We start from the raw sequence: 144179 nt of genomic DNA on the forward strand, positions 1-144179 counted from the left end.
CAGTCTGCGCTCGTTTACGAGAGTGCGGTTTGAAAGTCAACACAGATAAATGCGATTTTTTTGTGGAATCGATTGAATTTTTGGGGTATGTAATATCAGGGAATGGAATCTAACCACATCCAAACAAGCTTAAGGCTATAAAAAACGTTCCGTATCCTACGGACGTACATAAATTGAAAAGTTTATTGGGTTTTCTAAATTTTTACCGGAATTTCATTCCTAGGATTTCATCGATACTGGAACCCTTACATAACCTTTTGAAAAAAGGGGTAGAGTGGAATTTCTCAGAAGACTGCAAAGTAGCAGTCTTCACTGGCACATCTTCAGGCACCGCGGTTGTTAGGGATTTGTACTTATGTTATGTTTTGTATATGTAAAATGAATATCTATGTTATGATTTATATATGTAAAATGAATATCTTTATTTGTTTAAGTCGCTTCAGAGTAGAAGGAGGGAGAGTGTAGTATTTGGTGATTTAAAAGGTTCGGGTAGGTTCGGGTTCTACCAAACATAACCGAACGCTACCAACCGCCTCCGATTACATTGTCGGGTGGCGAAGAGAGCCCACTCTTTCGCTAGACGGCCTTCGGGCAACTTGTTACTTGTATTGTCAGTTTATTATATTCCGAATTAAACAGCGTCCGTGTATAAGAATCTACGACTATTCAATATATTACCAAATTCTTTCCTCGTTAGAATACTGGAGATTAAGGGCCCAGTAATCTATCCTATATCCTATACAACTACGATACGTTACAGTAAGATAGCAAGTTTTGATACAATCCATAAAATACCAATTTCGACCGCTATAACAACAAGTAATTAACCCGAATTTCGTCGATTCGCCAGTTTTCGTTTTATGGTTTTATCATCTTTTTTGTGGTTTCTGTATTCACATCGATTTCATTTGAAATAAAATAATTGTGTATGTGGCAAGAGTGCCAATAAAGCTATAAATGAGGGTGGCGTCTATTGGGAAAAGTTTCCAAGCTGTGAGCACCATGGGACGGGCACTTATCTGGTTCTCGAAGGTAGAAAGACGTTGTCTTATTGTATCATCTGAAAATGTATAAAACAAATTAATACAAATAGAAGTCCAGCGTTCTGTGAATAGTAAAAATTTTTTGTTGTTGGGAGATTTGAGATGAAAACTTTACTATTGCATTACACTTAATACAAGTTTAAGTTTCATTTAGAAAACGTTTGGATTACATGTAATTTAAATTTGTGGCGGATGCTAGGTCAAAATAGCTCATAACCATCTTCGTTTTTACTTACAATGGTGACCATATTCAAACGAAGGTAATCTCCTTGGAACAGGAGTCAGAAAATATTTTATTGGAACAACTGATTTGAAATATTTTGTTCGTACTTCCTACTCTCACAAGCAATTTTTTTTTACCAAATATCTAGATTAGTTATTGTCTTTTTAGAAATACAATTGGAAGTTTTTTAAATGGAGTGCACTGCTGTTTAAAGAACGAAATAGAGGATTTATATGAATGACGATTAAACTGTCTTCACTAATTGCTAGTTGTTTAGATGAAAAGCTTACTTGAAAATTTGTAAATTTGAATTTTACTAAGGGTGGTGATAGTTTGGGTATTTGCACTCTTCAGCAGCTCTGCCATCAGCACATAGGAACATATGAGTACTAAACTGTGGGTAAACCAGTTTAAAAAACCAACAAACATCATATAATTCTGCAACAAGACAAAATATGTGTGAAAATAATTAATATCATCACATTCTTGAATCTCTCTAGAAGAAAAAGTATTTTTTTTATTTGGTAAATTCGATAATATAATAAGGAACATAAATAATTGCCAATACTAAATTAATTAAACATAATTAATAAGAACATGTTGAAATAGGTTGATTTTCGATGAATAGTGACCATTTGTTTCATAATAATTGAACAATTCATAAAATTTTAAAGTTATATGGCCCTTGGCCAATAATGATATAATAATAGAACCTTCAAAGAACTTGAAAATCAACTTTGAAATTTGATGAATTGTTCAAATTCCGTGAAACAATCGGTACCTAAAACTTAACACAAGTATCATATATATGTATGATACCTTTCATATATATGATACTTGTGATTAATAGCTTAAGCTTCCCGGCTTCGTTAGAATTTTAAAAATACATTTTAGAACAAAACAAGAACAAAGAATGAAAAATCTGTTATTTTGAACGTCAAATGGCTTATGTAGAAAGACGACGACTCTATTGCTTCAAAAACAAATAAAAGATAAATTTAATTTCTAATTATTTGATATTAATGTAAAATGTCACTTACCAAGTTCATAAGGTGCTTTATAATGAGAATGATACTATTCCAGATTGTTAAAATGGTTATGAAACAACCGACGGTTATGAAAATCAACTGAAATTAAATATATTAAACATTTTATTCGAACTTTATCGACAGCAAACACATTTAAAAATAATTTTAATAATAACAATAACTTTAATTTTTTTTTTGTTTTGTATTTTTTTTAAACTAATAATATTCGGTATTCGGTTGATAAACCGAACTGTTGAATATCTTGTTATAAGGCTGTAAACATTTAGAAGACCGGTCGTGGTGGTCCCATTTTGTTCCCGTAAATATAAATGATGACCGGATAACTAATTAAAATTTCAATTCAGCACACCTTTAAAAAGTGATTTAATTAATTTTAATGACTTTTAATCACTTTTTAAAGGTGTGGTGAATTGTCATTTTGTTGAGTTATCATGTAACCGAAGGATGGGTAGGAATATGGGGGGTTACAGTGTCCAGGATTGATGGTCGTATGAATCCATCCATCCCACCGCGGTGTAAAGCGATGGGTTGAGAGTGTACGGCTGAAGAGTTCACATGCTCTACTTCAACTAGTACCCTCACCCAACAAACCCGGGAACCCCTGCTAAGATACCCAAACGTAACAATCCGCTTGGTGTGACCTATGAAAGGGGTGTTAGTTATCCAATAAACGGTTCTCTGGGTTTCAAACCCCTCCCAAAGTTAATTTCCGTGTTAGTTGTTATTTCTTGTGTGTTTTAAATGTACAGGAGTCAGAGATAGCCTTGTGCAGGCGCAATTGGAGCAGTCCGATTCGGCCGTCCGCGCCGACTTGCCAAGGCGCCAATTTGCCAAGACGCTGATAATACCTAATACCTAACACCGCGCCTTTGAGGTTTTCATTGACACAAGGCGCCGTTTGACTCAGGGCATGTCCTGAAAGGAGTGGGTATTGTTTTAAAATACAGTTTGTATCGAACATGAAAAATGATTTTATTGCATTTAATATCAATTGCGGCTAAAGGTGAACACCTGCAAGTTTAATGACCCCTTTTTCCAAATCATAATATTTAATAGTTGAAAAATGCATCAATAATAATCTGTTACTAGGCGATTCAAGCCGCAAAAATGAATATTGAACACCTGCATTTGAAAACGTAAACATGATTTTAAAACTAGTAGGAGCGACAATGCCGGTAACAATGCGATCTGTTCTTACAATTTATGAGTGTCAAGTGAAAACTGTATTCGTTTCACTACCTTCATCACGGCACAATCATTTTAAAGATTACAAATATGTGCAACGAGCTATTTACTGCCGGTAATCTATCAGCTAAGCCAGACGCATCTGTACTATTACAATAATGGGGCGTCTCCATGTGCCGGCCCTTATAATCAAATGACCAAGCCGCCGCTGATTTCTTCAAGGCTACCGACTGAACCAGCCACAGATGCTGACAACCTAAAGGCTGACAAATTCCTGCCGGCTACAAACTGAATTACCCACTGCTGCTGATCACCTAGAGGCTGGCCAATCCCTTCTGCTGCCGATTGCTAGTCATTGATGCTGACAACCTAAAGGCTGACAAATTCCTGCCGGCTACCGACTGAATTATCCACTGATGCTGACAATCTAGAGGCTGGCCAATCCCTCCTGGCTACCGACTGAATTAGCCACTGATGCTGACAACCTAAAGACTAGCCAATTCCTGCTGCTTGCCACAGCTGTTGATCACCTAAAGGCTGGCCAATTCCTGCTGGCTATCAATTGAACTGGCCACTGCAATAGTTGCCTGCGCCATTTGTTGTATAGTATGGCTCGATGATGCACAATGTGCTCCGATCTGAAATTATCGCTGAAAGAATTCCGATTGTCCCAGTTTCTACCTTTGTATTAAAACCCAGTTGTATTGAAATACATATAAATATTTCTTGTGAATTGGGTTGGCTCTAAGAAATAGGAAGTACCTATAAGCTACACCCCTTTGTACTTTCTGTATTATAAAATGTGAATAATTATTTGGATCGTCTTTCTTTTATGATGGTTTGGATAGAACACCTCACGGTGTTTTGATTAAATCATTACCCAGGTTGAGGGCTGATGTGTGCCGGTGCTTATTTACAGTCTTTTCTTGTACAGGCAAACACGTCCCGTACACAGTTTTTCTTGACATGATGATCAGATTGTTGAAAATTTCGTCAATGCTTATTCTTACGGGAACTTTCAGCATAATTTTCAATATGGGTTTTGTGTTTTAATTAGTGAAATTACAATATTGTCTTTTTCACTACCCGTCCAATAATACTATATTCTAACAGTGATTCCAGAGAGCGATAAATCTAACAAATTATATATTTTAATGAAGAAATTCGTGAAGGTTCACATTTTTAGAAACTAAAATTAAAAATGTGTGGCATGAAACGAAGCTTTGGCAATACAGATACATACACTGCCGCCTTGGAAACCAAACACATTACGAATTTACTCATCAAACGTAGTATGGACTATTTTACAGAATAGCCAACGTGGTTAAAAATACCCTTCCTCTAAAATGGGAATCGTTCTTGTTTTCTTACCTGTATTCCATACACTGAGTTGATTATAACAATATTATCGGCTAGTTTATCGTAAGCGAACATCAATCGTGTAATACCGTCTTCATAGCTCTCTCGTATAAACCTCTTCTCCGAATTCTGATTAATTTTATTTCTATTTTTTTGGAGACCCTCCAGGGAATAATCCAAATCAATGGTCATTTTAACATCTCCTTGATGTAGAATTGGTTGAAACAAGTCAATCAGTTGAGAATTAAGCACTTTTAAACGATTTATTACGATCCAGACATCAAATAAGTATTGCAAAATAATCAAGTCTTCAGCCATCATTAAAACAAGTATAATATGAAGGTTGAAATCATTATATCTTTTCCAAACAATCTCATCCCAAATAATGATATATGTGAAAAAAGCAACGTACAATAAACATATGATTTGTACTCTGAATTTGATTTTTATATACCATTCTGGAGAAATTTGCAATTTTCTATCCAAATGTTGAATATTTTGTACTAGAATAAAATAAATGCGTGAGTTTTTGACTACCGAAGAAAAAATCGATGAAGCCATAACCAAAATGATAGTGACAGTGACGATGTGTGAACACCAAGAAATGTTTTTTTCCATGTATTCCTCAGAATTCAAATTGTAAATAATCATGGAGCAATATAACCAAACAAGCGAACCGACAAAAATAAATGGATATATTTTAGCTCTTATTGTCAGTGGAATAATTTTGTTTTCTTTGAAAGATATCTTTTGCAGACCAAATGCTGCAAAAAATAGATTCAAACTTTTGTAAATGTGGGATATATTGTATTCATTTTCTGAGGAATTTTTCGATTGATTTTTGTCTCCAAACAATCCATTATTTGCTTGACGAACATTTATAATTGTTACACTATTGTGAACCATTTTTTATTTGTAAGATTAACCTTTACAACCAATATAAGCACACAAATGACACGTATGCGTACGTACGCAGTAATATAAATAAGTCGTTAATCATCAGTTTATTGATAGTTTTTAATGGAAAGCGAGTAGTTAATCGATGTAAAAAACACAATTTAATTATTTTTAATAATCACTTTGTTTATTAAATACTGGAATTCTTGAGTGAATGATAGATTAACATAGGCAAGTTTATAATTTTGATGAGGAAGATATAATATATCGATCTTTCTGTAACTGACCCAATAATTGAATGGAACTTTCACGACCTGAAAATGAACTTTGAAATTTGACGAATCATTCAAAATTTTTAAACAACTGGCCCGTATACTAAAAGTGATGTCTTCCGCACTTGACGACATTGCATGCTCAATATATTTCAGATATAATTGAAAGCAAAACAGTAAAAAAACTCCCTTTCGGTTTTAAAATCATCCTTTCAATTCACTTTGGTGTATAACTTCACTATAGAAGTGAAAAAAAAATTTTTTAAAACTGTCTCTGAGTATAATCTAGTTGAATATTGTATTTAAATTTGAGTGTGAAATTGTAATTTGAGTGAAAACGATCATTATTATCATTGAATGTGCGTATGATATTCAAAACACTTGCATTGACGAAAAAAATATAACACTGGAATATACTGTATCATCCAAACGGAAAACATAAACAATTTTATGAAGATTACATGCGTGAATAATACTAATTACTTGTATAAGTCGTAATTTTGATGATATTTAGATTCTGTGATCAACGTTTATTACTGTCCAAATGTAAAGGACTTTACTGCCAACTGCAATAAAGACAATACACATTTTAGTTAATCGTAAAATAAAATTGAGATTGAGATTCTTATATCGCTGTTTTATTTGTATTTAATTTATGATTTTTTATACTCTTCTACAGGTTTCTTCGAACTAGCACATTTTAAAATTTAGCAAGGGTATTTATAACACCTGTCAATTTAATAAAGTGATTCTATATCATTTTTAACCATTTAAAATCTTAATTTTAACAAATCTAATGAACTCAACTTCCTAAAATACCGATCGAATACTCCTTGTACCTATATCTACGCTGCATTAAATCACAAAAACTGAATTGAAATAGCCGAGAACATTATAAATGTAGATTCTGCTTTACTCTTTGAACCTTTCATAGAACTGTACAACTTTCTAAAAATTCAATCGCATTCGTTTGGATATCTATGCTGCTAACTAAACGACAATTACAAAACTGAATTATATTAACCGAGAATTTTATGAGTGGAAGGGGGTGCATGAACCAGATCTTCTCATTGGGTACGCTCACTGAGAAGTTTCTGGCAAAATCAGAAACTTTTCTGTGCCTTTGTAGATCTTCAAAAAGTCTACAGGAAAAAAAAACTATGGAAGGTGTTGTCCAAGTATAGAGTGAATCTGAATCTCACTCAGGAAATTGCGTTTCTGTATGAGGGAAACGTTGTATGTGTTAGGGTGAACGGTGGTTTTACGGGGTGGTTTGATATCACAAAAGTGTTAAACAAGGCTGCGTAATGTTACCGTGGTTATTCAACCTATACTTGGATGATTGTATGCAAGAATTGAAAGAGGTAGGATTGGGCTAGGATAATTTGAGTAATTTGAAAGTATGTTGCCTGTTGTATGCTGATGATACGGTGCTGATTGCTAATAGTATGGGAGATCTAATATCTCTCATGTCTAGGAAGAAAGAAGAACGTATGAAGAATGAGTTAATGATGAATGTAAGTAAGTCTTAAGTAATGATGTTTGAAAGAGAGAGTACGAAAACAGTGTGCAATATAGTTGTGAATGAGGAATACTTGGAGCAGGTGGATGAGTTTGTGTATTTAGGAAGTATGTTTACGAGAAATGGGAAGGCTGACAGAGATATTGAAAGAAGGATAAATGCAGGTAACTCCATTATTAATCCAGGACTGAACGCAGTTGGCGCTAACCAAAAAATGTACATAGAAACGAAGCTAGCAGTCCATAATGGAGTGCTTGTACCTTACCCTGACGTATGGCAGTGAGGCATGGAAAGATGAAAGTAGACCGAATGCTGTAGAAATGAGATCCCTGAGGAGTATGTATGGTAAAACCATGTATGATCGTGTGAAAAATGTGGAGAACCTCACAAAAGTACAAGGCTGATGTAAGCATAATGAGTAAGATCAAGAAAGGGACGCTGAGATGGTTTGGGCATGTAGAGCGAATGAACAAAGAAACGAGTATAAGGAGAATATATGATGCAAATGTGAATTGTGATGTCGAGAGTCAGAATAATAGAAGAGAATGTAAGAGACGATGTATGAATGTGAATGAGGCAAGGAGTGTGTGCCAAGACCGAGTTGTTTGGATGTCCGTCCTCTTTGCCTACCCCTGTGGGGAAACGGCGTGATGATTAGTTAGTTAGTAAGTTAGAGAACATTATAAACATACTGGTTAATTCTTTGAATCATTAACAGAACTTTATAATACTCCAGTTTTAGGATAACAGTTGAATCATAAAACAACAGAAATTACGAAACGTACGAAATAGTCGCAAAGAGAAAGACTATTTTCTACCAAATATTTTTGGTTTCGTATTAATTTTTCATGAATAATGTTTAACTCATCACCAAAGTTGTCATATTTACATACATTGAGTTCATTTGGTATATGATGACAGTATAGGTGGCAATGGTCCCAATGAAGCCATATATGAGGGTGGCGTCTATTGGGAAAAGCTTCCAAGCTGTGAGCACCATGAGACGGGAACTTATCTGGTGCTCGAAGGTGAAAAGACGCTTTTGGGATGATTCATCTGAAATTATAGACACAACATGAAAAAAAAATTAAATTATGCAAATAATAAGTTTAGAATAATCCTTAACACCGTGCTTTTTGGATGAAAAATTGGAAAAAAAAACTTAAATAGTATCGCACTCAGTAAAATCTCAATTCCCATAATAATGGGAATGATCAATATATAGATATACATAGACAATTTTTAAAAGTCAGCTCAACAGAAACATAAAAAGAATGAGAAACTGTTTAAAAAAGTAAAAGTCCTTGGCAAAATTACCAATTAAATCGTGGATTTGAAGTTTGTTGATGGTGATGATGGTTTGGATATTTCCACTCTTCAGTAGTTCTGCCATCACTACACAAGAACCTATGTTGAAGATGCTATGGACAAACCAGTTTAAAAATTTCCCAATCACAATATAGTTCTGCAAAAAGACAAAATGTTGCACGTATTCATAATCACATCAATAATTTTTTGTGTCTGTATTCATAATCACATCAATATAATAGTTGGTCGGTATTCATTATCATGTATTCAATAAAATAATCCGCCCCACCGACAAAGCGAGAAAAGGCGTAGAAATAATTATCATTACTAACAATTGTGACAAAATTGTAATGATTTTTTTCAAAACACTTTTACATGACTACATGTACTTTACAATTATTGCAAATCTAAAGACTGGTTACTTTACAGAATTTGAACAAATCATCAAATTTTACAGTTAATAATCAAGTTCTATGAAAGTCGTATTCAGGTTCCGTTACTATCCAAGTACTGTAAAAAAACAGTACGAACAGTCGAAATTTGATGAGTTTCACAAATTCTGTGAAACAACCCATCACAATGTTGTTTTATATCTAAAACATATTCAAAACATACCTACATTCATTCTCGTTTGTAAGTAATTGATAAGTTGTTCAAATTCTGTGAAAAAACGCAACACAATGTTGTGTTATGTCTAAAACATATTCAAAACATACCTACATTCGTTCCCGTTCGTAAGTAATTGATGAGTTCAAATTCTGTGAAAAAACCCATCACAATGTTGTGTTATATCTAAAAACATATTCAACAGATACCTACATTCATTCTTGTTCGTAATCAATTGTATACGATGAAAAATACTGTCCAGCAAAAAAAAATAAAAAAACAACCTTTTATTCTTAGATATTGGTGCAATAAAGGATGTAACTTACCAGATCTAGTAAACCTTTTGAAAATAGTATAGTTTCATTCCAGATAGTCAAAACAGACAAGAAAATGCAGAAAGTTATGAAAACCATCTAAAAAAAATAACTATTAGTGCATTTATCAACAACCATCTAATTTTATTCATCAAACTTATTCAGACAACATTATTATTTTTTACTGATGGAGACGTTCAACCATTTTTCTGCCGGACACTTTTATTGAATTTTTAGTGCGCCAGAATTTTACACGGAGAAAACTTACTCATATAAAATTTTGCAAATATCAAAAATTATTCGTAATCCTGTTTAAAACGGTACTTCAGGCCCTTAACCAATGGATTGACGAGGTTTGGTGTGAAACTTTAAGTAAAAAAAAGAATAGATTGACGCGACGTTGGAACACGTGTTTATAAAATTCATTATACTCTAGCATTGTACTAACATCATAATTATATTAACAGGTGAAAGAACACGTATTCCGAAATATTTAAAAGTACTAAGTATGTTTTATTTATTTATACGCCTAAATATTATGTAATTATCATTTACTAGGAAACGGTTTGATGTCCCGTTTTTAACAGGATTTTAATAAATACTTTGAGAAAGACCAAAAATTATAAGAGTGCTGAAATATATTTTTTAATAAAACTGATCAAAGTCACATCTAGGACTTGAACCCAGGGCCCTTGTATTGCCGGGGCACCGCTCTACCAACTGACCTAATGGGACCCTATCTCCTTCGGTCATATTTAACTGTATCGTACTTCGCATAAGAACTATGGAAATTGCCTTCACGTTTGGCTGCTATCTTTATGTATGTACGCAAGATTCCAGAAGACACTTACATTTAGTTCGAGTTGAATTTTAGGTACAATTTAGTAGAATTATGAATGAACCAATACAAAAGCTAATATTCTCATACGCAAAATATCCACCACGATTATCAGTCGTATATATTTACTACTAATGTTTACGCTCTGTTTGAGTTTGATGGCGCACTTTTTCAATTTAAAAAATGCATCATGTCTTATTCATGATATGACCTGTGATTTTTTTCTGGAAAACAGTTTTGCTAATGAGTGCCATGCGTTAGTCATTGGGGAATGTAAATTATTAGTTCGTCTATTTTTTTCTAACAACTATAACTTTGTTCTAACATTTTTAAACGCCATATAAGGGATCGTAGCACTGTGCTGTGTTGAAAAGTCCACAGTCCGTTCAAATATTTTCTTCAAGGTTCAAATTAACATTAGGTAGACCAGCTTACAAACTATAGCAAAAAATACCGCTACTCGTAAATAATCTCTAGAAAGAATGTGGTTTAGACTTACCTGTATCCCATACGCAGAATTAACTAATGCAACATTGTCATTCAGCTTATCATAAACGAACATCAATCTGACTATGCCATCTTTAAAATTTTCTCGTACACTTTTCTTATATGATTTATCCAAACCTTTGATACTGTTTTCTTTTCTGTCGTCTTGAAAGTAATCCACGTCAAAAACGTTATCAACCTCTTCGTGGCTTTGAATTGCTTGAACCAAATCAATCAGTTGAGAATTAAGAATTTTCAAGCGGTTAACTATGATCCAGACATCGAATAAGTATTGAAATATTATCAAATCTTCCACAAACAATAAAATAACAATAATATGAAGATTGATACTGGTATATTGATGTGATATAACTTCATCCCAAAAAACAATGAAAGAATAAAATGAAATATATGAGAAAAATATGATTCTAATTTTGAACGTTGTTTTGGCATACCACACCGAAGGAATTTGTAATTTTTCATCAATATTTTGAGTGTTTTGTATGAGTTTAAAATAGATTCGAGAATTTGTTACAACTGTTGAAAAAATTGATGAAGTTGCAACCAATAATAGGATCACAGTGATGACATGTGAAGCGCCAGCAATAGAATTATCTCTGTGGTCATAATCCGAATGGGGAATCCGGAAATACATGACAAATAGCGAAATCAAAAATATAATTTGATATATTTTAGCTATGTTTGTCAGAGTTGTGATCTTCTTTCCTTTAAAAGAAAACTGTTGGACACCAAATGCCATAAAAACTGGATGCAAACTTTTGAAAACATGCGATATGTTGTGCAAAACGGCAGGAGAATTTCTTGAATATTCTGTGTCTTCAGTTGAATGTGTTCTTGCCTGTAAGCCAGTAAAAGTTGATACATTTTTAGTATACATTTTACTATTTGAGTTGATGGCTTCGTTGAAACGATGCGAAGAGTATTACAAAAGCTATATTATTTTATTGGAAAGGTGTTGAAACAAATTACTTAAACATTCGTTGCTAAGAGTTCACCGTGTGTTGTTTTGACCCCAAAATATGACTATAATCATTTCAAGAAATATTATCTATGACGGAACAATAATAACGATTTTTAAATAGAGTTTTTCCTTCGAAGCATATTCTTGTTGTGACATGATGTGACATTGAAATTTAAAAAAAAACATCTGAGTAAACATCACTTTAATTTTTATTTCGCTACAACTGTAGCTTCCTCAGGACAGTGTAAGACTTTATAAAATTTAATTTAATAATAACTAGTGTTATCAATCGATTAAGCTGAGCAGTGGAGGACGTAGTAGGGGTAGGTAGAGGGTTGGGAAGAGAATGCTCGCTGTCAATAGGGAACAACCCGAGTATCGGACTTTAATTTAGGTTGATTTGGTTGTTTTGACTTTGCTATTGATGTTTTTGGCTTTCCGTAGTTCTAGTGTCTTCAAGTTATCTCTTCAAGTTGAGGTAAACTGACCCCTGTATATTCATCAAATGTGTGATATGTATCAATGAGATGGTTTGCAAATTTGGAGAAGTTATTATTATTTAGACATCTTAGGAATACATTGGAAATAAGCCCACGTGGCTCAGTGGTCCAGAGCATCTGACTGGACATCAGAAAGTGCGGATTCAATTCCCGTCAGCGGCATTTATTTTTACCCGGGAGATATTTTCAATTTCCATTGATATTTCAGGCGACGAATTATTGCTTAGAATACTTTTCTATCTTTTGTGCTATGCATAATAATAATAATAATAAAAACATTTATTTGCCAATAGATAAATTTAACTTTTTTTTTTCATTTTTCAATTCTATTGACAAAAAGGTCACTGCTCAGCTATGCAATCCGGATCTCTCCGGGAATGCAGTTGGTTTTCAGCAGTGCCTCCAATATAATAATAATAAAAATATATACATATTTAGGTATAATAATAAACAATGAAATAATATTAACAATAAAAAATCAAATCAACACAAACAAATAACAATAAAAATAGAAATAGTAAGTATACAAATCAGTGCAAATTAATAATATAGTCAACAAAAATTCAAAATAAACAATAATCGCAACCACATCTACCTAAGAATCCCCTTCATTGTAACGATAGCAACCATTCGCGGCAAAGCTTTTTGAAGCAATGCAACGATGTCGATATTCGAATTGACAGTGGTACTTTGTTCCAAAGCTTTGACGAAGAATAGCTATAACTCCCCTCAAACACAGTAGTTTTATGTTTGGGGAGAACGAGTAAGTGGTTTTTTTGACGCGTACTATGTGTATGAGAGTCACGGGACCACTGCAATCTGTCAAACAGATAGGCAGGAACCTTTGAATTCATCAAATTGAATATTTGACACAATTGGTGTAATTTCCTTCTGTTTGACATATTTAGAATCTGATGCCGATAGAGGTAAGGCGAGATATGATCCCGTCTCGGGACATTATAACAATATCGGACACATGCATTTTGGACTCGTTGTACTTGTTTTTGGGTTTTTTTCAGTAAAGAGGGACCATATACTGTGTCTCCATAGTCCAATATTGAGAGAACAAGACTGTCAGTAATAATCTTTCGTAATTTCATTGATATATGATCTCTTATATTATACAGCAGACGAAGTCTCGAATAGCACCACTGTGACTTGTTTTTAATATGTTCCTCATACCTCAATTTACCGTCCACCAATATTCCAAGGTTGCGCGCAGATTCAACAAAGGGAATAGTGGCTACACCTATTTTTACATCATGTCCTCTATTCCTTACACATGATATTTTTTGTTTAGTTCCCATTAACATAGCGACAGTTTTTTGGGGATTGAAAAGTAGTGCATGCTCTTGTGCCCAAGCGCAAACTCTACGTAGATCGCTATTTATCATTTCCACCGCTAGATGAGCGTTACATACTTCAAACGATAAATATAGTTGTGTATCATCTGCATACATGTGCGACATACAGTGTCTAATAGATTGCATCATGTCAGCGGTATATATGGCAAAAAGCAATGGCCCTAGTATCGAACCCTGTGGTACCCCTCGCGTTATTTTAACATCAGATGAATATTTTAGAGCCCCATTGATATCCCTGCAGACTGTACGCTGAGTTCTATCTTTGAAATAACTCTGAAACCATTTTATTGCTTGATCATTGAAACCGAAGTATCGTAACTTTGAAACAAGCAATGGGATGCTTAGTAAGTCGAATGCTTTAGAGAAATCCAGAAGAACTAATATCGTGGCTTTGCCTGCGTCAGTGGAGGCAAGAATATCGTCTGAAATGCATTGCAGAGCTGTTGTAGTGCTGTGGCCTTTACGAAACCCCGATTGATGACGTGGTATAATCCCGCATGTTTCAGTGTAGACTACTGTTTGGTCAAACACAACTTTTTCGAGTACCTTGGATAATGTTGGTAATATACTGACCGGTTTGAGATCGCTAAGACTTGAAATTGGTTTCTTTTTAGGAATTGGTGTTACTAAACCACTTTTCCACACTGCTGGGACTGTACCTGTCCGTAACGATTGGTTAATAATTGCTGTTATGGTGCTGAGTGCAAAAGGAAGGATTAGTTTAATCATTGTGATACTTATGTTATCGCAACCAATGGCGTTTGATTTAATATTATGAATGTGTTTTGTTATTGTAGTTTCGTCAACCGTTTTAAGTGAGAATGAGTTTGACACAGAGTGATTTTGTGAATTATAATGATTGAGTAGAATTTGACTGTGTTCTAGATTTTGACTGTGGTTTATAAAATGATTATTTATTTCATCTGGGTTATTCAACTCCATTGGTATATCTCCGCCTTTATCTTTAATATGAAGGCAGTTTTCTAAGGATTTCCAGAGTTTTTTTGAGTCATGTATATTATTATTAATGTTATGTTCGAAAAATGCTTTTTTTTTCTCTTTTCATAGAAGAGGTTACTAAATTTCTTAATTGTTTATAATATATGTAGTGCGACTCTAATTTTGATTTTAAATACCTGGCATACGCGCGATCTCGAATTTTCATCATGTATTTAATGACATCTGTTATCCAAGGTTTGTGTTTGTCTTTAATAGTTATAGTCTGTTTTGGAGCATGCGTGTCATATAAGTTCAAAACATATGCATTGAAATGTGTAACCATACTATCAACGTCATCCAACGCGTTTATGAGTTGCCATGGCCCATTAGCCAGATCTGAGTTTAACTCATTCATGTCTATATCTTTAATATTTCTATATGTTATTGTTTTGGGGATATATTTTGGTTTGGGAAATTTTAAGACGCATAGAACCAAACCATGGTCGTTGATAGATTTATAATGGTAAATTTGAGTATGTTCAACTACTTCAGGTTTATTAGTGAATACCACATCTATAAGTGTCGAGGAAGTAACTGTTACTCTTGTTGGTTCGTTTACAGTTGGCGACATATTAAATACTTGCAGTGCGTCTATTAACTTCTTGGCGTCTGGTTCTTCTTTATTATTTATGTTTATATTTAAATCACCAAGCAAAAAAACCGTTTCACACTGAAATATGAGGTCAGATAAGTTATCACTTATACAATCTATTGTATCATTTACGCTGTTTTTACTAGTTCTGTAAGCTGTACCTAAACAAATATTAATATTCGGGGCCTTAATTTTAAGCCACATTTGTTCTAAGTATTTGTTTTCGTGTGGCAGTATAGTGCTAGACAGTTCACGACGTACGTAGAAGCCTACACCACCACCTCGTTTGGGGCGAGGGGAAAGATGTAAGGTATAGCCCGGAATTGCTCTATCTGTAGTACCTCTGCTCGCATCAATCCAAGTTTCGTTTAAGGCTAATACATCAATTTCATGTTTTCTAATATAGATGCATAAATCATCAAACCCTGTACCAAGTGACTGTGCATTTAAAAAACCAACAGTCAGCCTACGTTTTTTATTATTATGTGGAGACATTGTGGAAGTTATTACAAGCCATAATCAGTCATGCTAACTTGCATATCAATTGCGGCTTTTTGTGCAGAGCCGACTCTATCTCCCGTGGCATGGTTTGCTGGTTTCTTGAAGCGAGTGCAGGTCGCGCATATGGCAGCTTGTGTTTTCTTGGGGCAATCCATAAAATCATGTCCGGTCAGAGCGCAATGGCGACAAGTTTGTAATTCCTGTGTGCAGAATTTTCTGGTGTGGCCGTACTGGTTTCACTTGAAACAACGTGTGGCTCCTATGTAATCGCGGGCGCGGCAGGCATTCCACCCAAGGAAGCATAAGCCGCTATCTATTATTACCTTCCTTGCTTCTGGATGATACGTAATTATCATATTCATCGAGCCGGAGTCTTTTTTGCCGAATAGGGATACTCTCCTCATTGTACGTATGTGATCTTCTTTGGATAGGTCGCATTTCCCATTCATATTATTGTCGAATATTTCTTCAAATAGTGCAGAATCACTCGAGGGTTCGCCTTTCGGTACATCATATAGTACTATTTTAGGGAGTTTTCCCATTGGGTTTATCATTTTGATCCCTTTGGCGTTCAATTTTTCTTTCACCTTTTTGATATTTTCCACCCCTCCGGAATTAGTTGTTTGAATTGCAATTCCTGCGCCCTTTATTTTTCGGTTCCTTACCACCTGAAATCCATCTGCTTTTGGGTTCAGAATTGAGGTTAGGTTTCTCTGGAGTTCCTCAGATGTTTTCCCTTCTGGTGTATTTGGGTAAAACAGAATGGTTGGTCTTAAGGAAGGGAGTCCTTTCTCATAACCATTCATTGAGATCGATTTTGAAGCAGAAACTACTGACTTAAATGCAAGTGCACCAGCAGTTGCTCCAGCATAAGTATTTCTATTAGGGTTTTGCTCAAATGTAGGAATGTTTGATAGATTGGCTGTTTTTTCTATGAGCGTGTCCAATTTTTCTTCAATTCCCTTTTAGACCTCCGAGAAAGTTTGAGCTCTAGCGCTCGCCGCAGTATTATCCATCGCATTTATTATAACCATTTTCCTTATGTTTTCTAGAGCACTGTTGATGGCAGATCGATCCTCTTTGTTAATTTTGTTTTTCCCCTCATTAATTATTAGCTTGACGTTGTCTATCTGAAGCAGTATAGGATCCAGAACATTCATAACATTAGAATGGTTTGTCTCCATTTCAGTTTCAATCCTAACATTGGTAGGGCTTAAACTAACTTCAGTTTGGTTTGTGGGACTCGGTGCAGGCCTGACACTTGAAAGGTTTTCCATCTCCTGCGCATTGGTGACACTTAATTGGTTTGCTGATTCGGACAGGCGCTCACCATGTAGGCTCCTAAAAGGAGATTCCGATCGTATGTGAGTTACGCGAGGCAGTGAGTTCTCCATGTTCGTGCGCGCTAGCTTGGCTCGAAGATGCTCTAGTTCCCGTCGCTGTGCTATAATTTTTTGAGATTGTAGTACGATTGATATTTTAGCTGAATCATCCTCAGACTCAGAGGAGCACATGATGAATTGTTTTTCTCGTGACAGTAAATACCGTCACGCACTTCAAAGAATATTCATAGACTGAAAGTTTGTTGTTGTTTGAGGTTGTTTAGATATTGTCTATGGTTTACTCAGATTTACCAATATTCTATGGTTAAGTTTAGATGACCTTGAGTAGTCACCAGTCTAAACCGTTTTTGGTATCTGTGATTTTTTTTCTATGGATTTAGGATAGCAATTTATTGTTTATGGTTTTTTTTTTTTGGGTCGATGAATTTTACCAAAATAAATGCTTTATAGTGTTTTAATGTTTCTTTTTTCCTGAGATCCTTTACCAGATGGTATTAGTATTAATAATCACAAATTTTGTACACAATTTGTTATGTTTTCGGGTAAAATATGATGATATTTGGCACTATTATAGTGTGTATGTTTCAAGAACTGACATTAGGGACGTAAAACTTTTTTAAATCAATTTTTCACAATTATTGGTGAAATCACTTATAAACTATATTAACACTATGTAAAACTGCAGAATGTAGTTATTTAGTACGTGAAACACTTATAAACTATAATAAAACTATGTAAGTCTGCACAAGGCAGTTACAACCGAAGTGTCACTGGATTACTATTGTTTACAGTTTACAACTGTCACTTATTCAAAATATGTCACTTATTATGGTAATTAATTAATTATAATTAGGTTGATACACTAAATATAACCCAGGAAATCACCTCCGATATAATTTATATTCTACTTGCCGGTTTTAAATGCAAATTTGATACTTTTTCGTCAGAGCAAATGTCATGGGTACACACTTCAACAATCAAGGTATTTTAATCATAAATCATAAAACTAAAAAATAAATTTAATCATAAAACCTTGTCTTATAAACATTAGTTTATCATTAAAAAAATAATAATAATATTTGATAAGTCAAAATATTTCACCAATAAATGTAGATATAATATGTTTCGACGCCATCTAGTGGGAAATTTAGCACTAACCAAACTTTTCTTACAAAAAGTTGGCTTAGTGGTCCAGAGTATATGACTGGACATCAGAAGGTGCGGATTCAATTACCGTCGGCGGCATTTATTTTTAATGGGGAGATATTTTCAATTTGTATTGATATTTCAGGCGACTGCTTATAATAATTTGTTATCATTTGTTTTATGCATAAAACCTTGTCTTATAAACATTAGATCATCAAAAAATAGACATCTTAGGTACATTAGACACAAATATTAATATTACGCGACGTTTTGCGTATATAAAAGTGTATACTAAGTGAGTAGCCTTAACTATTCCCTTGATCATTGCCGTTCATTAAAAACTTACCTATTCTATTGTTTGTGTAAAATGCTGGTTTGATAACAATGGACTATTAAGGCAAGAATTCGGAATTCATACTAAAGAAAATTTTTAATTATTTTTTACACTATGCACCACAACATCAATATTCAGTCCCATTTTGGGTTTATATAATGGCTTTTATATGAGGATATATATTTTGAGTAAATAAAAATTCATTGATAAAAAAGGTGTTTTTTTCCATTTTTAATTTTTAAATGATTACTGAAGGGGTTTGAAGATTCATAAATTAAATGTATATATATAATAATAAATCTACAATGTTCAGAATCTGCGTTTGTACATTTATATGAATGCCTATATATTTTTAAGTAATGTTTCAAAATTTTAACTGGATTTCCTTACTTAGCACAAAATCAATATATTTGAAAATAATGAAACACTCGAATCGTATTTGCAAAAGAGCATTATTAAAAGTAATGATCATTAAAATACAAACGGAAAACAGTGTGTCCAGTTACAGCACTAATTATTTTTCTCCTTTAAATAATATTACTGCCACCTGCAAGAAATTAATAAAAATAATTTGTTTAAACTAATCATATCGTGACACAAAGATACTAATTTCGTCTGTCGGTCTTTCTACCTGACGGTTACTTCAGTTCAATGAACTCTGGCACTGGGATTTGAACATTGAATTTAACTACGTCCTATTCAAAATTGGATCTCTTTTTCGGACAAGCGGTTAAGTTGGTACCTCCCTATAGTCAGAAAATTATTTTAATTTTATTGATTAAACTAAATCTACATTTTTAAGATGTATTTATTTTTTTTAAAATTTTTAACTTTCTTTATTTTTACTGGACTCAGTTGATTCTACCATTCTCCAGTAGAAATGTGAAGGTTTTTGTTCTAGATTGGTCCATGTCACTGCTTCAGAGTTGTCTTCTTTTCTGTGATAAATTTTCCGAAGAACTCTTTTATGATCGAAAAGAGAAATTCCTGAAGTTCTAAGCCCGGTTGTCAAATTTTGGGATGTCTTTATGGATTCAAGTGATCAAGCATCCTCGGAAATTCACTACTTCGCAGTATTCCCCTATTTCTCATCTTCCATACAATTTATTATTTTCGCGAAGCAATTTTTAAGGAACCGTTTTATTTTCGGGTAAAGAATATTTTTCACTTGCATCTCTAATGGAAATATCGTAGCTCCGATTTGGCCTAAATATCAAACGTTTTGTAAATACTTTCAGCCTCGCAAATCCTACAATTTACAATATTCCGTGATTTATCACGGCCTATCTTTGTTGTGGGAGGGAGCCGGCAAATCGTTCTACTGTCGAGCTGTTAAAATCATGAACAAGCCGTGGAAACGACCCGTTCTCGTGTAACAAATGTTCAGTACGACCAACTTCTGAGAGGCTAATTAGATTTGACTTTGATGCAGCCCCCGTGCCTGTGCTGGTCATGGAGTTATACCAAGCCTATCAAATGAAGAGATGTTGGGAACATTGCTTTTGTAGAAGGATACTATATTGTCATTTCGACCCCTTTTATACGTAATCAGATATGATTGGGTCTTTGAAACATTAAATTCTACTTTGTTATTCTTACTCCAAGAAGAACCTTTTTTGCAGTTCAACAAAACAAAGTCAGAGACAAAACCAATCCCTGTGGAATGCCAGCACTTATTGCATGTGAAGGAGAGTTGAAACGGTCAGCAACCGCCCAAATCGATCTGTTCCTATAAAAGTTGGCAATCCATGTACACAAGGATTTGGAAAGTCCGTTTGTTGACAAGTTATCGGTGCCGAACCCTGTCCAAAGCATTAAAAATTTCCAGTGGAACTGTTTGCAACTAATTTAACAATTATTGAACAAGTTAATAATTTTGTTCGATGTATTTGAGTAGTTCGTCGTTCCATAACCTTGGATAGAATAGATGTGATCGCTATGGGCGGTAGTTGGCCGGGTTGGAGCGGTCACCCTTCTTTGGAAGATGATGAATAATTGTTTTTTTCCATCCAAAGGATACAGCCAGACTTCAGGGATGTTTTAAAAAACTTCGTCGAATTTGGAGCTTTTTCTGCAACGCGCCCCTGCAATACCAGAGCCGGTTTTCCGACACGTCCGCTAGCTTTACTTACGTTAGCCCGTACGACATCCCGATTTTAGACTTTCAGCTTTTTTATATGGAAACCGCAGTGAGGAACTGATGGCGGGACAGCACTTTGATCATCTAAGGTTGTGTTTTACGCAAAAAATTTACTTAATAAGTTGGCATTTTTGTGGTTGTGTTTGCTGGTGTGCCGCCAGGACTGATACGATGTGGTAGACTGGATTAGCAGAAATTGACACCTATTGAGTCTGCAAGTGACTTGAAAGCTCTACTGCCATGCTGGAAGGCAGCCAGCTTTTAGCTAATCTTCAGATCGTACTCAAATTGTTACTTATTTAGGATCCTCTTGCTTTTCTTTGCCATTTTGTAATATATTAATCTTTTTTCCGATGTTATAGATGTGTTGTAGGCTCGGTAAGCCGCGTTTTTTTGTCAAACTGCTTCGGAGCATTGTCGAGTTAGCATTGACTTTCATCATGTACCAGTTTCTTTAACAGCAGACTGAATGAAGCCATCCATCGCGGATGTGATGATTTCACCAATTTTTTGTGCACATCTGTCATCAAGTCTGAAAATAGACTGCTGACTTCGGGAAAGCATTGGAATGTGCCTGCAGACTGAACCGATCTGCTGACCTATAGTAACACACTTTTTTTTCAGCCTCGTTAACGGGTATTTTTATCGTCACCAGGCAGCGGTAGGACGATCCGAAAGGCACTGTCACCTCAATCTTGTCACCATATAGCAAAGTGGTTAGAAATAGGTATTTTAGGCTCCTGAACCATTTTCTCCAATCAGTGCCAAAAGTCAAAGAATTTTGTATGTCGTCCATCCGAGTATGTTGATCCTGAGAACTTCAAACATGGTTCGTTATGAATATTTAAGACCCCCAGAATCATAAACTCATATATAATTAATAATTTTGCCTATATATTTTAGTAGCTTGGTTGTTTCTGATTCGTTCAAAGATCTATGAGGTTCGGAGAGCGTTATATATACACACGAAGAATCTTGCCGTACTGCCAAGAATGACGCGCACCCACATTACGTCCAATTTCTCGTTTTCTATATCCAACAGGCGCATACAGGTGACTTCAGCACAGCTATAGAGACAGACACTTACTTTTGGTCTGAACAAGCTTACGAGAGTCCAGCCCGGGCAGTCCAGATAGGAAGTATCTAGAGGCTCGTTAATTGTCGTTATTATTATTGTATTTAAAGGTAATGGAGGTGAAAGGAAAGTCTGGGAAGGAAAAGGTATGAGGGGTGGGTTGGATGCTGCGATCAGTGTATCCAAGGGTGATGGACGTATGAATCCAACCCACCCAATACGGTGCAAGGCAATGGGCTGGGAGAGTCCGGCTGGAAAGGTCACCCGAAGTGCCCCAAACGCTGCTGCTGGGTCCACTCTAGTCACGAACCGGCATAACAGCAGAGACGGAGTTTAACTCTTTTAAAAAAATTATAAGCGGGGCCGAAGTGAATTTAAATTATTTCATCAATTAATTGACGACTTTCTTCATATTCGATTTCTGAAAAAGACCATCTAAATACTTCAATAAACCATATATTTTACAATCACATCAATCAATCAAATCAACCATATTCAATGAAAACATTATACAGGATTGCGAGTTTGATAATGTAAAGTTATATAACCAACGAAGCATGCACAAAATCATTTGCATGCACAAACAGCAAGTTTCCTTTTAATGGTTATTTCGGCCCGCAATGTCTGCAATTCTGTCTGTATTAAAAAACTTTATTATTTTTCTCTAAACTGTAAATGTTGTATTTACATTGAGTTCATTTGGTATATGATCACAGTGTAGGTGGCAACGGTCCCAACGAAGCTGTAGATGAGGGTGGCGTCTATCGGAAAAAGCTTCCAAGCTGTGAGCATCATGGGACGGGAACTTATCTGCTGCTCGAAGGTGGACAGACGCTTTTTATATGATTCATCTGCAATTATTAAAACGTCTTAAACTCGGTAAAATCTCGATACTTATTGCTGTAGATGGTATCGATAGATGCTTAGAAAATCTAAATTTTTTTAAAGTTAGTTTAATAAATAAGTAAAAAGAATGATAAAATGTTGAAAAGAATAAATGTTTATTAGAAATTTACCGATAAAATTGTGAATTTGAAGTTTGTTAATGGTAATAATAGTTTGGTTGCATCCACTCTTCAGCAGTTCTGCCATTGTAACATACGAACCTATCAAGAAGATGTTATGGAAAAACCAGTTTAAGGTATTACCAATCACAATGTAGTTCTGCAAAAGGGTAAAATTTGTTCATCTTATCAATAAATTTGTATTTACACCTCCGAAGATTTACAATCGGTTTACAAATTTTCCTCCCTTATAATTTAAATGATTTATTTACCATGCTAATTTATAACTTAGATTTGTATTTCCTAATGAAGCATTATAAATACACGTAGTAATATTCAAAATATACATTCTAAACCCCGAATATAGGGAACCAGGGGCCTAATTACAAAGACTTTGTATTTTGAGTTAAGCTTGGTTTTGGTACTGACAAAGTCATATTTCTTAGTAACACAAAGCTGTTTAAGATATGCAATCAGGCATACAGGTGAGCATATGAGCAATCCAATCTTTATTTGCGTTTATTTCAAAACTACATTTTTTGTTGACAGGCCCCTGTGATCCTAAACCCCCGCATAGTAATAACTAGAGACCGGATTATATGCATTTGCATATTTGCATATGCAATGCATATTTAGACCCTTTTCAGCGGTAGTTGCATATTTTAACAAATAATTTGAGATCTTGCATATTAACGCTTGATATCGTTCAGATGCCTCACATAGCGACACTTTAGACGTCAGATAGCAAGGCGCGCGGCCAGCAAAGCTGAGCGAAGAACTGATAACTGATCTTACTGATTAATGCCGGCGGCTGGAGCGGGGGGGAACCTCTCTCATCTTCGCCTGCGCTCGCGCCTACTCGGCTTAATTCGGCTAATTGCCGAAAATAATTCTTTCATTCGTATGAGGGGTGATTTGGTGTATTTTTATGGTAATTCAGTGAATTGCGAATTTTGTTTTTGACTGGTCGCACGCGCTGTTCTTAAGAGTTTCGTCTAGTGTTTTGTTTGTTTGCACGAAGTTGTACATTGTGAAAGTGAACCATGCCCCCTGATAAAAAAGTGCCCATACGTGGATAGCTGAATATCCTGGAATATTTATCTACATATGCTGGAAGAAATACGCAATGAACTCTAGGATAATATCATATGGATTTCAGCTGACGAAACCACCGACACTTGCGGCCGTTACATTGCAAATTTGATTGTTGGTGCATTAAAACTTGAACCTTCACCTTCCTATTTGGTGGCCTGTAGAGAACTTGAAAAGGCAAATCATTCTACGATCGCCAGATTTGTGAATGAGGGTATAAAAAAAATATTTCCTGAATGTTCTGCGGATGAAAGTGTGTATGTGTTGCTCTCAGATGCTGCCCCCTATATGATCAAAGCAGGCAAAACCCTCCAAGTATTTTATCCCAATTTGATTCATGTGACGTGTTTTGCTCACGGAATTCACAGACTCGTCGAAGAAGTGAGATCCACGTTTGCTAATGTAAATAACCTGATTTCATCAGCAAAGAAAGTGTTTCTTAAGGCGCCTGCTCGTATAAAGGCCTACAAAGAAAAACTGCCAAATATCCCTTTACCTCCTAAGCCAGTAATAAAACTTTGGGGTACATGGATCGAAGCTGCGATGTTTTACCATGAACATTTTGAAGCCATCAAGGGTGTTATCAATGACTTCGATAGTGCAGAGGCTTTGGCAGTTTTCCAGTGCAAAGAATCGTTTGACGACGCCAGTATTTAAAAAAACCTAGCTATGATTACCACTCATTTTGCCTACAGACCTGCAAGTATAAAAACGCTTGAAACTCATGGATTGGCGTTGAATGCATCTATTCAGGTTATGAAGGAAATTCGCCTTATGAATTCCTCGTTGCCAAAGCTATTCCCGAGTAAACTCAAAGAAAAATTTGAAAACATACTGAATAATAACCCAGGGATTGAACCTTTGTGCCAAATTGATAACTTCATCAACGGGGCAGGTGAAATTTTACCCGGAACAATAAGTTCAAAAATTGCACCCAAATTTAAATTCTGTCCAGCCACATCAGTAGGCGTAGAACGATCCTTTTCCGCTTACAAAAATATATTAAGCGATCGTAGAAACAATTTGTCTACAGAACATTTAGAACAGTACTTAGTCATATACGTTTTTAAAGGTAAATTCTAAATTGTTAATTGTTAAATACATTTAATAATTTAGAATTTACCTTTAAAAACGTATATGACTAAGTACTGTTCTAAATGTTCTGTAGACAAATTGTTTCTACGATCGCTTAATATATTTTTGTAAGCGGAAAAGGATCGTTCTACGCCTACTGATGTGGCTGGACAGAATTTAAATTTGGGTGCAATTTTTGAACTTATTGTTCCGGGTAAAATTTCACCTGCCCCGTTGATGAAGTTATCAATTTGGCACAAAGGTTCAATCCCTGGGTTATTATTCAGTATGTTTTCAAATTTTTCTTTGAGTTTACTCGGGAATAGCTTTGGCAACGAGGAATTCATAAGGCGAATTTCCTTCATAACCTGAATAGATGCATTCAACGCCAATCCATGAGTTTCAAGCGTTTTTATACTTGCAGGTCTGTAGGCAAAATGAGTGGTAATCATAGCTAGGTTTTTTTAAATACTGGCGTCGTCAAACGATTCTTTGCACTGGAAAACTGCCAAAGCCTCTGCACTATCGAAGTCATTGATAACACCCTTGATGGCTTCAAAATGTTCATGGTAAAACATCGCAGCTTCGATCCATGTACCCCAAAGTTTTATTACTGGCTTAGGAGGTAAAGGGATATTTGGCAGTTTTTCTTTGTAGGCCTTTATACGAGCAGGCGCCTTAAGAAACACTTTCTTTGCTGATGAAATCAGGTTATTTACATTAGCAAACGTGGATCTCACTTCTTCGAAATTCGCCTTATGAATTCCTCGTTGCCAAAGCTATTCCCGAGTAAACTCAAAGAAAAATTTGAAAACATACTGAATAATAACCCAGGGATTGAACCTTTGTGCCAAATTGATAACTTCATCAACGGGGCAGGTGAAATTTTACCCGGAACAATAAGTTCAAAAATTGCACCCAAATTTAAATTCTGTCCAGCCACATCAGTAGGCGTAGAACGATCCTTTTCCGCTTACAAAAATATATTAAGCGATCGTAGAAACAATTTGTCTACAGAACATTTAGAACAGTACTTAGTCATATACGTTTTTAAAGGTAAATTCTAAATTGTTAATTGTTAAATACATTTAATAATTGATATTTTCGAAAATATAGTTGTTATTCTTGAGAGCTAATAGCTTACTAAAATAAAAATAAATATGTAAAAATACGACTTCATGTATTAATTCATGTTGCATATTTTGACCCTTTTTATGGATTTTTTTTGCATATTTTAGCTATTTTTATTGCATATTTGCATGCATATTTTAGGCTATTTTTGTTGCATATAATCCGGTCTCTAGTAATAACTTATTCACAAGTAAGTTTTTAGCCAATGCATAACTTGTCTTTTCAGCCAATGTAGTAAAATAGCCATAGAAAATTTAACACAATACTAACATACAAAAAAATATATGATTTTGTATGTTTGACAAAGATTTGGTGTAGCGAAAAACATATTAACTACGTAACCATAAGAACTCGTTCTTAAGAAATTCAACAGGACGAAATTTACTGTCTAAAAAAAATGGTAAAAACATACTTTGATGCCTAGGTACAAAGTTGCAATCAAGAATGTAACTTACCATATCAAGTAAATCTTTTGTGATCAGCATAATGTTATTCCACAGATTCAAAAAACAGAAGAAAATTAAAAAAGTAATGAAGACCAACTGAAAAAAAATCATTTAGCTCGTTTATCAATCATTTATTTACTTTGGGAGGTGGTTATGGATGCCCCGGGACCCAAAATGACAAAAGATATTTCAAAACGTCAAACGGCTACGTATTTTTTTTTTCTATCGGTAGTTAAAATGTTTTATATCAATTACTGATCGTGCTCGCACGTATATAATAACGCCTAATAACCGTAGATGACGGATTAAGTCAATATCGTATTGGTGCAGAGTTTAATTTATCGACCCCTGGACAAACTGAACGGCATATTCCTATCCAACGCTCACACCCTTTTCCTTCCCAGATATACATTCCCTTTCTATACTTTAAAATACAAACAGTATTTAACAGCATCCCCAAAGATGAAACGTGGCCCTAGGAAAATAAATGTGTGGAGTAAATTAATCACGGAATTTTTGTGATTAATTTACTAATTTATCATTTATTTGTAGAAAATTCAAAAGAAAAACAATAAAAAAAGAAATAAAATCGTAAGTAATAAAAAAAATATCATGAATAATAATTAAATAATAACTAATTTTTTTGTTAAAGTACGTAGATTGGCCTTTTGTAATGAGGATTTACAAAAAAATTGATTTTGAAAACGAGTTTTTGACCTCAAATTAAATGGTAGGTCATTCTAATAATGTTGACTCAGTCCGGTGAAATCTTTGTAATATATTAAGAGTAATATATTTAGTATGAGGTGTTTAAGGTTCCTTATTCAAGATGCACTATAAATGCACCAATATTATAAGCTCCCATGCAGGTTACCTCATGGATCAGCACTGTTTGCTTTAAGGTGACACAATACCCTGATAACGGGGATTTGCCCCGACGCTCACATTTTAATTATTTCTGATGAGCTTATTACTAAAATCTTAAATGTTTCTAGAGGGATTCGAAGGGATGCAAGTTATTTATATTTAAGATTAATAAAAATAGGATCTTACCATTAAATATATTATGTAAAACGATAAGTACATTTTATTAAATGTAAAATGTTGAAAGATAAGCGGCAAGTACCAGATTTTATTTTTTTAAGGCGATGAATTAGTAACTTCCCGACGAATCCGTCAAAAAAAATTAGAGATTTTATTAATGTATTCATAAGAATTAATTAAAATAAAAACACTCAATTTTTCAACACTCAAAAATTCAATTTCTGGCCAGATAAACCAAAGTCGACCGCCAGTACTTCAAAACTCTGGATTGTCTGTTGTATATTTGTGTGCGCGTCGGCAAGGAGTTACTACGTATTGATTCAGACGCCGCCAAAGTTCCGGCCTATAAGGTTGTCTGTTACCTGGCCCGTCGCTCCGGTCATTTCTTTTACGTATTTTTTTATTTAATCAAACGATTACTTTGAAATCTATTAGTGAAATTTTCTGTTTTTTATAATTTAACTTCTTCCTCAAGTGGGTAAAGGTTTTTTGTATGTTTCACCAATATAAAAGAATACATTATTTTTTTTCAATTGTTTATTCTTAAAATGTGTACAGTGGTCATGTTTCAGATAAATTTGGACATTGTTAACAAAATATGAAAATAGTTTATTTAGTAGAAGTTTTTTTAATTCTTAAATATTTTTTTCAATAAAAAGTTCCGCTGTTATGTGTGATTTTTATTTGTAATTGTCACGCCTAAAATGATTATCAAGTAAAACTTATTTCATACAAAAAGTATTTCAAATATAATAATTATAAACAATGTAGTTTCTTTTTACATATAAACTATATTATTTGGCTTTCAGTCACACCAATTTTTGGGCACGGAAAAATTGGAACTGATTTTGAAGAACTCAGACATGCTATAAATACCTTATATAATAGCAAAAAATTAAATGAGTAAATGTGTAGGCACTTGAGAAAAAAGATGACACTAAAGTATTGTCGTTATAGTATTATGTATCATTTCTAGCCCAAGTAGACTTTTTTACTATTAATCCCTTTTTTTACGACACTTGGCGAGCTGGCTGGCAATCAGCGGCACAGAATGTTATGGACTGCCCCTTCACTAGAATCGTTTTCCTAGTTTTATTTATTTACGCCCTACTGGGCTTTTACATAAATTTCTAATTATACAGTCATGTTATTTGTAACAATGGTATATCTAATAAATTATGGTAAAATAAAAGGAGTCTTTTACTAAGGAGTGGTATTCTCTTATATTTCAATAAAGTGTTTGTGAAGAGTTCGTTTCATTACTAATACTCCAAGGCAATTAGCGATTCGCGATCGTAATTATTCCAGTAGTCCCAATTTTTTTATATGTTTTATAAACTGGTCCCCTGACGTAAAATCTGAGTTTCCAACCTTGGCACACCTGTGCTCGTGCCGCCATTTTGAAAAAAACCGGCTGAAATCGCGCCAAAATCTAGTTTTCCCAAAACATCTCATTCCCAATGCAAATTTCGGCTAAATTAGCTAAAGAATTAAAGTAGAACATAAAATTACTTACAACTTTTGTCAAAATAATTTTCTTCAATCTCTAATAGGTACCGAGGTAGAAAGTCGTAAAGGTGCGTATATTTTTGAAAAAAACAAGTTTTTTTTTGCGACTAGGTTTGGTTTTTTGTAAATATCTCGTTTCCAGTACAATTTTGTGAAAAAATTATTGATACTAATTTTGTAGAAAATAAAATTTCATAAAATACATACGTATAAAATTTATGTGTTCTAACTCTAATACGTATCCAAGCTCTAATCCACCAAAACCAGGCCAAAAATTGAAACAGAGGTAAAGTGTTTTAAATTTCATTCCTTAATGGGCATGTCAGACCTAGCTGCAATTCAGATTATACATCATGGGATCAGTTTATAAAACATTTAAAAAGTTGGGACTACCGGAATAATTACGATCGCAACCCCCTTTTTGACGCTAAGTGTACTGGCCTATAATACGGAATCCCCAAATATATCGACAACATTCTCAAATTTATAACCCAGATAACATGTAGGTACGTTTATCATCAACAAATCAATACAAAAACCGACAAATTCATATAACAACAAAGGCAAAGGCATATGGCAACAAAGAAAAAAAGAACAGGTATCCGCTAGTAAGCAGGGTGAAAAAAATCAAAGGCAGAATAAAGAACACAGAAAAAATGTGCAAATAATGCTTGCTTCTAGACTCAGCGATATACCACCTCTATCTATATTACAGCAGGTAATTTATACACTTGTATATACCCGTCTATACGTACTTATACGCTCGTGTGTATAATGCCAAAATTTGATTGAAAAGTGAATTAACATAATTTTTCTAATATTGTTTTTATTTAATCACAAAAATACTTAATATATCAATAATCCGATGTCGAAGGACCGATTTCACCGGAGAAAAATTCTGAGCAAGTAATAACTGATTTAAACATATAATTTTACTATGAACGTACTGAAGTTGTAAAAAATTTTCGTAATTGACGTAAATAAAGTAAAAGTTTTGTTTACACAGGAAAAGAAGAATCCCGTTATTCTGGAAGGAAGGAGAATAGAAGACATATTTTTTCTTTAAATGTATTAAATAGAATTTTGCAGCACGACTCTCTTTATGATTGTAATTATCTAACTTAAAGATAGTTGAGCGTATACTTCGAGATGACAAGTTCTGGGAAGAAAAAATGCTTATTACATTAACTAATTTTTAAATGGATTGCATTCTTGTCGAGCTTATCGATCCTGGAGTCACAAAGTCTATGAATGTTCGTGATCCTCCACATATCTTAGATATTGTATGTAAAGAACGTCAATTTGGAAAGAGTCGTTTAGATTTCGACGAAATGCTAGTTTATTGAATAATTATTTTTTTTTTTTATTTAAAATTATTTTTACTATTTCTAACTTATATTATAATAAATGATGGCCTTTATACAAAAAAGTTGCATCTTACGCTTTCTACATTAGATATATATTTGTTTTATGCAACTTTTTGTAAACGATAATAATAAATATAGAAAATAACTGATATTTTATTTATTTTGTCAATATATTCAGATATAATTATGATCAGATATTACGAAAATGATTCGTGATTGAATACCGTATTGCTTTGACATCTGTCAATGAAGAACACGTCGGTTACGAGTCATAAGTTACTGCCTACCGTCTAGCAGTATGGTTGGTGGTATCGACTAATTCTTCAAACAAGTTTGACAGAACTCTGATAAGAATCATAAAATCATGAGCTCCTTCTGCAATAGGTAACTTTTCTATCGAAATTTACCTAAAACATGCACATTCAACTTAATATTACTATTCACATAGTTTGAAAGACGCCCATTATTGAGCATTTCACGTTCAAACCTTACTCATGGGTACCATCTAGTGGATTTCATCGCTGCTCTGACTTCGAACCTTAGAGTAATAATACTAATAATCTTCGAACAAAGTTGACCGAGCGCACATCGCGTGTTCCCCGTTCTAACTTACTTCATTCCTCTCCACCCCGAAATATTATAATATTACGATGCGGCGGGCAGGTGAAACTTATTTGGCATCGCCCACTTAATGCGCGTTCACGCCCATAACTGATATTTTTTGGGATCTTATTTCGCCTTAATGAACACCTCCATCATTGTGTTCAAATCAACATCAGGCATACTAGCATAAAAAACTGTTGCAATATATAAGTCAATAAGAAATTTGAATATATTTTAAACTTTCTTTTTATTCCATATTTTTAATCTCCGAAATAATAAAGTTATAATCGAAAAAGAAAAAAAACGACGGTTATCGTTCAGTGCACGGATGACGTCACGCACCCTCCCCCCGCCTCTTGCCGATCTACTGTGGTTGTTTTTGCAGGTTAAAACATATTCAAACTTGGAGAGTTAATTTGACCATAAAAACGATCTTTAAGAAAATAATAATTTGACTCACATTCCTTGTTGTAAACATCCTCTAAAAAGAAAGTGGTTTAGACTTAACTGTATCCCGTACGCAGAATTGATGAAAGCAACATTGTCATTCAGCTTATCATAAACAGACATCAATGTGACTATACCGTTTTCAAAATTTTCCTGAACACTTTTTTTATATGATTTTTCCAAGCCATTAATTGTACGATTATTTCCGTTTTGAAAATAATCCACGTCGATAACTTTACCGTCCATACTGTGACGTAAAAATGTTTGAACCAAGTCGATCAGTTGAGAATTAAGAGTAGTCAAGCGTTTAACTATGATCCAGACATGAAATAGGTATTGCAAAATAATCAAATCTTGCACAAAAAATAATATCATAGCAATGTGAACATTGATACTTTTATACTGACGCGATACATATTCTCCCCAAACAACAATAAAATAATAAAATGATATACACGAGAAAAATATGATAATAAATTTGAATCTTGTTTTCACGTACCAAATCGAAGTTTTTTTAATTTTTTATCAACGTTTTGAATGTTTTGGATGAGTTTAAAATAGATGCGAGAATCAATCAAAACTCTAGAAAAAATCGATGAACAAACAATCAATAGAAAGGTCACAGTGATGATGTGTGACGCACCAGAAAGAGACTTTGCTCTGTGGTATTGACCATCCAAATGAGGAATCCAGAAATACATTATAAACAGCAAAATCAAAAATAGTATTTGATATGTTTTAGCTCTATTTGTTAGAGTGGTGATCTTGTTTCCTTTAAAAGAAAACTGTTGGAGACCAAATGCCATAAAAACCGGATGCACACTTTTCAAAACGTGCGATATATCGTGCAATGTTTTTGAAGAATCTCTTGAATTCTCTGTATCTTCAAGTGTATGTTTTTTTGCCTGGCGATCAGTAAGACTTGATACATTTTTTACATACATTTTTTGACTTGCGTTTATTGCTTAGTTGTAACGATGCGATAAATACTATTTATTTATCAATGAACACTTATGTTATTTTATTGGAAAGGTGAACCAATTGTAAAGTAGCTGATTTTTAAAACTGGGTTTTTCTTTCGTTAGAAATTAAATAAAACATCTGTAACAACTGAATTTTCTATCTGTCGGACGGGTGCGTTTTTCAATTGAACCACCAAACCTTTCAACTTTGTTCTTCAGATCAAGTTACTCTTTGATACCAATTTATCTATTTGTGTCCCAGAAATAACATCGTGAAATAATGAAATACTTAAAAAAAATATGTCTAGGTGTCTTAAGGTAAAATGCTAATGGACAGTCATATTTATTTAAGAAGTTAAAACATTAATTTTAACAATCAGGAACTCCAGAGAAAAATATAATCCTTTTACGAAATATATAATCATGTAGATCAACAAAGGTGGTTCTAAATTGTTTAAGTTTTACTGTGCATTATTTAAAAACCGTTAACGGGTCGTTTCTACGATTCGTTCTTAGGTTCAACAGCTCGGCTGTGGAACGAACTGCCGGCCTCTGTGTTTCCTCCCTCCTACAACTTGGGACTCTTCAAGACCCATGTTCACTCCTTCCTCTCCACAAAAAAACCCTCTAAACAGCATCTCCAAAGATGACATAGGCCCTGCGGAAATTATTTTCTTCAGGGCCTCCTGTGTGGAGTTAATATAAAAAAAAAATTAAAACCGAATAAAACAACATTTAAACTCACCGTTTGGTTAGTATGACTAAATTTTCAGATTTCGACATTATTACCAGTCTACATGAGTCATATATACATATGGTCTATAATCTCCGCATTTGAACCGATGAAAAAGTTGTTTGTATTTAAAATATTTCGTTGTTGTGGGTTCAGCGTAGATGGAGTTAAAACATTTGTCGTCTATTATTATATTTTAGAAAATTACTGACAGTGATAGGCATTGATAGACATTATATAATTGATCGATGTTGATAGGTGCATTAAAAATAAAGCATATTTTCAGGTTTTTGTCAAAATCACATATGCATAATATAAAAGGTATCACAAAGGAAATATCGTTGAAACTGTCATGTTATTTAAAAAAAAGATGCAGTTGAATCATCAAATTGTTAAGAAACTGTAAATACCATACAGGTTAAACTTATAGCAAACATTTATTTCACCTCCTAAATTAAACTATTCTTCCATCAAAATGATCCCCGAAACAAAACTTGGTTGATGTAAGTGATAAAGAAGCATGGTTCCAATTGTTAGTTTGATACCGTAATACCATTTGTTTCATAGTAATAATAATAATAATGTTTATTTCAGCTAGACAGAGCGGTGTGTGTAATGCTCTGCCTCCCATAAAAGTTTACATTTAAGTTAATACAAAAAAAAACAATCAATATAGAAATAAATAAAAATAAAAATAATAAGAAATGAATACATTGATGAGCACATTAAGACTTTATGGCGGCTTGAGTGAAATTCTCCATCTCTGGTGTAGAGGCGCTCCCTACCACTGGGCAACGGCCTTGACAACAGTGTTGTCCGATCTCTGATAGCGCTGACTCGTCTCGGCTATTTTGTGGCGCACCAAAGCAGCGAACTCATGCACCCTTCCATCGGTGAACATCTGTGAGGCGCTGCATCGCCAGGGGAGGCCAAATAGGGCTCTGTATGCGTGGTTGTACTGTATTCGGAGAGTGTTTATGACGCCTTGTGTGTATGTGGTCCATAGCTCGCTAGTGTAGAAGCTAATACAATTCGTTTGGAAAAGTTGCTTCTTCACCGGAGGACTGCATATGTTGAATCTTCTGGCAAGCATGTTAGCTCGTACACTCAGTACTATTTTTTAGCGTTCTATGTCATTTTTATCATTTAGGTCATCAGTGATGACATGCCCCAAATATTTGATATCGCTGAAGATTTTCAGGTTGGCCCCGCCGAGACGTATGAGTGGAATGAAAGTGGGACCAGTATTCACTTTAAATATCAGCAAGGATGTATTTTTAGCATTGTACATCAGCCCGTGAATATTATCTATTTTATTTAGTTTTACCCCTCTTTTTCCAATACTTATCTTCAGGGCACCACCGGGTGGTCGGCTAAGGGGTGTGGAAGTCCTGACCTGCACCAGTCGCCCCAACCACCACCAATTTCTCAACAGGACTGCCAGTCGTGTTTCGGCGAAACTTCCCCGTCACTCTATTGTTTACTTTACTTTTATGTGTTTACAGGTACTGGAGTGTGAGTCCCCTCCACCAACTATCTGCCTGACACTTGAACTTGATTGTTTTGTTGTTTATTTTTCTGTGTTTTCCTTAGTTTAGTACTTGTAAGCGCTTGCATACAGCTTCATAACACCGTATGCGGGAACATTGAAGGCCTAGCTTCATTTATATAAATTGTAGAGCCGTTTATTAAAAAAAAATAGATTCATGCGAGAGCTCCGAAGGGGTGACCATAAGTCACCTATACCGGGGTGGGACAGGGTGGGTGTACCTTCAAAGCCCGTGAATATCAACGTACGCATCGCATATTGCCAGAAGTTTTCTCATCGCTCTTACCGATGGAGCTAGTATGACCATGTCGTCTGCAAAGCTAATATTGTTCATACATACCCCGGCAATATGGCATCCGATTCTTGTGGTATTTAGTGTTCTACTAAGTTCATCCATATACACGTTGAAAAGCACTGGGGACGTGGAGCCTCCTTGTCTATCGCCGCACTTTAATTTGGCTGCTTCTTATAGGCTTTCATTCCATCTGACAATGTTTTCCTGTTAGTTGTACCATGTTCTCAATATATTAACAATTTGTGGTGGAACTTGTCGTTTGGTCAGTTTTTTCCACAACGCATTATGACAAACCCTGTCAAAGGCTTTGCTTAGGTCTAGGAAGCATGCGTACACTGTTGTTTTTCTGGCTTTATAGTATTCGATTGTTTGTTTCTATATATGCCAGTATCAGTAGAGCATCCAGCTTTGAAGCCCATTTGAGAGTCCTCTGTATTGAGCTTGTCTTCCGTTAAATTTAAGATGACCTTTCCGAAGATTCTTGCAATTATTGTGGAAAGAGATATGGGTCTGTAATTAACAGATGATGTCGGGTTCAATTGGCGGCTTTTTGGGATCGGTATTATTATTGTTTTGAACAGCTCTTTCGGAATGTGTCCGAAGCCGATCATGGCAGTGAAGAGAGAGGCCAGCAGTATTGTTAAGTACTTCCTCGCATGCTTTACATGTTCCATGACCAGTCCATCACGACCTGCAGATTTATCTCGTGCCATGTTGCGTAATGCTTGCTGGATCACCTCAGGTAATATGACGATGAACGGCTGTTGGGTTGATGCGTTGTTGGTTCAATCTCTTTAACCATTATTTGCGGTTAAACTGGTAGGGAGCAAAATGTATTTCTGAAAACTTCAGCAATATCTTTATTTACACATTTTCCATCAATCTGGCTCGGTGCGGTGTATTTTGTTTTCAATACAGCATTGGTTATATTCCAGAAAGATGAAAAATTCTTTCATTCAAAGCTGTTCGCTATTTTGTCCATTTTGTTCTGCTCAAAGTTTCTTTGACAATTCTTATATTCTTTCTTAAAAGCAATCTGGTTTCTTTTATAGCTTCCATGATGAGACCTTCCGTAGGACGTTCATTCTTCAGCCAATTTATATGTCCTTTTCTAGACGTTTCATAATATAAAGCAACCTGCTCATTCTAACAAGCTGTAGCCTTCCATTTTCACTCATTTTTTGGCCTTCTCCCTATGTTAAACGGAGATATTGCTGAGTTACTTAATGCTTGTACAATGTTTTTGTTTACGTCACAGATTTGGGCTACATTCATCGTGGTGCTGTCATAAGTTCCTGTGTTGGTTCCATAAATTATCTGAAGTTGCTTTTTTGCAAATTGGGCATACCTGGAGTAGGACTGCACTTCTACATGACTTTTGGACCGCCATTGACACGGATCCTCTACTTTTGTGTGACTTGCGGTATATGTGGGAAACCCACTAGTTCTTAGAGTGGTGTGCATTGGTCTATGATCAGACCAGTAGGACTTGTAGTCAATACACATATTTTCTATTGTATTGAGTACTGCCTGAGTCACTAGACAGTGGTCGAGCCACTTCTTGGTATTATGTGCATCGCTTACGTATGTGTAGGAGTCGAGCGGGAGTATGTCAACATCCGCAATTTGTTGGTTATATTCGGAGCAGAATGATTTAAGCTCACGCCCAAATAGCGAATTCATGTCGGCTTTAAAGTCTCCCAGAATAATACAATTAGGGTTATCTCTTTCCTCAATTATCGTGTGCATTTTTGATAGACATGATAAATATTCCGGTAAACTATCAGTGTTGTCCACTGGCATGTATTCACTCATGACAAGTAATGTTCCAGCGTCGAGTGTGATATCAATCGCTATTATCCTGGGGGTTTCACAGTCGATTGTCACTGCCTTGAATGATTTCCTCCATAGTATAGCTAGTCCGCCATATGGTTCTCCTCGTAGTGGGCCATTAGAGATGTCTACCGCTGAGGTATCATAGCTCATGAATTCAGGGTGAATTTTGCTGAGAAAATCTAAACCAGTTGGTATAAGTCATGTCTCTTGTAATAGAATGATATCGTTTGTAATACACAGATCAGAAATAAATTTTTCTACTCTTTTTACAGATCGGCAATTGATCGAAGTGATGTTTAACTTATTCATTTTGTTTTGTTCCTTTCGCAATGCAAGTTCGTAAACACCAAAGATATTAGAATATGAGTATTTTTGTATTCTAATATCTTTGGTAAACACCGATAATTGCTTTATCAGGAGCGTTCATAGATGCATTTTTGCAATTTGGTTCAAAAAAATAACATAAGTGAAGAGATTAAAACGTTTTACCTAGTAAGTGTTCTTCAACGATAAAAACTGTTAAAATTAAGAATAAGAAACATCAACACTCACATGAAAATACAGCGCCCGTTGAAAAATTAACTTTTTAGGCTTTTTGAGACTGGTGACGTCAAACAGACATCTATAGAATTGGATGCGATTTTGAGAGAACCGTAAAATTATTAAATCTAACATTAACAGAAGGTCATTATTGATAAAACAAATAAAGAAAGAGGGACTGGAGTTCCTCATTGGGCTTAAAATCAAAAGACTAAAGAACATTAAACACTAAAATTACGAATTAAAATAAAGTATAATTTCTAAAAAAACTTTATTTAATTGAAAAAAAGACATTTTAATGATTAATGTTTAAAGTATGAATAGTTACAGCACTTATTATTGTTCTCCATGGGTAGAGATGACGTTACTGCCAACTGCAAAAAGAAATAAATATAATTTATGTCTATAAATCATATCATCACACAAAAATATGAATGTCGGTTGTCGGTCTTTCATTCTGTCAGTAACTCCGGTAAATAACCAACTTAATTAGTAACTAACGCTAGAAGTAGAATTTCTTTTGAATTTAAGTGTCATTTTCACAACTGGAACTGATTTGTTCAGACAACCGACAGAGTAATCAAACCATTATCAAAAATTATTTTATTTATATTAATTATTATAATTCTGTATTTGTGGTTGGCATTGCTTATGTTTAATTTTTTGAAAGCTGCGGTGATTTTGAATAGACTTAGTTGATCTAGCATCCTTCAGTTGAGATGTGAAGGTTTCTGTCCAAGATTCGTCCATCTTTTCCACTCGTTTCAAAAATGTCTTCTTCTTGGTGAGAAATTTTCCGAAGAACTGTTGTAGGACCAAAAGGAGAAAGTCCAGTTCTATCCAGATTTTCCGGGAATCTTAGAGTAAATTGATTATGATGTGCTCAAGGCTCTTAGGATAAACACTATTTGGCAGTAATCCCCTATTTCTCATCAAAATTGTTATCGCAATGCAATTTTTAAGGGTCGATTATTAAACTCTTAGACTTGGAATATTTTTCACTGGCAACTCTAATGAAATTTTTTTACCTCAGACAGGGCCTAATTATAAAACGTTTTATAAATACTTTCAGCTTCACAAATCCTACAATTATAATTTCTGATAATTTTTCACGGGTCTGCACAAGATCTTTATGACGCTGTATTAATTTTGATTATGGTCGGCTTAAGCTATATAATATACAGGGTATTTATAACACCCTAACCGAAATAAGTTAATTAAAATATTATTTATTTTACCATCATAGAATTAATTTATTTAATTAATTGACTTTTTTAACATTAACCCCCCACAAGAGGCCCTAAGGAAAATATTTTCCCTAAATGCCTATGTCATCATTCGGAATACTATGTAAAGACTTTTTAAGCAAAGGAAGAAGCGGAAGTTCCTGGAAGGAAGAAGGTATGAGAAGGTGGGTAGGTATCAGTATGTCCAGGAGTGACGGACGAATGATCTCTTCCTTCCGCTCAAGGCGTTGGGTCAAGAGAGGCTAGTTGGAAAGGTCAGACGGTCTCCCCAAACCAGCCTCTCCCAATCTGTCAGATCACAAAAATGGTGGGCAAGCGCATCGTGAATACACCTCACCCGATGAACCTGTGCAGTCCAGTGACGGCTAAAATTTCGACATTAAGGGTGTTGTTTATTTGGTCCAACTGATTTGATTTTTTTGTGTAAATCTTTTCAGGAAATTGCAGTTTGGCAAAAAAAATGAAAATCTTCATACAAAAAATAAATCGTTTATCTACAACACCAATAGTGCCATTTTTTGTCTTATTAGCAGTCTAGTATACCCAACAGTCACGAGACGCCACTGCCGGACACCCCTGCCAAATCAACAATAATAGTAAACCACTCGGGGTGACCTATTGCAGAATCCAATAAATTGTTAACAGGGCGGTACCCAACCCGCCTCCCAAATTGAAAAGTTAAAAAATGACTACTTTTAACAATTCAATATCAATATTTGACTTCAGAAAAATACAATACTGTAAATGTACCAATAATCCACAGTAAAAATTACAATTAACTAGAGTATTCTAACGGATTTAGAGTTAAATTATGCAAAAATGACCCACAAAATCATTTTCAGACACAAACAGCAAGGTTCCCTTTTTTGAAAGTATTTTTAGTTATTCCATTCCACAATGATGTAATTTGAAAACTTTAACACTTTACTCTAAACTGTAAATGTTATATTTACATTGAGCTCATTTGGTATATGATGACAGTGTAGGTGGCAACGGTTCCAACGAAGCTGTAGATGAGGGTGGCGTCTATTGGGAAAAGCTTCCAAGCTGTGAGCACCATGGGACGGGAACTTATCTGCTGCTCAAAGGTGGACAGACGCTTTTTATATGATTCATCTGCAATTATTGAAAATGCTTAAACTACGCAAATAAGTGGTAAATTAGGTTTGAATGAACTGTAACACGATGATTTTCGGCTCGAAAATTTGAAAAAGAAAACTTTAATAGTGCCTATTCGATGAAATCTCGATTCTTATCACAATAGAAATTATCGAGAAAATCTACAATTTTTTAAAGTGAGTTGAACAAAAAAATAAAGAGAATGATAAAATGTTGATAAGAATACAAGTTTTTTGGAAATTTACCAATAAAATTGTGGATTTGAAGTTTGTTGATGGTAATAATAGTTTGATTGCATCTACTCTTCAGCAGTTCTGCCATTGTAACATACGAACCTATCAAGAAGATGTTATGGAAAAACCAGTTTAAAGAATTACCAATCACAATGTAGTTCTGCAAAAAGATAAAATATGTACATCTCATTAATAATTTTCCGAAGAAGTTAAAAATCGTTTTAAACATATTCTTACCTCTGAAAAAATCTACCTAATTGATTTTTTACCTTACCTAAATGTGAAAAAATTTAAACGATTTTTTTTTAAACATGTTTACCAATAGTTGTATTTCCTAGTGAAGCATTAATAATACACGTAGTAATATATTCAAAAGATACTTTCGGGGCTTAGGATCACAGGGGCTTATTACTTTAACATTGTTTTTTGAGTTAAACTTGGTTTCGGTATTGCCACAGTCATATTTATTAGTGACACGAAGCTGTTTAAGGGATAAAGTCGGGCACACAGGCGAGCACATGAGTAATCCAATCTTTATTTGTGTTTATCTCAAAACTATGCATTTTTTGATACTAAACACCCACATATTAATAACTTATTCAAAAGTAAGTTTTTAGCCAATGCATAAGACGTCTTTTTATCCAATGTAGTAAAATGATAGTATGAATATGAGTATTTTTGTATTCTAATATCTTTGGTAAACACCGAAAATTTAACACAATACTAACATACGAGAGTAAACATATGATGTGATACCGGCTGAACCGTAGTTGAAACGTTTTAAAGTTCGCGAAAGGGGGGGTAAGGAGTTGAAATAAAATCCAAATTTATTTTTCCAAAAAAAAAAGATTTTTCTTTGTCTAAGAAATACCCCGAAAGTGAATCCTTCACTTCTTCATCACTTGAAAACTTTTTTCGCACGAAGTTTTTTTTTAAATTTTGGAAAAAGGTAATAATCACTGGGAGTCAGGACTGTAGGGTGGATGTGTAAAAATTTCGAAGCCCGTCTTCTGCAGGGCAGCCGTCGCAACACGGCTCTTGTGAACAGGCGCGTTGTCGTGCAGAAGGACGACACCTTTGGTCAATTTTCCCCTTCTTTCCTCCTTGATGGCTTCCTTTAATTGTTCTATAATTATTGAAGCGTAATAAACTCCGGTTATAGACAAACCTCTTTATCTTTGTAATCGATCAACAGGATTCCTTCTGAGTCCCAAAAGACTGTCGCCATGATTTTCCCATCTGATTGTGACACCTTAAACTTCTTGGGTTCATGTTTAGACTATTCTTAATGATGAATCCAAGTTTCACCAGTAACAATTTGAGCCAACACTCCATCTTTGAATTCCCTAAAGATGTCCAAAAATGCACGAGAACACTCCACGCGCTGTTGTTTTAGAGGCAGCGTGAGCATTCTCGGCACCCATCTTGCGCTGACTTTAGTCATGCCAAGATGGTTGTGAAGAATTTTGAAAATAGTTGTATATGATACTCCAACCATTTCTGCGAGCTGTTTCTTCTTTAGTCGGGGATCTTCTATTATTAGTATTTCAACTTTTTGAATAATTTCCGGAGTGGTCACCTCGATAGGCCTTCCTGGCCGTGGGTCGTCTTCAAGCGGCTCCTTGCCTTGTTTAAAGAAGGTATGCCACTTGTAAACCAGTTTTACTTGGACAAAAGTCTCCGTAAACGGATGATATCTCTTCTAGTATGATCTAAACTGATTTTCCTAGCTTGGTAATGAATTTTATAACAGCGCGGAACTTGATTTTCTCCAAATTCACAATTTTCCTCTTGATTTACTTGTTTGGTCGACGATATCTCAAAGACTAATGACGTAATTACGAAAAAACTCGGTATTTAAACTGATAATAAGTTGTTCAATTAGTACCTAATTCAGCGACACCCCCACTAATCACCTACTTATCCATTCCGCGAACTTAATTACGCCCCCTCGTAGAAAACAATACTTGTTTTGTATGTTTGACAAAGATTTGGTGTATTTAAAAACATATTAACCACGTAACCATAAGTACTCGTTCATAATAAATTCAACAGAACGACATGTACTGTCTAACAAAAAATGGTAAAAACATGCTTTGATGCATGGGTAAAAAGTTGCAATCAAGAATGTAACTTACCATATCAAGTAAATCTTTTGTAATCAGCATAATGGTATTCCACAAAGTCAAAATTGAGAAGAAAATTAAAAAAGTAATGAAGACCAACTGAAAAAAAAACATTTAGTTCGTTTATCAATCATTTATTTAATTTGGGAGGTGGTTATGGATGCCCCGGGACCCAAAAGGATAAAAGATATTTCAAAACGTCAAACGGCAACGTATTTTATTGTATTTTTTTGTCTATTTTATCTTTTATATCAATTGCTGATCGTGCTGGCACATACCGACTCACGCCACCTAGTACTCGTAGATGACGGATTTGTATTTGAGGAAAATAAACGTATGGAATAAATTAATTTCAGAATTACTTTCGTCAAAAAATCAAAGGAAAAAAAATAAATTTTTTAGATAATGTAAAAATATAATGAATAGAAATTTTTCAGTACATTTTTTTTATAATAGTTAACATACAGCTTACAGATTGTACAGATACAAATTGTTATAAATCTTCTCAGGGTAAAATTTTTGCTAAGGTAAGTAGATTGGCCTTTTGTCAATAGGTGTATTTTCAAAAAAATTAAAAATTAGTTTAAACTAGTTTCTGACCTCAAATTAAATGGTAGGTCATTCTAATAATGTTGAATTTGTGAGGTGAAAGCTTTGTCTTTGTATCGGACATCATTTCATGTAATTAGATTAAGTCGTTGCCACCCACTATATCAATAATACGAAGTGAACACCTGCGAATTCGATGATTCTTTTTTCAAAAACGAAATCATAATACAAATGCTAAAGGCTGTTACTAGGCGAGATATTATAAGCGCGCAGTATTTAAACTAAAAAACATGTTTTTGCAAGCTAACGCTGAGTCACACGAACACTGTAGAAGAAATTATAAATAGCCCAAAAAAAAATTATTCAAGAATTACAACCAGGGGACACAACACTTCTGGAAATAACGCGATCTGTTATAACTTGAAATTACAATTCCCGAGTCTCAACTGAAAACTGTATTCGCTTCTGTTCCTCCATCACGGCACAATCATTTTAAAGATTACAATTATGCGCAACGAGCTGTTTACTGCCGGCACTTGCACCTGAGCGAGACGCATCTCTCATCATTACAATAGTCGGGCGTCTCCGTGTGCCGGCTGCTTCCTTCTGGCTTCCTGCTGGCTACCGACTGAACTGGCACCGCTGTTGATAACCTAGAGGCTTGCCGATACCTCCTGGCTACGGAATAAATTGGTCACTAAGCTGACAACTTTAAGGCTGTCCAATTTCTGCTGCTGGCCACTGCTGGTGATCACCATAAGGCTGGCCAATCCTGCTGCTGCCGATTGCTGGTCACTGATGCTGAAAATCTAAAAGCTGGCCAATTCCTCCTGGCTACGGACTGAATTGGCCACTGATGCTAACAACTTGAAGGCTGGCTAATTCCTGCTTCTAACAATTGATGGTCACTGATGCTGACAACCTAAAGGCAGTCCAATTTCTACTGCTGGCACTGCTGCTGATTACCTAAAGGCTATCCAATTCCTACTGCTGCCAACTGCTGGTCACCGACGCTGATCATCTCAAGGCTGGCCAATTGTTGCTGCTGCTGACTGCTGACCACCTATGCTGACACCTAAAGACTGGCCAATTCCTGCTGCTACCGACTGCTGGTCACTATTGTTGACAACCTAAAGACTGGCCAACTCCTGCTGCTGCCGACTGCTGGTCAATGACGCTGACAACCCAAAGGCTGGCCAATTCCTGCTGCTGCCGACTGCTGGTCACTGATGCTGATAACCTAAAGGCTGGCCAATTCCTTCTGGCAACAAATAAACTGACCACTGCTGCAGCAGTCGCTTGCGCTATTTGCTGTATCCTATGGCGCGCTGATGCACAATGTGCTCCAATCTGAAATCATTGCTGAAAGCATTCCGATTGTCTCAATTTCTATCTGTGTATTAAAACCAAGTTGTATTGACAATTATTATTAAATATTTCTTGTGAATTGGGTTGGCTGTATGAAATAGGAATTACCTATAAGCTGCATCCCTTTGTACGTTCTGTATACCAGTACAAAACATGAAATTAAAATGTAATTTTTTATTTCAATCCTCTTTCTTTTATGATCGTTTGGACAGAACACCTGACGGTGTTTTATTTAAATCTTTACCCAGGTTGAGGGCTTGTGTGTGCCGGCGCTTATTATTTACAGTCATTTCTTGTACAGGCGAAGACGTAGGACACGATATTAAGAGTAATATATTTTTTATGAGGTGCTTAAGGTTCCTTAATCAGGATGCACTATAAATGTGACAATATTATAAGGTCCCCTGCTTTACAGGTTACCTCACGGATCAGCACTCTTTTCTACTGAGAATGAACCCCTCTTGCATTCTGTTCAAATTAACGAAGATTGCATTAAACTTCAAGAGGATCTCAATCGTCTTCTTAACTACTGTGAATCAAATAAACTTGTAGTAAATACCTCAAAGTGCAATAAATTATCATTTACACAAAAAACAAAATTAAAATTTCCTTTGATTACACACTAAACGGGACACAAATCAAAGAAGTAGATTCTATCAGAGACCTTGGGGTAATACTGGATGTGAAATTAAACTTCATTCAACACACTGATGCAATCATCAACAAAGCCAACAAAATGCTAGGATTTATAATACGTTTAACAAAACCTTTCCGCAACCTTAAGACTCTATATTCCCTTTACACAGCGTTCATCCGTCCCCACCTAGAACACTGAACACCGATCTGGACTCCTTTTTACCAAGCCCACATTGAAAGAATCGAAAGAATTCAAAAAAATTTTTTTAAACATATTAATTATAAACAAAACTTACATTTCTCAAATTACGCCGATTCTATTAATTACCACAACTTCAACTCACTTCATACACGACGTTTGGTTTTTGACCAAATTTTATTATTTAAAATTTTTAACAATGGCCTCGACTCACCAGAGCTAATAAATTCAATAAATATTCATATTCCAACAAGATCAACACGGCAATCCCATTTGTTTCATTTACCTACATGTAGAACTAACTTTAGAAAAAATTCACCAATTCCACGTATATGTAACCAATATAATACTAAATTTCAAAACATAGATATTTTTAGCAATACACTTCACAAATATCGATTAGAAGTAACTCGTACGATCGAAAATTAATACTATAGTATGGAATGTATCCAGAGCATCTCCTATCCTCATCCCAAATTCCTATTCCTCCCCTCCTCACCTAAAATATAAATATATATATTTTTTTATGCAATAAAACTCCATCTCCAATCAATATTTATATAGGAGACTTTTTTGGCTTGACTGTTTTTAACATGTATATATTGTGAAGAAAGGCTTAAATCACAGTGAAAAAACAGATAAACCATAGCTGCAAAAAAATATACAAATTATTTATGAAAACCGTCATTCTAGCGACATCTGTTGATTTAAAAAGTGATTCAGTTGCTTGCAATAGGCACCTGTAATAGTTGGAATTAAATCAAGGTTTCGGGACGAAAACAGAGAGGTCGTAAAATCGTCTAGCACGAGAAAGGAACCCCCTATCTAGGCCTGAAAATAAATATTGAAGGGTGTCAGCCAATTAGATCTAAACGAAAGCTATAAAATTTTGAGTAACCAATCAGTGAACGGAAAGGCGTGTGTCTACGGAAGACAAAAGAAATGAACTTTGGACCCGGCGATAAAAAAAGATAAGTAATGGCTTCTTCTTTCCCACAAAAATTAGAGGTAAATGCACTATAGAGTAAACATCGACGTTCAAGGGAACAAGCCCTGGGAATGTTTACAATAACTGAGACATTTATTAGGTATCGAACCATTGAAATCGAGGGCTTTGGAAGTTTTACAAGTTGTAAAGCACACACACAAAAAAGCAATGAAAAAAATTATAAACGTGATAGTATAAGAGAGGGCGGAAAAACTTAGGGAAATTACTGGCAGAATTTTCAACTGTAGTAAAATTATTTATGATAGAAGGAGGGTATCAAGTTCGATAAAAAATCGTACTGAAGAGAGGTGAGAGTTTTGGAAACAATGGAAACTAATCGTTATCAATTTAAGATGAAGCGGACATATTGGTAAATCAATTTTGAATGAAAATCTCGCAAAAAAAATAGACATTTAAGTGCGGCGACCGAATGGAAGGATAATACAGAGATTTTGAGCTGCTACAAAGGTCCTAGGGACTTGAAAATTGAGTATCAGAGGAAGGCAATAAAACTAAACATATAGCGATAGATTAAATTCAGGAAACGTAGGCATTTTACATGATCATCAGGGTAGATAGATATTAGAGTTACACAAGACTGCATAAAAAGTGACATGAGATAAAAGGTTGACAGTCTCATGTGTATTTCAGAGGATAAACAATCGAAATTCGAACATGATTCTTATTTACGTTAAGGTGATAAGCCATTAGAAAAGCGATTAACTTTAACGTTGGGCTTATGAGATATTTAGATAAGGCAAAAGAGATTAAAACTAATGGCTCTAAAATTAAATTAAATTTACGACCGTAGTACATAAATTCAAGACGTAAACAGATGTCCAGACGTATAATTTATGTGAAATCTTGTATGACAAAGATAGAGGATGGGGCGGAGATTGGGTCAGGCAATAAAAGTGACAGATATCCCAGAGTCAAATTAGGTATATCTCCCATAGAAATGTGGAAAACTATATATTAATTAATAATAAATGAAGTATGAAATTTTCCAGGAGACCACACACATCGGGAAAAGTGAAGAAAAGATAAAAAAAAGGGTAAAGAACGGAGATAGGAAATGATCCATGTGGAGAAAAGCGATACAATTCGAATTTATCCGTGAAATTAATAAATACGACTTGGAAAATGAGTAATTATAGAGTTATGAGAAATAACATAAGAATAAAGAAGAAATTGTGCAAAAAAACGTCGCGGATAAAAGAAAATCCAAAAAAGATAAGGAAAAGCTCAAGTCTGCGACATAAAGAGAGAAAATACTGGTGAAAATGGAAAAGCTCATATAGGTGACAATGAAATTAAGTAGAATTTGGATAAATCGAAATTCGAAACTGCATAGTAAAGATTTCGACATGGATTTAAGCATTTTTCACACGAGGTGCATAAAATTGAGATCTATATATATGTTATTGAGGACGGACCTATCGCAAATTGAGAAAAAAAAGGAACACAAAACCATGATATTTTAACTACATATTGTATGGACCGTAGCACAAAGGGGAACTGGGCATTTAACGCAGGCTCACCCGATTCGGACCCTATTAAGTTAGCGACGTGAGATAAAAATTAACCGCCACCCAAAGCCGGACAACAGAAGATCGTATGTAGGAACGATCGAAATTAGGGGAAGGGGTGTTCGGATTTGCGGGTTGGTAAAAGATATAATCGATTATCAAAGGAAATTCAAATACGTCTTTTGGAACCTGAGAAGGGTATAAAATGGCGGTGCAGACCAGTTTTCGGGAGTCAGTCGAGGTTTTTGAAAACGGAGTACTTTACGTCGCAGTACTACGACTATTGGTAAAATTCTAGTGAAATAATCTAAGTGTTAAATTTTGAACAAGTCCCTGGACTAAGAAAGTTTTGTGAAAAGTTAGAAATTTTAAATTCAGTTTAAATTCCTTTGAAAATCCCATCAGTGAAGTTTCGTTGAGTCAGTTTAATTTGGTTAAACAGTGAAAATAAATATAATTTAAACTCAGTGCTTAAAAGTGTTAAGTGAAGTGCAAAAAGTGATTACTGAATTAAAAATTAAATCAAAATTTAATAATAATTATTTCATTCAAAGTGAAATTTAAAATTCGATTGAGAGTTTTGTCGTTCATCTAGAGTGGATGTGCTCGTGAATTGATATTTAAAAATAGATTATAATTTAACATCAATTTGGATAAAAAAAAATAAAAAAATAATAGTAATGAACATTTACATCTTAGTTTAAAATAAACACAATTTAAACAGTTCGAAAAAGAAATAACAACAAATGCTCAAACCTTTGTTCTAAAAGTAACAGTTCAAAAAAAATTTAATTTATTAAGAATCGAGTTAATTAAAAGGTTGCGCAATGCGGAAAAATTTTCTTATAAATTTATATAAAAAGAAATTTAGAATCAATAAATTGATCGATTAAAACCCATCGTGCGCATAGCGACCGTGTTAAAAGTGTTTGTCGTTCTAATCGGAATTTTAAACATCAAGCCACTATTTCAAAAAAGAATTTGAGATAGCTATCACTCAAAGCCTAAACTAGAAAGGTGTTATTAAATCAACGGGTTTTCTGGATTAGGATTTCGTTCGGAAGAAAAATTAATTATCAGCTTCAATGATTCAAGCAAGAATAAAATACTACATAGGAATAAATAGTCAAAGGATTTATTTGAAATTAGTCGGAAAATACAGTTAATTAGGTAGTTTTTCTTCATCAAGGTTGTTGTGTACCACCCAACCGGAAATACCTTGATTGGGGTAAGTTTTCCTTTTATAAATAATTTTCAGGTCCCAGGAGACACAGAAGGGCTGTGAAGTGGAAGTATATCAATTGAATATTAAAGTAAAACAACAAAAAGGAATTACACACTAATAGATGTAATATTTGTATTTATCTATATAAAAAAATAAAGTAATATATTGTATATAAAGAATATATATGAGTAATGTATGTGCCTACTGGTATATATATATATTTATCATTTAATCAGAATATCGAAATGGTAGCAATCTTAGATACCTACCTGAGGACATATCTATTTTATTGAAAAGGAAAATATGTATTTATTAATATTCAAGACTATGTAGAATCATATTTTATATTAATATATGTAATCTTATTTAACGTATTTTGACAATCGAGATATGTGTACTTATATATATATATATATATTTATATTTATTTTTCTCCTGACTTCTAGTAAATTTACTAACTTCGGAAAATGAAATAAATAGTTTAACTTCAATAAAGAAAAAAAAATATTTAAATTAACTATGCACAATAAAGGGTAACATGGCTGGATTGCAGGGAGAGGTAGAAAGAATTGTAAAATAAACAAATCTCACATTTAGGTTAGTGTGTCAGGAGATGTTTACATTATTTGTTTACAAATAAAAACGTACGGGGAACTGGGTCAACTGCATAGTTTGAAAACGACCTTGGCCGCAACAAGATAATCATCAGGATGTCATTGTGCAATGTGGAGCGATTTGGGTCATTCACAAATGCCTATTGTTCACAAACGACAATTGAAAAATCACGGGTTAGCAAGATTTATATCGAAAAATTACATGAAACATTTAAATACCATTGATTAGATAGTCGCATAGATTTTTATTAGTTACCTGAAACAGCTGAAAGCTGCGTGCTTACAAATACCTATCATTCACAATCGACAATTGAAAATTCACGGGTTAGTAAGATTATATCGAATAATTATACGAAACATTTGAATATTATTGATTGGGTGCTCATACAGACCCCCATCAGTTGCCTGAGACAGTTGAGAGTCGTGTACCCTCTTATGTGGCAATCAATTACATGAAACAGTTGAAAAATCACGGAATAGAATGAACTAAATCTAATGTTGAATCCTGGGGAAAGAAAAATTCAGTTCATCAAATAGGAGGCAGTGGTCGCTCCTATAACAAGACCATTAACCAAACAAAATAGAGATGACGATTCTCTTAAATAAAAACGTCAAAACCAAACAAAAAGCCTGGAGTTCGATAGCTCTCCAAAACAAACTATCAATAATATCTTATTCTACTAGTATTTATTAGTATCACCTTATTATTACGTATATATTCGGCTACCAAACCTAGAGCTTCGCAGAGTTCTTGGCACGAGATCCGAGCTTGGGATGCGAGACAAATAGTCTTGTATTGCAAGTTATAAACCTTTCCCAAAACGTATGTATACATACATTTATTCGTATGTACTGCTTACTGGAGGATGCGGACCTGCATACAGCTTGCATTTTAGGTCTTCTGGACCATTCTCGCATTTTCTCTTAAACGTGGAATGAGGATTCACGACCCGTAAGTCCACACCAACCGTGAGTATATGATTGTATATAGGACGAAACCGGTTCGCCCTAAGTAAATTGTAGTCCAAGGAGGAGTCGGAATTTGGGGGTATCGGGACCCGAGGGGAAACTTGAAGGCAGTGCATGATGACGTGGAAGGTTCATTGGGACGCGGTGACTTAGGCACCAATCAATGAACCGTGTCAAAAGATTGTGCGAATTTCTCGTTGGCCCACGATCATCTCGTTTACTTGCAGGAGGAAGGAGCCAAATTATGCCAGCAAATGGGCTATTCCGAGTTCGTCAAATATGCAATTAACTAATTACATTAACCTACTAAATCAATCTTTACATGTACCTTATAGCAGCAGAATCATAAAGGAGTGGCGCCAAACAGACACAAGAGTTACCAAAATCAAATTTACTAACAATTAACCATTTGAGTTATATTTAATCACCTGTTCAAATAAACATGTATAATATCTTTTATCAGCGTTTAACTACGACTTTGTTAGGGTGCAGGGAATCAGAATAATTACAATAGGAAAGTTAGCTCATTCAGAGAATTCATTTAAGTTTAGGTTTGCAATGGAAAGATCAACTCAATTTTGAAACTCAACGCCTCGATCAGAACCAAGAGGGTTACCACAAAAATGAAGGTAATTAAAATCCTATATCATAAATCAAAAAAATTACACAACGTTTGATGGAATTTAATTACAATATAAATACGGAAATATTTGCGTTCAAGTTCGTAAATAACGTATTAATTAGTTAAGTACATATGTCTATTAAGATATATAGTACAAGAGAGCCTTAAGTAGCTTTCTGTAGATATCAAAGAAAAAGGGTCCAATTTTCATGGAGGCTTATGTGTTGTAGGGGAGGAATTTTCCATCCCTGCGAACACATATGCAAAGCCTTAGAAAAAAAATTAAATATCGGTCATAGCCAAGAGAGAAGAAAATTTTATATTGTTTTAAACAAATAAAAGAATGGCGAAAAGATGGAGAATATTACAATATTTGTATTTTATGTATAAGCTGTTTGTCTCTTACCTTTACCAATAAATAAATAAATAAATAAACATCAGGCATACTAGCATAAAAACTATTGCAATAACTAAGTCGATAAGGAAAATAAGTTAAATATAACACATTTGATAAAAATACACCGATTCTGAAAACACGGATATTCTTCTATATTTTTAATCCCAGAAATAATAAATCTTTCTAGAAAAATAATTTAAAAGCGATAATGGAGAAATACTTATTCGAACAAAATATGAGGTCAAATTAAATAACTAAAAAAATAAATCTTCATACAAAATGTCCCAAAGACGGGTATTGTCACGCCTCCCTCCCCCTCCCCCCGTCGTCTGTGCAGGTTTATAGATATTTAAACTTGAAAAGTTAATTTACCATAAAAAAGATCTTTAAAAAAATAATAAATTGACTGACATTCCTTATTATAAACATACTCCTGAAATAAAGTGGTTCAGACTTACCTGTATCCCGTAAGCAGAATTAATGAAAGCAACATTGTCATTCAGCTTATCATAAACAGACATCAATGTGACTATACCGTCTTCAAAATTTTTCCAAACACATTTTTTATAAGATTTCTCCTTAAAATTAATTCTACGATTTTTTCCGTCTTGAAAATAATCCACGTCGATAACTTTACCGTCCACTTTGTGACGTAAAAATGTATGAACCAAATTGATCAGTTGAAAATTAAGAGTCGTCAAGCGTTTAACTATGATCCAGACATTGAATAAATATTGCAAAATAATCAAATCTTGCACCAAAACTAAAATCATAATAATGTGAACATTGATACTTTTATAGTGTCGCGATATAACCTCATCCCAAACAACCATAAAAGAATAAAATGATAAACACGAGAAAAATATGATCCTAAATTTGAATCTGGTTTCCACGTACCAAACCGAAGGAATTTGTAATTTTTCATCAACGTTTTGAATGTTTTGGATGAGTTTAAAATAGATGTGAGAATTAATCAAAACTCTCAAAAAAATCGATGAAGAAACAATCAATAGAAGGGTCACAGTGATGATGTGTGACGCACCAGAAAGAGACTTTGCTCTGTGGTGTTGACCATCCAAATGGGGAATCCAGAAATACATTATAAACAGCAAAATCAAAAATAGTATTTGATATGTTTTAGCTCTGTTTGTTAGAGTAGTGATCTTGTTTCCTTCAAAAGAAAACTGTTGGAGACCAAATGCCATGAAAACCGGATGCACACTTTTCAAAACGTGCGATATATCGAGCAAAGTTTCTGGAGAATCTTTTGAATTTTCTGTATCTTTATGTGAATATTTTTTTGCCTGGCTATCAGTAAGAGCTGATACATTTTTAACATACATTTTTCAACTTGCGTTGATTGCTAAGTTGTAACAATGCGTAGAATACTTGTGATACAACAAATTTAATTAATAAATAAAAAAAAAACATTTGTTATTTTATTGGAAAGGTGTGAAAATAAATTACTTAAGCAGTCGCCAACAATTGTTTATCGTACATTATTTTGACACTTATACACGATTTTGTTCATTTTAATTAGTGTTTTTTTTATAGTGAAACAATCAATTGATAATTTTATGAACCAATTTGTAAATTGGCTGTTTTTTAAAACTGGTTCGTTCTCACGTGAACATTAAAATATAATATCTGTATGAACGCTCTATAAACAATTAAATAGATGATTCTGAAACAGATTAAAAAACAACGTTATTTGGGTTCAGAGAACCGAAATCGGAATTTCTCATTTGCCGGATGGGTGCGTTTTTCTATTGTACCTTCGAACTTTAAACACTGTTCCTCGGATCAAGTCACTCTTTGATACCAATTTATCTATATGTTTCCCAGAAATAATTTCGTGAAACAATTAAATTCTTTTAAAAAAAGGCAAGGTGTCTTAATATAAAATGCTAATGGACAGTCATATTTATTTAAGAAGTTAAAACATTAATTTTAACATCAGGAACTCAAGTGAAAAATATTATAGTTGTACAAAATATATAGTCATGTGGATCAACAAATTTAATTCTTAATATGTTAGTTTTATTGTGAATTATTGTAGGTACAATTTATGAATCGTCAATAAAAAACGAATAAAACACCATCACATTCAAAACACCGTTTGGTTGTTACGACTTAATCTTCCTATTCCGACATCATAACCAGTCTACGTGAGTAATAAATATATAGTTACAAGTCTACAATCTCCGCATTTGAACCGATTAAAACCTATTTCGTTATTTTGTATTCAGTGTAGGTGAAGTTGAAACATTTGTCGTCTTTAATCATATTTTAGAATATTAATGCAGCAATAAGCATTGATCGACATTGTATAATTGATCGATGGTGATAGGTGCGTTTTAAATAAAGTATGATTTGAGGTTTTTGTTAAATCAAAAGACAATAATCTCTACATGGTAAACTGTCTACATTATTTTATGCATAACATAATAGGTATCACAAAGGAAAAATCGTAGAAATTTATTGTTATTAAGTTTAATTTGTAGAACTCCATTTTATTTTTTATATATTCAATAATATTGTTATTGGGTTTATAAAAACAGTTTATTTTTAAACAAGTTCTGCTGTGTAATTATTATTACGCGTGACAGCTGTTTCGCCCTCTGAAGGCATTATCAAACTGTCGGTTTGATCTCAACAATCTTTATTTTTTTATTTTAAAAAGAAAGACAAACATTCCCGGGTTACGAATAACCCAACAATGTTTGAAAATCTCCTACTACCACCACAGAAAGCTGAAAATGTTGCTTGTGTTGTGATGGAGGACTTAGCCAGCCGAGGAATCGAACACGCGACGCTCGGGTGAGGTCCAAGCGCTATGCCCACTCAACCACTGACCGGTCAGATTGTCAATATAATCATTGATTTATATCAACAATCAGTTTGATAATGCCTTCAGAGGGCGAAACAGCTGTCACGCGTAATAATAATTACACAGCAGAACTTGTTTAAAAATAAACTGTTTTTATAAACCCAATAACAATATTATTGAATATATAAAAATAAAAATAAAAAAAATAAAAAATAAAAATCGTAGAAATTGTTGTAGGGTAACTTACAGAGAGTTCAAATCTCCCGAAAATAACAATAATATTTACAGTTCCCCACATTCACGTACGATTGGTAACATTACAACCTTGCGCGAGATGCCTCACGCTGAAATCATTTCATTCTCTCTCCAGTGGTCTCAGCCGCCGGTTTAGCCCTAAATCCCCTCTAACGTACGCGATCTGTTTTGTTCATAAAATTTGTTAAAATAAAAACTAAATTGAAAATATTCGAATTCTGATTTTACACAAAGAGAGTAATCACGCAACCTTGGATTCTGCGGATCGGAGAACCACATAATCATCCAGCCAACAACCCATTTAAATTGGCGATAATCACAATCCTCCAAACTGTCCTGTAATTTGAAAAGAAAATATGCAGTTTAATCACCAAATTTGTAAACAAATTTTAATTAAAATACAGGTTAAACTTAGAGCAGACATTTATTTCACCTTCTAAATTAAACTATTGTTCTTCCATCGAAATGATCCAGGAACAAAAGTCAGTTAATTTAAGTGGTAAAAAAGCATGTTTCCAATTGTTAGTTTGATAGCGTCATACCATTTCTTTCGTAGTTAAGCTGAGCAATTTCGTAAATAACAATAAAAGCGCTGTCATAGATGTATTTTTGCACTTTGGTTCAAAACAATAACAAAAGTGACGAGATTAAAACGCCGCATTTTGCATTTTGAATTGTAAATCGGCAACGCTCACCTCTTTTAGTTTTCATAAAGTTCGTATAAAGTCACCATCGTCCTAATTATAAGAGAATTTAATTAGTTTGTTAATCTTTTGACGATAAAAGAAAACATTGAAAAATGTATCTAAGATCAGAACCAATATGTCTCCATTATCAAACTTTTACACGAATACTAGCGACTTTACTGAACGGACGCGCGCTGGAGTTAAAATGCCCATAATTCTCAAACTACGGATATTACGGATTTAATTAATTAAATCTTTTTATATTAAATTTAAATAACTCATCTAAAGATACATACTATTAAAAAATGAATACATATTTAAAAATTTCTCCTATAAAGTTAAAAACAATAAAAAAATAAAAGAATTACGGTTTTTCTTATAAGATTTATGCATAAATATATTAAACCTATTTTGTTTACATAACATACACGTATATTATATATACTTATAAAAATTACATATTCAATTTTTCAATTAAATCCTAAATCCTGTATCTAAATTTCGCCAATAAACAATTAGATAATGTTAATTAAGTGTTAATCTCAAGTGACCTACCAGGTAAGTATTGTACTGTATATTTTCTCCATAAATAGTTAAATAATAACATAGATCACTGTAGAAATGTATTATAAGTTTTTACAGCGCCCTTGAGGTGTTTTTGCACAAAAACGGCGCTATACAAGTCATCCAAGTATTATTATTATTATTTAAAAAATATTTTTTATTGTTTTAGGCTTTTTTATATCAACAGGGTTTGAACTTTAGGTTTCTCCTAAGGACTTGTAAAACAGAAGACTTTTTGTAATTATTTATTTATTCATTTAAACAGTACAATAATTTTAAAGAGTTATCTAATATGTTTGCATTATAACATTATGAACTACAATCTACCATATTTTACCCCATTACGACGATTATGTGCTGACGGAAAATCGGCTCTACTCGGAAATAAAATCAACAGAACTCGGACTTAAGGCGAAGCTTAATTAATGCTAAATAGTGATTTTCCATTAATCTTTATAACGAATTTGTTTACATTATGAATATCAAATAAAATGCTTTATATAAATTGATGCTTTTCTTATCTTTTCCCTTGAGGAGAATTCAAATAAAAAATTATTAACTCCATATAAAATATAAATGTAAGCTACTAAAAAATGTATTTATTCAATAAAAATATATGAATGCACAAATTAATCAACTTTTAAAAAATAACATATTATGGTTAAGATTATCTGTGACAGTTTCCTTTGATTAATTTTTTGCGTACTTTTGCGTATTTTTTATACAAAATAAATAAAAACCACTTTTTTGCATGAAATTGAGTGTTTCTTGACTCCATTTTCCAAGCAATTTGAATGCCTATTACACTGGTCGACATTTATTTTTTTAAGTGCAGTCCCTTAAGCATAGCTAATTTTTTTTATATGTATTTAGTATCCATAAACACGAAATGAATCAAAAAAAAAATTTGATAGGTCAGGTTTTTTTATTATTTAACAAAGTTTTTTTACATTATTCTTCCATAGTATGACGGGTACTTACTTTACAAAATTTCAAAACTAATTCAATTTATTTTTTTGTGCTCCTGATTTGCGCTTGTGAGTATCTTGAGAGTCTCTCTGCAGGGTCCAGCAATAGTCTGCTAGCATAGATGGACTCCACTTTCCTTGGTATCACTTTTCCATAGCCGCATTGTCCTGGTGAAATCGTTCGCCGTGCTCCCCACTGACATCTCCCATATTTTCGGGGAAAAAATTCAAATGAGAGTGAAGGAAGTGTATTTTTAGTGACGTGTTACATCCCATATTTTTATAGGCCATGAGCATTTCAGACACAATGCTGATATGGTCTTCACTTTTATGAGTTGCAAGAAAGTTCTCGACAACATTCTTGAAGGCTGACCAAGCGGCTAGCTCGACTGGTCTCAACACTGTTATAAAATTCGGATCAGTCAAGACCTCCCTTATTTGTGGTCCCACGAATATTCCTTCTTTAATTTTTGCCTCGCTGAACTTATAAACTTTTGCTTTAAGTAAATCATGCCATTTCCATCCTTAGACAAGCCTTTTACAAAAATTTTCATCAAACCCAATTTAACGTGTAAGGGTGTAAGTAAGATATCTTTAGATTTTACTAAGGGAGCATGTTGAACATTCTTCGTGCCAGGTTTAAGGTGCTTTCTAGAACGCCAGTCCTTCTTGACATAATGGTTTTTCCGGTCTGTGCTGTCCCATTTACACAGAAAACAACAATACTTTGTGTATCCCGCTTGCAGTCCTAGTAGGAGCCCTATTATTTTTAGATCACCACATATTTTCCATTCGTATTTTACATATTCATTTTTTGTTAACAGCAGCTTGTTGTCATAGTTCTCTTTCATGTTTGCAGCATGACCAAGTGGAATGGATAGTCAAAAAATCAAAAAATCAATGATAACTCATGAATAAATATGAATTATTACACATTTTAGTAAAACTTAAAACCCATAAAAACCTGACGTGATAGAAAAAAACTAATCACATATCTGAAATCAGCGTGAAATTTCCTGTCAGATTTGGCTACTTTCGTTAAAGGGACAAAAAATGTGTTGACCAGTGTTACCTGTGTATTCGTCACGAAATAAGGCAAACAAAGAATATACATATGTTTGGCTTGTAGCTTCCTCTTAAGACGCGGCATTCTGCATTTCGAATTGTAGATGGGCGACGCCCACCACTTTTACTTGTCATAGAGTTCGTATAGGGTTACCAATCCATTGTGTTTTTTCCTATAAAACAATATTTTTCCATAGAAAAATATTTATTTATCCTTTAGTTTATTAACTTATTTACCTGAAATCGACCTTAAAGTGTTGGAATTCCGAAAAATTAACATTTTATTTTTTACTTGTATAATCACGCAGAATTACCTGCATCCTGTGTGGAGTTACGTAACAAAAACATCATCATCATTTAATGGCCAATACATAACAAACTTACTCGGTTTTTACAGTTATCAATGCATTAATCACTGGAACGATTTCGGTCGAAAAATCGACCACTTTTATTTTTCTGCGATTGATATCGGTCCAAAAATGGACCGATTTTTCTACCATTCGTAAAATATTTATTGTAATTATTTAAAACGTTTATATGGCCAGCTACTTGTTTTATCGAATAGCTGATAATATATTCTCTTTGTCTATGAACTTATCCGTTGTCTTTGAAGTGTTATTTAACGAGTTTTCGCGGTTTTTTTATGGCGTCCTGTCAAAAAACAAAATTATAAATTTTCAACATTCACGAAATTTTGGACTCTTCCTAAAATGCCGTAAGTAATTAATTTATTGGGTTTTTAACGCATAATTATATATCTGTGTAATCATGATTGACTTATCTATCTTTGAAATGCGTTTTTAATTCGTTTGTTTGTATTATATTGTTTTGGTTGAAGTTTTTGTGTAAGATTACGTCAAATGAAGACGTCATCTGTTTTTGATTTACAATAATGTCTTAAATACTGCACTCGCGCATTTGAAATATAGATATTCTATCACGGTGATTCAAAACAAAGAGATATATATATAAGTATTATTTGAATTGGTTCATTATTAATACAGATATTTGCTAACCAATTATTTTAAGTCATATGTCAAAAAGTTGACTCTTTTTCACATGTAAAATGGTGTAAAGCCTTCGTCACACAATAAAAATTTAGTAATTTAGTTGTATAATTAATTAATTTGTTTACTTTTACCAAATTTGTGCAGAAACAGCTGTCGTCCAGGGAAAGGGATCACTCCACGACCCAATAATTATTTTCAAATTTTATATTAGTGCAATATTTAACAAAATTTAAACATTTAAGTACTTACATTAAGTGTTTTCAATTTAAAATATATAGAGTGGTGCTGACTGCAAGAGGAGGCAGAGGAAGAGGGAGAGGTGGGGTACGAGCTGGTGCCGGACTACCTGCACGTGGACGTCAACGCAGAGCTGCAATTGCAGCCTCGTCTGGAGTGTTAGTATTTTTTAATGTTTTTTTATGAAAGTACTTTGCTGTGGCCGTTGAACTCATCATATATTTGTATTTATTTAAACAGCGACCCTGCTTTGCTACTGGTGCGAGAGGATCGCGTCAAGGCCCTAAAGGCTGTTAGGGCCCTGCCTGCTTCCTTCCGGCTAGAGCTGGAAAGCCGAAAATTCAAGAAGCAGGCGGCACGCATTTTGCTCCCTACCGCACCTCAAAGAAAAACTAAACAAAAGTAAGTAATCGTATTTAGATGCTTGATACAATATTATTGTTTTTTCCTGACAGCGTTCCACTCTTACAGTGAGAGTTGGTAAGATCAGCGCTCTGTGCATTTGGCACATTCAGTGCATATTTTACAGAGTTCTAATTTTATTGTTTATTTACATACTGTACTTACTGTTTCACATGTGAATGAGAACAATTTATATGATTTATGTAAATGTTTTCAGAATTCCATCTCCGGAGAGAACAACGTGTCCCTTTTCACAAGGGACGCCTTCACCGTTGCCACGACCCGTACCACCACCGTGGATGTCTACTCCCGCACAGACCCAATCAACGGCTCCCAATGCACCAATTATGCCTATCCGTGCAGCATCTCCCGAGCCGTTACCTGGGACATCGCGGAGTAGGGAACTCTTCTCTCCGGAGGCCGGCTATCACAGCGAGCTGTGGGTGGACGTGCCATTCTACGAAGAATTGTCGGCGTTTGGGAACGGTGAGTTTATTTTTTGAAATGTCATACCAGGGGCTCAATATAAAATCAATTATCTATATTTTATTTTGATATCCCTAGCACAGTTTCACTGTTGGTATATTGGCAGGAAATAAGCATAGTACTTAAAAATTCCACATGACAAACATACAAAATGTATTGTTGTTATGACGTGGATGCATCATTACACATCTTTTTTTTCTGTAACGGGTATTGCAGAGTGAGAAATAAGACATGCCGAACTTCTTTGCGAGGATTACATTTGATTCACCGGCTTCTAAACGGTGTAATACAGCATTTTTTTCTTAAATTGAAAAAACACTTTCGCTTCACGGGACTCATTGTGTCGAGCTTCCTAGTCAAAAGCGAGGCTGTATTGGTAGGTGGGTTTTGTAATCGGACAAATTATCATTAAAATAGGTCGCTTTACGTAGTTGGTCACTTTAAACGGATACGTTTTCCTACTAAAAGCTATGAAACCTTACTAGAGTTTACATTATCGTCACTTAAAACAGTAGACCGTTAAATGCAAAGTCATTATATCCAAATTCTACTGTAAATTTGTGTTTTCTTTTATTTCAGAGTCATACATGGGCAGAAACAGTAACGTGGACGAGGCAGCTGTACTAGAAGAGTCTGTACTTGGAAACCGTGAGTTATAAAACTAACTAACTTACCTTCACGCCATTTCGGTAGGCAGAGAGGATGAACCACCATGCAACTCGATCTTGGCACACACACTCTTTTCTTCATTCCATACCTACCTGACTGTGCTATTCTGACTCCTGACATTGCCCGCCTCAAGTATTTGATTAACTTTTTATTTATTTTTTATATGAATACCTCACAAGAGCCTCAGCTGGAGCGAGTGAGACTATGGCATCCCCAATCGGGGTATGTTGTGAGGCTGAAGGTAGCGGGGAGGGGAAGGAGGTTTGGAAGAGGGAGGTGGAAAAGTACCTGGCTATTCAGAACTGGTCACCAAACACGGCTAAAGCCATTTCAAGCAACGTTTCAATTCTGAATGAGGTCTTACACCAGGGCGATACTATGGGTATCTTCCACTCTGGAACGTGCCGCAAATATAATATATATTATTTTAAATGAATTTTGTGTGAAAATAACACTAATTATTCAAATATAATTTATTTGATTTGATCCCGCGACCATCGTATTGCGATTCATAAGCCGTACCAGAGGCAGTGGGTTATCGTAATATAGACACATTAAATTAATTTGGGTTTTCTGTTGTTTCAGAAATGGATATGGACAGATCGAGCGACGAGGATGACGAAGCGAGCGACGTCGACCACGAAGAGAGCGATGAGGATACCTTCTGCATGCCACCAATACCTTATCATAATATTATCAACGTTTCACCTAACTCCGCTATGGCCATAGACTTTAGTAGACAAGACCAGGTAGATAGTGAGGCAATGCGTTCGATTCTGCCGTAAATAAATAACATAAATAACATTTTCAAAAGGACCCTTACAAAGTGTGATGTGTGTGATGTGGCATTATGCTATGATTGCATGAAGCCATATCACACTACAATATAGATTTGCTGAGGGTTTTTTTCTATAAAAAAGGTGTAACCATAGACAATATAATTCTCATTCGGAGCCAACCCATTGGCTAGCCTAAAATCGGCCAATGACAGCGGCCTATAAACATGCATGAAGTTCGTATTGGTTTGTGGAAAATATACGTCACAAGTCACCCATAGAGATTACCGTGTCTTTTTTTCTGACCCACTTTTTTCTCGGAGTTATACCCCCCTGGCGGGGACTGACGAATGTTTGAAATGGTCGTATGTATATCCTACCGTAAGAAAGCGCGCGCTAATATTTAACGCGATTGAAATGAACAGACGTAAGCGACTGCTGTGACAATATTAAATAAAACACGACACATTTAAAATAGAGCAAAAATCTCTCGTTATAGTTTTATTTGCATTTAAACATACACTCTTAATTTTGTTCATTCCTTTAATATATCAAATAACATAACAAAACGCGTTTTTAGTTTCGGAGCTTACTTTGCGATTTTTTTCTATCGAGGGAATTTCATATAGTTAACGTTTCGGCAAAACCAATGTATAGATATAATCTTCAAGAATAACATTTATTTTTTTTTGGAACTTCAAGACTTAAGGAGCTAGCGAGAAACTGCCTATAAATCGGTAGAAATTGAAAATTCCGGGTCTTACATTTTACTTAGTATTCTTCAACATTAAAAGCGGTCAAACTCAAGAATAAAAAACATCACGACTCCCATACAAAATACTGCGCCCGTTGAAAAATTAACGTTGGCTTATTGAGACTGGTGACGCAAAACGTACATCTATAGAATTTGGTGCGATTTTGAGAGACCCGAAAAATTATTATACATTACTTTAATAATTAAAAAAATATACTGGTGATTGAGTAAGAAGGTCATTATTGATAACAAAAAATAAAGAAAAAAAAGGGACTGGAGTTTTTCATTGCGCTTAAAACCAAAATATTAAAGAAAATTAAAAAAAAACTCAAATTAAGAATGAAAATAACGCAAATGTTCTTATTTTTTTATTTAAAGTAGTATCATTAAAATACGAAAAATATGACATTTTAATTATGTTTATCCGAGTATGATCAGTTACAGCACTTATTATTGTTTTCCGTGGGTAGAAATAACGCTACTGCCAACTGCAAAAAGAATCTAGTTCTTTTGATAAGCATGGTAGGGTTTTGTTTCCTGCACTATTGCATGTGTTCAAATCACTGCCGAAGAGTGGCGTGCTGTGACCTTTCTTTTAAATTTTCCAGAATAAAAGGTTCAAAGATGGTTTTTCCTCCTCATTTCCAAATAGAAAGGGCTATCGTTTCTGGAAAGTATATATTTTTAAATAAAACTAGCCACAACATAGACACCCAAATTGATAGACCATCAGGGAAAGGGGAGCGAACCAAGTTAAGTGGAGCGCGGGGGGCGGCGTGACCGACTCCCTTTCTGTAAATGAATCTGACATTAAACAGGCATCTCGCATTGTAATATAACCATTTAGTCCTGCGCCCTTGAGGTGATTTTTCACGAAAACGGCGCTATATAAATTATCAGGTGAGCAAATCGGGCTTTTTTTCAAATCTGAACATTTTGTTACACCATTTAGATAGTCACTTCGAATGTTTTATAATTTACCCACCTCACTAATTTCTTGCATCGCTGTGAAACGTTTTTACAAACATTCTGACCCTGCGCCCCACAATAGACTACGCTGCAAACTGTTGCCTTACTTTGCTGCACAGGGTCTGGTTATTTCAATGTTCACTCTTCGGTGTTCGACGTACGACAGATGTCCTAGATTATTCAAGGCATTCTGGAACCTATGGTCACTTGGTTTGCCTCCAGCTTGTCAAAATGATCCTGGACTTTAATGTTAGGGCAAGTCTATCAATTGGAATGTCTATGAGCCGTAACCTTTTTTCCTGGAAACCAAAAAAATAAGTCACTGCCCTGCTCAACGTATCATACACACAATTTTAAATTCATGTATTTTTGAATCTAGTTCATTTCGCTTAGTTTTCTTGTATCATCCAATCAAAATTATACCACCAAACACATCAACAATCATTTTAGATTAATAACTAAAGACATATTCATTGTTCAAAGGTTCAACAGAGTGCCATGATGCAACCGTCACTACGCGGACTGAAGACTTGTACCAATCTGACCTTCCGGAAATTGGAGATATTCAAGTTGCAGTTGACGGTACAGAATGGACGTGTACATCACATACTCAGAGTACTTTCAGCCAGCAAGGATGACGTAATTGACAAAATGTACTCAGAGAAGTTGCAGGCCCAACACCTTATGCGAAGCGATATGTTGAAAACAATAAAGTTCTAAAAGACTTATTATGGTCGACATTATAGGGACTCCTCATATTCAAAGAAACTATAAGTAATAATAGATTAAAAAAATTATTAAATATTTGCGTTTTGATTTGCGAACTACGAGATCTTGATAAATTTGCACTAGCATCGGCAATTTGGAACAAGTTCATTGAAAACTGTAATCTGTGTTACGTTCCTGGTGAAAATTTGACGGGCGATGAAAAGCTATTTCCTAGCAAAACTCGTTGTCCGTTTACTCAGTATATAGCAAATAAGCTGACAAATTTGGAAAAAATATTGGCTTGTGGTGGCCGTAGATACTAAATACCTACCTTTGTAATGGATTTCCATATTTAGGTAAAACTGAAGAAAGTTCAAATGGGTCACTACCAGAATATGTAATAATGAAACTATTACAACCGTATCTTAAGAAAAGACGAAACAGAGAAATTACGAGCTGAGCAAACAAGTATTGTCGAAACGATGAGAAGGGCCAAATACCAGCAGTTTGCAAAACCATTTGTACTCCACGTTATGAATCATTTATTTTGAAGGCTAACAATGGTATTACACTAACTGTTTATCACGGAAAACCGAAGAAAAATATAATGGTATTGAGTACAGTATATCCGGATGTTCAATTTGGAGACAGAACAAAGAAAATTCCCAAACGATTGAATTTTACAATTCTACAAAATATGGTGTCGATATATTCGACCAAATAGCTCGTAAATATTCCGTAAGAGCTGGAAGTAGAAGGTGGCCTGTGCACGTTTTCTACAACATACTTTATCTAGCCGCTATAAATGCATGGATAATTTATAAAAAGATAACAAAAAAAAAACATATCTCGTCACAATTTTATTCTACAGCTTGTTGGAGAACTACGGTCAGCATATACAAATACCAGCTTTGGTCAGCATATCAGAAAGGGAATTCGAAAATAAAAATTCTAAAAGACGAGAGTGCCAAATTAATAAAAGATGTAAGCAAAATAAAACAACTGACACATTTGATAATTGTAAGAAATCTGTTTGCGGAAAGTGCCTAGGATATTATAAAAAAACAGTTTGTACTAAATGGGAACCTAATCGATTAAAGTAAATCATTTCAATACATAATTATTGTTTTATTTATTTAATATTAAGCCAAATATGACACAATTATAATAATAATAAACTCGCATGTTATCAGCGGTCAAAATGACCGTTGTGGTCTTTATAGGTATGGGGCAGTACCCGGTCTTTCTAGTGTTAAGGAGCTAGCGAGAAACTGCCTATAAATCGGTAGAAATTGAAAATGCCGGGTCTTAACACATTTTACTTAGTATTCTTCAACATTAAAAGCGGTCAAACTCAAGAATAAAAAACATCACGACTCCCATACAAAATACTGCGCCCGTTGAAAAATTAACGTTGGCTTATTGAGACTGGTGACGCAAAACGTACATCTATAGAATTTGGTGCGATTTTGAGAGACCCGAAAAATTATTATACATTACTTTAATAATTAAAAAAATATACTGGTGATTGAGTAAGAAGGTCATTATTGATAACAAAAAATAAAGAAAAAAAAAGGGACTGGAGTTTTTCATTGCGCTTAAAACCAAAATATTAAAGAAAATTAAAAAAAAACTCAAATTAAGAATGAAAATAACGCAAATGTTCTTATTTTTTTATTTAAAGTAGTATCATTAAAATACGAAAAATATGACATTTTAATTATGTTTATCCGAGTATGATCAGTTACAGCACTTATTATTGTTCTCCGTGGGTAGAAATAACGCTACTGCCAACTGCAAAAAGAACACAAAAATATAAATGTTGGTTGTCGGTCTTTCATTCTGTTGGTTACTCCGCTTCAATGAAAGCTAGAACTGGAGTTTACTTTAAATTTAAGTGTCATTTTTAAAACTGGAACTGATTTGTTCAGACAACCGACAAAGTCATCAAAACATTTATTTTTATTTTTTTATTATGCTTCCGATTTTGTTGTCCGGGTTAAATCGTCCCCATAGGAAAAACTAAACCCTTCCACTCAGTTTTCCACAAATGATCAGCTAGTCAATCAACACTATGTAAGTGCATTATATAAGTAAAATAAATACAAAACAATACAAGAACAACAACACGTCAACTCACCAGATATCAAATGGGAAAAAAATTCACCGTCTCCAGATATTTTCATATCAGAGGGTTCGGCTCGGTAGAACTTCTAACAGGGCCTATAAATCCTACTGATCCCTCAACATAAATATTTAAAAAATCTTTTGTTATCCTTCATGTATTCAAAATGACCTATTTTTAATATCAATAATTTTTATTTTATTTATGTTAATTTAGTATTTCTGCATTTGTGGTGTGCATTGTTTTGGTTCAATTTTTTTACAGATGCCGTGATTTTGAATATACATGGTTGATATAGCATCCTCTAGTTGAGATGTGAAGGATTCTAACCAACATTGGTCTATATTTTCCAATCGTTTCAAAGACCTTCTTCTTGGTGAAAATTTTCCAAGAAACTGTTTTAGGACCTAAAATAGAAATTCCTGATGCTCTGAGTTAAGCTGCCGATTTTCCGGGTGTCTTGGAGTCTAATGTGCTAATAAACTTATAATTCTAATGTGCTTAAGGCTCTTTGGAAATACACTGTTGATTATTGTACTCTAAGGCTTAGAATATTTTTCACTGGCACCTCTAATGGTAATTTCGTACCTCAGACAGGGCCTAATTATCAAACGTTTTGTAAGTACTTTCAGCATTACAAAACGTACAATTATATTTTCACGTATTTTTTCGTGGGTCTGCTCTAGTGTTTCTAAATATCTTTATGACGCTGTATTAATTTTGATTATGGTCGCTTTAAGCTACATAATATGCAAGGCGTTTATAACACACGAACCGAAATAAGTTAATTAAAATATATTTGTTATTTTAGCACCATGGAATTGTTTCTGTAAATGATATATTCAGTTAATTTACTTTTTTAACATAAACACCTCACAAGAGGCTGTATGGAAAATATTTTCCCTCAAGGCCTGTGTCATCTTTGGGGATGCTGTGTAGAGACTCTTTTTAAGCAAAGGAATTAAAGGAAGTTCCTGGAAGGAAAAAGGTATGAGGGGTAGATAGGAATCTAGGGTATCAGTATGTCCAGGAGTGACGGACGAATGAACTATCCCTCCCACTGCGGCGCAAGGCGATGGGTTAAGAGAGACCAGTTGGAGAGGTCGAAGGGTTTCCCTAAACCAGCCTCTCCCAATCTGATAGGCCACACAGCTGGTGGGCACGCGCATCCTAACACACCTCACCCGATGAGCCCGGGCACCCCCGCTGAATCACCAAACGTAGGGAACCACTTGGGGTGACCTATGGCAGAGGTGTTGGTCATCCAATAAATGGTTGCCGGGGTGGCGGTACCCAACCCGCCTCTCAAATTGGAGACTTAAAACATGACTACTTTTAACAACTCATTATCAATATTCGATTTCAGAAAAATACAATCCTGAAAATGTTCCAATAATCCACAGAAAGAATTACAATGAAACAAAGTCTTGTAACGGATTTAGAGTTAAACTATGCAAAAATACATGACCCACAAAATCGTTTGCAGATTCAAACAGCAAGGTTCCTTTTTTCCAAAAAAATTTACACAATGATGTAAATTTAACTAAAACTGTAAGGACGGGTTGTTTCGGAGAATTTGAAGAATTCATCAAATTTCAATGTTCATTTTCAGGTTCTGTGAAAGTCCTATTCAAGTTCTGTTATAATATCATTGTAGGCTAGTTATTTGACAAAACTGAAATAAAAACAGAACTTGAAAAAACCTTTCACAGAACTTGAAAATGAACGTTGAAATTTGATGAATTGTTCAAATTCTCCGAAACAACCCGTCCTAAGTGTTGTATTTACATTGAGTTCATTTGGTACATGATGATAGTATAGGTGGCAATGGTCCCAACGAAGCTGTAGATGAGGGTGGCGTCTATTGGGAAAAGCTTCCAAGCTGTGAGCACCATGGGACGGGAATTTATCTGCTGCTCGAAGGTGGACAGACGCTTTTTGCATGATTCATCTGCAATTATTGAAACAGTTTAAGCTATGCAATATGGTAAATTAGCTTTGACACGATACTTTTCACTCAAAAATTTTAAAAAGAAAACATAAATACTGTCCACACGATGTACTCTTAATTCTGACCAATATCGAAAGTATCGATAAATGATTAGAAAATCTGCAATTTTTTAAAGTTAGTTAAAAAATAGTAATTTTAATGATAAAATGTTCAAAAAATAAAAGTTTTTTGGAAACTTGCCAATAAAATTGTGGATTTGAAGTTTGTTGATGGTAATGATAGTTTGGTTACATCCACTCTTCAGGAGTTCTGCCATTGTAACATACAAACCTATCAAGAAGATGTTATGGAAAAACCAGTTTAAAGCATTACCAATCACAATGTAGTTCTGCAAAAAGACAAAATGTGTTCATCTCATTAATAAATTTGCATTTACACCTCCGAAGAAGTTAAAAATTGGTTTATAATTTTCCTTACCTTAAAAAAAATGTGAAAATATTTAAATATTTTTTTATTACCAAGAGATGTATTTTCTAATGGAGCATTATAAATAAACATAGTTATATTCAAAAGATACATTGAGGGCTTTCTGCTTACAGGGGCATAGTTACAACAACTGTTTTTAGAGCTGTCAGTAGAGCTTGGTTTCTGCAATGCCATAGTCATATTTAATATGACTATGGCATTAATATGACCCTAAACCAATACTTAATTAATGCAGACACATAGCAGTTTCATTGGCCCTCGTACATTTAACCTTCTACCACTACAAACTCAAATGATAAATAAAAAGATAGAATATATTAAATAGGTAAAATTATGGCTGAATGACGCAGATATTGAAACGCTCTTACTATAAAATTATTGATCCTTTCTACAACTCACTTGCTAAAACTTTATAAACTATTGTACATAATGTTTTCTCTTTACTTTTTTATAATAACTATTAAAAAAAAACTTTTTCTACTAATGTATATTATACTTCAGGTACTTGAAATATAGTAATCGTTTTATATTACCCACACTCAGGCAGTGCCTTAGTGGGTTTTCATTTCTTGTGGATACTATTTGGTATTATATATTTTGTTATTATATACTATCTATTAATATGTATAATATGTGTAAAGAAATCAAAATAAATAAAGTAAAAAAAATAAATAAAAAAATAATGACACGAAGCTCAAAGTCATTTAAGTGATACAGTCGGAATACAGGTGATCATATGAGCAATCCAATCTTTATTTGTGTTTATCTCAATACTATGTTTTTATTGATAGGCTTCTGTGGTACTAAACACCCACATAGTAGTAACTTATTCACAAGTAAGTTTTTAGTCAATGCATAAGACGTCTTTTTAGCCAATGTAGTAAAATAATAACCATAGAAATTTATCACAATACTTACATAGAAAACAAAACTTGTTTTGTGCGTTTGACAATGCTTTGGTATATTTTAAAACATTTTTACTACATAAATATGTGATGGTTTGAACACTTATATAATATAAACGAGACGAACGTACTCCAAAAACTTTTTTTTGTTTAGATTAACAACATAAAATATGACAGGCAGGCCCTTCAAACAGAGTTATGAATTCTTACCACGGAATTGTAGACCTTTGCAGCGTGTTTGGTTATAATATGAACTCTTTTAGACGTGAGTTGAGAGAATTGATTGAAGTGCTTTAAAATAAACACATTCCCACGGGAAGGAATGCCAAGGGAGAATATTGCGGGACGTAGGACAGTCGGGGTTTGAATTTGGATATGAAGAGAGCTTCGAGAAATCAATTAAAATCAGTGGTGATGATGTGAAATTACGCTTAGTTAGTGAATTCAGATGGTGTTAAAAATTATTGTTAAATATTAAATTAAAGTGAAATATTATTGAACCGGTGAAGTGAAAGTGGTTGGACTCAGTGAGGATAGAAGTAATAACAATAACAATAATAAATTTAATATGTAGAGCGCCGTTTTGTGAAAAATCACCTCAAGGGCGCTAAGTGTTGTGCGATCGCGATTATATTATAAAATGTGTTAATTTAAACGTGATTTCGTAAACACTTCAAACAAAATTACTTGCCTTAAAAAATGGAAATAATAATAATAATAATTGTGTTTTAAAACAGAGTGAACGTATTTAGCGGCAGGAAGTGTTTACCATGTCGGTTAATCGAGATAGGGAGGAATTAATAATTAGCGAGATGGCGTCCTATCTTCAGAGACCGTAAACCAAAGAATCAGACAAATCATTTAACAGGAAGTTATGTAGCTCTGAGATAAACCATAAGACGGCGGGTTCGAATCCTGACAGAGGTTTAAGGGAGGTACAATTTTATTTACAGAATTATTTAATTACTCTTCTATAGACATATGGAGCAGACCAAAAACTGAACAAATTGCAAGGACTTCGTTAAAAGGAGGAAGGGATGCCGAAAGAGAGAGAGAGAGAGAAGTTAAACTCAACTGATTTAGCTATGTAGGGTGGAACCAAGTAAGCTTCATACTGGGATTGGGAGATGGCTAACAGGGTGAGTTTTTTTAATATTATTTATTAAATTCAAGAAGACCCTTTAAAAGACGGATGCAACCGAAGAACAGGAACCAGGTTTACAACACCTGCAACCCAAATGATGTTTTTATTAATGAATGCGCGAGACAAAATTATCTATCAGCTGTAAGAAGGAGACGGGCCAATGACCTTTCATATGTAGGCCGATAACATTTGATTTAGGGGAATGCCCCGATCCGGGGGTCATATTAAAAAATTACCTATCTGCCAATCTGCTATCCTTTTAAAAACATTACAAATCAAATCGTGGCGTTGTTTCTGCGATAGGTATTGAATCGACGACGAAAACATTAAATACTTATTACAAATTAGGCCAACCATTATAAATTCGCAGTATAAAAATATGTATCTACAGAGTACCTATCACAACACTGGCGTACAATTGAAACAGCGAACACCGCCAGCCGGGACAAGACGCAGGGTACACTCAGTCGAATAGGGAGGGAGGTTTTGTTAGCGTATGACCGCCCGAATAGAAAACGATCGGATGCAACCAAACAGAACAAAAATGAATACTTATCATCTGTTATTTGACTTTCTAATTTACAAATTGGGATACACAAGAACAAATCTAGAGTCAAAAAGGGGAGATGGTAATCTTCGAAATAAAACTACCAACCGAACAACTTTTCTCAACAGGTCCCTTTCGAGAGGTAGGCAGCCTCATAAAATTAAATGCCAAAATCAAACCAATTATCCGTTTATACCTACCTGAGAGGATAGGTATTCAATAGAAGATACCCATACCTAATACACGAGGGAACTAATAACCTTATAAAATAATTACTGGAACTAAATATTAAAATACAGACAGTCCTCATCCTAAATTTGACATTTCGAGTAAACCTTACATATATTTCATATGATAATTGGCTGAATGGGTAAGCACATAACTTATCCATAGAAACAGGCATAATGTCGACAAGATCGTCGTGTGTTATCTGTGTTATTGACCTAGAAAGGGATGTAAGTTCCCGACGACGTGGAATCTACAGCGTTTTCTGGAGGTGGCATGTAACTTGAGACCTTACGTGTCACATTTTCGCGACTAGATTCGTGACAAGGGATGTCATGGTTTTCCCCTTCTACATTCAGTAAACTAGATTTTCCTGGAGGTGTCATGAGGTTGGGGCATTTTTGAAATTGGTAAGAAGACTTGGTTTTCTTTATTCTGGCGTGAAGGTTGCCAATTTGGAACAAGAGGAGACCCCGCGAAAGCCCGTCAGACCCGGCCGGTTCGGATATCCAGACACGTAGATATCGATTGCCTTGTTCTAATTATCATCCATCAGATTTGTTTGGTAAGCGGAGGAGCCAACTTATCTTGAACAAATTCATTTCCGTTCCTCTCCTTTCCCTCCCAAAATATACATATGGATGGCGCCGACAACTAACACCATAAATTTATCGTATGTATATCACATATATAAAATTTAACACTTTATCATACTCAAATTACCCTACGACAGGTAGAATCGCGTAGCTAGTTGGAGAGCAGGCGAGACAGAAAATAAGGTTTATGAAATGGCTTTAAAACACAGCGGTAATGGATTCAACTCACTCTATCTCAAAAGAACCGCGGGATACCACATACATAGATAATCAGGTTTCTATACCGAGAAACAAAAAAAACCAACACAACGTTCGGTGAGACCTTTTTATACTGAACCGTCACATTGCAGACACTCTTTATATATCTTTGCTTAGCTAATTATCTCTTTTACTTTGTCTTTTATCTTATACTTCACATACTCTTTACAGACCATGCAAATGTTATTTTTATGCTTTCTACTTTTGTTTTACTTATTTTACCGATTTTCTTAAGTGGCACTTTTGGATTGTTTATTGTTTTTCTTTTTTTCTTTTCTTTTCTCGTCTTTTTTATATGTATTTTTTTTTTGGTTTTCTTTCTTTTTTTCAGTAACGGCAACGAGTTAACAGGCTAGAACTGAACTCCGTTGTTTGTTTTGTATTGTTTACTTTTCCCCAATAGGGGTTGGACAACGGGCCTCGTCCCCGCATGCACTGCTGGAGCTTCTTTTAATTTCTTGTTTTTACCGGGGGACTCCGCCAATCACCTGCGCCACCCCTGAGGAGCGTTGGTGGTCAGAGGGGTGACTACGGATTGGGGTAACCTCCACCCTGCCTCCGACCTCCTGACGCTTCTTTCCCCTAGGTTTTTTAGGGTTTATCCCTCTTTTTCCCATGCTTATCTTCAGGGCACCACCGGGTGGTCGGCTAAGGGGTGTGGAAGTCCTGACCTGCACCAGTCACCCCGACCACCACCAATCTCTCAACAGGACTGCCAGACGTGGCTCGGCGAAACTCCCCCGTCACTCTATTATTTCACTTTGTTCTTTTTTGTGCTTACAGGTACTGGAGTGTGGGTTCCCTCCACCAACTATTTGCCTGAAACTTGTTACTTGATTGTTTGATGCTTATTGTTCTGTGTTGTCCTTGGATTAATACCTGTAAGCGCTCGCATACCGCTTCCTAACACCGTATGCGGGGACATTGAAGGTCTAGCTTCATTTATATACTTTGTAGAGCCGTTTATTCAAAAATTAGATTCATGCGAGAGCTCCAAAGGGGTGACCATAAGTCACCTATACCGGGGTGGGACAGGGCGGGTGTAACCTTCAATGAACCGTCACGTGTAATAATTACGTTCAAGGTCGTAAAACACGTAGACAAACTAGGATGCACACACTTGAAGGGGTGTGTAATAAAGAGAGGAGCAAAGGCTTGTACAGACGGCAGGGAGGATATTCCTACCCCGGATATATACATAATCAAAGCCTTATGGAAGAGTTACCTATGGAACTTAAAGAAAATTCATCGCAGAAGGAAAAGTTTGAAAAGTGCAGATCATTACAAACATAAGTACTCGTTCATTAGTAATCCAATATAACAAAATATACTGTCGAACAAAAAAGGTAATAACATCCTTTTATGCTTAGGTAATAAGTTGCAATAAAGAATGTAACTTACCATATCAAGTAAATCTTTTGTAATCAGCATAATGGCATTCCATAGATTCAAAATAAAGATGAAAATTAAAAAAGTAGTTAGGTTCAACTGAAAAAAAATCATTTTGTTCTGTTATTAAACATTTATTCAATTTGGGCGGTATTTATGGACGCCCCGGGACCCAAAAGGATAAAAGAGATTCCATAACGTCAAACGGATACGTATCAACTGTTTCGTCAAAAAATCAAAGGAAAAACAATAAAGGACAAAAATATAATATCATTTTTAGATAATGTGAAAACTAATAATTTAAATAAAAATAAAATGAATTTTTTTACAGTAGATTTTTTTATAAAGGTTAACATACAACGCAGTTTGTGATAAAATCTCCCCAATGTAACATTTTTGGTAATGTAAGTAGATTGGCCTATTGTACAGATGTATATTTAAAAAAAATAAAACAAGTTTTGATCTCAAATTTAATGGTAGGACATTCTAAAAATGTGGGCTCAGTGCGGTGCCTGTCCATTCATGCTGGGTAGAACACGATGTTAAGAGTAATATATTTTGTATGAGGTGTTTGCGATTACTTATTCAATGTGAGTCAATTCAAATTTAGAAAGTTAATTTAACCATGAGAACGATCTTTAAAAAAATAATAAATTTACTCACATTCCTTATTGTAAACATAATCCAGAAAGAAAGTGGTTTAAGACTTACCTGTACCCCGTACGCAGAATTGATGAAAGCAACATTGTCATTCAGCTTATCATAAACAGACATCAATGTGACTATACCGTCTTCAAAATTTTCCCAAACACATTTTTATATGATTTCTCCAAAACATTAATTCTACGATTTTTTCCGTCTTGAAAATAATCCACGTCGATGACTTTACCGTCCACTTTCTTACATAAAAATGTATGAACTAAATCGATCAGTTGAAAATTAAGAGTCGTCAAGCGTTTAACTATGATCCAGACATTGAATAAGTATTGCGAAACAATCAAATCTTGCACAAAAAATAAAATCATAATCATATAAATATTGACACTTTTATAATGACGCGATATAACCTCATCCCAAAAAACCATAAAAGAATAAAATGATATACACGAGAAAAATATGATTCTAACTTTGAATTTTGTTTTCACGTACAATTTACAACGAATTTGTAATTTTTCATCAACGTTTTGAATGTTTTGGATGAGTTTAAAATAAATGCGAGAATAAATCAAAACTCTTGAAATAATCGATGAAGAAACAATCAATAGTAGGGTCACAGTGATGATGTGTGACGCTCCAGAAAGAGACTTTGCTCTGTGGTGTTGACCATCCAAATGGGGAATCCAGAAATACATTATGAACAGCAAAATAAAAAATAGTATTTGATATAGTTTGGCCCTGTTTGTTAGAGTGGTGATTTTGTTTCCTTCAAAAGAAAACTGTTAGAGACCAAATGCCATGAAAACCGGATGCACACTTTTCAAAACGTGCGATATATCGAGCAAAGTTTTTGGAGAATCTTTTGAATTTTCTGTATCTTCATGTGAATATTTTTTTTGCCTGGCAATCAGTAAGAGCTGATACATTTTTACATACATTTTTCAACTTATGTTGATTGCTAAGTTGTAACGATGGGAAGAATACTTGTGATACAAAACATTTAATCGATAAAAAAACACTTGTGTTATTTTATTGGAAAGGTTTGAAAACAAATTACAACAGTCGTTAATCATTGTTTATCGTACATTGTTTTGACACTTGAACACGATATACACTTTAATCAATTAAACTAATTGATAATTTTATGAACCTATTTGTAAAGTTGTTCTCATGTAAGAACTTAAATATAATATCTATAAGAACGCTGTTTAAATAATTTAACAAAACTGATTGTGAAACAGATTTTTTTCAAGGACACACAAACAAAAAAAAAAATTGGGTTCAGAGAACCGAACTTCCCATTGCCATTAGCACCAAACCTTTCAACACTGTTCCTCGGATCGAGTCACTCTTTGATACCAATTTATCTATACCTACGTGTCCCAGAAACAGCCAGGAACTCCAGTGAAAAATATTATGGTTTTAAAAAATATACATAATCATTTGTATCAACAAAGTTGATTCTAAATATAAATGTTTTATTTTGTATTATTATAGGTAGAATTTATAAATCGTGAATTAAAAACGAATAAAACACTATCGCATTTAAACACACCGTTTGGTTGGTACGACTAAATATTCTGATTCTGACATCATAACCAGTCTACGTGAGTAATACATATATGGTCTACAATGACTTCATTTTAACCGATATAAATGTTGTTTGAATTTGAAAAATCTTGTTGTTGTGGGTTTAATGTTAATAGAGTTGACACATTATTTATGCGTCTATAATTATATTTAGAAAAATTAATTACGGTGATATGCATTGATATAAATTATATAATTGATGGATTGTGATATGTGCACTATGTGCAGTATAAATAAAGCATATTTTGAGGTTTTCGTCAAAATCAAAACACAATAATATTTATATGATAATTTGCTTATATAATGCATAACAAGATAGGTATCTTAAAGGAAAAAACATAAAAACCGTTGTGTAATTGGAAAAAAAAAAATTTTAATTCCCTCCCCAAACACGAGTTATTCTCAATTAGGGAGGTCTTAATTAAATTAACAGCTTAGAACTTGTTATTTTCTTGCGGCTCGCATTTTCTTCTTATATTATTTTGTATATAACCTAATCTTAATGTAATAATTATATTTCAATAAATGAAAAAAGAAAATCGCTATAGTGTAAATAAAATTTAAGTACAATACGGGTTTAACTTATAGCAAACATTTATTTCACCTCCTAAATTAAACTTTTGTTCTTCAATCAAAATGATGCCCAGGCAAAATTCAGTTGATTTAGGTGATAAAGAAGCATGATTCCAATGGTATTTTTGAAAAGGTCATATCGTTTCTTTCATAGTAACTAAAGTTCGTAAACACCGACATTTTTTTATCAGGTGCGGCTGCAGATGTATTTTTGCACTTTGGTTCAAAACAATAACATAAGTGACGAGATTAAAATATTTTACCTAGTAAGTGTTCTAAAAAGTTTAAAGCTGTAATATTTAAAAATATAAAACATCACGAATCCCATACAAAATACAGCGCCCGTTGATCGATAAACATATCCTTTTTGTGACTGGTGACGTCACCTAGACATTAGAATTTGGTGCGATTTTGAGAGACCCGAAAAATTATTAACCCTTTCGTCCCGGAAAGAAAAAAATCACATTGGATCCGAAGCGGGGTCACTCAGTCCCCCAATTTGTTTTGCTTATTAAAAGGTGTTAATGACATAATTCGATGAAATTTGTTTTGGTTATAATTAGAGGGAAGTATATATTACATATTTCAGTAGTCATTATCAAAATCGTTTCATAAATAAAGTCATAATTAATGTTCTAATGAATTTAGACCATAACGCATATGTTTTCAAAGAAAACGGAGAAGGCGGGTACGTAGCAAGCATCGCGCCTCGTTTCCGAATCTCGACTGCCGATTGGCGATTAAGCGTCGACGTGGGTGGCTAGTTTCTTGCATAGGGTGGTCTGTAAATGATGGATATGTATTTTTTACTTTTATAGTTTATGAAAACTACTACGTACTACTAAACTAGGTACGGATGTTAAATATTTTGAAACAAATGTTGTATGTTGATATTTAATGTAGGTATTAAATTATTTTATTTCTACAATTATTCTTATTATTATTATGTATCTTTTCTCGGGAGATTTTTCAATGTGGATGAGTGTTTCAAGCTAATAATTATTGCTTATAAATAAATGTTACCCTTTGTGCTATGAAAAAAAATTCTTGTCTTAAACATTAGTTTACAAAAAAAAAAATAATTAATATCTTATTTCTGATTGTTTTTATTATAATTTCATTTAGAGTATCATCTAGCATCGTGCCGCAGTTAACCTGTAATCATAAATGATGCGTTTGCTTGAATAGGTATATATTGAGTTTATAGTTTTTCACTGATCCATTTATGTAGGTATGTTTTACATTTTTAACGGTGAATGGTTTTGTTTTGTAATGTTTTATCAAATAAAATTGTAAAAAATAAGGTATTTTTAATAACTTCAAATTGTTAAAAATAAGGTATTTTTAAAGTATTGAAATCCAATCTTGAAATAAATATTTTTTTATTGTAGCCTGAGAATTCCCCGTTTTTGATAAACAATATTTATGAGAGATCTGGAAACGGTATTTATAAACTCGTAATAGGATACATATGAGAAACCGGAGAATTTCTCTCTTTTTCTTAGTAATGACGGCCCCCATGGTCAAATGGTTGAGATTCTGGGTCGCGGGTTCAAAATCCCAGCAAGCGCAAATTAATTCAATAATTATGTGATATTTCATAAATAATTCATAAAATATAATGCATTTAATATAATATATTTTCCGCACGGCCAAGGATGGGAAATGCGTTCAGTATTGCCCTGAACAAAAACCACCATTTAGAATAGAAACGTCATCATACTAGGAGGCTATCTCTTTTATGGTGACCATTTATAGGGATTGATTAAATAAACTGAAAATTGCAAAATTATAATAGAAAATAGAAAAAGACATTCGTAATATAAAACATAATTTTAATATAATTTTAAAATATCTTACACACATAATATCGTAGTAAAATGAAGAAATTTACAAAAAGACAAAAAACACACCTAAAAATATTATATTTTTACAAAAATACACCTCAACATTTTGGAAACACATAAGGTAGGTACCTACTTTATAATAAATGAGTTTTATGAAACAAACATTAGATATTAGCAAAAATTATTACACATATAGTATAATGAACATACCTATTACTGGTAAACAAGACATGTCGATCATCCAGTTGATTAGTCAGACATCTCTAAATACAAAGTTTTGAGATAATGAGGAAAGCAATGTTCGAATGCTCGCCATAAACCAAATATTATTTACATGTGTCTGTATTTTATAAATTAAATATGCTATAAAAAAATAACACCGGGAAGTATAACGGTTCGGTACATTAGTACGACATTTTTAAATTTTCTACAAATAACCCAGAAAACATATATTTTGTTTGTTTTTTCATTTTACATATAACTGTATACTCAACTCAAATTCCGATTCTTCGGAGATGTCTGACTAATCAACTGGACGATCGTTATATTTACATATTATACACAAATCGCGTGATGAAAATCACAACTTGAAATGTAAGATATTTACTCTTTATCGTATTATTACAAAGAATTTTTTTTCTTGAGCAAGTGGAATGTAACATATACACACGGCACGAGTTCCCAAAATTGAAGATGAAATAAACGAAAATTATAACCTAGCTAGAAGACAATAACTTTTTAAATAAAAATTCACAATTTAGAAAAACACACACAACACGATGAAAGTTAAACCCAAACAACATGGAATAAAATCAGCATTATTAAATAGCGAATAATTCTGTCAGCTATTAATTTTGGTACATACATATCCCAAACTTTAATTTATTGGTAAATCGAATAAATATACTCCAGAATAAATTGTATGAAAAAATGAAATGCAAAGTGATTACCAAGAAATAATCTAATCTAAAATTGGGATCATATTTATAAAAGAAGACAAAACAAAAACAAGCTGACGTTAACAACACAATTTTTGCGTAATTTGATGGAAAAACATAAAATATAATGTTATAAGAAGGTACAGTAACTATTGGATATTATGTCCGGTTTTTGACAACATTTCACTTGTAAGATATTATAGCGTAATGACTCCTGGATATATACTTATTGCACAAGACTGCAAAAGTGAACTAGATGTTCTGGAAAACATTGTAAAATTGATATCAAGTTATCAATAAACAATCGCATAAATTAACAATTTCCAAATGACCACTATGCTTTGAGCAATTGAAACCTTTATACATAAATTTAAATGGAAAATGAGAAAAGTGCACCACGTCTAAAACAGTAGAGGGACTTCTTATAAAAAAGTGATAAACAGAGAAATGATTAAAAGCACAAAAGATATGGTCGAAAAATGTTTGTTTTCTTATAGAAAAATATGTTGTTCATTTACCAAATGTTAGTAAGTGACTACATGCACTATCATGAATGCTTTAATTATTTAAAATACACGTAATTTATTATTAAAAACTATAATATTAATATGAAATAAACAAAACGGATTTTTATGCAAAATATTTTCCAACGTGATCATTTTAAAAATGAAACAATTCGACTGAGAATACACCAAGATAACACAAACAACCAGTACACTAATTGAGTTTGTGTAATCAAATGAACGTGAACAAATTCTAAAATACTAGACAAACCTAAAATTGCAGATCATGGCACCATTAGTATAGTGATGACTTGAAAAGAAACAGCAAAAATACTAGAAAAAGTGAATAATAGAAGAAATTTCTAAAGGTCGGATATGCTTATTACAAAAATGACAGATTGTTTGTTAATTTTAAAGTTCTATGAAATTTCTATTCAAGTTCTGTTATGATATCAGTATAGGCCAGGTACTTCACAGAACTGAAATAATATCGGAACTTGAATAGAACTTTCGCAGAACCTGAAAATTAACATCAAAATTTGATGAATTGTTTAAAATCTGTCAAAAGATCCGTCCTAAGCAACTTTTATTATTTTAACAACATTCATTATTGGCATTGTCCTTGATAGTTTTACAGTTAGTACAAAAATTTTCTTGGACCCTGTGCAGAACACAAATAGATTTCCTGCAAGTATAACAACACAGCTTAGTTTTTCTATCAATGTTGCGCGGGCAAAGATAACACCGTCTTCGTATTGCCTTGGTAGGTAAAACTTGTACTTCATTTAATACAATATCGTCGCTTGTGCTCGGCATAACTTTTTCAAATAATTCGAAGCCGTATTGCTGCGCTTTGTGAAATTTTACACCGCTTTCTTTTCTACTTTTAATGTTGTTTTTCACTAAGTCCATGGCCAACTCCCTGATAAAGATTTTTCGTCTGCTTCGGTCATTTGAATGCCATTCTGGATATTTAGTGATCCAAATAACATAAGCATTCAAGGCAGCCATATCTAAAATCTCCATGAAAATACGAAATGGCCACCTTCTTGTCGACCTAACGCAGGAATATTCCCTTGTCATTTTGTCCCCGGTGTCTACAGCCCCCTTTGTTGAGTTGTAATGTAATATTATATCTGGCTTTTTTGACTCTGACGCTGATGAAATTTTGTCGTCGTGGAATTCGGTTGAAAGAAGAGCCACTGCACTCTTCTTTTTCGGCACATAAGAAACAATTGTAAGTGCATCGGTAAAACCAAAAAGGCTTGTATGTAATTCCCTTTGCGGAGAAGGTAAAAATTCTTTTGGAATTTCTCTTTTATTCGACCTCAATGTACCAGTCAGCGTCAAATTATTATCCAATAATTTATTGGCAAGAGGTATTGACGTGAAAAAGTTGTCTGTCGTAACACCTCTTCCAGAACCGTAATATGGTGCTACTAAGTCAGTTACGACTCGTAACCCCTGATTTACTTCTCGGGCATTGCCAATTTTGCCCGTGTATACTTGAGTATTTAAAATATAGGCTGTTTTGGCATCAGCTGCCACCCATATTTTAATTCCGTATCGTCCAGGTTTGCTTTTCATGTATACACGGAAAGGACATGATCCCCGGTACGTCGCCAAACGTTCGTCTACGGTGATGTGGGAATCCGGGGAGTAATTTCTAGTGCAAGCTGCGTTAAAATTTTCATAAATTGATTTTATCGCCTCCAGTTTTGTCCCACTTTGTGCGATTCTTTCGTGCCTAGTCACTCTATCATCAAATCGTAGAGTACTAAATAAGAATGCAAATCTATCTCTAGACATAGCTGCTGTATAAAAAAATTGCCTAAATAGATCATTCGTTGTCCACAACTCTTTCAACTGCATCTTTCTGCAACGGTTTCTCCCAGCAGCAAGCAATATGCCGATAAAGGATTTAATTTCATCCGTAGAAATTGATGCATCATCGGCTGTGCCCTTGTTTTCCCTCACACAAAAACGTTGGGTTTCAGTAACTATTTCTTTGAGAATATCGTCAGTAATAAACAATGAAAATGCGTCTCCAATAGATGAAATATTTTTGCTTTCATTTGTCAGGCCAGGACGAGAGTAAACAATATTGTGTTGCCTACTACGGGATTGTGTCGGAGGAACGGAACTCCACTTAAATCCAGATTTGGAAGTAAAAGATTTTTCTTCCGTTTCATCAGTAATCTTTTCGGCATCTTCGTCAGAGGTGTCGGATTCACTTTCAGAAGAACTTTCAAAAGAAACATGATCTTCAATGTCCGATGTGTTTTGAATGTTTTCAAATTCAAAATCACTGTTTGACTCATCACTACCAGAGTCTTTCTCTAATAACGCTCGCACCTGCTCAGCGTTTAAAAATTTTTTGGGCATTTTTTTAGAATTGTGTAAATTTAAAAAGTAAGTAGGTAAACTTGATATCGTAACTGAATCTGCAATCAGAGCCTGCAATCTGTAATCAGAAAAAAGTAATTATGTAGCATCAACCCACTTACTTTTCAATAATAACTAACTAAATATCTAATCATCACGTCGTTTCCCGCAGGGGTACCTAGGCAGAGAGGACAGACCGCCAAAAACTCGGTCTTGGTACACACTCTTTGCCTCATTCACATTCATATATCGTCTCATATATATATATATATATGAGACGATATATGAATATATATATACAGTCAAACTTGGTTATAGCGAGCACAAAAAACTAAATTTTCTCCTTAGAGCGATTACTCGTTTTATCCAAAATAGGTTTTCTAAAAGTCGTAAGTACCTACCTACCTGCCCCTACTATTAATATATGTGTAGTGTATTAGAAAACAACACTTTTATTCATAAAATTTATAATCAATGATTGTTTTTAATTTTTCGTTTTCCCGCTCCACAATTCCTTTCTCAAAACAATCAACACATTATAACTACCTTCACCTGGTTCGAGGCTTCCAAGAAAAATAACATTAAATTGCCAGTCGTAATATAATCAATAGCATGGGCATATTGTAATTTTACTCATTGCACTTACATCAGCCTTGCATTCTTTGCAGATTTCCACATTTCTCATACGATCAAATATGGTTTTACCACACATACTCCTCAGGGATCTCATATCAACAGCATTCAGTCTACTTTCATCATCATCATCTGCCAGTTCCATGCCTCACTGCCATACATCAGGGTAGGTACAAGCATTCCACTGTGGACTACTAGCTTCGCTTCTTTAGACAGCTTTTTGTTGGCGCCAACGGAATTCAGTCCTCCATTAATGGAGTTACCTGCATTTACCCATCTTTCAATATCTCTATCAGCCTTCCCATCTGAGATTGATATTCTCAAAATATCTCAAATCGAAAATTTATGCATCCAAAAAATAACCATGGGTGCCTTCCGTTGATTATGTGTTTACATTTTTATGTTTTTAATGATCTATCAAATAACGAAGATAAAATAAAATAAATAACAAAAACATCTTGAAATTATTATTTCACATAAAGAAAAGAATTAAATGATACCTTTTTGTTAATTATAATTAATGTAAGACTAAATTTAACGCTTCTTGAGGTGAATTTTCACAAAAACGGCGCTATTTAAATCATATGGTCATATTCTAATGCGTGAAAAACTAGTAGGTACTATTAGTACTACTAGTAGTACGATTATTCTATAAATTGTATGGTTTGAGCAATGGAATACATAATGTTTACATGAAAATAAATTTAGAATTAATATAATAATTTTTATCATAAAATAAAAGAATATGGGAACCAAATGAACATTTTGAGTAAAAGCGCAAAAACAAGCTGCAATAATATGCAGTTATAATAATAATACACCGAGAAATTTTGACACTGATACCATCAATAAAAGCAAACTATTAAAATGCAATATTTTAATATTGTGGAGAATAAATAATGTTTATGAATGTAAGTAAGTCCAAAGTCATGGTATTTGAAAGAGAGAGTATGAAAACAGTGTGCAATATAGTTGTGAATGATGAATACTTGGAGCAAGTGGATGAGTTTGTGTATTTGGGAAGTATGTTTACGAGAGATGGGAAGGCTGATAGGGATATTGAAAGAAGGGTGAATGCAGGTAACTCCATAAATGGTGGGTTAAATGCCGTAGGCGCCAACAAAAAGCTGTCCAAAGAAGCAAAGCTGGCAGTCCACAATGGAGTGCTGGTACCTACCCTGATGTATGGCAGTGAAGCATGGAACTGGCAGAGGAAGGATGAAAGTAGGCTGAATGCTGTAGAGATGAGATCCCTGAGGCGTACGTGTGGTAAAACCATGTATGATCGTGTGAGTAATGTGGATATCCGCAAAGAATGCAAGGCTGATGTGAGCGTAATGAGTAAAATTAAGAAAGGGACCCTCAGATGGTTTGGGCATGTAGAGCGAATGAATGAAGAAAGGAGCGTAAGGAGAATATATGACGCAAGTGTGAATGGTGTAAGAAGTAGGGGACGCCCGAGGAAGACATGGCACGATCAAGTGAATCAGATACTTGAGTCGGGTCATGTCAAGAGTCAGAAAAATAGAAGAGTATGTATGAGACGATGTATGAATGTGAATGAGGCAAAGAGTGTGTGCCAAGACCGAGTTGTTTGGCGGTCCGTCCTCTCTGCCTACCCCTGCGGGGAAACGGCGTGATGGTTAGTTAGTTAGTTAACACCCCTGAAACATATACTTTTATACGCCATTGCATAAGATAAATGTACTTACCAATCTGAAGACGCCCGTAGCACTGTGAAACTGGTCCGTTCCCAAAGAGAATTATTTAACACCAAAACACAAGTTAGCAATAACCGAAAACACTATTTATTCGCTGCAGTCTTCAATCATACTGTACTTTAAACTTTTGAGCAAGTTCTATCTTCCAAATTCCAACAAATTTAAAAAAATAATTGTCTCTTTCTGGTCTATTTGTATTTCATACGACAAACAGAGACGGATGCAATTTTAATTGTGTTCCTAAAATGTGTTGCTCATAGAATGTATAAGGACACCTGCGCCGGATGTTACCCAGACGAAATGGTCTGGGACCGCCAAGTGAATATCTTAGTATTTCAAAAGGACATATGAGAAGCGCTGTGTCACCGATTCGGATTAAGTCCTTTTCATTAATAACTAAGAAATTACTTACTATCCCTTAAAAATTGTCCAGTTACCGCCTCTCCCATTTCAATTCCGGTCAATCATTAGGTAAAGCAAAATGGTAAAGTGATAATAAGAATACTAGCGTGACTCAATTATAACGGTGTAGCCCTTTTTATTACAATGCAAAATTTATCTTTCGGCTACCGGCTTCGGCAGGATCTTCGTCCAGTTCGTGGAAACGTTTATAAAGTCCCGCCCCGTAAAAAATATTCTATCAGATTTAGATGTAATTTATTTAATATCTTAAAAAGTAGTAATGCGATATAAATTTTTTAAATGCAGATCGATAGCTGAATAGTTTTTCTAAGATTACCTAAATTATTTGTTATATGGTGTAAAAAACCATCTAGATACAGCTTAAAACTCTAGTTAGTGTAGAATTATAACCCCGGTCCGGGGTGGAAGTGTTAAAACTAACAAATTTAAAAAAATAAAAATTGCAGTTGAGTTAGAAGAAATTGATAAAAAAGGACCGGAGATCCTCATGGCGCGCAAAACAAAAGACTTTAAAGATAATAAAACACCCAAAAACGTTCTTAAAAATACTTTATTAAAAGTAAGGATCATTAAAATACAAACAGAAAAATATGACATTTTAATGATGTTACGACGAGTTTTATCAGTTACATCCCTTATTATCGCTCTTCATGGGTAAAAATGACGTTACTGCCAACTGCAAAAAGAAAAAAAATATTCAAATAAATCACTTTATAATTATTTCAATTTAAATTCAAATAACTATAGGTTGTCGGTCTTTCATTTTGACGGTAACTCCGGTTCAATGAACGCTAGAACTGGAATTAGCTTTGAATTTAATTTTAATTTTCAAAACTAAACTTGCTATGTTACTTATTTCTTCAAACAAGCGACAAAGTTACAATATATTAATTATCAAAAATTATTTTATTTATACTAACTATAATAATTCTGTATTTGTGTTGTACATTGCTTTTGCTTAATTTTTGACAGATGCCGTAATTTTGAATGGATTTTGAGTTGATCTAGCATCCTTCACTTGAGATTTGAAGGTTTCTGTCCAATATTATTCTATCTTTTCACTCGTTTTAGAGATCTTCTTCTTGGTGAGAAATTTTCCGAAGAATTGTTTTAGGACCAAAAGGAGAAAGTCCAGCTACCGATTGATTCTAATGTGCTTAAGGCTCTTAGGAAAAACATCATTTGGCAGTAATCCCCTATTTCTCATCAAAATTGTTATGGCAATGCAATTTTTAAGGGTCGATTATTGTACTCTTAGGCTTGGAATATATTTCACTGGCACCTCTAATGGTAATTTCGTACCTCAGACAGGGCCTGATTATCAAACTTTTTATAAATACTTTCAGCTTCACAAAACCTACAATTATAATTTCACGGGTCTGCTCTAGGGAATCTAAAGATTTTTATGACGCTGTATTAATGTTCATTATGGTTGGTTTAAACCAGAGGTTCCCAAAGTGGTCTACATGGACCCCCAGGGGTCGATATCGGCTTGCTGGGGGTCTATGTCAGCGAGAAAAAAATTTGGGGGTCCACGAGATTCAAATGGGGGTACATACGAGCGGACTCCCATTTACCTCAACTCAACATTTAGGAGTTCCGTAAATTATACAATACACCTAATACAAATAACACAGTTTACGTAATACTAATAATAGACTGAGCAATTACTTATTTGATATTTGTATGTTTATATATCGTAAAGGTGTTTATTGAGGTATATACATAGAGTCTACGTTCCTTTTCTTGTCAGAATTAATATATTGAACCAAAACATTGCGCATTGGAAGACGCGAATTTTCCTAGTTCCAAAACTTGTTTTTGAAAAACGTCCAGGATAATAATGACGTTCAACATTTAGATGTACTGCACAGACTTCAAAACTAAGTTTGAGGACATTTTGACTATGGAAATGGAATGTTGAAGAATCGGATATCATATGACAAGAAGAACTGATCGGAATAAGCGCTAACAAAGAACTTAAGGGGCAGTTCTGTAGGGCCAGCTACAGAAAAAAATTCCCGTTGCTTATCGAAAATCGTACTAGACTTAAACATGTATTTGTGTGCCCCAAATTAAACACTTCTTTTGCACAACACCATTATACTCACCAAGGAAAATTCTTTTTCAATAACCTACCAATAGAAATCAGAAGCATTAGGAACGAAATTCAATTGTTGAACTCCATCAAAAAGTATTTTAGAGAATGTCACACTAAAAATCTTACTTGTTTTTCTTCTTACTGAATACATATATGTTTACATATTTCAGTTAACGGGTCTGATTGCCATGTGTCTATATTACCTACACATACATATATATTGAAATACATGATTATAGTAAATAGTAATTGTAATTATATGAAATGTATTAACTGTACCAACTGCATTGTATTAACTGTACACGTGACTTTATTTGTACATAATATGTGAAATGTTAACTCTTCTTCCATCCACAAGCTAAGGCTTTTAATGGAAGACCAGTAAAATTATAATATAAAAAATGTAACTAACTAAGAAATAAATAAAAAAAAAATAAAAATTATCCTGCTCCATTTTCATTTGGTGTAATACCTCACAAGGGCGCCCCTGTCTGCACAATGCAAAAACAGAGGAACTATGTCGCCATCCGGTTGTAGGGCAGGCAAGGGAAGGGAATCTTTTCACGAAAAAAATAAATGATTATCACATGGGACTTTATTAGTTTTAGGAAAATTCAATATTCGGCAGGCAGGGGGTCTACGGAAAAAAAAATTGGCAAGTGGTCTACCGGGTAAAAAAGTTTGGGAACCTCTGGTTTAAACTATATAATATAAAAATATAACACTCGAACCAAAATAATTTGACACTTCTTTTAGCAGCATGGAATGACTTTCAAAAATTCGTAAATTAAATAATTTCTTTTAAAATTTCAATTCAATTCTGTATATATTATATTCCAATAATCCACCGTACGAATTAAATCAACAAGAGCAGTTTTTTTAATGTGGGTGATAACGCTCCCTCGTGGGCGCTGAAGGCTTTCAGGGTGGCAATCGAAGGCCCGAAGAAAATTAGGGGCTGTAAAGAAATCTAGAAGGGCGACGGCAGAAAAACTCTATCCATAAAAATCCGAAGAAATTTAGCTGAATTAAATATTAATAGTCTTTTTTACTTGCCCATAACGAAACCCGGTATTCGCCACTTTGTTAGTTAGTTTTTAAATTAATTGAATCACTAATAATGGAATTATATATTTTCCATCACCGTCATTGGTTCTTTTAAGTTTGTGTAGAAAACTGTATCGCACTATCCACCTTCAGTTTGTGTTGTGTTTGTGGCGAAAAAATTCTAACAAGTTTTTTGTTAAACAACGCAAATTTTACAACCCTGCACTAATTGACAAGAAATCTGACTTTTTCTAACATTCTCACACCCTATCTATCATATCCATATAAGAAAGCATGCTTAAAATTATCTTTGTAATAACTGTTTTTAAAATAAGCAACAGATGATAGTGTAAAAAGTAAAAAAATATGGGTGCACTGGATTTTTTTTAATACTCAAACTGAGTGGTGGCCGAAATAAGTTTCCTAACCTGTGAACTGGAGCGTTGTAACAGATCTCAAGATGATGCAAATATAAATGACCCGTGAAGTACGCAAAAAATCATTTGAAAATACCAACAGCAGAGCTCACTATTTACAAAATCATTTTTATGGTTATTTCAGTCCAGTGTGATGAAATTTTAAAATTTCAATACATAACTATGTATTCAAAATTATATTTACATTGAGTTCATTTGGTATATGATGACAGTATAGGTGGCAATGGTGCCAATGAAGCTGTAGATGAGAGTGGCGTCTATTGGGAAAAGCTTCCAAGCTGTGAGCACCATGGGACGGGAACTTATCTGCTGCTCGAAGGTGGACAGACGCTTTTTATATGATTCATCTGAAATTATTGACACAATTTGAACTACATATGCAAATAAGTAGTTGACCAGCTTAGATTGAATTGAAATACAATACTTTTTTGTTCAAAAATTTCAAAAAGAAAACTAAAATAATATCCCACTCGATGTCGTCACAATTTTTATCACTATCAAATAATCGAAAGGTAGTTGAAAATCGGATATATTTTAAAGTAATCTAAACAAACAAATAAGGTAAATGATAAATTATTAATTAGAATAAAAGTTTTAAGCAAAATTTACCAACAAAATTGTGGATTTGAAGTTTGTTGATGGTAATGATAGTTTGGTTCCATCCACTCTTCAGCAGTTCTGCCATCGTTACATACGAACCTATCAAGAAGATGTTATGGACAAACCAGCTTAATATACCACCAATCACAATGTAGTTCTGCAAAATGATACAATGATGCGTATTATATATTAATCTTATTAATACATTTGTTTTTACCCCCCCGAAGAAGTAAAATAAGGTTCTATACCTTAGCAAATGTGAGAAAAATTGCAATGATTTTTCAAAACACGCTTAAGCAAGAGATATGTAATAAAGCATTATATAGAAATATAAATATTGTATCGAACATGAAAACATGATATTATTGCATTAAATATTATAAAATGTGCCATTTGAAAAGTGCATCAAAATATTCGGTTACTAGGCGATTCAAGCCGAAAAAAAAAAGAATATTGAACACCTGACGCTGACTCATACAAACACCTGCGTTTAGAACAGTAGACAAATTTTTTTGTTTGTTGTTATTGATGTCACAAGAACGCTTGTTGACGAAATTATAAATTCCCAGTTAAAACAAAATATTGGGTCAGTCAAGTTTAAAAATTACCACGAGTGGACGGAACACCTCCAGTTAAATCGCAATCTGTAATTTATAATTAAACATTATAAATTCCTGAGTGTCAACTGAATCCTCCATCACGGCACAATCATTTTAAAGATTACAACTATTTACAACGAGCTGTTTACGGCCAGCACTCTATCAGCTGAGCCAGACGCATCTTTCATCATTACAATAATGGGGCGTCTCCGTGTGCCGGCTCTTATAATCAAACGACTGAACTGCCCACTGCCAGTGATCACCTAGAGGCTGGCCAATCCCTGCTGCATTGATGCTGACAACCTAGAGACTGATGAATTCATCCTGGCTACCGACTGAACCAGCCACAGATGCTTACAACCTAAAGGCTGACGAATACCTGCTGGCTACCGACTGAACTGCCCACTGCCGGTGATCACCTAGAGGCTGGTCAATCCCTGCTGCATTGATGCTGACAACCTAGAGGCTGATGAATTCCTCCTGGCTACCGACTGAACCAGCCACTGATGCTGACAACCTAAAGGCTGACGAATACCTGCTGGCTACCGACTGAACTGCCCACTGCCGGTGATCACCTAGAGGCTGGTCAATCCCTGCTGCATTGATGCTGACAACCTAGAGGCTGATGAATTCCTCCTGGCTACCGACTGAACCAGCCACTGATGCTGACAACCTAAAGGCTGACGAATACCTGCTGGCTACCGACTGAACTGCCCACTACCGGTGATCACCTAGAGGCTGGTCAATCCCTGCTGCATTGATGCTGACAACCTAGAGGCTGATGAATTCCTCCTGGCTACCGACTGAACCAGCCACTGATGCTGACAACCTAAAGGCTGACGAATACCTGCTGGCTACCGACTGAACTGCCCACTGCCGGTGATCACCTAGAGGCTGGTCAATCCCTGCTGCATTGATGCTGACAACCTAGAGGCTGATGAATTCCTCCTGGCTACCGACTGAACCAGCCACTGATGCTGACAACCTAAAGGCTGACGAATACCTGCTGGCTACCGACTGAACTGCCCACTGCCGGTGATCACCTAGAGGCTGGCCAATCCCTGTTGCATTGATGCTGACAACCTAGAGGCTGATGAATTCCTCCTGGCTACAGACTGAACCAGCCACTGATGCTGACAACCTAAAGGCTGACGAATACCTGCTGGCTACCAACTGAACTGCCCACTGCCGGTGATCACATAGAGGCTGGCCAATCCCTGCTGCATTGATGCTGACAACCTAGAGGCTGATAAATTCCTCCTGGCTACCGACTGAACCAGCCGCAAAAGCTGACAACCTAGAGGCTGACGACTCCTGCTGACTACCAACCGAATTAGCCATTGATTTTGAAAACCTAGAAGCCGGCCAATTTTTCCTGGCTACCAACTGAATTATTTATTGATGCTGAAAACCTAGAAGCCGGCCAATTCTTCCTGGCTACCAACTGAATTAGCCATTGATGCTGAAAACCTGGAAGCCGGCCAATTCTTCCTGGCTACCAACTAAATTAGCCATTGATGCTGACAACCTAGAGGCCAGCCAATTCTTCCTGGCTACCAACTGAATTAGCCATTGATGCTGAAAACCTGGAAGCCGGCCAATTCTTCCTGGCTACCAACTAAATTAGCCATTGATGCTGACAACCTAGAGGCCGGCCAATTCTTCCTGGCTTCCGACTGAATTAGCCATTGATGCTGAAGCCAAGAGGCTGGCCGATTCCTGCTGGCTACCAATTGAACTGGCCACTGCTCCAGAAGTCGCCTACGCCATTTGCTGTATCGTATGGCGCGATGATGCACAATGTGCTCCAATCTGAAATTATCGCTGAAAGGATTCCAATTGTATCAGTTTTCTATCAGTGTTTTATATCTCAGAATGTATTGAAATACATATTACTATTTCTTGTGAATTGGGTTGGCTGTAAAAATAGGAAGTACCTATATGCTACACCCCTTTGTACGTTCTGTATACCAGTACAATACATGCAATTAAAATGTGAATTTTGATTCGAATCGTCTTTCTTTTATGATGGTTTGGATAGAACACCTCACGCATTACGCGCACTCGCCAGAAGGGTTTAGACTAAGGGTCTAGGCATAATTCAACGCTGAGGAAACTTCCAGAAGAATCTAGTTCCAGCTATAGCCCGTAGTTTACCAGCGATTTCTCACAGCTACTACAACCGCCGGCCTAACTATATAAATAGGCCCGACGCAGCGAGCAGTTTTCAGTCAAATACTCTCGCGCTAGAAACCTTGACCTAGATATCGCCTGCATTCCACGCCAAATAATATAGTGCTACACGTATTTACCCCGTAGAGTAAAGGCTTTATTACTGTGATTGCGATTGTTCATTCTTAATAAACGCTCCAACTGAGTAAAACGAGACTTATTTTTTTTGTACACTAAGATAACTATAGAGTCTTATGTCGCTATAACGAACACGAATCATGCAGTCGTTGATTTAGTAAATAACATTATTTGAAATATCAAATGAAATATGAAAGATGAAATGACTCGCAGCTAAATGAAAACCTGTGAGTTCGATGACCCTTATTTCTAAAACGAATTCGTAATATTTACAAGGGCAAATGGCTGTTACTATGCTGTTATTGGCGCTATTCCCTGCATTAAAACTGAAAAACATGATTTTGCAAGCTGACGCTGAATCACACGAATACCTGTGGAAGATTTATAAATAACCAATTTTCCAACAGCCAACAAAATATTCAACATTCAAAAATTACAACCAGTGGACTCAACACCTCCCGTGAGAACGCGATCTGTTATAACATTAAATCAAAATTCCTGAGTCTCAACAGAAAGCTGTATTTGCTTCTGTTCCTCCATCACGGCACAATCATTTTTAAGAAAACAATTATGTGCAATGAGCTGTTTACTGCCGGCACTTCATCATTACAAGGGGCGTCTCCGTGTGCCGGATCTTATAAACAAATGACCATGCCGAGGCTGAATTCCTGCTGGCTACCATCTGAACTGGCCACCGCTGTTGATCACCTAAAGGCTGGCCAATTCCCGCTGCTCCCGATTGCTGGTCACTGATGCTGACAACCTAGAGGCTGGCCAATTCCTGCTGCTGCCAATTGCTGGTTACCGACGCTGACAACCTAAAGGCTGACAGCTGGCAGTTGCTTGCGCCATTTGCTGTATCGTATGGCGCGCTGATACACAATGTGCTCCAATCCAAAATCATCACTGAAAGCATTTTGGTTGTCTCAGTTTCTATCTGTGTATTAAAACCCAGTTGTATTGAAATACATATAACTATGTCTTGTGAATTAGGTTGGCTGTAATAAATAGGAAGTACCTATAAGCTACACCCCTTTGTACGTTCTGTATACCAGTACAAATCATGTAATTAAAATGTGAATTTTCATTTGAATCGTCTTTTTTTATGATGGTTTGGATCGAAAACCTCACGGTGTTTTACTTAAATCATTATTCAAGTTTAGGGCTGATGTGTGGTTATTATTTACAGTATTTTCTTGTACAGGCAAACACGTCCCTCACAGTCACCTTCAACAGTACTTATCTATGTTGGACACTGCACCTACATCTAAAAACATATATAAAGTTCACAGTACTCGTCCCTAAGTAATACTATAGGAAATGCACTGCCTATCAAAAAGTGGTAAAAACATCCTCTGATGCTTAGATAATAAGGTGCAATATAGAAAAAAATTACCATATCAAGTAAATCTTTTGCCATCAGCATAATGCCGTTCCAGAGAGTCAAAATAGACACGAAAACATAAAAATTTATGAAAACCAACTGAAAAAAAGGAACAATTTATTTAGTTTATCAATTATTTCTTAAATTTTGGAGACGGGTATAGGTGTTTGAGATTCATTAAAATGATAAAAATACCTCTACCATACGAAATCCTGAGTGGTTGGATTCGTTTGGGGTCTTAGCAAAAAGGTATCAGGGTTAGTGGGGATGAGGGTTCTTGTCGGCGGATGTGTCGTTTGTGAAGCATGTGAAGCTTCGTTGCGGGCTGGTTCGCAAGAGGCCTTTGAGAAGACTTTGTTGACACACCACCATGCAAGGGGGATGTTTGATACGCCTTCACTCCTGGGGGTCTTGCAGTTAACCCTTCAGTACTTTCTTCACATTTGTTTTGTTTGCAATATTTGAACTATATAGTCTTATTTTTAAATTATCCTACGACGAAAAATACTGTTTTAGAAACAAGATAATATTATCTTTCCGGTGAACGCATTTAAAACTAATAAAATTTTTCATTTCTAAATAATAAAATTTGAGTATCAAACGTGAAAAATGTTAACCACAACGTAACGCTAACCACATTTTACTTAATATTTTACTCCAATCATAGAAAAACTGAGAACACTCGATATTTCGCAAATAAGGAATTAGTCAAAAAACTGTAGCTTTTTTAAGTTACAATTTTTTTTTTGTTTTTCAAAATTTATTATTCATTTTAGCTATGTTTAGTATTTTATTAATGGATTCCAGTATAAAGATTTGAGGTTAACTGGAAATAATTATTATTTCACTTTCTAACTTTAAAAAAGTTATGTATTTCTGCACGATAGAAAAAAAGGTAAAAATACTTTTATAAAATTTGGACGCCTGGTCATAAATGACCCTCAAACGCTGGAGGGGTTAAATCGATTAACTCCTGACAAACTTAACAAACTGACAATTTATACGATTTACCGAAAAAAAGCTATTAATAGGAGTTAATTTGTTCGCTTTTTGGAACAGCTCATACGTTATAATAGAAATCGTTGTCTCCCTTACTGCTATGGTGTGAAATATTATCTAAACAGTGTTAGAAAGAGAAAACTCCATGCTTTATTTTCAAATTTAGAAGATAACTACAGAATACTGAAAGTGTGCACCTCTGTGAAACCAAAGATTCCGACCGCAATTAGAGATAATTAATTTGGTAGGCGGGAATGGGTACCGCTGCCCTGGGAACCATTTATTGGATTACCAACACCTCTGCCACAGGTCACTCCAAGTTGTTCGCTACGTTTGGTGACTTAGCAGGGATGCCCGGGTTCATGGGTTAAGGTTTGCCCAGGTCTTGGTGGCGGGTGCGTCCGCCCACCTTCTGCGTGGCGGGCCGGTTGGGAGATGCTGGTTGAGGGAGACCCTTTACAACCGGTTACCGCTGTCCGGGCCGCTCGATAGTACAGGGGCCCGACCCTCAGGCTCACGACTAAGGGTGGGCTGCCCCATCAGCGAGTGAAAAAACCCCGCCACTGCTGTTGTGCCGGTTCGTGACCGGAGGGGACCCAGCAGCAGCGTTTGGGGCGCATTGGATGCCCTCTCCAGCCGGACTCTCCCAGCCTATCGCCTAGCACCGCAGTGGGTGGGCTGGAACCAAACGCTGATCACTCCTGGACAGCCTGAACCCCAGATTTCTACCCACCCCTCATACCTTTCCTTTCCAGACCTTCCTTTTACCTCATACCCTTACAAAACAAAAAAAAAAACAAAAAAAACTCAAAATCATGAACATAAAATAAAACAAATTTAACATCGTTACAGCGGCGAGTAGCAGGCGTCCCCGGTGCGGGTCAAAACTGTTGGTAAATTTTGCCAACATTCGCGGCCTGCACACAAATTTAAATTCTGTTCATCACCATATTTTGTCCCAACGTCCCAACCTTCTTTTCCTATCCGAAACTCAGATAGCCGAGCCGCCAGACTCCTCCTTTCTGGACTGCCCGGGCTTTACCCTTGCAAGCAAGTTCCGACTCAAAGGAGGAGTCTGCCTCTATAGTCGAGCTGACGTCAACTGTGTACGACTATTGAGTCTGGAAAACTCCAGATTTGACGTAATGTGGGTGCTCGTCAATCTTGCCAGTATGGAAAGATTCTACGCATGTCTATACCACTGACCGAACCAAAGCAAATCACACTTACGAACTCCTCAAACATTTAAGCAATACTATTGATGATCTCTTGCCCCGCTACCCTACGGCCGAGTTTATTGTTCTGGGGGACTTCAATGTTCATACCGAACCATGGTTGAAGTTCTCAGGCCCAACAAACTCGGCTGGCTGACAGGCGGAATCCTTTGACATTTGCTAAGGATTAGAGCAACTGGTTCAGGAGCCTACAAGGGTTCCTAATGTCCAGACTCACCGTTCCAATCTGTTAGACCTATTCTTAACTACTGTTCAAAAACTGTTCACAGTTCAAAATTCGAACACGACCTGCAGATCAGCAAAAAGCTGGCTGCCTGCCCGCATGGCAGCAGAGCATTCTGGTCGTTTGCGGGCTGAATAGGTCGGAATTTTTGCAAACCCAGTTTGCCACCTCTTACCAGACCTGACGGCTCACTAGCAAAAACCGCCACCGAAAAGGCTAACCTTAGGGAAAATGTTTGCGGAAAACTCGACGCTCGATGACGGAGGTGCTGTTCCGCCGTCAGTTCCTCACTGCGGCTTCTATATGAAAAAGCTGAGGATCCGGCATCGGGACGTACTCTACGTTATACGGGGGCTCGATGTTAATAAAGCTAGTGAACCTGATGGAATACCTGCCCTGGTATTGCAGAGGCGTGCTGCGGAAATAGTTCCAGTTTTGACAAAGCTCTTCAAAATGTCCCTGAAGTGTGGCACTGTGCCCTCTAGTTGGAAAAAAGCGGTCATTCACCCTATTCCCAAGAAAGGTGACCGCTCCAACCCGGCCAACTACCGCCCCATAGCGATCACATCAGTACTGTCCAAAGTGATGGAACGTGTGATCAACGACAAACTGCTCACATACCTCGAGAAGAACAAAATTATCAACGACTGTCAATACGGATTCCGGCGGAACCGCTCATGCGGTGATCTTCTCGCGTATGTGACGCATGTTTGAGGGCGGTGCCTGGAACGTCACGGTGAGACCCAAACGGTTGCACTAGACATATCCAAGGCCTTTGACCGGGTCTGGTACCGAGGACTTGTCAACAAATTGCATTCTTACGGACTTCCCGCATCCCTGTGTACGTGGATTGCTGACTTTTTAAGGGATAGGTCGATTCAGGCGGTTGCTGACGGTTTCACCTCTTCCTCACACTCCATAAATGCTGGCGTCCCACAGGGATCGGTTCTGTCTCCGACTTTGTTTTTGTTGCACATCAATGACCTTTTTACATGTGCACCGATTCATTGTCACGCGGATGACAGTACAGTTCATGATAGCTTTTTGTTTGACAAACCCCCAAAGCGCACACAAACTCCAACGGCTCGGAGGGCTTTGAAGCAGAGAATGGACGGTAATCTCGAAAGTATTTCCTCCTGAAGTAAAAATAATCTTGTCGAATTTAATGTTTCAGAGACCCAATCCTGTCTGATTACGTCTAAAATGGATCCAAATGATAATCTAGTCTCCTTCAACGGAAGCAATCTTCCGAACAGGCCTTCCATTGATATGCTTGGTGTAACTATAAGTGACCTGCTCAGGTACGGGGGCTCCATCAAAGCCAGAGTAAAGTTGGCCTCTCAGAAGCTAGGCGTACTGTACACGGCCCGCAGATACTTTAATATTACACAACTGCTGACCCTGTACAAATCGCAAGTGCGCCTTACTTTCGAATTTGGCAGTCATCTCTGGTCCGGAGCCCCTAAATACCTGAAAAAAACCCTTGACTCTGTGCAGAAACGGGCGGTCCGTTTGATAGATTCCCCAATCTTAACAAACGGACTGCAATCTTTAGAGCACAGGCGTCAGGTAGGTTTGCTGTCTTTGTTCTATCGGTATTACAATGGAAGATGCTCTGAGGAACTAGCGTCATTGATCCCTTCGGCACCGGTGCGTAGTCGGGATACACGCCAAACGCGCGCCCAACATTTGTACATGGTTGACATTTGTCACATGAGAACGGGTCGCTTCTACGTTTTGTTCTTAAGTTCAACAGCTTGGCTGTGGAACGAACTGCCGGCCTCTGTGTTTCCTCCCTCCTATAACATGGGACTTTTCAAGACCCATGTTCACTCCTTCCTCTCCACAAAAAGACCCTCCACACAGCATCCCCAAAGATGTCATAGGCCCTGAGGCAAATTATTTTCTTCAGGGCCTCCTGTGTGGAGTTAATATTAAAAAAAGGGAAAAAAAATGAAAATTTTCAATTTTTTTTCGACAAAGAGATAAATTGATAGTAATATTTATGATACATTAACGTCTTAAACGTACGTTTTATGGCTGCTGTACGTAATTTAAATTCAGTGTTTTGATGTGGATTTTTTAAATAATAGTCATCTTATTTAGCCCTGTTTTGTGAGAAAATGACCACAAGGTCAAATTGAAGTAAAAAAGTGGGCCTTTTAAAAAGGTTTGTTTTAAAAATAATTAGAAAATTTTAAAAAGTAGTTATTAATTTCAAACTAAATGTTAGGTCATTCTTATGCCTGCCGAGTGCTCGGCTGATGGGATCAATACAGTCAGTACTCGGCTTAGTAGCGGCCGAGTGATTCAGGCGAGTCAGTGGACTTAAGCCATGCCCATTGACTTGGAAGAGTTAGTACCCCTCCTTTTGTATTCTCAATTCTGCGCTTCACTCGCGCCTCACTCGGTCAGTCAGTAAAAGAAAAAAAAAAGAATTTTTTTGGAACTTGTGACGTTTGATTTTGAAATTTTTTTTCAAATTTTCTCTTTTTCCTCCATCCCGAAACCACGTTAACAGCATTTTAAGCTAATAGCCTAGTCAATGAAGGTTTTGTGTCGGAACTAATTCCCCGGAAGCTGAATTTTTTACAGATGTTAGAAGACCTTTAGACATGTATTTTTACAAAAGTCTCTGACTTTTCACCTTGCGCTTCCTTCTCCACCCCCTCTTGAATATATTTTTCAAAGCTTTTTGGAAAAAGCTAATATCTCCTTAATGGTTTTATTAAATCAGATTATTTCTTTTTCGTTTAATTTTTAATTAGTTACTCTAAAAAATTATATTCTTTAATTTTTGCGAGAAAAGCTATACAATCTCTACAATTTATTAGTAAAGTATAAATATCAGTTTTTAAAATAGTATTTCAGAATATGACCGGTTGGTAGCCGAGTTGACATTGCGCTTGGGTCCCACTCGGGCGTAGTGTGTTCAATTCCTCGGCTGGCTAAGTCCTCCATTACAACACAAGCAACATTTTCAGCTTACTGTGGTGGTAGTAGGAGATTTTCAAATATTGTCAGGTTATTCGTAACCCGGGAATGTTTGTCTTTCTTTTAAAAAAAAAAATATTATTTGCACATAACTTTTTTCTGAGCCTGTTAACGAAAAAAAATAAATCTACAAAACTTGTAGACAATATTTTTATCTATAAAATAATGTATGTAGTGATGGGTTTTAATTTATAATAAGGCACGTAGGCTGTTAATAAGGAGCACGGCGCGCGGCGGCTCGAACGCGCAGCGGTTCGCGGCGCAGCGAAAATATTAAAAAAACATTATAGGAAATATTAAAGGAAAGTAATGATTTGACGGGAGGGGGGGAATATAAATATTTTCCCCTGCCCAATGAAGAGCTTTCATTATCCACCAACCACCGTGCCCCGGCCTGGCTAAACAGTCATATTATGTTGTATGATTGTTTGCAAGTTATTATTTAAATAAAGTTATGTGAAATAAGCCAAAAATACCTACGACAGCGTGGGACTACCCTTTCACCACATTAAAATATTGCAGACCTTATGTTATGGCGAAGTTCTAAAAAATCTGTTGTGGAAATTTTTTTTCACTTGTTTTATTATGTGCACCTATCAACAATAAAATACCTACACAACAAATCACTTAAAATAGTGCATAGATCTAAAATGATTTACTTTCAAACAAGCTTCTTAAAATATACCTTAAAAAATGTTATAATGACAAAACGGTTTGTAAATTATATTATATACTTATCAATATTATCTATGACAAAATCAAGCAAATATTAAAATAATTTTCTAGACAAGAGAGTCTTCCATTTCTTCGTCATACTGGGGTGGGTTCAGACATGATAATCTGTTACGGTTGTAGCACATGGCAGAGCAGGTAAATCCAGATTTTCTGCAGCCACAGAAATTTCCACATCCAAACTTACAGGAACAGTACACCAGAGAAAGAAGGTCATCAGGAGCAAATGGTTTCAAAAATTTCTTCTTTCCACCATTTTCATACCTCCATCCCCAGATTATAGGGTTTAGTTTGTTTCCTAACCAAAACTGGCATGAGGTCGATGCAATGTAGAAGGTAAAGCCACAACTTGGCAGTCCTACTCGATGATTCCTTAATCCTGTCTTCACTTGCTTCAGTATATGGAATCGTATCTTTTAGATTGTCATCATTATTAACATCCTCCATATATTTTTCCACGTAACTAAATCTTGATACATATTTTCTATTTGTCTTAATTTCACATCAATATCTTGGTATTCTTCTCTCATTACGTGGACAAGAGACGCTGCTGTTAAAGTGTAGGCTCTGTTTGCCCGAGATGTCGCTGGAGCATGTAGGTTACTGTTAAATACGCGTAAACTGAATCCCATAAATTTTCCACATACCTTTATTTAAATAATAAGTTACAAACAATCATACAACATAATATGAATGTTTAGCCAGACCAGGGCACGGTGGTTGGTGGATAATGAAAGCGCTTCAGTGGGTAGGGGAAAAAATATATATTCCCCTCCCCCCCCTCTCCACCGAACTACAACTGGTAAATAAGAATAAAACTCTTCAATGTTAGATGAATTTGTTATAAAAATAAACCAAATATAGTGGTACCTCGACATACGAGTGCCCCAACATATGAGTTTTTCGAGATACGAGCCGGCGAGCAAGTGATTTTTTGCTTTGAGTTACGAGCGAAATTCGAGATACGAGTTCGGTTTACCAGGTCGGCCGGTAGCGCGCGTGCGCGGCCCAACTCGTCAAAGAGCACACCCAGGAACTGACGACTGAGGAGAGACAAGAGTTAAAGTCACAGCATCATACGGATGTTATGCAAGAAAATTGGTTTCGAGGAGTCAGAGAATAAGGAGGAGATTTCTACAAGTGAGATAAAGGAGATCTTAGGAATGTGGGAGAGAGTTTCACAGTTTGTGGAAAAGAAACACCCAGAAAAAGTTGCAACAGTTCGTGCATTTGATATTTTTAATGACACTTGCCTAACTCATTTCGGAACATTCTGAGAGGGAGGAAGAAACAAACCTCCTTGGACATGTTTTTTTCTAAACGGCCTACAGGTGAAAGCGAGAAAAATGTAGCGAAAAAGGCGACCAGTAAGGATTATCTAATTTATTTATTTACATTCTCTTTTTTGTTTTTGTACAATACATATTTGTCATTTATAAATACGTTTTTATTATTCAAAACAACGTAACAAAAATAACTGGGGTGACACTTTGGGGGTTGGAACGGATTAATGGTAGTCTAATTGTTTTGTATGGGGAAATCTGCATCGATAAACGAGTAATTCAAGATACGAGCAAGTTTGCGGAACGAATTAAACTCGTATGTCGAGGTACCACTGTACATGAATTAATCATTACTTTCCTTAGGTTTTTGTAATTTCTCGCTACGCCGCGAACCGCTGCGCGTTCAAGCCGCCGCGCGCCGTGCTCCTTATTAACAGCCTACGTGCCTTCTTATAAATTAAAACCCATCATTATATTTATTATTTTATAGATAAAAATATTGTCTACAAGTTTTGTAGATTTTTTTTTTCGTTTACAGGCTCAGAAAAAAGTTATGTGCAAATATATTCTGAAATACTATTTTAAAAACTGATATTTATACTTTACTAATAAATTGTAGAGATTGTATAGCTTTTCTCGCAAAAAATGAAAGAATACAATTTTTTTGAATAACTAATTAAAAATTAAACAAAAAATAAATAATCTGATTTAATAAAACCATTAAGAAAATATTAGCGTATTCTGAAAGGCTTTGAAAAATATATTCAAGAGGGGGTGGGGAAGGAAGCACAAGGGGGAAAGTCGGGGACTTTTGTAAAAATACATTTCTAAAAATCTTCTAACATCTGTGAAATTGTGGAATTAGTTCCGACATTGGGTCTTTTTTCCCTTCATTGACTCAGCTATAATAACAATGAACTGACTCGCCACTATCTTCTATGTGTGATCACTTCCACTATCCAATAAGTGGCTCGGCCGAGTAACGAAGCTGATAACTCGGCCGAACACTTGGCAGATGTAATTCGGCCTTAAGAGAGTGCAATGAAAGGTCTTTCCACAAATGCAACATTCACAAGATTTCAAGTTCAACCAGTTCATCAGACTTGGCAAGAGCATGAGCTTTTATTTATGTTTTATTTTTTCTATTTTATATGTGAGTACCTCACAACCGTCTGGAAACGGGAGCCTATGGCATTCCCAATCGTAAGAATGGAAATTATTTTTAGTTTGTGCGTGGTTTTACGTGGAATTGCTTGTTTTTTTTTAAAATTAAATTTAATCCGTATTTGTAAGCGATCGCAGCACTGTGTGCTTTAATGAATAGTTCTAGGATTTTATTCAAATTAACATCAGGCATACTAGCATAAAAACTGTTGTAATAACTAATGTCAATAAGGAATTTGAGTAAAATATATTTTTACTTAAATAAACGTTGAACATGGTAGATACAAATACACCGATTCTGAAAATACTTATACACTTCAATATTTTTACTCTCAGAAATAATAAATCGTCCTAGATAAATGATTTAAAAGTCATGATTGGTCGAAAAAAATCTGACATAATCAAATATAATAATGAAGAATCTCCATACAAAATGCCCTCACGCAACCCCTCCCCCCAGCCTGTTGCCGCTCGGATTGTGGTCGTTTTGATGGTTTAAAATATTCAAACATTGTGTGTTAATTTAATCATAAAAACGATCTTCAAGAAAAATAACAATTTGACTCACATTCCTTGTTGTAAACATCTTCTAGAAAGAAAGTGGTTAAGACTTACCTGTATCCCGTACGCAGAATTAATGAAAGCAACATTGTCATTCAGCTTATCATAAACAGACATCAATGTGACTATTCCGTCTTCAAAATTTTCACAAACATTTTTTATGTATGATTTCTCCAAAACATTAATTCTACGATTTTTTCCATCTTGAAAGTAATCAACGTAGAAAACTTTACCATCCACTTTGTGACGTAAAAATGTTTGAACCAAATCAATCAGTTGAGAATTAAGAGTCTTCAAGCGTTTAACTATGATCCAGACACTGAATAAGTATTGCAAAATAATCAAATCTTGCACAAAAATTAAAATTATGATAATGTGAATATTGATACTTTTATACTGACGCGATATAACCTCATCCCAAAAAACTATGAAGAAGTAAAATGAAATACATGAGAAAAATATGATTCTAACTTTGAATCTTGTTTTCACGAACCAAACCGAAGGTATTTGTAATTTTTTATCAATATTTTGAATGTTTTGGATGAGTTTAAAATTAATTCGAGAATTTTTAATAACTATTGAAAAAATCGATGAAGCTGCAACCAATAATAGGGCCACAGTGATGATGTGTGACGCGCAAGAAATAGACTTTGCTCTGTGGTGTTGACCATCCAATTGAGGAATCCGGAAATACATTATAAACAGCAAAATCAAAAATAGTATTTGATATGTTTTAGCTCTGTTTGTTAGAGTGGTGATCTTGTTTCCTTTAAAAGAAAACTGTTGGAGACCAAATGCCATAAAAACCGGATGCACACTTTTCAAAACGTGCGATATATCGAGCAAAGTTTCTGGAGAATCTTGAATTGAATTTTCCGTATCTTCATGTGAATATTTTTTTGCCTGGCAATCAGTAAGAGCTGATACATTTTTAACATACATTTTTCAACTTGTGTTGATTGCTAAGTTGTAACGATGCGAAGAATACTTGTGATACAAAACATTTAATCGATAAAAAGCACTTTTGTTATTTTATTGGAAAGGTGTGAAAACAAATTACTTAAACAGTCGACAATAATTGTTTATCGTACATTGTTTTGACACTTATACACGACTTTGTTCGTTTTAATTAATGTTTTTTTTATAGTGAAACAATCAATTAATAATTTTATGAACCAATTTGTAAATTGGCTGTTTTTTAAATCTGGGTCGAAAACAAATTACTTAAACAGTCGTTAATAATTATTTATCATACATTGTTTTGACACTTGAACGCGATATACACATTAATCATTTTAATGATTTTTTTTTAAATAATGGAAAAACTAATTAATTATTTATTGAACCTATTTGTAAAGTTGTTCTCACGTCAGAATTTAAATATAATATCTGTAAGAACGCTGTATAAATTATTGTAAAACCAATGTGTAAAACATATTTTTTTCAAAGACACACAAACAAGAAAAATTTCTTTGGTTCAGAGAACCGAACTTCCCATTGCCATTAGCACCAAACCTTTCAACACTGTTCCTCGGATCAAGTCACTCTTTGATACCATACGTGTCCCAGAAATAACATCATGGAACAATTAAATCCATTAAAAAAATAGGGCGAGGTATTATAATAGAAGTTAAAACATTAATTCAGATTAACAATCAGAAACTCCAGTAAAAAAAATTATAGTTTTAAAAATCAGCACCAAAATCAATTTTAGAATTTAAAAAACGTGAATTAAAAACGAATAAAACACTTTAACATTTAAACACACCAAAAACAAAACAGTTCAGTTGTAATTATGCGAAGTATACTCGTAATACAACACATTTAATTATTATTTTTTTTACTAAAACGTGTAGTTATGTTATTTTATTGTAAAGTTGTGAAAACAAAAAACTTGACAGTGTCAATAATTATTTTGACACCTAAACGTGACTTTAATCATTAAAATAAACAATACTGTTATAATGTTATGGGTGATGGGTGGTGGGGTTATTCCTGGGTAGGTTTAAGAAATTTGATGTATCTATTTGCATTATAACACAGGTTTTATATCAAAATAATCCATTTTGATCATTTTAATAAATATGTTTAATAACAGAACAATAACAATGGTAATTAAATAAATTGCTTTATACATAAGAAAACATACCGTTAGAAGTTATCTTAGAATCAAAATCGGATCTTTCCGTTTAAGGTGTGCGTTTTTCAACTATGTGCATCAAATCATATGTATGAATGTATGAATGTATGTATGTATGCAACTATGTATATGTATGTGTGTACATATGTATTTATATGTGTATATGCATGTGTATGTATATATATATATGTATGTATGTGTTTAGGTTTATGATACGGCACTTTGTACCTCTTAGCGTCTGCAAATAACCGGAACTATTGGATCATTTCGACTTACTTGATCATTGAGCACTTACTCGATCATCGACAAATTGAGATTTAAATACCATTTTAATCGTCTCGGCGAGACGAGATCAGTGGCATTTTCAACTCAATTTCATGTGACAAGTACGATTTTCGTGAGCATTAGATATGCTCCTATATGCGATTTTATCTCAGATATTCAACGTCACTTTGTTAATTAATTCTATCGTATGTTAAACTAACTTCATTGATACCAAAAAGCGACGTTGCCATCGTTATTTGTGTCAAACGCAGGTGTACAAATAATTTTCTAAAGTAATTAAATGTTTTAACAATTGTATGCAAAAATAGCCTCTAAAGTAATATTATTTAGAGCTTATTATCGTACGACATTGCGTATTAGTCTAAACAATATTCGAGAGGAACTATAAGGCTCAAGAATTGTATGCAAAATTAACCTCTAAAGTTATATTATTTAGAGCCCATTATCGAATGATGTTGTTTGCTAGCACAAGGCTGGTTTGTTTGTATTGGTCCATCTGAAGCTAACTTCAGGTTAGTTTACTGAAACACTTGAATGACTTGCTACTGGCTAACAGATAATATTAAATATTACCGTTATTCAATATTCGTATATCACGAATCAGTTGACAGGTTGATTTGTTTTTGCGTTTTATTAGCTTTATTACGAAGGAGATTTAATAAAATCTTTCAGTTTTGCGAAATGGATTTTAAATACGGTAAGCTATTACATATTTCTAAATAGGTAATAACCTAAATTGTAAAATATAGAATTAATATAATAAATATAATATTAACAATTTTAATCTATGCTTATCAAATGAGTACAGAATAATTACCGTATTTTATTATATAGGTCATGATTTTTTTCTTTCTTTTTTGAGAACCCAAGCAGTAAAATTATTTTGAATAATAGATATATATTATGTACAAAATTCAAAAAAGCTAACCTAAAAACTTGTGATAAAAATGTCAAATCAAACTAAAGCCATATTCCTATACTAAAATATGCATTGTGTAGGTTATGTAGGTTTAAGGTATAATATAAGTATATTATTTGTATTTTTTTTCACAGTCCTCCTCACTAGGGTTTCCTGTTCTGAGGCGGCCTGTAGTTTTTCTTAAATTTTTGTATTTAGTTTTGAATTGTCTTTACATTGTCTTCATAATGTTTGTAAGTTGATTATTACTTTGATCTCTAAGCCATGTTTTGACTTTTGTTTTAAATATACTCATTTCGTTTATTTTTTTGGTTTCATTTGGTAGAGCATTAAACAATTTTATTGCATGGAATTTATTATTTCTCTGTCCAAAGGATGTGTTCAAACTGGGAGTAATCAGGATATTTTCGCTTTTTGCCCTAGTTGTGTATTTATGTTGGGCAGTGGAGTATTTGGATATGTTTTTTTTCAGTTTAAATAAAATATTTTTTGAATATAGTTTCTGTACATAGTAAACATTGAGGTTTTTGAATATTTCTTCTGTCGGAGTTCTAAGCGGAACTTTCAGTATAGTCTTTAATACTCCTTTTTGTGCTATATTGAGCCGCTCTGTGTGAGTGCTCAAGGCAGACCCCCATCCAGTTATTCCGTACTCTATTTGTGATTGACACAAAGCATAGTATACTTTTTTAATATCGTTTATATTGAGGATATTGCGAATGTTTCTAAAGAAGTATATGTACCTGGTTAGTTTTTTTGTAATTACATCTATATGTGAGTTCCAACGGAGATTATCATCAATTTCAATTCCAAGATATTTGATGCTTTTGGAGTGTGCTATGGTGGGACAGAGGCATGATAAGCCTTGATTTTTTTGATAAATTTCTTGGCATGAATGTAATTTGAGATTAAGGTCCTCTGACGGCTGCCCTCTGGCTGTTTTAGAAAATGTCAGATATTTTGTTTTATTGACATTAAGCGTCAGGGAGTTTCTTTTAAGCCAGTTTTGCAGGAGACCAAGTCCGTGTTCAGCTTCTTTGTAGGTATTTATCCAATCTTTTTCTCTAAATAAAATTACTGTGTCATCAGCAAAACTAATGATTTTTCCTCTTGTTTCTAGGTTACAGATATCATTAATGTATATTAAAAATAATATCGGACCTAGTACGCTTCCTTGTGGTACTCCATGGTTGATAAGGAGAGGTTTGCTTTTTCTCTTGTTAATTTGGACGCTCTGTGTACGCTCCGTCATATAGCTTTTTAGTAAGTTTAGTGTTGTACATGACATACCAATTTTTGAAAGTTTTGAAAAAAGTATTTTGTGATCTATTGTGTCAAAAGCCTTTTGTAAGTCTATGAAGATTGCCAAAGTTTTTTCTCCACTGTCTAAACTTTTAGTGATCATATCGGTAATTTTTTCTATGGCGTCACTAGTACTTAAGTTCTCCCTAAATCCATACTGAGTTTTTGATAATTTTTTATTGTCTTCTAAGTAGGATAAGAGTTGTTTTTTTAGTATTCTTTCCAATATTTTTGAAAATGAATTTAGTAGGCTTATTGGTCGGTAATTGTTTATGTCATTTTTACATCCTTGATTAAATATTGGTATAACAATCGTTTTTTTGAGGGCTGTAGGGAATATGCTATTCGTTATAGACATGTTGACTAAGTATGTAAGTGGTTCGATAAGTTCTTTACAGAGATATTTTATTGCGTTGGTTGAGATTGTGTCCTCCCCCGAAGAAATATTTGATTTTAAAGAAGAAATTGTGTTTTTGATATCGTCAGCTGTAATAAGCATGTTTTGTTTTCAAACAGTTGTTTCTTAAAATAATTAAGTTTGTAATATTCTCCATTTTTTCGCCATTCTTTTCTTTGTTTAAAACAATATAAAATTTTCTTCTCTCTTGGCTATGACCGATATTTAATTTTTTTTCTAAGGCTTTGCATATGTGTTCGCAGGGATGGAAAATTCTTCCCCTACAACACATAAGCCTCCATGAAAATTGGACCCTTTTCTTTGATATCTACAGAAAGCTACTTAAAGCTCTCTTGTACTATATATCTTTATAGACATATGTACTTAACTAATTAATACGTTATTTACGAACTTGAACGCAAATATTTCCGTATTTATATTGTAATTAAATTCCATCAAACGTTGTGTAATTTTTTTATTTATGATATAGGATTTTAATTACTTTCATTTTGTGGTAACCCTCTTGGTTCTGATCGAGGCGTTGAGTTTCAAAGTTGAATTGATCTTTCCATTGCAAACCTAGACTTAAATGAATTCTCTGAACGAGTTAACTTTCCTATTGTAACTATTCTGATTCCCTGCACCCTAACAAGGTCGTAGTTAATCGCAAGTAATAGATATTTTACAAGTTTATTTGGACAGATGATTAAATATAACTCAAATGGTTAATTGTTAGTAAATTTGATTTTGGTAAGCTCTTGTGTCTGTTTGGCGCCACTCCTTTATGATTCTGCTGCTATAAGGTACATGTAAAGATTGATTTAGTAGGTTAATGTAATTAGTTAATTGCATATTTGACGAACTCGGAATAGCCCATTTGCTGGCATAATTTGGCTCCAAATCCTCCTGCAAGTAAACGAGATGATCGTAAGTCAACGAGAAATTCGCACAATCTTTTGACACGGCTCTTTGATTGATACCTAAGTTATCGCGTCCCAAAAAGCCTTCCACGTCATCATGCACTGCCTTCAAGTTTCCACTCGAGTCCCGATACCCCCAAATTCCGACCTCTCCTTGGACTACAATTTACTTAGGGCGAACCGGTTTCGTCCTATATACAATCATATACTCACGGTTGGTGTGGACTTACGGGTCGTGAATCCTCATTCCACGTTTAAGAGAAGATGCGAGAGTGGTCCAGAAGACCTAAAATGCAAGCTGTATGCAGGTCCGCATCCTCCAGTAAACAGTACATACGAATAAATATATGTATACATACAGTTTGGGAAAGGTTTATAACTCGCAATACGAGGCTATCTACCTCGCATTCCAAGCTCGGATCTCGCACGAAGAGTTCTGCGAAACTCTAGGCTTGGTAACCGAATATATACGTAAGAATAAGGTTATACTAATAAATACTAGTAGAATAAGATCTTATTGATAGTTTGTTTTGGAGAGCTATCGAACTCCAGGCTTTTTGTTTGGTTTTGACGTTTTTATTTAAGAGAATCGTCATCTCTATTTGGTTTGGTTAATGGTCTTGTTGTAGGAGCGACCACTGCCTCCTATCTGATGAACTGTATTTGTTTTAAATTTTACCTCCAGGGTTCAACATTAATTTTTGTTCATCCTATCCCGTGATTTTCCAATTGTTTCAAGTAGTTGGTTGCCACATTAGAGAGTACTCGACTCTCAAATGTCTCAGGCAACTGATGGGGTTCTGTATGAGCACCCAATCAATAATATTCAAATGTTTCGTATAATTATTCGATATAATCCTACTAACCCGTGATTTTCCAATTGTCGATTTTGAATGATAATTATTTGTGAATACGCAAAAATCGCTGCACATTGTACAATGACATCCTGGTAATTATCCTTATAACCCTGACAAATTATCTAGTTATGGCCAAGGTCGTTTTCAAACTATGCAGTTGACTGACCCAATTCTTCAGTGTATGCTTTGTTTATCAACAAATCGAATAATATAAACATCTCATCTGACCCACTAACCCAGATGTGAGATTGTTTATTTTAAAATTATCTCGCGCTCTCCTTGTGATTCAGTTTCGTTACCCTCTATTGTGCATAGTCAATTTAAAATATTTTTAATTCCTTTATTGAAGCTAAACTATTTTTTTCTTTTCCGAATTTAGTAAATTTACTAGAGTTTAATTGAAGAATAAATATATATATATAAGTACACATATCTCGATTGTCAAAATATGTTAAATAAGAGTACATATATTAATAAATAAATATAAAATATATGATTCTACATAGTCTTGAATATTAATAAATACATATTTTCTTTTCAATAAAGTAGATATGTCCATAGGTAGGTATCTAAGATCGCTACCATTTCGATGTTCTGATTAAATGATAAATATATATATATACATATACATGGTACATACATTACTCATATATACTATTTATATACAATATTTTACTTTATTTTTTTTATGGATAAATACATATATTACATATATTAGTGTGTAATTCCTTTTCGTTGTTTCACTTTAATATTCAATTGATATACTTCCACTTTACAGCCCTTCTGTATCTCCTGGGACCTGAAAATTATTTATAAAAGGAAAACTTACCCCCGTCAAGGTATTTCCGGTCGGGTAGTACACAACAACCTTGATGAAGAAATCCTACCTAATTAATTGTATTTTTCAACTAATTTCAAAATAAATCTTTTCGACTATTTATTCCTATATAATATTTTATTCTCGCTTGAATCATATAAATTAGCTGATATTTAATTTTTCTTCCGAACGAAATCCTAATCCAGAAAACCCGTTGATTTAATAACACTTTTCTAGTTTAGGCTTTTGAATGATAGCTGTTTCAAATTCTTTTTTCGAAATGGTAGACTGATGTTTAGAATTCCGGTTAAAACGACAAACACTTTTAACACTGTCGCTATACGCACGATGTATTTTAATTGATCAATTTATTGATTCTAAATTTCTTTTTATTTATAAATTTATAAGAAAATTTTTTCCGAATTGCGCAGACTTTTAATTATCTCGATTCTTAGTAAATTAAATTTTTCTAACTGTTAATTTTAGAACAAAGGTTTGAACGTTTATTATTATCGAATCCTTTTTTTTGTTTTTGTGTTTCTTTTAACCTAAGATGAAGTATTTACTATTAATAATTTTAAACAAAATTATAATCTATTTTTAAATATCAATCCGCGATCACGTTCACTTTAGTTTAACGATAACAAACTCTTAAATTTAATTTGAATGTTTTCACTTTGAATGAAATAATTATTTTAGAATTTAAATAATTTTCATATTCACTAATGGCTTTTTTTTCACTTTTCACTTAACACTTTTTAGCACTGAGTTCAACCATATTTATTTTCACGGTTTAATTAAATTAAACTGACTTAACAAAACTTCACTGATGGGGTTTTCAAAGGAATTTAGAAACTGAATTTAAGACTTTTTACAAAACTTTCTAAGTCCAGGGACTTGTTCAGAATTTAAACTTAGACTTTTTCAAAATTTAACACTTAGAGATATTTCACTGTCAATTTTACCAATAGACGTAGTACTGCGACGTAAACTCCGTTTTCAAAAATCTCGACTGACTCCCTGAAAACTGGTCTGCACCGCCATTTTATACCTTTCTCAGATTCCAAAAGACGTATCTGAATTTCCTCTGATGATCGATTCTATCTTTTACCAACTCGCAAATCCGAACATCCCTGCCATTAATATCGATTGTGCTTCCATAAGATCTTCTGTCGTCCAGCTCTGGGCGGTAGTTAGTTTTTATCTCACGACTCTAAATCGATAGGGTCCGAATCGGGTAAGTCTGCGTTTTTCGCCCAAGCTTCCTTTGTCCTCCGTTCATACAAAATGTAGTTAAAATCTCATGATTTTGCGTTCCTTTTTTTTCTCAATTCGCGATAGGTCCATCCTCAATAACATATATATAGATCTCAATTTTATGGATCTCGTGCGAAAATTGTTTAAATCCATGTTGAAATCTTTACTACGCATTTTTGAATTTCGATTTGTCTAAATTCTACTTAATTTTATTGTCACCTATATGAGCTTTTCCATTTCCACCCGTACTTTCTCTCTTTATGTCGCAGATTTGAATTTCCCCTTTTACTTTGAATTTTCTTTTATTCGCGACGTTTTCCTGCACAGTTTTCTTCTTTATTCTTTTGTTATTTCTCATAACTCTATAACTAATTATTTTCCAAGTCGTATTTATTTATTTCACGGATAAATTTGAATTGTATCACTTTTCTCCACTTAGATTATTTCTTGTCACCGTTCTTTACCCTTTCTTTTATCTTTTCTCCACTTTTCCCGATGTGTGTGGTCTCCAGGAAAATTTCATACTTCATCTATTATTAATTAATATATAATTTTCCACACTTCTATGGGAGATATACCTAATTAGACTCTGGGATATCTGTCATTTTTATTGCCTGACCCAATCTCCGCCCCATCCTCTATCTTTGTCATACAAGATTTCACATAAATTATATGTCTGGACACCTGTTTACGTCTTGAATTTATGTACTATGGTCGTAAATTTAATTTAATTTCAAACCTATTCATTTTAATCTCTTTCGCCTTATCTAAATACCTCATAAGCTCCACGTTAAAGTTAATCGCTTTTCTAATGGCTTATCACCTTAACGTAAACAAAAATCATGTTCGGATTTCGATTGTTTATCTCCTGAAATACACATGAGACCGTCAACCTTTTATCTTGTTTCGATCCCTCTGTAATCTTGTGTAGCTCCAATATCTATCTACCCTGATAATTATGTAAAATGTCTACTTTTCCTGAATCTTATCTATTGCTATATGTTTAGTTTTACTGTCTTCTTCTGATACTCAATTTTCATGTCCCTAGGACCTTTGTAGCAGCTAAAAATCTCTGTATTATCCTTCCATTCGGTCGCCGCACTTTTCTAAAATGTCTATTTTTTTTTGCGAGATTTTCATCCAAAATTGATTTACCAATATGTCCGCTTCACCTTAAATTGATAACGATTTATTTCCATTGTTTCCAAAACTTTCACCTCCCTTTAGTACGATTTTTATCGAACTTGCACCTTCCTTTTATCATAAATAATTGTACTACAGTTGAAAATTCTGCCAGTAATTTCCCTAAGTTTTTCCGCCCTCTCTTATACTATCACGTTTATAATTTTTTTCATTGCATTTTTGTGTGTGTGCTTTACAACTTGTAAAACTTCCAAAGCCCTCGACTTCAATGGTTCGATACCTCATAAATGTCTCAGTTATTGTAAACATTCCCAGGACTAGTTCCCTTGAACGTCGATGTTTACTCTATAGTGCATTTACCTCTGATTTTTGTGGGAATCGAAATGTCGTTAATTATCTATTTTATTGCCCGATCCAAAGTTCATTCCTTTGTCTGTAGTTGATGTACGCCTCTCCGTTCACTGATTGGTTATTCAAAATTTTTATCGTTCTCGATCAGATCTAATTGGTCGACAACCTTCAATATTTATTTTTAGGCCTAGAAGGGGGTTCCTTTCTCGTCTTAGACGATTTTACGACCTCTCTGCTTTCGTCCCGGAACCTCGATATAATTCCAACTATTACAGGCGCCTACTGCAAGCAAACTGAATCAATTCTTTCTCCGCCAGATGTCGTTAGCATGTCCGTTTTCATAATTTCTTCGTATATTTTTTTGCAGCTATGGTTTATCTGTTTTTTCATTTAAAGCCTTTCATCACAGTTCCCCCCTCTGAACTCAATTTGCTGTGGCTAACGTTGTATACTACTTTAGACATCGAAATTGTGTTCAAATATAGTCTAGCTATTCTTCTCCCTCGTTCTGTTATTCCTTTTCCTACATCACTTTCTGTTATTTCCTTTCTCTACCTCACTCTATCATTCCCTATCTCTCTCTCCATTCTGTTATTTCCTTTCTCCCCCCCCCCTCATTCTGTTATTCCCTATCTCTCTTTCCATTCTGTTATTTCCTTTCTCCCCCCCCCTCATTTCGTTTGGATTGTTAACAACCTTGACTTTGAATCACATTGTATTTTCTATTTTCTTTTCGCGTAGATTTCTCTAATTTTGATAAACTCAAAATTAATCTCTTTTTTTTTTTTTTTTTGGAAAAAACACGCCCCTCGACTCGCGTGTTTAGGTGGTCCTCAACCTGGTTGGACTAAGACCTCCCTTACAATGATTCAGGTAAAGATTGTTTGCAATCTCGCGGTCTATTGACCAACTGAAGGGCGGGTGGTCTCTTGGTGTGCAAATAATTGTTTGTTTTGGTTTTGTAAGTATTATATTTTTGTGAAATGTATATCTTTGCACGACCTCACCCAATCCGACAATCAGTGGGATACATGTTTCATTTAAACTTTTCCAGCATTTTTTTTTTTTTTTTTTTTTTTCTTATTCGCTAAATTTTTTTTTTTGTGTAATTTCTAATTGTCTTTTCATAGATCATTCAAACAAGTTGTTCAAGCTTAGGTGTTGCCCATCCTAATTTTTAAATTTCATAAATGTTCTTTACTAACCTCCAATTTTCTCATCGTTCCTGTTTCCTTTAAATTTTTTTTTTTGGAAATTTTAACTTAACCATATCGTAATTTCTAATGTTCCCTTTTTATCTTTACCTAATGTGTACTCTAAATCTATAGATAACCTTATTTCAAGTTTTCAAAAAAAATTCTAACTCTATGCATTGTCAATTTAAAATCTTGTTTTATAAAACGTACCATATCCTATTTATAATATATATTTTTTTAAAGTTCCTTTTGTGGGTATATATCTCCCATACGCTTTCCTTCTGTGTTCTTACTTATCTAACAAAATTTTCCTACACACTAACACACAAAAATTTTTCTAAGCTAGAAAATCCATATTATCGAAAAAAAATTTCTCTTATTCTATTAGTAAATTAGAATATGATTGTCGCTTATTAAGAAATTTGTTCACTCAACCTTAAAGGACGACCCGCCCCTCGCAAACAAACTGATAGTCTAATATTTTAGTAATTTTTCTTTCTCCCTCCCTCTTTAAATTCATATCGTATTCTAACAGATTCTCATTTGTATTTCTCAATCGTTTGTTTATTTAAAGTTTCAAATATTTGTAAATTTCGCATTTTATTCGTTGATTTCCACTATCTCTAAACTCGGTTTTTGTTCCTTATTACATGTATAATATTTCGCTAAATGAATTGCGCTATAATCTCCTTTTATTTCCCGAGTTACCGGATCAATTAGCGTATACGTGTTACTTTAAACTTCTGACCCAATTACATAAGGTCCATCGTAAAGCAGATTGAATTTTTTTATTTCTTTTTTGAGTAGGTTTGATTGCGTAAATTTTTTCAACTTGACCAGGGTCCCAACCTCATAAGTTATTAATCTTTTGTTGAGATTATAGTATTTCTGTCGATTTGCAGCGCTTTTCTCTAAATTTTTCCGTGCTGCTAATCTTATTTCATTTATTGTTTTCGTAGATTTTCCGCAGCCTTGAGTATACCTGTCTAAACTATAAGTTGGTGATTTCCCAAAAGCTATTTCATTAGGTGAGAATCCTGTTGAACAGTGTATCGAATTATTGTAGGTTTGTTCTATTTCTTTAAGGAAAGCCGCCCACTTGGTATGTTTTTCGTGACAATAAATACGGAAAATTCTACCTAGTTCTTTATTCACGCGCTCTGTTATGTTCGGTCCGGGATTTCGTATTGAAGTATGTACGATTCGTATGCCCATCCTATTTAAGTTGCTTTCCCATTTCTTCGATGTAAATTGGGATCCGTTGTCAGTTAACAAAGTATCTATTTGTATTGTTTTATTAAAATCCTCTACACAAATTAATACGGTCTTAGTACTTGCTATCCTCAATTTATATAATTTTACAAATCTACTGAATGAATCTTGGATCACGAAAATGAATTTAACCCCCCCTATTCCTCTCGGTAAAGGTCCGTATAAATCTGCCATAGCTAATTGTCCTACTTCTTTGGTAATTATGGATTTACTCGGCCCTACAGTTGGTCGAATTTCGCGCTTCGCCAGCTGACATAGGTGACACCCTCTCACTATGCGTTTTATATCTCGGTGCATGCCTGGCCAATAATACCTATCTCCCAAAGCTGTCCCTGTTTTAAAAACTCCTCCGTGTCCAATTTCTAAATGTATCATTTTTATTAGTTCTTCAGTCAACTCTTGTGGTACTGCTAACACCGTTTTGTTTAGTCCTGTTGTGTAATATAAAGTCTTGCCTATTTTTTTGTAATTTTTCAAATACCTATTAACATCTTTTGTCGGCGGCCCAAATTTTCCCTTGCGCAAATATCCGGAAATTTCTCCCAAAAATGTGTCTTGTTTTTATAGTTCAGTTATATTTTCTAAGTGTTTTCGAATCTGTTGTCTACCTTTAACTGCAAAAGCTGCTATCTCTGGGCACGTGTTTTTCTCCTCCTGTACATTTTTTGCATCACAAGAATAACGAGATAAAATATCAGGCCCTATATTTTCCTTCCCTTTGACGTACTCTACAGTGAAGTTAAATTGATTTAAATACAAAATCCACCGTGTTAGTCGGCCACTGTACATCTTCCAGCTCTTTAAAAATGTCAATGCTTGATGATCCGTTCTAATTATTAAGTGTACTCCTCTTAAATATGTCTCAAATTTATGTAAAGCATATATTATCGCCCATAACTCTTGTTCTGACGTGGTCCATTTCAACTCCGGTCCCCTTAAAGCTTTGCTAATAAATCCAATAACGTGGTGATTCCCTTCCTCATCCAACTGATATAATTCTCCTCCTATGGCGAACCCCGAACTATCTGTCTGTAAATAATAAGTACTATTTGGGTCATGATGATGTAAAATAACTGTCTCTAAAAATAATGTTTTCACCCTCTCGAATGCGCGCTGTTCTGAGTCACCCCATCGCCAGGTTCTATTTTTCTGAAGTAAATCGCACAAAACCCATGTTGTTTCCCCATATTTATTCGCGAATCTACGGTAATAATTACAAAGTCCAAGAAAGGCTCTAACTTGTTTTATTTTCTTGGGTACCGGAAAATTTTTTATGGCGTCAATCTTTTCCGGATCCATTTGAACTCCCAAAGGCGTTATAATATGTCCTAACATACGTACTTCTGTGAATAAAAATTGACATTTTTCGAGTTTACAAGTCATGTTTGCTTCCTTTAACCTCTCAAGCACTGCGTTTACATGTTCAAAATGATCTTCTTGACTACCGCACGTATATATTATTAAATCATCTAAGTAATTAGCGCAGAATTCCCTCACCCCTGGTCCTAGAATTTTGTCCATTCCTCTTGAAAAACTCCCTACTGATGTTTTTAACCCCTGCGGTAATACCTTGTATACGTAAGATTTTCCATTGTATACAAACCCAGTATACTTGCGACTTTCTGGACTGATAGGTATTTGAAAGTAAGCTGAATTTAGATCTATTGTGGTTATGAATTTTACACCATGAAAACGCTGTATAATTTCTGAAGTTAATGGTGGTTTTTCTACTTCCGCCTGCATTCTGGTGTTTAAGAATCTAGCATCTAAGAGTATCCTAACCGTCCCATCCTTTTTCAAGGTAAATGTTAGAGGACTAGAAAACTGCGTGGCCTCCCTACTGATGATTCCTAATGACTCCAATTCTCTAATTTTTTCATCAATCTTATCCCTGTAAGCAAAAGGTACTGGGTAGGATCGCTTAACGAAAGGCGTCTCGTCCGTCATTCTTATTTCGTGAGTGTACAAAGTAGTTAGGCCCGGTTTGTCTATAAATACATTCTTATGTTTAATTAAAATCTTTTCTAACCCTTCTTTTCCTTTTGAATCTAAATTTAACTCGGACACAAAGGTCGTTATTCTACGCTCGAGGCACGCCGTATTATTTATTTCAGGGTTTACTTCAACACTAATTATTTTTCCACTTGTGCAATGTTGATTTCTAATCTCCTGTTTGGGTTTCCTATGAATTACGGATGAATTTACTAACTCTATTTCCTTCTTCCTATTTCCTGTTTTTATTTTTAACTTTCTGTTTTCTCCACATTTAAATTCAGCTGTATATTCGTCTAACCAGTTGATACCCAATATAATTGGCCTAATTAACTTTGGTATTATTAAACACGGCGTATTTATTATAACATCTCCAAATCGCAACGGTACTAAAACCAACCTAGATATTCTCTGACTTTTGTGTCCTATCGCTACTTTAATCTGTATAGTCGTTACAGGCATAATAGGATAAATTGTTTGATCATTTAAATAATTTTCATAAAACTCTTGAGAAACGCACGTGATTTGACTTCCGGTATCTATTAAACAGTGAACTTCCGTGTTATCTATCTGTGCTTTGGCTTCCGGTAATAACGGTAAAGTGCTACCCTTTTCTACTTCCTCATAATCTCTGTCTTCGAAAATGTTGTTGAACCCACTAATTTCCCTTCTTGTTTTCTCTTCGTTCATTTCCAATTGATTCCATTCATCCGTTATTTGTTGTAAAGAATTGACACATACTTCCACATCTATTTCCGCTTCCGTTCTCGTTTCTTCCGCTCCATCCTTTCGTCTTCTCACATTCCTTTCTGCTTTTATTGGAACAGTCATCCCTTGTTCATTTCTTCCCAATCCTTTCATCGGATTCCACCCCCATTTCATCATAATCTTCAATGCAGTGTTGTGCTTTGGTGCCGGCGTCCCTCTCCCTGTGTGAGTCGTATTCATGAGGGCTGATGAATCAACCCTCGGCCGTTTCCCGAATTGTTCGCGATGACTAGTTCCTTGCCGCTTGTAGTTATTGTAGAACCTCCCTGTGAAGATGTCGTAGTTTCGGCACACTTGTTGCAGCTAGTGCCTCCTTCCACACTCTCTATTGCGTGAATTCTCTTCTTTATAGCGTGGTAACGGTCACGGTATTTGTCCTTCTTGGCGAACTCCTCCCCACTCCTTTTCTTTGTGTTCCGTTCTTCCGGTGTGAAAACCATTGTATCTAGTTTTCGAAGAAACTCAGCAGCGACAATCTCATCTCCTGACTGTCCTGAAAACTATAGCGATTGAACTTCTTTAGGGTAATGTCTCATAATCTCGTCAACTACGCTCAGCGGTGTTTCGGTAATTTTTAATGCTTTCGCTAAATCCCAATAATTTGCGAAATGAGTGAGCATGGATATATCTCTCTTGGCATCATATACCCCTTCCGCAAGACGACGGCGAACCTCATTCTTCTTTATATCTCCCCAATAGGTAGCTAAAAAATCTCTTTCGAAATCCAACATTGTTTCCCATCGCTTGTTGTATAACTTGGCCCACGTTTTTGCTTCTCCCTTCAAATTCTCCCGTACGACAATTAATGGATCTGTTCGTTTAACTTTTTTAGTGTATTCTTTTAAATCTTCTAAGAAACTTATGGGGTTTTGATTTCCACCGGAAAATGAAGGTCGTTCCTGCTGCGGTAGCATTTCCACTACTTGGAGAACGTTTTTTGGCGCACTATCCTCTCCTGACACCGCCACTGTTGTTGGTCTCCCTAATTGTTTCTCAAGTTCCTGCATTTTATTAACAAGTGGTGCTAAAGCTGCTTGAATTATTGTAGTAACATCTCCGATGTTCACTGTTGACGTCCCAGCTGTAACATTTTCCTCGATCGCCGTCACTAGAGCTTCTGTTTGCCTTCCCATTCCACGTTTTCCCACCATTTTCTTAGATCTTCCGAGTGTTACCGGCTTATGTATCTATATTTTTTTCTTACTAAGCGACAACCTTAATATTCCTAATTTAACTTCCTTAATTATTTATATATGTTGCCTTTCTTATTCTATTTTTTTTTTTCAAATTTTCTCGTTTTTCTTATTTTTTTTTGTTTTTCTAGATTTTTTCTTGTATTTCATCACCTGATTGTTCTTGTAAATTTTCAAGTTTATTTATGATTTCCACGTCACTCTCTCGTATATCTTTGACTTCGACATCCGAATATGTTCCAGTCTCCCCCTCTGACTGCCTCATATTTTCAGGTGCCTTAAGATTTTCAACTTGTAACGAACTTTTTCGCGATCGTTTGAATATTTCTCTTAGTTCAACTAAAGGAACTGTTTCGGTGCTTACCTTCGCGTCATCGATTTTTCTTTTCTCTGCCATATTTATTTATTGTTGAGTTCAAATCTATATTCAATTTGCAAAATTTGCAAATTCTATTATGATTTTTGAAATACCTAACATGATTTTTATAATACCTATTTCAGATTTTTTTCAATACCTATCACGATTTTTCCTCTAAATAGGTATATATACACATATATATATATATCCCATCATAAACATTCGTCAACGACATTAAAAATCTCGAGCCAACTCTGAATTGTATTTTTTTTTTCCTTTGAGATTGACCAACTAACATTTTGTCTTTTCAAAACAACGTTTATTTGTTTGGCCTATACTTGAATTCCTTATCGAATCCATTGACTGGGTTCTCTGTGTCTTAAAATATGTTTTAATAGTCAACAACCTAACCCGAATGTCAACAAGATTATCATGAGTAAATCTTACGTTATTTCCACTTACCCGTTTATATGGTAAATTATGTTATGTAAGATAAATCTTACCTCACAAAACAAAACATCAAATGTTTCACCCTCATTAATGTCTCTGTCGATTATCGAGATTTGTGATCCTGACAACTACTATCTACATTGGCGGCACGTAGCGCGACCATTTGAATCTAACACGTGGTCCTAATGATTAACTATGATGTAATACAATTACACTTTTCTATTTTGATATTATTGTTATTATAGATCTATCTATCACATGATATGGGTGTAATATTTCCGCTATTTATTATGTTACAACATGATCATAATAGATTACACCCCAACATCTCAAAATAATTGTTTTTCTTTTGTTTTATAATGATATTAATGTTCATCAAAAAAAATATTTTTTTTTTGTTAATCAATTGATATTAATCAATTTTATATTTTTCGTAATTATTATTTTTGCAAAACCAATGATATCTAGTAAGGTACATTGGGTGTTGTAAAACATTAATCAATTTAATTTCTCTAAACCTTTCTATTCTTCTAATAATTCTGTCGAATGTCTAGCGATAAAAATAATAATATCTTTTCCTGACTTTGTGAATAATTTGTTAAGTACCACGGCCCGCCGCTGGCCTGTTGTTTTCGGATAAGGAAATAAACAATAATTGTTTACGTTAATACTTCACGATATCCGAATGCAATGTTTATATTCTATCTCGTTTTTGTGTCATTATTTATTTAATCTCGACGTTTGTTATTTTTTTGTTCCTCAGAGTGATACGTATTATTCAACGATGTTTCCGACTTTTAAAATCTCGATGTTTTTACGCCCGATGTTTATCTTATCAATTTTTAGATGTTCTTTGTTGTCCCAATAAGTTCGATGTTTTTCGGGTTTGTCTGTTTATTAAACTTGCTTCATATCAAAATTCCGATTTGTTCGATGAACCCAAAACATAAACAATGTTTTTGTTTACGGAACGCATTCCTCTCGAGTGGATGACATCATTAGTAGGGTGTATCGATTTTTAACTTTTTTTTTGTTTTCAAATTGTTTTCAAATATTAAATTGAAATTTCATTTGGGAACTGTAATAACATTTATAAAATTTTCACTAGGCCTATGTAAATACTATACATAACTTTGATTTAAGGTTTTGAAGCCAAGATGAAAGGACGAATACTTAAACAAGTCAGTAAATTTGCAGTAGAACAAGAAAACTGCCACTTATGTCGTATGGAAAGTAATCAGCAACATTTTGTACTTAGTTTTTATACTACATTTTATGACATGTTATAACGTTTTATACTTTTGTAATAAACAACAGTAATAGCAAATAACATCAGTTTCTTTCAACACCTTTCTCATACAATTTACACCGTCCAACTATCTTTTTTCAGGTATAAAACATATTATATATATATAGTATATATGTGCTATATATTTTTAGTGTATGTATATAAGAATTATGTATATATATATTGTCTCATTTTATGCCTTCTGTAAGAAAAGTACAATTAATTCCGGTGGCTTGAACTTTAAAAAAACATAGTTCATATATGTACACAAAATTACAAAATTTCATCAAAATTAACAAACTTTAGGGCTTGTGCGGGAGACCAAAATACCATATTTTATTAAAAAAAACCGTTTCTTACTTATTTTTATGCCCTAATATTACTGTTTTTTAACTTGGAATAAACACAAAAGTTATGAATTTATTTTTTTAAATTTAAAAAAAAATTGATATTTTTTGAAAAAAATTAAAACTTTAGGCCTTGTGCGGGAGACCTACACATTTTTTTTAAAATCCAAAAAAAATTGTGGTAAGTTGTGGTACCTAGTAGCAACTTTATTTCAACTTGGAATTTGAAAACAAAAAAAAGTTAAAAATCGATACACCCTAATCATTAGCCTACATATCCTTTCTTATTGTTTATATTATCGTATGAAAGGAATTTTTATTGACTCTAAAGTTCACGGTCATTTGAATTAACACATTTTTATTTATAAGGACACTTTTTGTATTATAAGATTTATTCGTTAAAACTTTCCTTTTGGATTTATTGTTTGTTTACGTTAATCTATTATTATTTTTAAATTTAACTGTATATTTATGTAATGTCGCACTTTTCTGATAAATTTTTTTTTTTTTGTTAACTTTTTAATTAATTTCGTCCTATTTATTATTATTATTTTCTCCGTTTTTGCAATAGGTTGACCAATAACTTTGGTTTTTTTCTCTCTCAAACTTATAAAACCTGAACCTCCTGATCACGGCTATGCAGTGTAATATTCTCCATCTTTTCGCCATTCTTTTCTTTGTTTAAAACAATATAAAATTTTCTTCTCTCTTGGCTATGACCGATATTTAATTTTTTTCTAAGGCTTTGCATATGTGTTCGCAGGGATGGAAAATTCTTCCCCTACAACACATAAGCCTCCATGAAAATTGGACCCTTTTCTTTGATATCTACAGAAAGCTACTTAAAGCTCTCTTGTACTATATATCTTTATAGACATATGTACTTAACTAATTAATACGTTATTTACGAACTTGAACGCAAATATTTCCGTATTTATATTGTAATTAAATTCCATCAAACGTTGTGTAATTTTTTGATTTATGATATAGGATTTTAATTACTTTCATTTTGTGGTAACCCTCTTGGTTCTGATCGAGGCGTTGAGTTTCAAAGTTGAATTGATCTTTCCATTGCAAACCTAGACTTAAATGAATTCTCTGAACGAGCTAACTTTCCTATTGTAACTATTCTGATTCCCTGCACCCTAACAAGGTCGTAGTTAATCGCAAGTAATAGATATTTTACAAGTTTATTTGGACAGATGATTAAATATAACTCAAATGGTTAATTGTTAGTAAATTTGATTTTGGTAAGCTCTTGTGTCTGTTTGGCGCCACTCCTTTATGATTCTGCTGCTATAAGGTACATGTAAAGATTGATTTAGTAGGTTAATGTAATTAGTTAATTGCATATTTGACGAACTCGGAATAGCCCATTTGCTGGCATAATTTGGCTCCAAATCCTCCTGCAAGTAAACGAGATGATCGTGAGTCAACGAGAAATTCGCACAATCCTTTGACACGGCTCTTTGATTGATACCTAAGTTATCGCGTCCCAAAAAGCCTTCCACGTCATCATGCACTGCCTTCAAGTTTCCCCTCGAGTCCCGATACCCCCAAATTCCGACCTCTCCTTGGACTACAATTTACTTAGGGCGAACCGGTTTCGTCCTATATACAATCATATACTCACGGTTGGTGTGGACTTACGGGTCGTGAATCCTCATTCCACGTTTAAGAGAAGATGCGAGAGTGGTCCAGAAGACCTAAAATGCAAGCTGTATGCAGGTCCGCATCCTCCAGTAAACAGTACATACGAATAAATATATGTATACATACAGTTTGGGAAAGGTTTATAACTCGCAATACGAGGCTATCTACCTCGCATTCCAAGCTCGGATCTCGCACGAAGAGTTCTGCGAAACTCTAGGCTTGGTAACCGAATATATACGTAAGAATAAGGTTATACTAATAAATACTAGTAGAATAAGATCTTATTGATAGTTTGTTTTGGAGAGCTATCGAACTCCAGGCTTTTTGTTTGGTTTTGACGTTTTTATTTAAGAGAATCGTCATCTCTATTTGGTTTGGTTAATGGTCTTGTTGTAGGAGCGACCACTGCCTCCTATCTGATGAACTGTATTTGTTTTAAATTTTACCTCCAGGGTTCAACATTAATTTTTGTTCATCCTATCCCGTGATTTTCCAATTGTTTCAAGTAGTTGGTTGCCACATTAGAGAGTACTCGACTCTCAAATGTCTCAGGCAACTGATGGGGTTCTGTATGAGCACCCAATCAATAATATTCAAATGTTTCGTATAATTATTCGATATAATCCTACTAACCCGTGATTTTCCAATTGTCGATTTTGAATGATAATTATTTGTGAATACGCAAAAATCGCTGCACATTGTACAATGACATCCTGGTAATTATCCTTATAACCCTGACAAATTATCTAGTTATGGCCAAGGTCGTTTTCAAACTATGCAGTTGACTGACCCAATTCTTCAGTGTATGCTTTGTTTATCAACAAATCGAATAATATAAACATCTCATCTGACCCACTAACCCAGATGTGAGATTGTTTATTTTAAAATTATCTCGCGCTCTCCTTGTGATTCAGTTTCGTTACCCTCTATTGTGCATAGTCAATTTAAAATATTTTTAATTCCTTTATTGAAGCTAAACAATTTTTTTCTTTTCCGAATTTAGTAAATTTACTAGAGTTTAATTGAAGAATAAATATATATATATAAGTACACATATCTCGATTGTCAAAATATGTTAAATAAGAGTACATATATTAATAAATAAATATAAAATATATGATTCTACATAGTCTTGAATATTAATAAATACATATTTTCTTTTCAATAAAGTAGATATGTCCATAGGTAGGTATCTAAGATCGCTACCATTTCGATGTTCTGATTAAATGATAAATATATATATACATATACATGGTACATACATTACTCATATATACTATTTATATACAATATTTTACTTTATTTTTTTTATGGATAAATACATATATTACATATATTAGTGTGTAATTCCTTTTCGTTGTTTCACTTTAATATTCAATTGATATACTTCCACTTTACAGCCCTTCTGTATCTCCTGGGACCTGAAAATTATTTATAAAAGGAAAACTTACCCCCGTCAAGGTATTTCCGGTCGGGTAGTACACAACAACCTTGATGAAGAAATCCTACCTAATTAATTGTATTTTTCAACTAATTTCAAAATAAATCTTTTCGACTATTTATTCCTATATAATATTTTATTCTCGCTTGAATCATATAAATTAGCTGATATTTAATTTTTCTTCCGAACGAAATCCTAATCCAGAAAACCCGTTGATTTAATAACACTTTTCTAGTTTAGGCTTTTGAATGATAGCTGTTTCAAATTCTTTTTTCGAAATGGTAGACTGATGTTTAGAATTCCGGTTAAAACGACAAACACTTTTAACACTGTCGCTATACGCACGATGTATTTTAATTGATCAATTTATTGATTCTAAATTTCTTTTTATTTATAAATTTATAAGAAAATTTTTTCCGAATTGCGCAGACTTTTAATTATCTCGATTCTTAGTAAATTAAATTTTTCTAACTGTTAATTTTAGAACAAAGGTTTGAACGTTTATTATTATCGAATCCTTTTTTTTGTTTTTGTGTTTCTTTTAACCTAAGATGAAGTATTTACTATTAATAATTTTAAACAAAATTATAATCTATTTTTAAATATCAATCCGCGATCACGTTCACTTTAGTTTAACGATAACAAACTCTTAAATTTAATTTGAATGTTTTCACTTTGAATGAAATAATTATTTTAGAATTTAAATAATTTTCATATTCACTAATGGCTTTTTTTTCACTTTTCACTTAACACTTTTTAGCACTGAGTTCAACCATATTTATTTTCACGGTTTAATTAAATTAAACTGACTTAACAAAACTTCACTGATGGGGTTTTCAAAGGAATTTAGAAACTGAATTTAAGACTTTTTACAAAACTTTCTAAGTCCAGGGACTTGTTCAGAATTTAAACTTAGACTTTTTCAAAATTTAACACTTAGAGATATTTCACTGTCAATTTTACCAATAGACGTAGTACTGCGACGTAAACTCCGTTTTCAAAAATCTCGACTGACTCCCTGAAAACTGGTCTGCACCGCCATTTTATACCTTTCTCAGATTCCAAAAGACGTATCTGAATTTCCTCTGATGATCGATTCTATCTTTTACCAACTCGCAAATCCGAACATCCCTGCCATTAATATCGATTGTGCTTCCATAAGATCTTCTGTCGTCCAGCTCTGGGCGGTAGTTAGTTTTTATCTCACGACTCTAAATCGATAGGGTCCGAATCGGGTAAGTCTGCGTTTTTCGCCCAAGCTTCCTTTGTCCTCCGTTCATACAAAATGTAGTTAAAATCTCATGATTTTGCGTTCCTTTTTTTTCTCAATTCGCGATAGGTCCATCCTCAATAACATATATATAGATCTCAATTTTATGGATCTCGTGCGAAAATTGTTTAAATCCATGTTGAAATCTTTACTACGCATTTTTGAATTTCGATTTGTCTAAATTCTACTTAATTTTATTGTCACCTATATGAGCTTTTCCATTTCCACCCGTACTTTCTCTCTTTATGTCGCAGATTTGAATTTCCCCTTTTACTTTGAATTTTCTTTTATTCGCGACGTTTTCCTGCACAGTTTTCTTCTTTATTCTTTTGTTATTTCTCATAACTCTATAACTAATTATTTTCCAAGTCGTATTTATTTATTTCACGGATAAATTTGAATTGTATCACTTTTCTCCACTTAGATTATTTCTTGTCACCGTTCTTTACCCTTTCTTTTATCTTTTCTCCACTTTTCCCGATGTGTGTGGTCTCCAGGAAAATTTCATACTTCATCTATTATTAATTAATATATAATTTTCCACACTTCTATGGGAGATATACCTAATTAGACTCTGGGATATCTGTCATTTTTATTGCCTGACCCAATCTCCGCCCCATCCTCTATCTTTGTCATACAAGATTTCACATAAATTATATGTCTGGACACCTGTTTACGTCTTGAATTTATGTACTATGGTCGTAAATTTAATTTAATTTCAAACCTATTCATTTTAATCTCTTTCGCCTTATCTAAATACCTCATAAGCTCCACGTTAAAGTTAATCGCTTTTCTAATGGCTTATCACCTTAACGTAAACAAAAATCATGTTCGGATTTCGATTGTTTATCTCCTGAAATACACATGAGACCGTCAACCTTTTATCTTGTTTCGATCCCTCTGTAATCTTGTGTAGCTCCAATATCTATCTACCCTGATAATTATGTAAAATGTCTACTTTTCCTGAATCTTATCTATTGCTATATGTTTAGTTTTACTGTCTTCTTCTGATACTCAATTTTCATGTCCCTAGGACCTTTGTAGCAGCTAAAAATCTCTGTATTATCCTTCCATTCGGTCGCCGCACTTTTCTAAAATGTCTATTTTTTTTTGCGAGATTTTCATCCAAAATTGATTTACCAATATGTCCGCTTCACCTTAAATTGATAACGATTTATTTCCATTGTTTCCAAAACTCTCACCTCCCTTTAGTACGATTTTTATCGAACTTGCACCTTCCTTTTATCATAAATAATTGTACTACAGTTGAAAATTCTGCCAGTAATTTCCCTAAGTTTTTCCGCCCTCTCTTATACTATCACGTTTATAATTTTTTTCATTGCATTTTTGTGTGTGTGTTTTACAACTTGTAAAACTTCCAAAGCCCTCGACTTCAATGGTTCGATACCTCAAAAATGTCTCAGTTATTGTAAACATTCCCAGGACTAGTTCCCTTGAACGTCGATGTTTACTCTATAGTGCATTTACCTCTGATTTTTGTGGGAATCGAAATGTCGTTAATTATCTATTTTATTGCCCGATCCAAAGTTCATTCCTTTGTCTGTAGTTGATGCACGCCTCTCCGTTCACTGATTGGTTATTCAAAATTTTTATCGTTCTCGACCAGATCTAATTGGTCGACAACCTTCAATATTTATTTTTAGGCCTAGAAGGGGGTTCCTTTCTCGTCTTAGACGATTTTACGACCTCTCTGCTTTCGTCCCGGAACCTCGATATAATTCCAACTATTACAGGCGCCTACTGCAAGCAAACTGAATCAATTCTTTCTCCGCCAGATGTCGCTAGCATGTCCGTTTTCATAATTTCTTCGTATATTTTTTTGCAGCTATGGTTTATCTGTTTTTTCACTGTGATTTAAAGCCTTTCATCACAAGTTAAAACGAAGTTTTACACGTCGGATAATCACCCATTAATTTGTTCATGTTCAAATTAAACAAATTCCTTTGTGGAAATAAAATTTGCAAAAACAGAAAACTGCAGGTACATATATGTATGTTTCAATGTGTTTGTTCTTGATATTATATAGATGTTCCAAGAACCAGTGATTTACGTACATCAATAAACAGTACTGACGACATGATCTCGTCTTCACCCTTTTCGCTAATTTCCAAAGGACAAAGTTTAATCATCAGCAATATGCAGAGCATACTGGGCGAAGAAATTAACCATGAAACTTCCTCAGATTCAGGTAATATTCACTGATAATAATCTGAAATATTACAGAGCTACCTTAGCTTATAGTAAATTGTTATAGGTAATATCAGAAATGCTGCTAATTAAATATTCCGTTGCAAATGCTTAATTAGTCTGTTGTTTTGTCATTATATTAGGTTAGGTTTCACATTTGTGCACATGACTTACTTACTACATTGAGATATTATTATTGGATAAATATATAATATATTATGCTTTATTTTAGAAACCAAAACTGAAGTAATGTTAGAAAGGAGTCCGCCGACGTCCGACGATGATGATTCACTATACAAACCGAAAAACGTTACTTCTTCGATAGAATCAGGTATCTACAGAAAACATGTTTTATACTCTTGAAACAATCAATACGTAACTTATAATTTGATTATTATATGGTCAGAGGTGCGGCCCAGAAAGCCGAAGGTCCGGTGCGAGTCCCAGATGTGACCGTATCTTTTCTGTTTCAGATTTTAGATTGAGTGATGCTAATATTGTCTTCATTTAATAAAATAATTTAATTTAATTATAATTATTTTAAAAGCAATAATTATTCGCCTGAAACACTCATCCACATTGAAAAATTTCCTGATAAAAGATACATAACGCCAACGGGACTCGAACCCGTGTCCCCCCGATTTCCGGTCGACAGCTCTGACCACTGAGCTATGGCGGCTTATCGCTTATCCGCGAAATAATTCAATATATACTAGTGTTTCATTCAACAATGACTGCTTTCTTATAATTTGAGGTTTTACTAATTAGGTTTAAAGAAAGCTAATTAATGTATTGTTACTTTTTAGATATGAAAATTTCCAACGCCGATGATGAGCAACATCATTTAGAGAAGCAGGAGGCAATCGAAGTGTCATCGACTACAACTCGAAGCACTATTTCTACTAGTAAATGAGCACGAGTGCATGACCGTAAAAACTCATGTCCATATTGTACTAAACTGGTAACGAACAAACCTTCAATTTCAACCTTTGATTTAGCGTTTGACCCTGTGCATTTTGATGTTTTTATTAAAGCCGTACAAATAAATAGTGGTTACGATGAAATTACAGGTTCTGTAAAAATTCCTAGCATGCCTCAACGACTTTGTACAATCTTTTATAGCCGTACAAAATCGTTGAGGCATGCTAGGAATTTTTACAGAACCTGTTATTTCATCGTAACCACTATTTATTTGTACGGCTTTAATTAAAACATCAAAATGCACAGGGTCAAACGCTAAATCAAAGGTTAAAATTGAAGGTTTCTGTTCTTTAATAACTATATACAGCTTGGCTAAATCCCTCATCTTCGATGTTATATGTGTCTTCAAATGGTGTTCCGTGTGATTACTTAATAATAAAGACCCATATGAACATATTAATGGGTCAGACATTGCTATTTTTGCAATATTATCATTTTTAAATACATGAAATATTTGAGTTCTCAGAGATTCTGAAATTTCAGAATTGTCTGGGCATAATAATATAGAAGATGATTTTAGTACTCTAACACGATTATGTGGATTTTTCTCAGGTAACGTACTTTTTGTACATTTTAAAGATAATTACCTCTGTTTCTAAAGGATGAGTTGAATTTGCATTTTCTGGCTGTTCTGAAGGATGAGTTGAATTTGCATTTATTGTAGTGTCTGTAAAAGTTGGTTTTCTAAATATTTCAAAAGTATGTTTATTATTATTCTTTCCAATTGTTAGATCTAAAAAAAATATTTTACCTTTGATCTCATGTTCGACTGTGAAGCAGATTTTATTATTAACAGTGTTGGCCCAATTAATAAAGATATCTAATTGACGGTTGGTGCCTTTCCAACATATTAAGATATCGTCTACATATCTGACATAGTATATTATATATTTAGCTAAGGGAGACTTAAGAATAATATTTTCAATATGATCCATAAATATCTCCGCTAGAAGTGGGCTTAAAGGGGATCCCATGGGAAGTCCGTCCAATTGCTCAAAATATGTATCATTAAAAAGAAAATAATTTGTTTGTATGCAAATTTTTATGAGCTCTTTCTTATTATTGGGTTGACATTAGATTGTTCTAGGATATTTTCAATTATTTCAAGGCATTCTTTAATGGGGATGTTGTTAAATAAGGATTTTAATAAATAAGGAAAATTAATTAGTTGAAAATGAATGCAATTTTTTTTTAAGTGTGATTTATTTCTCTATTTTGTTAAACTCTGATAATGTCAGTTTGGTATGACGTTTTCCATATTATTTTAAACTGAAATTATGTAAAAATCATTAATTAATTATTTTTAAGTATGTTTTATTTCTCTCGATTTTGCTATTATATATTTTGTTAAACTCTGATAATGTCAGTTTGGTATGACGTTTTCCATATTATTTTAAACTGAAATTATGTAAAAATCATTACTTCATTATTTTTTAAGTATGTTTTGTTTCTCTCGATTTTGCTATTATATATTTTGTTAAACTCTGATAATGTCAGTTTTGTATAACGTATTGTATATTTTTCAAACTGCAATTATGTAAAAATCATTACTTAATTAGTTTTAAAGTTTGTTTTAGTTCTGTTGAATTTCCTAATGAAAGTTTTTAAAAATGTCTGAAAATAAATAAATTAAAATGTGAATTTTTTCAAATTTGTTTTTATTTTACCAAACAATGAATTTGTGCAAAATTTTATTAAAACACAAGACTTGTGCAATATGTGGCTATGGTAGATTATTTATTTATTTATTTATTTTTCATGTTCTCCGTAAAACGGTTATTCACCAATACATTATGGAGAAGATTACAAATTAGACAAAAAGTATAGCAAAACACATAAAAAGGTCAGTTTCACTACTTTGTGACATACGTCAAAAGATAATTGTTAAACTGCCTGTAGGTTACGTTAAAAATGTCGATGGTCAATGCAGACTCGTTGAGCAGTTCAGTCGCTCTGTTGACTGGGGCGTTCTGATAGGCAGAAGTCCTCGCTTTTGGAGCATAAAAAAGGGTATGGGACCTTCCACGAGTATACTTGTCTGGGACATATAAGTTAATCTCTTTCAAAATAGGTGGATTATGTATAGTTCCAGAGATTATCTTAAAAAAATGTTTTCCTAAAAATATTTTTCGGCGGGCTTCTAATGTATTAAGATCGAGCATTCCTGCTAAGAATAAGGATGGATACAGGAAAGGGTAGTACATATATTCCCTCATATATAGGTAACGCATGAATCTCTTTTGTACTTTTTCTATTTCGAGAATATGGTTTTGCTCAGAAGGGGCCCAAATAATGGAGCTATATTCCAAGATACTGCGAACAAGTGCTTCATACGTTCTTCGGATTGCGATTCCGTTGGTAAATGATCTTGAATTACGAAGAACAAATCCAAGCATTTTGTTGGCACGGGAGACAATATCAGATATATGGGATTTGAAAGAGAGATTTGCTTCAAAAATTACGCCTAGGTCTCGAATCTCATTTTTACGTGTTAATTCATGTTTATTAATGTGGTAGGGGAACAGGAATGTATCTTTGGACCTTGTAAATGTAACGACACTGCATTTCTGAATACTGAAGGGTAAGTTGTTCAGTTCCGACCATTTGACAAGAGAATCAAGATCGTTCTGCAGAAGAATGGAATCGATGTAACTTTTGATTGCTTTGAAAAGTTTTATATCGTCAGCAAAAAGGAGATATTTTGAGTGGCTTATAGTTTTGCCAATGTCATTGATGAATAAGAGAAAGAGAAGGGGTCCTAGATTCGATCCCTGGGGAATCCCGGAGTTAGTTTTGTATTCGTGAGAGATATGGTGTCCGTAACTGACATACTGACGACGATTGCGTAAGTAGCTAGCCACAAAAGCGAGGAAATTCTGAGAGAATCCGATGTCACTTAATTTTTTTAATAAAATATCATGGTCGACTTTATCAAATGCTTTCTCGAAGTCTGTATAAATCACATCAACAGGTACAAAATTTTCAAATGAATTATTAATATAGGTAATGAGATTCATAAGATTCGTTGAAGGTGACAGTGTGGGACGAAATCCGTGCTGATTTTCGGTGAGTGCGTGTTTTGTTTGGTTATATATCTGTGAATAAATTATGGTTTCTAAAAGTTTTGCGGGTGCTGACAACACAGCTACAGGTCTGTAATTATCTATTTCTGACTTTTTTCCTTTTTTATGTATAGGCGTTACTTTCGTTAGTTTCCACATTTCCGGAAAGATATTTTTGCGAAGTGATAGGTTAAAAATATGTTTTAGAGGTTGAACAAAATATTTGCCTATCTTTTGAGGATTATAGGTGGAATACAATCTGGGCCACGGAGTATTTAGGTTTTAGCTTATGAAAAGCTGTAATAATATCGTCATCGTTAATTTCATGAATTTGTACAGGTAAAGAGTTAAATGACGATGAAGCTATAGAGGATATGTCAAGTTTGGGGATATTGTCGCTAAATACTGATTGAAAATAGTGTGCGAAACCTGCGGCGATCTCAGACGATCCATCATATTTATTGTCTTTGTAGTCCATGTGGTTAAGTTTGTCACAGCCGCGGCGTTTATCGTTAGTGTAAGACCAAAATTGAGTTGGGTCTGTTATTATACTGTTCTCGGCCTCACGTGTAAAGTCAGTGTAGGCCTGACCAATTAACCGTTTGATTGATTTTCGCAAAGTTTTAAAGTTAGCTAAGGCATGTTCGTGTTTTGTTTTTTTCCAAAGATAGTGCATTTTAGTTTTTTCTCGTATGAGGTGAATGATTTCCCCACTAAACCATTTCGGATATTGTCTAACATCTTTGAGCATACGTGTAGATCTTTTCTTAAAACAAATGTTGAAAATATTATTGAGCTGTTCATAAAACATTTCGACAGCTAGATTTACGTCAAGGCAATCGTAATGATTCCAGTGATGTTGTTCTAAGGCATTCTTAAGTGTGTTATCTGAGCTTTCGTGGAAAATCCAACCCATGTTTATGTCTGGAGGCAATGTGTCTGTTTGTATATGTGATTGAGTTGTGTAATCGAATGTGAATGAAAGTGAAGGGTGATGAATATCCTCTCTGACTAATGGAGAGTCATGGCGGCAGATAACAGCATTTTTAGAATTTACATTACTTAATACTAGGTCTAACATGTGTGCATTTATGTTATAAACAGTGTTGAATTGTGTTAAATTATAAAAAGAACAAAAGTAATCGAAAACGTCAATTGGGTTTTTCCCTGAGGGAAAGTTAAAATCACCGAAAATAATAATATTTTTTGATTGTAACTTTACACTTTCACTTATAGTTTTGTCGTAAAATAATTGATACTGTTCAGATGTTGTATTTGGAGGAAAATATACAACACATATATAAATGATGACATTTTTATGCGATACTTTCACCCACAAGTCTTCACCTTGGGTTTCTATGCAGTCCATTCTTTCCGCGTGTGAGTGGCTGTCAGCTCGGAGGGCTAGGAGAGTCCCTCCTCCGCGACTGCCTCTATCCTTCCTGTAGACGTGGTATAGGTTTTCGAATAGCTCCGACGAAAAGGTGCTTGAAGTTAGCCAAGTTTCGGTAAGAGCAATCAGAAGTGGTTTCTGGCACATTACGTTTGTCATGAAGTCGATAATTTTATTATTCAGACTTCGAACGTTCTGGTATACTCCACTAATGTCTATCTTTTTCGGACGTCGTATCGACCGTCCTAGTTTGGGGTCGTGGTCTCCGAAATGACCATTCGTTGAAGGCCACGTTTTCAGGCCAGATCGTGGGGTCCAGGAAAAGGTGGAAGTAATTTTCCGGTATGCCTATTTTGAAGGCAGCATAACGTTCATGCCTCGTAACCAGTTTTTCGACAATGTAAATTAAATCCGGCTTCTTCTTTTTTAAGAATGAAGATATATTTTCTTCTGTGGTATTCGGGTGAAACATGAATACATGTAGATGTAGGTTTTTGGGAATAGTGACCAAGCTGTCGTCGATAGACCCTGTCCCTTTACAGATTGGCCGAGATCGTCGTCTACCGTTGACGAGGGCATCGCTATACGATGTTATTGGCTGGGTTGGCAGCTTGGGCACAACAGGCTGTATTGTACTCTGTGGTTGTGGAGGAGAAGACGCCGCTGCAGCAGATGTGGAAGCGGAATGTAGATCTTCCTCCGGTTTTCCTTTTTTAGCAGTGGATCTTGTGGTCATTTTGCGGGTAGTGAGCGGCTGGACGCCGCTAACGGGAAGGTGAGTCTGGCCGGCTAGAGCGGCTAAAGTAATAGCAGGAGCGGGGGCGGGGCCGGGGGGCCCGGGCGGTGGAGGTGTCCCAGACAGCTGCTTAGTGATATCGCCGTACGCTGAGCGCACACACACATTTAAGTCTGGCGCCGGCGCTAGTACCTGGGGAGTACCTGCAGTTACGTTGTACGAGTACTTGCATGAAGGGCACACAATTTTAGCACTACCGTCACTTAAAATTGAACGAATCGTGGTCAGTTCGCTACCGAAACCCTCGATTTTGCCACTCAAAACATCGACCGTTTTAATCAGGGACTGAATGATATCACCAAACTCTTCCATTTTGTAAATAGACTAGAACGAACGATTAAAATGAATACTATCGAGAGCCGATGACAGAAGACGTGCGTCGCGTGTTGCGTGCGATATCACTCTCATTATACTACAGCTACCGCCGGGTACATTCCAGAGTGGAACACGTGACTGGTAACCCCATGGGGAATGGCGACCATTCAGGAAAGTATCTTCTAATCTATTTACAATTTGGTACTGCCACCCCGGGAACCATTTATTAAATAACTACACCTCTGCCATAGGTCACCCCAAGTGGTTTGGTGACTGTGCCCGGGTTCATGGGGTGAGGTTTGCTCGGGTCTTGGCGGTGGATGTGTCCTCCAGCTACGTGGAAGGCCGGAGAGACAGGTTGAGGGAAACCTTTCAGGCAGAACTCTTTGGGAACATCGTCTTGCACCGCAGTGGGAGGGATGGATTCATACGTCCGTCACTCCTGGACCCACAGACCCCACCCACCCACCCCTTATCCTTCCTCTCCTTCCCTTCCTTTAAAATACCCTCCACACAGCATCTTCAAAGATGACATAGGCCTGAGGGAAAATATTTTCCTCAGGGCTTCCTGTGTGGAGCTATTGTTAAACAAACAAAAAAATGGCTCAGTAACATAACTAGTTCGAAGGTCGCGGGTTCGAACCCGACGTGCGCAAATAAATTTTATTTGATTAATTTGTGTTATTTCACAATTAATTAATTAAAATAATATATAGTATATTTGCGGCACGTTCCAGAGTGGAAGATACTACCAGTATCGCCCTGGTGTAAGACCACCATTCAGAATTGAAACGTTGCTCCAAATGGGTTTAGCCGTGTTTAGTGACTAGATCTGAATAGCCAGGTACTTCCCCACCTTCCTCTTTCCCTTCCCCACTTACCCTCAGCCTCACAACATCCCCCAATTGGGGATGCCATAGTCTCACTGGCTCCAGACGGGAGCAGTTGGGACTCTTGTGAGGTATTCACTATAAAACAATTCACTATAAAACAGTTCTGAATATTTCAATTAATTGAGGTTAATGAGGGCGTACTGTACAAGGCCCGCAAATACTTGAATAGTACACAACTGCTAACCCTGTACAAATCACAAGGGCGCCCCACGGTTGGATTTGGCAGCCACCTCTGGTGTGAAGCCCGAAAATACCTGAAAAAACCCTCGACTCTGTGCAGAAACGGGCGGTCTGTTTGATAGATTCTCCCATCTTAACAAACGGATTGCAATTTTTAGAGCATATGCTTGTTCTACCGGTATTTCTATGGAAGATGCTCCGAGGAACTAGCATCATTAATCCCTTCAGCACCGGAGCATAGTCGGGAAACTCGCCAAATGCATGCCCAACATATGTACACGGTTAACATTAGTCGCATGAGAACGGGTCGTTTCTACGACTCGTTTCGGTGTTCAACGGCTCGGCTCTGGATCAAATTTCCGGCCTCTGTGTTTCCTCCCTCATATGACATGGGTCTCTTCAAGACACATGTTCACTCCTTCCTCTCCTCAAAAAGACCCTCCACACAGCATCTTCAAAGATGACATAGGCCCTGAGGGAAATTATTATCCTCAGGGCCTCTTGTGTGGGGTAAATGTAAAAAAAAATCAACGATTTATTCCACCAAAAAATAATAATAATATCTTTATTTAGGAAAGTTTACACATTACAACTATACATACGAATAACATTTGGCTGTCATCAGTTGTTTTGTTTTGCTCTATCTAAAATTAATTTTTTACCATTCTTTTTTGTTTTCTGGCAAAAAAAAAGTGTAGTGTGTTGTGCCTTGAGGTTTCTTCTCCCTCCTGATCTTCCAGGAGTCACTTTTCGCTGCTGATTTCCAGATATTTATAAACTTTTTTACTTCTGTCATTTTTCATACTATTATTGTAGTTGTTTACTGTTGTGAATAATGGAGGAAGATTTCCCTCCTGGACCCCCTACAAAGCCCCCAGATCCCTCTCCAGACCCCCCAGACGGGGAAAATGTAGAAATTTCTGACAGTGATTCTGTCATCTTGACTTCTACCAAAAAAAGGAAATTTACTCCTTCTTCCCCAATAAAACTTGACTCGCCTTCGACTTCACTGTCCCCACCAGCACTTTCTCAACTTCCTCCAACAAACTTTTATTCTCCTCATTCCCGTGGCCCATTCATAGCATACGCCCAAAAAACTGAGCAAGGAAAAACCATCCACCCTCTTGAATTTGGCGAATTCCTATCAAATAGCAAGAATCTTTCAATCAAGCCTGGAGGTGTAAAAGCCGAGGGTCGCTTCCGAATCTCCGTCGAATTCCTCTCAGGGCCAGCTGCCAACAGTTTCATCAAAAATATCTTCATTTCATCTAATTCAAAGTTCAAGGCATATATCCCTACTTTCAATGTCACTCGCATGGGCCTGGTCAGAGGTATCTCGACCGATCTGTCCATCCAAGAAATTCTGTCTTCACTTTCAACCCCCCAACACATTGGCAATCCCATAAAAGCCAGGAGGCTAAATTACAAGGACTCCTCTGAGGGTATAATTACCTGGAAGCCCTCCCAATCTGTTGTTATCACCTTTGAAGGTCAATCTCTTCCCTCCCATATATATTTATTCTTCAACTCATTACCAGTTGAAATGTATACATATCCCACCACTCAATGTTTCAATTGCTGTCGTTTTGGTCATACCAAAGCTGCATGCAGATCTCAACCCAGATGTTTTAAATGTGGAGAAAACCACGCAGCTGACCAATGTCCTTCTTCCTCCTCACCTAAATGTTTTAACTGCTCAGGCTCACATACAGCTATCAACACATCTTGCCCAGAACAATCTCGCCAAAAAAATATTAAAATTTCTATGGCCTCTGAGAACTTGTCTTTTCTGCAGGCTTCTAAATTATTCCCGCCTGTCAAAAAATCATTTGCTGAGGCTTTATCCAGCAACTCCTCATCCAACCCTCTTCCCTCCACTACAACAACTACTTATCGTTCAACTAAATTCACATACAAAAACGCTATCTCTAAACCGGCTCCTGGATACGATCAGCAACAACACAACTCACTGCTCTTAAATCCCAATGGTTCACCTCTTTCAAATGCCACAAATGGGTGTGCAAATAATTATAATCCGTCCTCAATGAACTCTCTTAAACTTTCTGAAAAACTCTCCCAAGACAATTCTTCATTTATCCAAACTCTTATTATTCTTCTAATTGACCTTATTTCTTCTCAAACTAATCTACCGTCCAACGCTGCTACTATTATTTCCACATTAAAATCATTTATTCAAAATGGCTCTTCAGGATGTCAGAATACTTCAGTGGAATAGCCGAAGTGCTATTTCTAACAAATCTGATCTCCTTAACCTATTAAATTCCAACTTTATTTCTTTGGCTGCTATCTCGGAGACTTGGTTTACTCCATCCACCCACTTTAATGTGGGACTGTATTCCTGTCTCCGCGACGATCGCCCGGAAGGTTCGGGCGGCGGTGCTGCCCTTTTTATTAAAAAATCCATATCATTTTCCCCAATAAATAATATCAAACCCCCCAATGCTGACTTCCAAATGGTTGCAGCTAAAATAAAGGACACATCCTTTATTTCAGTCTATCTTCCCCCAACAGCCCACTTCAATAAACAAACTTGGTTGCAAATTGTAAGTCAACTAAGCCCTCCTTTCTTTATATTAGGCGATTTTAATGCCCATTCCCCCGTCTGGGGTTCTGCTTTCTCCGACCGAGATGGTCGAAGTGTGATGGATTTCCTAGATCAATCCAACCTTTTCCTTTTGAATGACGGATCTCCTACTAGGATCTCACGCCCCAGCACAAACCCCAGTGCAGTGGATCTCTCGATATGTTCTACTAGTCTGGCTTCTCTCTCCTCGTGGGTGGTGTCCCCCGACCCTTGCTCCAGTGATCATTTCCCGATCATCATTACTTATCAAACTTCTTTCCAATCAGACAAGTCTCATATTTCGACAAAGATTAAAACGAAACACACCAAATGGGATGAATTTAACTCTCATATGGACAAGTTCCTACTAAATTCACCCGCCACCGATATATTTTCCGTCAAAGATGATTATAATAACTTCAAATCAATGCTCATAACTGCAATAAATAAATCAAATCCTCCCCCTAAAACTAAATCTCTCAAAAAACTCCCTCCAACTCCCTGGTGGGATGAGGAATGTTCCAAAGTAGTAAGAATTCGGAAAGCTAAATCTCTTTCCTATCGTTACAATATGACTATGGAGAACTATCTTATATACAAAAACGCTGAATCCAATGCCAAAAGGGTATTGAGGTCAAAAAAAAGATCCGGGTGGTACAACTTTTGCAGTTCAGTATCTCCGAACACTCCAATTTCGGAAGTTTGGTCTATGATCCGAAGATTTCGATCCTCCTTCAGTTCACCATCTCCTCGAGCGTCTCATTCTAAATGGATAGATGAATTCTTGGACAAAATTGCCCCCCCTTCTGTTCCTAACTTAGATGAAATAACGCCCATCTATAATACTCCCATGTCTAATCATTGGCTAGACTCTCCATTCACCTTAATTGAGCTAAAAAATGGTTTATCAACAGTCAAGGACTCATCTCCAGGCAGAGATGGTATACCTTACAGCATAATCAAAAATAGTAATGATAATGTTCTAAACCACTTCTTAAGCATCTTAAATAAAATCTTCCAGACTGGTATAATGCCTGATGACTGGAGTTCTCAAATAATCATCCCTATTTTAAAAACAAACAAATCTCCAAATTTTGGATCCAACTACAGGCCAATCGCTCTTTCATCCACCCTCAGTAAACTTTATGAAAAATTAATTAAAAACCGATTAGAATTTTTTGTCGAGAGTAAACAGCTTCTCTCTCCATCTCAATTTGGATTTAGGAAAAAAAAATCCACTCAGGATAACCTTGCCATCATCAGCACTGATATTAATTTATCAATTTCTAAACAGGAAGTTTGTCTTGCCGTCTTTATAGATATAGAAGGCGCCTTTGACAATGTTTCCATCCCAATCCTGAAAAAAAAACTTCTAGGCCTTGGCCTTCCCCCCATGTTTGTCCAATCAATTATTAATCTATTTCTAGATAGAAAAATTTTCATTGAACTTCCAGATATTTCTCCTCAAAGTAGGTCTATTTGGAAGGGTTTACCACAAGGCGATGTATTGTCCCCCTTACTGTATAATATATACACATATGATATGCATGTCACTATTCCCCCACAAATAAAAATTATCGAGTTCGCAGATGACATAGCTTTCTTCTTATCATCCAAAATCATCCCTCTTGCCGTCAAATATCTTAACGAAGCCATGAATGCCCTTTGCACATGGCTCACGTTACATGGTCTTGAACTTTCAATCCAAAAGACTCAGTGTGTCACCTTCTCAAACCGCCATAAAAACCCCCCCGTTCAAATTTTATTTAAAAATTCTCCAATCTCCAACGCTTCTGAAGTAAAATTTTTGGGAGTAACATTTGATAGGAAACTTAAATGGTCTTCCCATATTAATAATTTAGTTACTAAATGCGAAAAAAATTTAAATATCATCAGATCATTATCTGGCGTTTGGTGGGGAGCTCACCCTACTTGCATTAAGTTGCTTTACAATGCACTTATTCGAAGCCATCTCGACTATGCCTGCCCACTTTTTAGTACTGCCTCAAAAAATGTACTTAATAAATTAGACAAAATTCAATCTAAATCTTTGCGAATAATAACTGGAGCGATGCAATCGTCACCCATCAATTCCCTTCAAGTAGAATGTTCTGATCCTCCTCTTTATTTAAGGCGTCAACTATTTGCTGACAAATTTGTTCTTAAATGTTTAAATTCTAAATGTCATCAGGTTATCCCCAGCGTCTCTTTGTTCATTGACTCAAACCATTCATCTACAATCAGAGCTTCAACTAAACCTATTCCTGACATCTGTAAAAATTTTAAGTCTTTCTCAGAGCTTCACATCATCCAAAATGATCTACTTCCCTTATACAAACTAAAATATAGTCACGTCACCCTATCCCCAACAATATTAGAAGGGATCGGAATCTTTAAAAGTCATTCCAATCTCCCGGCCCGAACTGTCAATAATATGTTCAATGACATTATTTTATCTAAATGGCCCAACATTTCTCTTTTATTTACTGATGGATCCAAATCTCCCGACTCTCCTAACTGTGGTATAGGTATTAACGTTTACCACAATAATTCTAATGATAGAATATTTCATTCAATTTCAAATCAATTTTCAATATTTTCAGCTGAGTGCATTGCAATAATAGAATCTCTCAAATATATAATCAAAAATAATTTTGAACATTCCCTCGTTCTCTCTGACTCTCTCAGTTCCCTCCAAAAACTTAAATCCAGTCCTCTTCTTCATCCTGATGATCATTTTGTATGCCTTATTCGAGTGATGATAGCATCCATTCAAAGCTCTGGTAAATCTGTAACCCTGATTTGGATTCCTGGACATGTTGGTATCATGGGTAATGATATTGCGGATGCCTTGGCAAAACAAGGAGCGTCCAACCCTGTTGTTACCCTCGTAAACCACATTCCCTTATCTGACATTTTTTCCATCATCAAAGAAAGATCCCGCAATGTTTGGTCAGAGTATTGGCACATTGCTAGTCAATCCAAGGGAGCCTGCTATGCCTCAATACAAAGGACTATACCATCAAAACCGTGGTTTTAGCAATTCCCTCATTTTTCCAAAAAAGAAATTTCTTCACTCATTCGAATGAGGATCGGTCATTGTTCCGTTCCTTCCCATCTTTTTAAAATTCACGTCCTTGACTCCCCAGATTGTACATTCTGTGGTCTAGAAGTGGGAACTTTAGATCACATATTTTTTGGTTGTCCCTCTCTAAACAAATATCCTCTCTTCTATCAAGCCTTAACTAAAATTGCCTCCCCTCCATTCAACATTTCATCTCTTTTAAGTCTGAACTCGACTCCAATTTTCATTATAATTTTGAAATTTGCCTATTTAAATAAAATTAATATTTAAATTCACCTTTCTCAATAATTTTAAATGATGGCCAAGAACACCCTTGAAGGGTGAAAGCCAGAAATAATGGAAAAAAAAAACTATACATACATATTATGGTGTACATTGATTTGTAACTTTTATATTTAGGGTTATAAAATTAACAAAAATGAAGAACTATTAATACAAAATATGTATTAATAGTTATTATTATACACCAGCACAAATATTGTGTACAAAAATCGTTTTCTGAAAATCATATAATAGGTATTCTATAATAAAAGGAAAGAAAACAACTCAAATAAATCAGATTTTATAAAATATACTTTCAATAATACTGTAAACCTAATACTAATATTATTGAACTTTGGTATTTTAATTGTAAATCAATCTACATTTTCAAATAATAAATTAATGCTATTAAAAATATAGAATATCTTATAAAAGCCTGTTCTACAAAACTAATTTTAAAATAATTAATTCAACTGTAAACGTAATATAAATAAGTTTTGATTGTATAACTTTACTTTTAAATAAACCCGCAATTTTAAATATTAGCGCCAAACGTTCCAATGCATTACGTATTTTCGAATATTCAACCAACAAATAAATCTGTTCAAGTCCGTCCAAACAGAAGCTCGACAGAAGGACAAAAGATTTGGCAACATTGCATATCAAGTAAGTGCTTTCATAAAAAAGATCAACATGCGTTCATGATTTAATGATGAAAATTTTGTGAGCATATGCATAAAATAGCTGTATATATAATAGCTGACCACATTTTAAATTTATTTCACAAAAAAACATGTTGCCACGTAATTTACAGCGTTATATATCACATGTGAAAGGATGATCAAGAAAGGTGGTTTACTCAAAGATGTTCCAATAAGTGTTGTCCGATATAAATATATATACGTGTATATATATATATATATATATATATATACATTTTCTCTTATTATTTCCTTGTTTTTAACATTTCTTTGTTTTTAACCTTTCTTTGTTTTCTTTGTTTGTTTATTGCTTTTTAACCTTATTTATCTTTATTGCATGATGTGAACATTGGTTATTGGGTTTTAACCTAATTCTTTTACTTATTTTTTCTCTCTCTCTATGCATGTTATGTTATAAACCTGTTAATGTTCCTTATAAAATAAAAAAAAAAAAATAAATTATCAATATTTTATCCTAATTTATTGATGCGTATCCCAGTTACAATAACTTCGATGGGCAATGTACTTTCACCCCTTTGGATGGGAAATGTGGCCTGGCCAGGCCATATAAGAGGTGAGGGGTATAAAACTAGTTTTAGATAAAGGCAGGTGCGCACATGGTGTGAATGAACGTGTAAATATGTTGTATGTATATTGTCTATGTTTATATAACGGTAAACCAACATTGGAAACTCCTTTTCCATTAAGAATTCTGGTCAAGTCCCAGTATAGCAATACTTATCATCTAAATCAAACACCGCTCATGCACCTTGATTCACTTCACGATCAGCATCTGGAAGTTTTCCGGTGTAAATTTGACCTCTGAGTAGGTAGTTTGTATCCGCATCGCAGACCCACCAGACCTTGAAGCTATATGCGATGGCTTTTGCAGGCCAATAGAGGAATTTTTTGGAATATTTAAGTTATGACAGATAGCTTGTCATAATGTGCCATATTTATAGAAATTAAAAATATGGGATAAACGACAAAATCTAGGTGAATTCAATGCCTTGACGGTAATGAAGTAAGCAATTTTATATAAATATACGTATTTAAAAAATAAATTATTTATTCAAACGTCATAAAATGACTTTTACAATACAGTGATAATCGAGTTACAAGCGTACTGTGGTAAACAGGTTCATAATGGAATATATACCAGTGTAACAATAGTTGAACTAATTTATACTTTGATAATACTCAGTAGTGAGTTTATTGTTAACCACAAAATTAATTATACTTGGAATAGCTCACTTCAGAAAATCAAAATGGCCTGGCTAGGCCGTATTGCCCATCGGAGGGTTAAAATAATTAAATTCCTAATTCATGGGCAATCCAGAGGAACATTAAATATATTTACGATGCGAAAATTATTTATTTAAAAAAAAAAACACTAAACGAAAATCAGACACTCGAATTATCACAGAAAAACCATCAAGATACAAATGGAAATGTATGAAATTTTAATAATTTTTAAACGAGTGTGAGAACACTTATTATTTTTCTCTGTATAGAAATAACGTTACTGCCAACTGCTAGAAAAAAATTGTGTTAATCAATCATATGTAATGTACAAGATCTTATTAACCCTTGGGACCTTCTAAGACCCAAACAGTCCCAAATGCCGTG

This window comes from Hesperophylax consimilis, chromosome 14, assembly GCF_061612785.1.
Source record: "Hesperophylax consimilis isolate HC1 chromosome 14, BYU_Hcon_1.0, whole genome shotgun sequence".
Taxonomy (NCBI): Eukaryota; Metazoa; Arthropoda; class Insecta; order Trichoptera; family Limnephilidae; genus Hesperophylax; species Hesperophylax consimilis.